Source organism: Balaenoptera ricei, chromosome 3 (assembly GCF_028023285.1).
Source record: "Balaenoptera ricei isolate mBalRic1 chromosome 3, mBalRic1.hap2, whole genome shotgun sequence".
NCBI classification, from domain to species: Eukaryota; Metazoa; Chordata; class Mammalia; order Artiodactyla; family Balaenopteridae; genus Balaenoptera; species Balaenoptera ricei.
This window is the reverse complement of record NC_082641.1, coordinates 53,033,014-53,177,192: the sequence shown is the minus strand read 5'-3', so window position 1 is coordinate 53,177,192 and position 144,179 is coordinate 53,033,014. Positions and strand designations below refer to the sequence as shown.

Below are 144,179 nucleotides of genomic sequence, written 5' to 3'. Positions count from 1 at the left end.
AATAGACATTTCTCCAAAGAAGATATACAGATTGCCAACAAACACATGACAGGATCCTCAACATCACTAATCATTAGAGAAATGCAAATCAAAACCACAATTAGGTATCACCTCACACCGTTCAGAATGGCCATCATCAAAAAATCTACGAACAATAAATTCTCGAGAGGGTGTGGAGAAAAGGGAATCCTCTTGCACTGTTGGTGGGAATGTAAATTGATACAGCCACTATGGAGAACAGTATGGAGGTTCCTTAAAAAACTAAAAATAGAACTACCATACGACCTAGCAATCCCACTACTGGGCATACACCCTGAGAAAACCATAATTCAAAACGAGTTAGGTACCACAATGTTCATTGCAGCTCTATTTACAATAGCCAGGACATAGAAGCAACCTAAGTGTCCATCGACAGATGAATGGATAAAGAAGATGTGGCACATATATACAATGGAATATTATTCAGCCATAAAAAGAAACGAAAGTGAGTTATTTGTAGTGAGGTGGATGGACCTAGAGTCTGTCATACAGAGTGAAGTAAGTCAGAAAGAGAAAAACAAATACCGTATGCTAACACATATATATGGAATCTAAAAAAAAAAAAAACGGTTCTGAAGCACCTAGGGGCAGGACAGGAATAAAGACACAGACATAGAGAATGGACTTGAGGACACGAGGAGGGGAAAGGGGTAAGCTGGGATGAAGTGAGAGAGTGGCATGGACGTATATACACTACCAAATGTAAAATAGCTAGTGGGAAACAGCTGCATAGCATAGGGAGGTCAGCTCAGTTCTTTGTGTCCACCTAGAGGTGTGGGATACAGAGGGTGGGAGGGAGACACAAGAGGGAGGAGATATGGGGATATATGTATATGTATAGCTGATTCACTTTGTTATACAGCAGAAACTAACACACCATTGTAAAGCAATTATACTCCAATAAAGATGTTAAAATAAAACAACCATGTACGATCCATCAGCCTGACACACCTATACAACCATGAAACCAGCAGCACAACCAAAACAAACATTTCCATATCCTCCAAAGGTTCCTTGTGTCGTTTTGCCATCCCTCCTTCCACCCCTTTGGCAGGCAGCCACTCACCTGCTCTGTCGCCATGGATGACTTCCCGTATCCTAGTGTTTATGTAAATGGAGTCTTGCAGTGTGTGCTCTTCTCAGTCTGCGATCTTTCACTCAGCGTGGTTTGCGACTCATCCATGTTGCTGTGTGTATAGTAGAGCATTTCATTCTATAGCTGACTGGTATTCTGTGATATGGCTGTACTACAGTATGTCTATCCATGCTCATATAGATGGACATGGTTATTTTCCTGTCTGTACCTCAGTTTCCTTACCTGTAAAATGAGGTAATACCCATCTCATAGGTTTTTAAATTTTTTAATAATTGACTTTATTCTTTAGAGCTTTCAGTTCAGAGCTATTCGTTCAGAGCTACTACAAATAAAGCTGACATGAACAGTTGTGTACAGGTCTTTGTGTAGACAGAAGTTTTCATTTCCTTGGGTAAATACTTAGGAGTGGAAGGGCTGTGTCATATGGTAGGTGTACATTCAACTTTTTAAGAAACTGCCAAACTATTCTCCAAAGTGAGTGTGGCATTTTACATTTCCGGCAGCAGTGAATGAGGATTCTAATTGCCTCACATCTTCACCAATACTTGGTGTGCTCAGTGCTTTGTTGTTGTAGTTTTATTTTGTTTTGCTTGTTTGTCTGGTATTCTAATGGGTGTAGTGTAGTGGTATCCCATTCGGCTTTATTTGCATTTACTCATTGACTGACTCATGATGTTGAACACATTTTCATGTGCTTATTAGCATTTCACATATGATCCATAACATGTCTGTTCAGATCGTCTGCCCATCATCTTATTGGGTTGTTTCTCTTCTTATTATGGATCTATAAAAGTTCTTTATATATTTTGGATCCAAGACTGCACATTTCTGAGACAGCCTAACCGAGGTGGAGGACCTCGGGTGGAGTCTCCAGCTGGTGCTGCTGGGAAGCTCTGTCCAGAATGGGGTCCAGCCTCTGCTTCTCTGTGAGCTCAGGAGGATGTAATTCAGCAGCACCATTGAAAAGACAGCTCCACGGGGGCTGTGGAAATGTGCCCATACTACACGTCACTCAGAGGCTGTGGCCGAGGTCTCTCCTACCGTGGACGGGATCTCCTTCCTCCTATCCCCTGTCCCCAACGCCACTGAGGGGGCACTGTCCTGTCTTAGCACCACAGGGCCAGGACGTGGAGGGAGAGCTCATGGACGGCTATTTGGCTTAGTGGAAGCCTCTCAAAGTGTGGGGCTAAGGGCTCTGGACGTCTAGAGCAGGTTTTCCAGCTGCCACGTGCCTGTGAACCCCCTGGGGGTCTTGTTAGAATACAGCTTCTGCTTCGGGAGGCCTGGGCTCAGGACCAACATTCTGCATGTTTAATAAGCTCCCAGGTGATGCTCCAGCTGCTGGTCTGGGGCTACAGTTAGGGCAGTGAGGGTCTAGATCAGAGAGTCTCCGAGTGTGGTCCACGCAACAGCAGCAACAGCACCCCTGGGAACAGGCTGGAAATGCAGATTCTTGGGCTCGACCCAGATGCACTGAAACAGAAACTCCAGAGGTGGGCCTAGCAGTCTGTTTTTTGACAAGCCCTCTAGGTTATCCTGATGCCTGCAAGCATTGGAGGACCACCTGGTACCGCTACCTATCATGTCTGAGAGGGCTCCACTGGGGGAGTGTTTGGTTCTTTTGAGTCCCTATATTTCCATGCTAGACTAAGTGTTTATAGATTGAGTAGTTTCAAAATAAAAAAGAAAGAGAGGAAGGAAGGGAGTGGAAGGGAGAGGAGGAGAGGGGAGGGGAGGGATGGAGGGAGGGAGGGAGGGAAGGAAGCAAGAAAGAATAATAGAGGAAAAGAATCTCCTCCACTCTCCTGCCTGTTTCGGCCTCTTTTTATGGCTCTCCACCGTACCCTTTCCTGGTTTATGGATTAGAGAACAGAAGGAACTTGAGCCCTGATAGAACGTGCCCCACTTGCTCCCTCACTTGCGGGCCTCTGTGGAATACTCCCCACCCTCCTCCAGGCCTCCTGCTCAGACCCTTGCCCAGCATCTTTAGATCCTTCAGGTCTTGGCCTGCGTGTCACTGACCCCCCTAGACTGTAACCATCTGCTTATTTATGTCTCTCCTACTCTCTGCTGGCCACGTTGGTCAGGGCCAACAGGGGGACAGGGCCTGTCTTGCCCTGCAGTGCTCTGCATAGCGCCCAGCACCAGTTAATGTTTGTTGAATGAATAAATGAGAAATAGCCAAGGGAGGAAGTAGCCCTGGGAAGGGAGGAAAAGGGGCATTGAGCTCAAGCTGGACAGTCCACCCCCTACACTCTGCAGCTGAGAATACTTACAGAGGCAGCCCTGGCACCCTCGTCCCTCCCCCGCCCATTCCCACTGCCTCCCAGGATAAAAGAATCCAGAAATCCTGACGACAGGCACCAGTCCTCTGGCAAATTATGCCAAAGCCAGGCCTCTTTGCTTTTGCTGACTTGTGCCCACGCTGAAGGTAGGCAATATCCTGGGCTCGCCAGGCATGGATGCACTCAGGGGACACCAAGTCACCGGGACCTGAAACAGATGGCTCTGTCCTCCAGGGAAGAGCAGCTGCCCTGGCCCCTCACCTACAGGGGCTGCTCACACACGTTTGTCTCCCATCCTGTAAACTCCTCCTCAACCTGCGAATGCAGACCTCTTCATACACTATCCACATTATAACTTGTTTTGCACGTTTCTAGAGCAGAGAACAGGTTATATAACTCCAAAATCCTCCACACAATAAACTAACAAGCATTGACCAGGTAGGCACACACAGAGTCCCCAGAAACGTGGTGACTATAAAGTATAAGAAATGATCCAGGGACGCATCTCAGTGCTTGTATTCACTCCGGCAAGAGGCCGTTTCTTGCCTTGACTTGTGCATGATTCATCTGTCACCTAATTCTGATGCCCACCCAAGGCATTAAATAGATTTTAGGCCTTTTAACTTAAAACCCTCTGCCACCTCATTCATTATACGCAGAAACCAGACGCAGAGTGGGGCTTACTATTTGTCACGACCGGTGCTGATTTCCGTCTGAATACCTGCGGGGTTGCGGGGATGACGAGGTCCCGCTGGGTCCGTAGGAGGTGGTGCCCTCGGCCTTCCTGCTGGGCTTCCCCACCCCACGTGACTCCTGGCCTTTCCCGGGGCGAGAACAGCTGAAGGCGGGGCTCACTCCGCAGCGTGGGCTTTTTAGCCATTACGGTCTGCTGCGCTTCACGCTGGACAATGACATGTTTGAACTGACTGCCTGGGCACGTGTGGGAGAGAAGAAAGGGAGGAAGGTGTAGCCTTCCCCCTCTCCCTGCTGCGCGGGACTCTGACGGCTGCCCTGGGCGGGGCGGCTGCCGACGTGGCGAGGCCTCCTGTGCTTCTCCCGAACCTAACTATCAAAATCTCAGCCGTTTCAGCTCATCTATTTATGAAATGGATCTCTTTCACTTAAAAGAAACAAACCAGGCCTGACTTAGAGGCATGAATCATTTTCTTTCCAAAGAGTTCAAAGGAGATGGGCGTTAACCTTTACTGAGTGATCACGATGAGCGTCTGGGGTTGTGACGGACACTTTTGTGCCTTTTTATCTCCTTTGACCTTCACAGTAACCCTACGAGGTGGACAAGCGTGAGGCAGAAAATGGCACTCAAGTTAGGTAACTAGCTCGTTCAAGGGCCCACAGGGAGGGAGGCCTGGGTACGCCCCTGGCGAGTCCCTCAAGGGGCCAGACTTTGGGACCTTGAAATAGGAACCTTCTAAAGATGTGTGTGTGTGTGTGTGTGTATATACATACAAATATGTACACACACATATAGGATGTGTACACATAAACAGATGTACATACACACATATCTATATATATAAACACACGTAGATACATATCTACATATACACAGACATATGGACACTCGTCCCCCCATATCCTGTAGGCTCCACATCCACAAATTCAACCAACCTCGATGGAAAATATTCAGGGGAGGGGGAGGAATTCCAGAAAATTCCAAAAACTGAACGTGAGGGCGACTATTTACACAGTCTTTTCATTGTATTTACAACTATTTACATGGCATTTACATTATATTAGATATTATAAGTAATCCAGAGATGACTTCAAGTATATAGGAGGGGGCTTCCCTGGTGGCGCAGTGGTTGGGAGTCCGCCTGCCAATGCAGGGGACACGGGTTCAAGCCCTGGTCCAGGAAGATCCCACATGCCGCGGAGCAACTAAGCCCATGTGCCACAGCTACCGAGCCTGCACTCTAGAGCTCGTGAGCCACAACTACTGAGCCCGCATGCCACAACTACTGAAGCCCACACGCCTAGAGCCCGTGCTCTGCAACAAGAGAAGCCACTGCAATGAGAAGCCCGTGCACCACAACGGAAGAGTAGCCCCTGCTCGCCACAACTAGAGAAAGCCCATGCACAGCAATGAAGACCCAACACAGCCAAAAATAAATAAATAATTTTATAAATAAATAAATAAATAATAAAGTGTACAGGAGGATGTGCATAGTTCATATGCAAATACTACATCATTTTATGTAAGGGACTTGAGCATCCTTGGCTTTTGGTATCCGTGGGGGTCCTTGAACCTATCCCCTGTGGACAGCAAGGAAGAACAATATACTTCTTTATCTATGGTCAAATTAAGGGATTTATTATGTGTTCTAAACATTGCAATTGATCCTACAATGGAATTGTCTATCATTTTGTAATATTTCCTTTGAAATTGTTTTGAGTTGGTCCTGTACAACCACAAAGGATGGGGTCACCCACATTCATTCTCCTCAATCGTTTTTCACATTATCCACACATAGAAAATGATAATATTTATATGGCATGCTGAGGTAATCTGGGGAAGATTTGGGCATATCTCTTTGGAACTTGAGTAAAAACATTACATTTTCTTTGTTTTATATTTAATCATGATAAAAATAAAAGATATTAGGGAAGATATTGAATATTGAACTAGAATAAAACTTCCCCCAAAATCTTTTCATGCTTTTTAATGAGAACCTTGAGCTTGCTTCCATGAAGATAACAAGAATAACTTTCTTATATCACATTTTAAGGCTGAAATGGCTACACACAATTCCTCATCAAGGGTTTTCAGTGGTGACCCTTGAAATTTGTGAGGGTTACATCAATGAGAAATTTTGTTCGCATACATATAATACAAATTTTAAAACCATTTTTATAACCATTGAAAATTTCACCACAGTGAAAATTGTACTTTAAAAAATCCAACCAGGGACTTCCCTGGTGGTGCAGTGGTTAAGAATCCGCCTGCCAATGCAGGGGACATAGGTTTGATCCCTGGTCCAGGAAGATCCCACATGCTGCAGAGCAACTTAGCCCATGCACCACGACTACTGAGCCTGCACCCTAGAGCCCGCGAGCCACAACTACTGAGCCCATGCGCCACAACCACTGAAGCTCACACGCCTAGAGCCCGTGCTCCGCAACAAGAGAAGCCACTGTGATGAGAAGCCCACACGCCACAACAAAGAGTAGGCCCTGCTTACCCCTACTAGAGAAAGCCCATGTGCAGCAACAAAGACCGAACACAGCCAAAAATAAATAAATAAATTTATAAAAAAAAAAATCCAACCACTCTTCTTTCTTTTCACTGGCAATATAATATTGAAATGTATTTAATGATGGGAACAGATTTTTGATCCAGTGAACTTTTTTACATCTAGCATTTCAAAATAACAATAACACTCTAACTTGGAAGGCACGAATATCATCCTTCAGGCCCAGTCACCTGCAAAACAGACAAGGGAGCCATCATCTGTATGGAAGGCTGAATAACAGTCCCCCAAAGATACCTATATTGTGATCCCTGGTTCCTCTGAATGTGTTACTTCACATGGCAAAGGGGACCTTGCCAGTGGTTAAATTAAGAGTCTCGAGATGGGAGGACGCTCCTGATTAGCCATGTGGACTCAGTGTAATTCGAAGCGTCCTTCTAAGAAAAAGTAGGAAGCAGAAGAGTCAGAGAAGATGGAACAGAAACTAAAGACAGAGTCAGGGAGAGATCAGAAGACGCCATGCTGTTGGCTTTGAAGACGAAGGGAGGGGTCACAAGCTGAGGAATGCAAATGGCTTCTAGAAGCTAGAAAAGGTTAGGGAACAGATTCTCTTCTAGAGCCTCCAGAAGGAATGCAACCCTGCCAACATCTTGATTTTTGTTCCAGTGAATCCCATCTCAGACTTCTGGCTTCTAGAACTGTAACATAATAAATCTGTGTTGTTTTAAGCCACTGAGTTTGTGGTCATGTGTTACAATATTAATGGAAAACTAACACACATACTTAGACTGAGGCAGAGCCAGGACCTGGAGCTAGGCGCACAAGGAGCCCTATCCAGCCTCTGCACCTCCCCCACTTCCAACCACCTACTTTTAGGGCACCAAACATACGGATTCTCCAACAGCTCCATGGGCGGGTACTTATCCACAGTAAGTAGCAGAGTGTACTTTGCAGCTGGCTGCTGAAGTAGGTCTCTGGGGAATAGAGCTCCCTGACGTCACTCAGCACAGCCACGTAGAGCCATGAGTGCGGGGTGTTGCCCAGCAGGGTTGCCACCCAAGGGGACCACAGAGCAGCCCTGAGACCCTGCTCCTGAGGCTGCTCAGGAGCTCCTCCCACTGCGGCCCCTGCCCTGCCACCTGAAGGCTGACAGTAACGATGTCTTGTAGCAACACGAGTACCCATTTGTGATATCTCAGCATACCGATGACAAACTATTGGGACTCTCTGAGTTCTGTGGCCATTGTTACCAAGTTTGGTACAGAGCAACACACCATCTGCGTTTACACAATGAATCTTGCCCTGTACGGAAGTACTCAATAGAAGTAGATCAGTGCCTTATACTTCCACTTAAGGGTACTGTTTATTTCAATGACAGGAATGGATTTACACTTTAGTTATGTAAGGATCCCTGAGTTAACTGGTGTAATATTTCCCTTTAATTCCAGTGATGTTTTGGTGCCAATTATAGATTTTTGTCTTGGCATGCCTTCATCTGGTTTTAATAAATCTCACTTCTTTCCTCCTAGTGTGTGTGTGTCTGTGTGTGTATGCACATGTGTGTTTTCTCTTGGGGTGGGATAGCCAATGAAGACTTTCTGAAGTTTCCAAGGTCGGCCCATGCCCCAGCGCTGGCACTCAGCCAGCACACACTGACACAGCTGTGCCAGTTGTGCACATATGTATTGATTCATTGGGGTTCCACTTTGACTGGTTGGTGCCTGTACTACCAGTGGTTAAATAGTATTAATATAACACTTGTTGTTCCACTTACCTGAGTATTGGCCATATGACAACACTGGGGAACCAATTTTTCAAGGGCTCTGACGTGAGCATTAAGAAAGGAGAGATGACCAAAGAAACTTTGTTGTAGATTTAAATATATCTGCAGGAATAGATCAAGTCATATTCATAATTATCCCCTAAAGAGGGGTTTAAAAACTGTTAGACCTGTTTCTCCTTCCAAGAATCAGTCATTTCTATACCCCAAAGCCAGTCCTTTGTGGTCCTTATCAAACTCTCAGTCGTCTGCAAGGTATAGAATGGCTGCTTTTTATGCAGTTTTCTTTCTCAAAAGATAAGGAAGGAAATAGGAAAGCCTGTAGAATAAGAGATTGTGGCCCCGCCTATCTCTTTTCTCAGGTGCGTCATCCTTCTCACAGCATTTTTGTCTGAAGATTTCCAAAGCCCTTTTGAACAATCTGTGCAGGGCTCAGAGGTCAAAACACCTCACAGTCACCACCCTCCCTTTTTTCCTTCAGTGCTGGAGTCAGTCTGGTACTATGAGTCTAAGTGTATCATAATGTCCATTCTACTTGTTGCTAAATATACGTGGTAATTTTTTAAAAAATACATAAACTGGGATGATGTTTCCTATCATTTTTTAAATGTGGGCCTGAAACACCAGCACACGCAAACAATTTTATTTTTTCTTGGTTCCTCTGACTTAGACTGAGCAACTAGGACTAGGCTGATGGTAATGACTGATCAATGGTCTGAAGAGAAAGGCAGCTTGCCCAGGCAATTTATCTAAGCAAGCCACAGACTGAGTCCTATAGAAATCCAACCCATTATTTTATAGGCACAACACATGTATTTTTCACTGAAATAAAATTTTATTACAAATGAAGCACTGACACTATTCCAATTTATAGGCTATGATACACAATTCTGAAGGACCATTTAAAATAAATACAATTTTATGAGAAGGAAATCTACAAAAAAGAGGATATATGTATATGTATAGCTGATTCACTTTACAGTATAAACTAGCACAATATTGTAAAGCAGCTATACTCCAAGTTTTTAAAAAATGAAAAATTAATTAATTAATCATTAATTAATTAAAATAAATACAAACTACTTTAAATAGATGCAAACACGGTTTGTATTCAAAATAAATGATGGAGGGACTTCCCTGATGGTACAGTGGTTAAGAATCCACCTGCCAATTCAGGGGACGCAGGTTCAAGCCCTGGTCCGGGAAGATCCCACATGCCACGGAGCAACTAAGCCCGTGCACCACAACTACTGAGCCTGTGCTCTACAGCTCACGAGCCACAACTACTGAGCCCATGCCCCACAACTACTGAAGCCCGCGCACCTAGAGCCCGTGCTCCGCAACAGGAGAAGCCACCGCAATGAAAAGCCCACATACCACAACAAAGAGCAGCCCCCGCTCGCCACAACCAGAGAAAGCCCACATGCAGCAAAGAAGACACAACACAGCCAAACATAAAAATAAATAAATAAATAAATAAATAAATAAATAAATAAATAAATAAATAAATAAATAAATGATGGAGTGGTCCGTCATGGCAAGAAGAAGCATTTTATCACTGATACTGTTTAGAATACTGGCATAAGTGCTAATAAAAAGCAAACTGGCTTTTAGCCAGTTTTATTATTGGTCTTAAACTCCCCTTTTGCTTGTCTCTGGGGCAGACAGCTTCCCACCCTTGGTATGTCACAGTCTTTGTAACTGCCTCAAGTCCTTTTTAGGTTAAAGCAAGTACAAATGAATGAATGCTAATATACCTAGGAACTAAATATACCTAGAAAATATATTTAGAAATTTCAGAATACCATTGCCTATAGGAAATCTTATTAAGACCATTCTAATAAATCTACAAATGTTATCAGTCATTGCTTAATCATCCTTCCATTTCCCTATTTTGCTTTAGGAAGATGTAGTTAACTCACCTCTCAATCAAGTTTCAACAGCCACCCTTTATTAGACTTTTGGCAGAGCCCACTGCAGACTTTCCAATGCAGTCTTCAACTAAACTTATTTTACACTTTGGAAGATTGTCCCAGCCCAACCCCCAGCAGATTCTGTGAGTATAAACTCCTGTATAATGGATTTTAACCCAAACAAAGATAGTAAGAACCTCTTATTAAATTTTTAGCCTTTATCAAAGCTTGCAAATTCAAATGTATAGGGTCAGGCAAGTAAGACAAATAAGTAAAACTATCAGGGACTTTTGGGACCATGTAAACTGGAGACCTGGAAAGGATGTGCATTCAAAAAAGTTCTGCACCATGCCAGATCACAAGGATATTTTGGTGGTGGTGATGGTGTGTTGGAGTTTCTTTTTGGAAAATTTATTTACTTTTCTTTAAGAGCTGTTTTAGGTAATTTTAATAATATTTCCATAGATGCTAGAAAAAAGATACATAGATATAGATACAGATTAGATTTAGATATAGATATCAAAGTAACCCTCATTATTGATGTTGTTCAGATTCTCTTTCTACTTCTAACATTATATGCTTTGTATACTTTGAAGCAATGTTATTTGGTTCATAAGGATTCATTATGGCTATATAGTTTTCAAAATAATTTATTTTGTCAAAATAAAAGATCCCATAATCTGATTTAATTTGTTCCTTAAATTCTACCTTATCATATTTACATTATCCCTTGTTTTGATTTGTTTTGTTTTTCATTATGTAACATACCTACACTTATCCTTTTACATATAAACATTGCTTCACTTTGTTTTAGGTCTACTCCTTTTCAACAGCATAAAATTGGATGCCGTTTTTTGACTCAATATGAGACTCTATTTCTTTTAATAAGGATATTTTATCCCTTTTTATATTTTTTAGTTCAACTGATCTGGTTGTTCTTATTTTTATCCCAGTATTCTATGCTTTCTTGATGCTAATTTAGATTTATGTCTTTTACTATGTGTATTCTTTTTGTTTGTTTCCTTTATGTTTGCTCAGGTGATTTTGATTTATTTTCTCCAGGGTTCTGGAATTCGTTTGCCTTTTATTGCACTAAACAATACCTCTGTATATAATACTTTAGCCTATATTTCCCCATCAGAACCAAGAGAATATTGTAGTTTTTAAGTTGCCCCTATTTAAGATAAGAAATTAAGCACATTCCTTCTTCTCTTCTGTCCACTCTCAGGTTTTTTTTCATATAATCTGGACTTTAAAATCCAGATTATTGTTAATTTCATATTACATACTCTCTTTAAAGAGGATCATGGGACATTTGCACTCAGCTTATTTTCACATCAATTCTGCTTCTGCTGCCTTCAGTGTAATTGTTCATTCCACATTTGCATTCTTTCTGTGAGCAATCCTCTCTCAATTGATCTAACTCCCTTTTTATCTTATTTAACTGCCTTTTCAGTTCAGCTTTTTTTTACTTCCAGCTTTCTCTCCTGATAGAGGTCAAGTCTTCTTGAATATCAAAAAGTCTTGTGAAATTTTCTTCTCGGTTCTGTGGGAGATGATATTTAAAGGTATGTTTTTCCTCTGAGTTACCCAGATCCTTTCCTTTCCTTTGCTCTGCACAATTTTTTCACGTGCCTCATGTTATTGTTTTCTCTTCCTTGAATGAAGCATCCATCTAGCCTCAGAGTTTGTCAACAGAGAATGTGATATGCAATCTCCCAGGGTAATTAATTCTCAGTTTTGTCTGGGTTTTCATAAAATGATCTTTGATTTGCTGCAAAAGTATCTACTTCATACCTCTTCTTTCTTGCTCTCTCACCCTTGAACCAATGGAGTACATGAGAGACTGGAATTCTCAGCATGCACTGCTCCTGAACTAGTGCTTTATTTATGAGACTATATCTCCCAAAATATATAGTGCTACTGTATGCATGTGTGTGCGCATGCACACACACTCACACACACACGCACATACACAACCCCCTCATGCCCAGCTGACTTCTAAGATTTTAAGTCTCTGCCTAGATGTAGAAAATTGGGGGAAACTTGCACAAGCCTCTTATATAGCCTCATCCATGAGAGGGCAGACAGCAGAAGCAAGAAGAACTACAATCCTTCAGCCTGTGGAACAAAAACCACAGTCACAGAAAGATAGACAAGATGAAAAGGCAGAGGGCTATGTACCAGATGAAGGAACAAGCTAAATCCCCAGAAAAACAACTAAATGAAGTGGAGATAAGCAACCTTCCAGAAAAATATTCAGAATAATGATAGTGAAGATGATCCAGGACCTGGGAAAAAGAATGGAGGCAAAGATCAAGAAGATGCAAGAAATGTTTAACAAAGACCGAGAAGAATTAAAGAACAAACACATAGAAGAATTAAAGAACAAACAAACAGAGATGAACAATACAATAACTGAAATGAAAAATAAACTAGAAGGAATCAATAGCAGAATAACTGAGGCATAAGAACGGATAAGTGACGTGGAAGACAGAATGGTGGAATTCACTACTGTGGAACAGATTAAAGAAAAAAGAATGAAAAGAAATGAAGACAGCCTAAGAGACCTCTGGGACAACATTAAATGCAACATCATTCACATTATAGGGGTCCCAGAAGGACAAGAGAGAGAGAAAGGACCCAAGAAAATATTTGAAGAGATTATAGTCAAAAACTTCCCTAACATGGGAAAGGAAATAGCCACCCAAGTCCAGGAAGCATAGAGAGTCCCAGGCAGGATAAACCCAAGGAGAAAAATGCTGAGACACATAGTAATCAAACTGGCAAAAATTAAAGACAAAGAAAAATTATTGAAAGCAACAAGGGAAAAATGACAAATAACATACAAGGGAACTCCCATAAGGTTAACAGCTGATTTCTCAGCAGAAACTCTACAAGCCAGAAGGGAGTGGCATGACATATTTAAAGTGATGAGAGGGAAGAACCTACAACCAAGATTACTCTACCGGGCAAGTATCTCATTCAGATTTGACAGAGAAATCAAAAGCTTTACAGACAAGCAAAAGCTAAGAGAATTCAGCAACACCAAACCAGCTCTACAATAAATGCCAAAGGAACTTCTCTAAGTGGAAACACAAGAGAAGAAAAGAACCTACAAAAACAAACCTATAACAATTAAGAAAATGGTAATAGGAACATACATATCGATAATTACCTTAAATGTAAATAGATTAAATGCTCCAACCAAAACACACAGGCTCGCTGAATGGATACAAAAACAAGACCCACATATATGCTGTCTACAAGAGACCCACTTCAGACCTAGGGACACATACAGACTGAAAGTGAGGGGATGGAAAAAGATATTCCATGCAAATGGAAATCAAAAGAAAGCTGGAGTAGCAATACTCATATCAGATAAAATAGACTTTAAAATAAAGAATGTTACAAGAGACAAGGAAGGACACTACATAATGATCAAGGGATCAATCCAAGAAGAAGATATAACAATTATAAATATATATGCACCCAACATAGAAGCACCTCAATACATAAAGCAACTGCTAACAGCTATAAAAGAGGAAATCGACAGTAACACAATAATAGTGGGGGACTTTAACACCTCATTTACACCAATGGACAGATCATCCAAACAGAAAATTAATAAGGAAACACAAGCTTTAAATGACACAATAGACCAGATAGATTTAATTGATATTCATAGGACATTTCATCCAAAAACAGCAGATTACACTTTCTTCTCAAGTGCACACAGAACATTCTCCAGGACAGATCACATCTTGGGTCACAAATCAAGCCCCAGTAAATTTAAGAAAATTGAAATCATATCAAGCATCTTTTCTGACCACAATGCTATGAGATAAGAAATCAATTACAGGGAAAAAACGTAAAAATCATAAACACGTGGAAAGTAAACAATACGCTATGAAATGTCCAGAAGATCACTGAAGAAATCAAAGAGGAAATCAAAAAATACCTAGAGACAAATGACAATGAAAACATGACAATCCAAAACCTATGGGATGCAGCAAAAGCAGTTCTAAGAGGGAAGTTTATAGTAATACAAGCCTACCTCAAGAAACAAGAAAAATCTCAAATAAACAATCTAACCTTACACCTAAAGGAACTAGAGAAAGAAGAACAAACAAAACCCAAAGTTAGTAGAAGGAAAGAAATCATAAAGATCAGAGCAGAAATAAATGAAATAGAAACAAAGAAAACAATAGCAAAGATCAATAAAACTAAAAGCTGGTTCTTTGAGAAGATAAACAAAATTGATAAACCATTAGCCAGACTCATCAAGAAAATGAGGGAGAGGACTCGAATCAATAAAATTAGAAATGAAAAAGGAGAAGTTACAACAGACACTGCAGAAATACAAAGCATCCTAGGAGACTACTACAAGCAACTCTGTCCCATAAAATGGACAACCTGAAGGAATGGACAAATTCTCAGAAAGGTATAATCTTCCAAGGCTGAACCAGGAAGAAATAGAAAATATGAACAGACCAATCACAAGTAATGAAATTGAAACTGTGGTTAAAAATCTTCCAACAAACAAAAGTCCAGGACCACATGGCTTCACAGGTGAATTCTATCAAATATTTAGAGAAGAGCTAACCCCCATCCTTCTCAAACTCTTCCAAAAAATTGCAGAGGAAGGAACACTCCCAAACTTGTTCTATGAGGCCACCATCACCCTGAAACCAAACCAGACAAAGATACTACAAAAAAAGAAAATTACAGACCAATATCACTGATGAATATAGATGCAAAAGTCCTCAACAAAATACTAGCAAACAGAATCCAACAACACATTAAAAGGATCATACACCATGATCAACTGGGGTTTATCCCAGGGATGCAAGGATTCTTCAATATACGCAAATCAATCAATGTGATACACCATATTAACAAATTGAAGAATAAAAACCATATGATCATCTCAATAGATGCAGAAAAAGCTTTTGACAAAATTCAACACCCATTTATGATAAAAACTCTCCAGAAAGTGGGCATAGAGGGAACCTAATAAACATAATAAAGGCCATATATGACAAACCTACAGCAAACATCATTCTCAATGGTGAAAAACTGAAAGCATTTCCTCTAAGATCAGGAACAAGACAAGGATGTCCACTCTCGCCACTATTATTCAACACAGTTTTGGAAGTCCTAGCCATGGCAATCAGAGAAGAAAAAGAAATAAAAGGAATACAAATTGGAAAAGAAGAAGTAAAACTGTTTCTGTTTGCAGATGACATGATCCTATACATAGAGAATCCTAAAGATGCCACCAGAAAACTACTAGGCCTAATCAATGAATTTGGTAAAGTTGCAGGATACAAAATGAATGCACAGAAATCTCTTGCATTCCTATACACTAATGATGAAAAATCTGAAAGAGAAATTAAGGAAACACTCCCATTTACTATTGCAACAAAAAGAATAAAATATCTAGGAATAAACCTCCCTAAGGAGACAAAAGACCTGTATGCAGAAAACTATAAGACACTGATGAAAGAAATTAAAGATGATACAAACAGTTGGAGAGATATACCATGTTCTTGGATTGCAAGAATCAATATTGTGAAAATGACTATACTACCCAAAGCAATCTACAGATTCAATGCAATCCCTAGCAAATTACCAATGGCATTTTTTACAGAACTAGAACAAAAAATCTCAAAATTTGTATGGAGACAAAAAAGACCCTGAATAGCCAAACAAAACTTGAGGGAAAGTAACAGAGTTGAAGGAATCAGACTCCCTGACTTCAGATTATACTACAAAGCTACAGTAATCAAGACAGTATGGTACTGGTACAAAAACAGAAATATAGATCAACGGAACAGGATAGAAAGCCCAGAGATAAACCCATGCACCTATGGTCAACTAATCTATGACAGAGGAGGCAAGGATATACAATGGAGAAAAGACAGTGTCTTCAATAAGTAGTGCTGGGAAAACTGGACAGCTACATGTAAAAGAATGAAATTAGAACACTCCCTAACACCATACACAAAAATAAACTCAAAATGGATTAGAGACCTAAATGTAAGACTGGACACTATAAAACTCTAAGAGGAAAACATAGGAAAAACATTCTTTGACATAAATCACAGCAAGATCTTTTTTGATCCACCTCCTAGAGTAATGGAGATAAAAACAAAAATAAACAAATGGATCCTAATGAAACTTAAAAGCTTTTGCACAGCAAAGGAAACTACAAACAAGAAGAAAAGACAACCCTCAGAATGGGAGAAAATATTTGCAAACAAATCGATGGACAAAGAATTAATCTCCAAAATATATAAACAGCTCATGAAGCTCAATATTAAAATAACAAACAATCCAATCCCAAAATGGACAGAAGACCTAAACAGACATTTCTCCAAAGAAGACATACAGATGGCCAAGAAGCACATGAAAAGCTGCTCTACATCACTAGTTATTAGAGAAATGCAAATCAAAATGACAATGAGGTATCACCTCACACCAGTTAGAATGGGCATCATCAGAAAATATACAAACAACATATGCTGGAGAGAGTGTGGAGAAAAGAGAACCCTCTTGCACTGTTGGTGGGAATGTAAATTGATACAGCCACTATGGAGAACAGTATGGCGGTTCCTTAAAAAACTAAAAATAGAATTACCATATGACCCAGCAATCCCGCTACTGGGCATATACCCAGAGAAAATCATAATTCAAAACGACACATGCATCCTAATGTTCATTGCAGCACTATTTACAATAGCCAGGTCATGGAAGCAACCTAAATGCCCATCGACAGACAAATGGATAAAGAAGGAGTGGTATATATATACAGTGGTATATTACTCAGCCATGAAAAGGAACCAAATTGGGCCATTTGTGGAGACATGGATGGATCTAGAGACTGTCATACAGAGTGAAGTAAGTCAGAAAGAGAAAAACAAATATCGTATATTAACGCATGTATGTGGAACCTAGAAAAATGGTACAGATGAACTGGTTTGCAGGGCAGAAATTGAGACACAGATGTAGAGAACAAATGTATGGACCCCAAGGGGGGGAAGTCGTGGGGGGGGGTGATGAATTGGGAGATTGGGATTGACATATATACACTAATATGTATAAAATTGATAACTAATAAGAACCTGCTGTATAAAAAAAATAAATAAAATAAAATTCAAAAAAGAAAAGAAAAAGAAAATTGGTAAGGGAGACACCTGTGAAAAAGAACTTACTCCTCTGGCCTCAAAGAGGGGGACCCAGAAAGTGTAACTGATCATTTTCAAATTATATAGGACTTAAGTTCTTGTATTGAGAGGACAAGTGGTGGTAAGATATGCAATATCACTTGACTTTTTTTTCAGGCAGTCTGCTTTGGAAACAAATCTAAAGCTTGAGTAGTTTTCCTAGTCCAGCTCCATCTGCCTCATAATTGTCAGTCCCTCCCAGATTCTGTCATTGGGTTGTCTAATTTGGGGTGGCAATATGAATGGTCATCTCGTGCTGAATCTTTGTGGATATTTTAGTAAGAAATAAACCAGAATTCTCTTTAACTATTCATACACCTCGCCCCAACCTCTGTGCCTGAAAGGTTGTAGGGCTGTCTTCCTTTCAATATCAAGATCCAAGGCTTTTCACACACACTCTCACACATGCACGCACATGCACTCACACATCATGGCTGCCAGGCTATTTAAGATTCCCTTCCATCTAATTTTGATGTCAATGATGCAAAAAACCTCTGGAAATCAATCAAAGATGCTCCTGCCAAAAAAAAAAAAAAAAAAAACTCTGGAAGTCACTCAAAGATGTATCTGCCATCCAGTGCTTAAATTTACTCCTATTTCACAGCCGTCATCCATATGTTGGGAAGTTCACAGGGTGATGCCTAACTTTTTTTTTTTTTTTAGAAATTCACGTTCTTTTATTTATTTATTCATTTATTTATTTATTTATTTATTTATTTATGACTGTATTGGGTCTTCGTTTCTGTGCGAGGGCTTTCTCTAGTTGTGGCAAGTGGGGACCACTCTTCATCGCAGTGCACGGGCTTCTCACCATGGTGGCCTCTCTTGTTGCGGAGCACAGGCTCCAGACACGCAGGCTCAGTAATTGTGGCTCACGGGCCCAGTTGCTCCATGGCATGTGGGATCTTCCCAGACCAGGGCTCGAACCCGTGTCCCCTGCATGGGCAGGCAGATTCTCAACCACTGCGCCACCAGGGAAGCCCAGATGCCTAACTTTTGAATTCAGTCTATAGGCCAAGGAAATAAAACTGCTGAAGCTTGTCTTCTATGTACCACTCTGCTCCTTCCCTCTGCCCAGGAAATGGATGTTGGCAGATGTCTTTCCCACAGGCCAAGTCATGTTCTTGGTGTATTAAAAACTCATCCCTTCTCCCCCCTTGAGGACAGTAGGCTGCCATCAGATGCTGTGTGCTCCAGAACACAACACCATATGATTGCCACCATAGCCAGAGGCTTAGTAAATGTTCCTAAAATGCAGACAGTTGAAAGAGATGCCTCTGCTTGCTGCTGAGAGATTCGTCTTGCCAAAAATCACTGCCTCCCCTGGGAAGCCCAGAGAAAGATGGCAAATCCAGCGGGGGAGTACAGCATCTGCCCTAACGATAGCTGAGGGAAAGGGTGATCTGAGGAGCCATCAGAGTCAAACCCCACCTAAGCCATCGGCTATAGAGATTCAAATTACCCTGAGGTCCATGAAGGCTCAGTGGGGGGAAGGGGAAAGCCACAGGAAAAATCCAGTTGAAAGCCCCAGATCCAACCTAACCTCAGCATCCTCCCAGTAACTTACCTAAGGCCTCCTGAGCCCTTCACTCAGGGGTGTGTGGTCAGTGGCCCAGGCTCAGGGACAGCATCCCCTCTGCAGTTCTTCTCTGGGCCCACATTCCCCTGCCTTCCCCTCAAGCAGCCGGCAGGAACTCAGCCTGGCCCAGTGTTTCAGACAGCCTCTGTCACAGACTCGACTAATTTTGTCATCCTTTCTCCCCTCCTTCCTTCCACTCTCCCCTTCCTTCTTTTCCTTTATTTTATTTAATTTGGGGGATGGGGAAGGGAAAGAGCTATCAAGCTGTTTGGCCAACTGAGCAATCTGAGTTGTGGCAGATCTTTAAATACTGCTAATAAAACAGAATCCAAAGAATTATAGCCTCTGTTATGACAGGTATGATTAAACTGCCTGGGCATGATTCATCTCTATTATATTAGAGCATGAGAAAAAAAGATTAAACCATGATCTTTATCACCATTGGGGGGAAAAAAGCTTTTCCCTGCATTCTGAAGACTGCACCTCTGCTCAGAGAGAAATTTTTTTTTTTTAATTGGGTTATAGTTGCTTTACAGTGTTGTGTTAGTTTCTGCTGTATGGCAAAAAGACAACCCTCAGATTGGGAGAAAAGATTTGCAAACGAAGCAACTGACAAGGGATTAATCTCCAAAATATGCAAACAGCTCATGCAGCCCAATATCAAAAAAAAAAACAATCCAATCAAAAAATGGGTGGAAGACCTAAATAGACATTTCTCCAAAGAAGACATACAGATGACCAAGAGGCATATGAAAAGATGCTTAACATCACTAACTATTAGAGAAATGCAAATCAAAACTACAATGAGGTATCACCTCACACCGGTCAGAATGGCCATCATCAAAAAATCTACAAACAATAAATACTGGAGAAGGTGTGGAGAAAAGAGAACCCTCTTGCACTGTTGGTGGGAATGTAAATTGATACAGCCACTATGGAGAACAGTATGGAGGTTTTTTCCTTAAAAAACTAAAGATAGAATTACCATGTGATCCAGAAATCCCATTCCTGGGCATATATCTGGAGAAAACCATAATTTGAAAAGATACATGCACCCCAGTGTTCATTGCAACACTATTTACAATAGCCAGGACGCGGAAGCAACCTAAATGTCCATTGACAGATGAATGGATAAAGAAGATGTGGTACATATATACAATGGAATACTACTCAGCCATAAAAAGGAATGAAATTGGGTCATTTGTAGAGACGTGGATGGACCTAGAGACTGTCATACAGAGTGAAGTAAGTCAGAAAGAGAAAAACAAATATCATATATTAATGCGTATATGTGGAATCTAAAAAAATGGTACAGATAAACCTATTTGCAGAGAGAAATTTAAAATCCATTCATGGTTATGAACAATCAATGAGCTGGCCATGTTCAGAGCATTTGGGAAGGAGTTGATATTTGTGTCTGAAAAGATGATCATTTACATTAATGTGGACAAGGAACTAGAAATCTCTACCACCTATCAAAACAGCTAAAATGAAACGTGGAGCCGGGATAAAAGATCCTTCTGAGGACAGGCAGCCCACAGCAAGGCTCATGGGTTTGGTGTCAGTGCTGAGTGTTGCAGGGGAGGGGATATGAGTAGTGCTGTGGAAACACTGTCTTCTTTCATCTTAGTTTACATAGGGCGTTAGTATTTGCAGGCTTTTTTTTTTTTTTTAACATCTTTATTGGAGTATAATTGCTTTACAATGGTGTGTTAGTTTCTGCTTTATAACAAAGTAAATCAGTTATACATATACATATGTTCCCATATCTCTTCTAGGGCATGGTGGTTCTTGCAGTGAAGTCCAGCACCCTATGGCTTCACACTCAGTTCTTGGGGGTGTTGCAGTTCTCCCTACCAATATGTTTTCTTGCATCAGGGAGAAGGCGGTAGCAGAGCTGATACTCCAGACATTTTAAATATCCTGGGTTCTCCCAAGGGAGGATGCCCCCATCATCCATTACAAGTTAGGAAGAAAACTGACTTGCTAATTTGGAAGTTCTCCCTATTCTTTCTCTCCCTTCCCCCACCCCACTCCCCGGAAACACGTGACCTACCCTCCCCCCACTTCCTCTCACTCTCCCTGCCTCCCTCCCTCTTTTACTTTGTCTTCAGGTATATATGATATCAAACATACTCAGAGTGTGTGACATTTTATATAAAAGGACTTAGAGCACTTGGAATGTAGAGAGTATTTTGGTTTGAGTTGGCTGATAAGTTGTTTTAATCAATCTGATTTTATTAGTAATTTATTTCTAACTCCTTAGCCATCCATGGAATACAGCTTTAAGAAAAAATAACAACTGTACATCAACAACTCCATAAAAATTGAAACTAAGCCCACTTTCTTAGTATAGCAGAAAAAGCCTTGTACTAGAAGTCAGAGACCTAGTTTCTACTCCTGGTTCTGCCACTACATAGTTACATGATCCTGGATGAGTTATTTTGACATCTTGGCCATTGTTTTTCTTATCAGTGATACCTATTTAATCTTTGGGGTCATGGACTCCTCTGAGAATTTGATGAAGATATAGACCCTCTTCCCAGGGAAGTGCACATGAACACAGAGCTTTGCACAGAATTTCAAGGTTTGGGGGCTCTCCACAATAGCCCACCTAGGACTTCACCTGTGCAAGTGAACCCCAGGTCAGGAACTCGTGGATGGGAGAATCGCTACAACCTCTTCCAGTTGTAATGGTCTCAACTTTGTGAATCTGCGAGCAGGAGACATTTCTCAGGAACTTATTTGAGAAAAAAAGAGAAAGAAGGAAGAAGAGGAGCAAAAGGAAAGGAAAATAGAAAAAGGAGGAAAAAGAGAAGCTCTATTTCTAGTAACTCAAAAAATATTTAAAAATCCAGTCCTTAGATGAACACTAACATGAATTAAATGCAATATAATTAAATTTCATGTTATAAAGTAAAATGTAATGTAACATGTTAACTCATTTTAAAGTTATAACCTCTTGGGAACAATAAAATAACCCATAGTGAATAAAATAAAGAAAGTAAAATGGAAGCAAAAAGCATTTACCGTAACTAAACGATTATCTCAAAATGTGATTAAATACTTCGAATTCTATGATAACTGAAATAATCTTTACATTTTTGTTAACTATCTAGTTTCTGTGACTTGACTCTTAATTCTTTGGGGAAAATAAACCTAAACTACAGGCTTTTAGTTCTATAAGAACACATCACTAACGCCATTTTTAAAAATGCAATTTTAGCAACTCAGCATAGGTATTCAATCTAAGAGATTTAATTAACTTTAGATGAATGTCTTGAGCCAATCCCCAAGCAGAATACAGTCTCTTACAAACATTACATCAACACTAAGCCAGAGAAGCCATGGGCTCAAGAGAGGGAGTGCTACACTCCAGTCCTGGAGACGGGGCTCTAGGCGAGTCCCTTGCTCTATCCGGTGCTCAGATGTTCCCTCTGCAAAGGGAACATGTTCCCTCTCCTGTGTTACTTTTACGAGTCTCTCTTCATCACAACCTCCAAGGCACTATCATTAATCAACCAAGGGACTAAAACCAGTTTCCTTCCAAATATAGGCAGTTGTACATTTGTGGCTATAAATATATAAAAGTCCAAACTGAGCAGGGAAAGTAAAGGTAAAGTAAAATCTAACCTTATGACAACTCCCCAACATGCTTTCTAACTGCTATAGGTTTTCCCAGAAAGTAGAGAAGCAAGGAGGGGGAAGAGGGTCTATGTTTGTATACTGGAATATTATCAACTAGCAATTATTAATTACTAATTTGCCCTGAACATCTTGCTAGAAGGAAAAAGTTAATTTGTTTCCTAAATCTAAGAACTTGTAACCTAATGTGGCCAACAAACTAAGCAAACATGAATGTACTTATTTTACCAAGATTTATAGCAGAGATTGCACACCTAGAGGGGCCAGGCTGGTGATGTAAAAGTGAGAAGCAAGTTGTTTCTGATGCAATAGGGAGCAGTGGGAACTGTGGAAAACTGAAATATTGTGTTAGCCAAAATCAATGTGTCTGCAGGTGAAACCGATGCACTGGACAGATCTAGCTTGAAATTCGGACTTAAGGCTGAGAGAAGTGCCTCTTGAGGTCATCCAGCTAGTTAAAGGCAGAACAAGAATCAAAATTAGGCCTTTTAATTTTCAGACCAGTGTTTTCTCCACTTACACCAAAGCTTCCTTTTGTCAAAGGTCAGAGCAAATTCCCTTCATAATAGATGTTGGCATCATTCTCTTCCATCACTTACACTCCTGTCCCTCGGACCATGCTCCACACTCACCATCATCAGACTCTTCCTCCAAAATACCACTTTTATAATGTCCCTTCTCTGCTCAAGAAGCAACCAGGCCCCACCTGTCTCTTCATGCCACCAAGGACCTCTCCAATCAGGCCCCGCTTAACCCAAATCAAGGTGACTTAGACCAGGGTAGGTAGACTCTTGGTGCTTACTTAGCCTCATCATTCATACCTTGACCCTTTATTCACCACATTTCCCCCTTATGGAAAGTTCTCCCCACTCATTAACCAAATTCTTTGCAAACAAGTAATGAATCAATAAGTCTCAGTTCTTCACTCTAAGATGATGGACACACAAAGGGGCTTCCTCAAATCCTTCCCACTTTTTCTTCTTGACCTGAGATGATGCTAACTTTGAGGAGAATCTTCCTTTCAGAAGCCAGTAGTTCTTACATTTCCCTAAAGGGCTCAGTGACAGAATAACCACGGAATCCACGAGAGGGGTAGGTGCTCAGCTGCAGAGACACGTTGTTCACAAACAGGGAGAGGTTGCCCCTATAGGGCATGAACCCATTTTTCTGACTCATATCAATGTTCTCTGGAGGATAGTGATATCAGCCACATATCATTTCCAGAGAAAGAAAAAGCAAGTAACTTGGTTGATGGATGGAGCACCCTCCCACCATCCAAATTTGGCAATTTTTTGTGTGTACAGAGAGAAGGGGCTGGAAGAGAATCCAAGGATGTTGAAAGAGAAGTGGCATTTGGGGGTCATTGTTTTCAAAACCACTGAAGCACACTGGACATCATGCTTCATGCTTTAACATCCAGAAGGTCACATAACTGTTAACTCTCAAGGTTTATTCTCCTTTTTACTACTTATCTTTTATGGTATTTCATTTCTCTAATTTTAAGGTTCACTCCAGTGCAATAATGAAATTCTAGGTCAGGGATAATTTTTACATGTGATTAACAAGTTAAAAGAACAGTGCCTTTACAAAAAATGAATTGTTCACCTAAGGTAATTAGCCAGTGGTTCCTAGTTTCTAAATATTCTTGTTATAACCTATCTCTTCCTGCCAAAATAGGACTTGCTGTGGAATTTGGACCTTCACGCGGGCACCATTCCCATTTGTGGGTTTTGGAATGAGCAGAGGTGCTGACGCCTTTCATCTGCCATGAATGACACTCAGTCATCGGACTGAGGCTTTCATCAGCCAGCCCTGCTGGAAACCTTTCTGTGTGAGCAGCAGCCTGCCAGACATTCATATCAAAAATCCAGAGGCTTTATTTAACTCTCCCTGGAAGGAGGTATAAAGGTTACAAATAATGAGGAAGAGCTCTGTTGAGCAGGAACCCAAGAGTCACAACCTCTTTGTTAAAACTGACAAAAGAGGTGGGAGATAAACTCTATGAGGAACAGAACCTGGGCTATTTAACCCGCCGTAGGGGAAGCTGGAAGGGAACAAAATCGCAGGATTCATACATATAAAGGGGTATTATAATAGGGGATACTGAGCTGCTGTTCCTGATTCCCCTGAGGACAGGTAAGAAATGGGCTTTAATAGCAGCAAAAGGCTTTGCAAGTATTTAAGCATATTAGAAAGAATATATATGAAGACAGAAAGTCTGAGTTCTAAACCATTTCTCCCTTAGGCAGTTAACTAGCTGCGGTACCTCTGCTTTCTAGGAAATTAGAATGGCGTAGCCACCTCCCCACCTAGTACTGGAGGATTATTGTGAGAATAAAAAGAAATGATGAGCATTTAAATGCACAAAATTGCACTTCAGAAGTGAAGAGTGTAAGCAAAATCTAAGGAATTGTTATCTCAGCTTCAGCAAAAAATAGGTGAGGGGTTTGATGTTATTTTCACCAGTCCTGCACTCACTTACCTGGTAACCTTATCAGGTAGAATATCGTCAGCCCTGTACGTACGTTTATTTCTCAAGAGCAAAACAGATGGAGTATGTATGTATGTGAGTGTGTACATATGTGTGTTTGTAGACACAAAGGGTCCTGATAATGTCACTTTTTAAATTCTCTTTTAGAGGCTGATTTAGGCCTAAAATCAAAGTAACATCATAAGAAATACTGAGGAATATGAGAAAATAACTTGGTTTATGGGTCTTATTACTGAATACTGATGTCCAGGACTTTGTTATCATGTGGCTTTTGCAGTTTTTGCTAAAACCACCAAAATACAATATCCCAGAAGCTGATATTATTTTATATCTAGAAAATCCACAAGAACCCATGGAAAAACTACTACAGATAATAATAAAATAGCAGATTATACAATTAATGTACAAAAATTAATAGGTTGTTATATGTACAAACAAAAACCAGTTTGAATGGAAGAGAATGTTCCGTTTGTGATATCAAAATATGAAATAAAATTTCTAGGTGCAAACTTAATAAGATATGCCAAAAATCTATATGAGAAAAACTACAAAGCACTTTTTTAAGTCCCAAAAGTAGACTTGAAAGAAAAAAGAGATACACCATGTTTTGGCATATCAGTTATCATGAAGGTAATATACAAATTTAATACAATCCCAATATAAAATTTCATCAGAATTTTTTTTCTGGCACAAAGCAAGTTTACTACAAAGTTCATTTGAAGAACAAATAAGCAATAATAGCCAGGAAAAAAAATCTTAAAAAAAGAAAAACAATATGGGGAGTATAGGGAACTAGCTTATATAAAATAAAATCTCTACAATTAAAAACACTGTGGCATTGGCACATGACTAGAGAACCAATGAAACAGAATAGAAAATTCAGACATAGACCTAATGGCACATGGAAATTTAGTATACAGTAAAGGAGGCTTCTCAAATCGGTAAGAAAAGATAATAAAGTGCTGAGAGTATAACTGGCTAGCTATATGAAAAAAATAAAATTAGATCAATTTCTCACACCATACACTATATTAAAATCCAAATGGATTAGAGATTTAAATGTAAAACATAAAGCTCTACAAATACCATATGAAAATATAGATAAATTGCTCTAGAATTAGAGAGAGGGAAAATTTTTGCCACTATGACTCAAAGCCCAGAAGAAAGAGAAAAGGTTAAAAATTTTGATAACAATCAAAAACATTTGAATAAGTCAAAGCACCATGAACAAAGTAAAATACCAAATGATGAACTGGGCAAAACTATTTGCAGCTAATCACAAAGTGTTAATATCTCTGATATGTAAAGAACTTCTAAGAATGCAAGAATAGGGACTTCCCTGGTGGCACAGTGGTTAAGAATCTGCATGCCAATGCAGGGGACACGGGTTCGAGCCCTGGTCCGGGAAGATCCCACACGCCGCGGAGCAACTAAGCCTGTGTGCCACAACTACTGAAGTCCACACACCTAGAGCCCATGCTCCGCAACAAAGAGAAGCCACCACAATGAGAAGCCCGTGCACTGCAATGAAAAGTAGCCCCCATTCGCCGCGACTAGAGAAAGCTCACGTGCAGCAGTGAAGACCCAATGCAGCCAAAAATAAATAAATAAACAAAACTTTAAAAAAATAATAATAATAATGCAAGAATAAAGGTCCAATACCCCTGTAAGAAAAATAGGCAAGGTGATGTCAGTAAAAAGGTCGGAGTAAGAAACTGCAGAAGTCCACCCCTCCATAAAAGCAACTAAAACTCTGGCAAAAACTCAGAATCAAACATTTTTAGAACACTGGAGACAAACCAAAAGCTTGTTGAAACTTTGGGGCCACTGAATCAGCAAAAAGGGCTGCATCTCAGTAAGAACAGTGAGCTTTGTGGCATTTTAGTCCCATCACCTGTTGCTCAGCTTAACAGTAGCCTTGAAAGAAACAGCCCACATTCCAAGTACTGGTACTGATACCAGAGGGAGCAGAACAGACCTCATCCGGAAAGTGTTGTCCTTAGTTGATCTGTCCAGTGACTTCATGGAAGACTAGCTCAAAAGGTATGTTTTATCTCACCTACCTGGAACTCAGCCAGCACTATGACCACTACTCAAGGGCCATTTGTCAAAGATATTTACAGGCAAATGTTTTAATTGATGCTGTATGCAGCAATGGGTAACAGTTGGAAAAAACAATAGATTAACTAAAAATCTTGGAGGAAAGGCTGGGAAATGATACACATTGGCAAATAAGGGCTTTGAAAGGCTCCAACATATTCCTGACAATGTAGAAGGCCTTACACATAAACAGGACTGTGTACATGTTCAGGAAATACCTTAGAAGGTCTTACCTTCTCAGTTCTGACTGACCTTGACTCTCTGCACAAACAGGAAATGAAGGCTAGGGCAGAGTTGTAAACTGCCTGGCTTATTACTGAAAGTGTGCCCCAACATAAGAGAGCCCATGTGCAAAACCGGGGAGCTATTTTGTTTCTAAACATTCAAGGAAATCTGTATCTAACCATTAACTGACCACTAGGCTAATAGAACAGAAACTTCAGTGGCCACAAATGACAAAAAAGGCACACTTTTTAAAACTGGTTCAGAAAAGTCACTAAAAAGCCAACAACTAAAACAAGTAGAAACAACAAACCCTAAGGGAGATAGGGAATCTTATTCCTAGAGTCACCACATTACAGTATTCAAAATGCTCAGTTTTCATTTAAAAATTATGAGGCATGGAAAGAAACAAGAAAATACGGTCCATACACAGGGGTAAAGAAACAATCAATAGAAACTGTCCCTGAGGTAACCCAGACATTGGAGTTACTAGAAAAAGATTTTGAATCATCTATTTTAAATATGTTCAAAGATCTAAAAGAAATCATGCCTAAAGGACTAAAAGAAATCATGAGAATAATGTCCTACCAAACAGAGAATATCAATAAAGAGAGAAATTATTAAAAGGAACCAGATAGAAAATCTGGAGTTGAAAAGTACAATAAGTGCAATTAAAATTTTACTACAGGAGCTCAACAGCAAATTATTGCAGACGAAAGAAGCAGCAACCCTAAAGATAGGTCAATGGAGAATATCCAATCAGAGAAACAGAAAGAAAAAAAAAGAATGAAGGAAAATGAAAGAGTCTAAGAAACCTGTTGGACTCCAATCATACCAACATACACGTAATGGGAGTCTCAAAAGGAAGAAAGAAATGGAAAGGAAAAAAAGAATATTCGAAGAAATAATGGCAAAAAATAATTGGCAAAGCCCTCCAAACTCTCTTAGTATCAAACGAAATATTTTCATTAAATGCCCTTTGTTACTTAAAAAGATTAACTGTAACTATTTCTTCTCAATCAGGAAAGGTATGGTTAGGAAGAAGTCAACAAAGAATTATTACTTTGCAAAACCACATTGGAACCTGAGTCTTTTCTTCTAGAGGTAAGTATAGAATCACTGCCAATAGTTCATTAAGCTGCTTCTTTTTGGAATCATCTTCTGTTCTTGCTGACAGAAAAACTCCTGTCATGCCCCAAACTGGTGTGGAAAAATATCACCAGGAGAATTCAGCTCTCAGAGTGAGTGGTCTTAGCTGATCACCAAAGCAGAATATCCACAGAAAGACAGAGACCAAACCATGGGCTGTTTCTACATGACAACAAAACAAATGGCTGAATACATCAGTCTAAGGACTTCTCTCAGTCTCATGAAAGCTAGGGGAATTTGCACAATATTGATTTCTTTTTCTTCTCTGAACTGATAGAGCTGATGACGGATTTGGTATCATGTGGCTATAGCCAGAGTGTGCATTTATTAAGCATCTCGAACAGTTGGTCATATAAATGCTTTCTTTCAGTTCTTAAAAATTCAGCTCAAGGAGACCTGGCATCGATTCACATTCAAAGAGCTGCCAGAGTTAGCACAATGGCGGAAGGTGAAATTCAGCAGATACCACAGTGTGAAGAACAGCTTTGCTGGTTCCAGTCTCTCCTTTCTGTGTCTGCAGAAGTCCTTCCAGATGTAAGGAAACTGGCTCCATATGTCTTGTCTTTTCTATTTTAAATAGGTTTCCTGAGAGCTCTTCTGCAATCACAAATCTTTCTGACCCTTTCTAATTCATCACTGTAGAGATCAGTTCTCCAAAAACAGGGTTGAGTTTTGCCAGAAGCACTGAAGACATAATGTAAATTAAAAATCGTGCTAACCCTAAAACTGAACTTTTTTTTCCATTTAGGATGAACACTTCTTTGTTTTTTTGTTACTGTGCTCCTCTTAGTTTCTCCTAAAAACCATTTTTTTAATTTTGTGATGCCTGGAAAATCCTGGAATTAGGTGCGTGTGCAAGTATGTAACCAGGTCAGGTTTGGATCACACCTGAGTCCTTAGTGTACTCCCTGCACATGGGGCTTCCCTGCATCACTGGGTTACTACATGAAACGCTAATTGTCTATTTACCTGTCCTGCTGAGTGAACATGAGCAACTAAACCTCTCCATGTCTTTATTTTCTCACCTGTAAAGTGGGAAGGAATAAAAATATTTACCTCATGATATTGAGGAATGGCACACACTAAGCATTCAGTAAGTATTTTCTGCTATTATTGTTACTACTATTATTATCATTATTATTAGACTGTGAGCACCTTGAACAGGAGCATTTGGTCTAATTGTCCATGCCATGGTGCCTGGCACATACTAGGTGCTCAATAAGTATTGGGTGGGTGATTGAATGAATGAATAAATGGACAACTATTTAAATGAGCAAGCAGCTGTGAGAACAAGAAGGCAATGCACAGTCCCACTGAATTTGGGTTTGGGACTTGCTAGATCTTTCTGACAAGATATCCATTGGTCCTTCTATGTCCGATGGAAAAGGAGTGTGTGACTAGAACTGGGGGTGATGCTGGGACTCCATGCTTTATTTGTTGATGTAGTTATTAAAAGAATGTGCTCATCTGTATATTTGATACTGAAAGAGTGATGATGGCTGCCCAGCCAGAGAGATCTAGCACCTGGAGACACAGGAGGTATCCCAAGAACCTGAAGAGGATTCTGGAAGCGACAGCTATTGAGAGCTGCAGGTTCTGTAACTGAAGCTACTACTGATCATGTTGCCATGAAGGAGTTTCCTCAGAAAGATGTAGAAAACCAGTGGGGACCAGGGAAGAAACTGTGCTGGGACATGCTTTCATTGGGAGAGCCATGCCAAGAGACACTGTGGGTTCCACATTGGGAACCACACAACCAGAGACAGGAGACCACTGTGCTTCTGGTTCCAGGCCTCTCTGCCTTGCAACCCTTGACTTTCTGGTAGTGGGTGAAGATTATGTGTGTTTCGGTGTCTTCCTCCTAGGAGAGAGAATGGTGTGGATCTGGGCCATCCTACCCACAGAGAGCTCAGATGCTTGGTGAAGGATATGGGTCCCTGCCCCCCTTTTGTACTCCATTGTAGGTGAGGGAAATTTCCTAATTACCAATCACTACTTAATCCCTTACTTGCTTGCTTTTTATTTCTCCTTAGGGATTCAAATGATGGTAATACTTTAAAGCGCAAATCATGAAAGTTCATCATATTTATTCATTTTTTGCTAGAAGCTTACTCAGTAAGCCTGGGCAAGTTATTGAACTTGGCCTTCTTCTAATGTGGTTTTCCCATCTATGAACTCAGACTCCCTTTCCATTAAATATGGATAGTGTTAATCTCTACCTGCTGACTCTCCCCTTTGGGCTGGTGTTTTATATTCATGGAAGCTCAGCAAGGAACAAAATATAGAATTCAGTGTAGAGCTTCTGTCCATTGGGTTTTCATTCAAAATTCAACAGGTAGACAGAACTCCCTGCATAAGAAAAGGATGAGGTGATTCAGGGAAGGCAAGTAATGATGCTTAAATGTGGGCTGCCAGAGCTCTGAAGGCTAAAGAATGATCTTTTCAAAGAAAGTGAGTCTGGAGATGTGAACAGTGTTTGTCAAGGTCACGTTGAGTGAGTTTTGCAACCCCCAAAGTCAGCAGAGTCTTAGCTATGCAAACACAATAAACTCCCATTTGCCTGGAATCAGACTTGTATTTTTGTGCTCATTTTTATGAGATGGGGACAGATGGGTATTATACAACCGTATATGGGTAATTTATCCAAAAAACAACTAACCCAACAGCATAATGTCTAGTACCTTATGTGTGAAGATGATGCTAATAACGTCAGAAACTGCAAACAAAGGTCACTAAGCAAGCTCCCCGCCCTCACAGAAATGACCATATTGTTGGCGAAACAGATCAGCTAAAAACAAAAGACAAAATTGAGCAGTAGTATAAGATAGATTTTAAGGACTAGTCTCAACTAGAAAGATTGAAGGATTTAAGGAAAGGAAGATGTGATTTGTACTTGGAAGGTTTTGTAGCAAGTTGGAGTTTTGGCTGGACCTGGAAGATTGGGTTGGATTTGGGTCAGTGGAGAGGAAAAGGATAAGCAGTGGCCTTCAGGAGACAGCTCCCACTGTCTCATGAGAAGTGGTTGTTACATTTTTCAGGAATGATGTTTGCCAGTTGCTAAAAGCAGCCATTATTAAAAATTAAATTACAAAAACTTATAGTTGAATAAATTATATTTTATTTATAAATTAATTTTTATGTATAATATATAATTTAGTATTATACAGTATTATCTAAATAAATACTCAGAACTCATTAGTTCTTAATTATTTTACTGAATTTTGCTGTTATCTATGCTCTTGTGGTTATTTACACTATTGTGTGTGTAAGGTAGCAATGCTGTATAATAATGTGCTCCTGAACACCCCTTCCCAACTCCTTGCTGGGAGCACTTACAAAGCAGAAGTCTGCAAATGCTACAAATCAGGGCTTGATCTATTGTTTTGTTGGTTGTTTAGACTTAAGAAAATAATAGAAAAATATTAATAATGCAGATTAAACTTTTTTTTATATATTTATTATTATTTTTTTTTTTGGCTGCCTTGGGTCTTCATTGCTGTGCACAGGCTTTCTCTAGTTGCGGCGAGCAGGGGCTACTCTTCATTGCAGTGCGCGGGCTTCTCATTGCAGTGGCTTCTCTCGTTGCAGAGAACAGGCTCTAGGCACGCGGGCTTCAGTAGTTGTGGCACGCAGACTCATTTGTTGTGGCTCACAGGCTCTAGAGTGCAGGCTCAGTAGTTGTGGTGCACGGGCTTACTTGCTCAGCAGCATGTGGGATCTTCCCGGACCAGGGCTCGAACCTGCGTCCCCTGCATTGGCAGGCAGATTCTTAACCACAGCGCCACCAGGGAAGTCCCTAAACTTTAAAATATATCATGCTGGTAGTTGTTATATTGTGAATGACACCATAAAAATTGAAGAAATCTTCCAGCACTGGAAAATTATTATCTGATTGAGAAAAGAAGTCCCTCACATCACTGATGAACAGTGACGTTCCAACATGCTCATTCATGTAAATAAAAATATCACCCACCATTCATGAAAGAACTACAATGAGAAAGTTGGTTTTTAAACATTTACCAGTGCACCACTGCAGGAAGACCACATATAAAGAAATAACAGCATGTGCAAAATGGCAGAAGCTGAAATGCTCATAGCGAAGGGGATAGTGTGGTGGGAATAATGTGGGCTGTAGTCATGGGTTCAGACCCCAGTTCTGCTATTTACTAGCTGTGCAGACTTTAGAGAGGCACATAATGTTACTGACCCCAAGTTTCCTCATATGTAACATAGACAACAAAGTCAATCATACAGTGTTCTTAGAAGAACTAGAAAGAATATAGTGTTCAGTGCCTCAAACAGTGCCTGATGATATCACACACCCAATACAGATACTAATTATTATAGTCAAATATTCTAAAATCCATATAAAATCATTTGACTGAGCAGTGGGTTTATTTAACGGATGGGTGGAAGCACTGGGTTTTGAATTTCAGGTAAGAAGAAATGTGGAATTTATTATGTAAGAATTGGTGGGTCCCTAAGGGTTTCTGAACAGGACACTAATGTGAGTGAAATGTATCCTAGGGAGATGGTGACAGCATGGGTCTGTGGTCCAACCCCTTCTTCTACATGTGGGCATCTAGTATAGTGCTGAACAATAAACTTAATGTCCTAAAGACACTGGCAGATCCTTAATTGCCTTCCAAATGAAAGAAAGATTAAGTCATGTTTAATATAATTTTGGTGTAAAGTATACCTCAGAACATTCTAAATCTTTAGAAATGTATAATGTATCCCTGGTAGCTATAATAATGTGCAATTAAGCAAGAACTCCAGACTCAACCTCAATATTTTTCCTACCCATCACTCTCACTGAATTGATCACCAAGACCTGTGGTTCTACCTCCTTAATATCTCTTGCCCTACCTGCCATTGACCATCCACAGTGCCTTGCCTTAGTTACTGGTTAACAACCTTGACTTCACATTGGAATCACTTGGGGATTTTAGTAAAAATGTGCCAGTGTCTGTGTCCTACCTCCAGAGATTGCAGCTGAATTGGTCTGAGGTGGGGCTTGAGCACAGGTATTTTTCAAACGCCAGGATGTTCTACTATTCATCCAAGCCTTAGATCATGCTCACATTGCTGCTCACCTGAATCATGGCATGAGTCATCTGCCTGGGCCAGTTTTGATTTCTTCAAATCCCTTCTTCATCCTGCTTCCAGATCGATCTTTTAGAAACACTAATCTTACCACACCACTCTTGCCTTACAACTCTTCAGCACCTCCTCAGTACCCATCTAATAACACCCAAGCTCATTAACACCAACTTTCTTTAACACACACACACACAACTCTATAAAAGGGTTATGACAAATCCAAGAGATAAAAATTGAACCAAAGAGTGACCTAGCCTTGGAAAGATGCTGCAAATTCAGACGTTTAAAGACAGCGTTAATTCATCTGTCGATGGACACTGAGGTTGCTTCCACACCCTGACTATTGTAAATAGTGCTGCAATGAACATTGGGGTGCATGTGTCTTTTTGAATTATGGTTTTCTCAGGGTATATGCCCAGTAGTGGGATTGCTGGGTCGTTCTATTTTTACTTTTTTAAGGAACCTCCATACTGTTCTCCACAGTGGCTGTATCAATTTACATTCCCACCAACAGTGCAAGAGGGTTCCCTTTTCTCCACACCCTCTCCAGCATTTATGGTTTGTAGACTTTTTTTTGTGGTACATATATATAATGGAATATTACTCAGCCATAAAAAGAAATGAAATTGGGTCATTTGTAGAGATGTGGTTGGACCTAGAGTCTGTCATACAGAGTGAAGTAAATCAGAAGGAGAAAAACAAATATTGTATATTAACGCATATATGTGGAATCTAGAAAAATGGTGCAGTTGAACCTAGTTGCAGGGCAGGAATAGAAACGCAGACATAGAGAATGGACATGTGGACACAGAGGGGAAGGGGAGGGTGGAACGAATTGGGAGATTAGGATATATACACTACCATGTGTAAAATAGATAGTTAGTGGGAACGTGCTGTGTAGCACAGGGAGCTCAGCACAGTGCTCTGTGATGACCTAGATGGGTGGGATGGGGCAGGGAGGGAGGTCTAAGAGGAGGGGTTATATGTATACATATAGCTGATTCACATCATTGTACAGCAGAAACTAACACAACATTGTTAAGCAATTATACTCCAATAAAAAAATAAAATAGGTAAATAAGGTCCTAATGTGTAGCACAGGGAACTATATTCAATATCCTGTAATAAACCATAATGGAAAAGAATATGAAAAATAATATATACATGTATGTATAACTGAATCACTTTTTTGTATACCAGAAACTAACACAACTTTGTAAATCAACTATACTTCAATAAAAAAAAATTTTTTTTAAGTAAAAAAAAAAAAAAAAGATAGTGTTGAAATATACACCCCCACGTAACTGCTGTGCAATGCTGAATGCGATTGAGAGCTTTGGGAGGGAAACAAGTCCAAGAGGAGGAAGCAGCTCTCAGCCCCTATGGCCCAGTGCAAAGTGTGAGGAGATAGGGAGAAATGATAGCCTAGCAGCACCCAGTAGAGACTGCTCAGTTCAGCTTCCGACTCCCAACACATTCTCTGATTTCCCTCCTGTTATGGGTTGAATTGTGCCCCCCAAAATGTGTATGTTGAAGCCTTAACCCCTAGGACCTCAGAATATAACCTTATTTTTGAGATAGGGTCTTTACCTATGAAATCATCAGGTTAAAATAAGGTCATTACGTTGAGTGCCAATCTAATATGACAACTGACTTTATGAAAAGGAGAAATTTGGAGATAGGCACACACACAGGAGAATGCCATGTAAAAATGGAGACAGAGATTTGGGTGATGATTCTACAAGTCAAGGAATGCCAAGAGATTGCAGGCAACTACTCTGTACTAGGAAAGAGTCACGTATCAGACGTTTTCTCATCCCTTGGAAGGTACCAATCCTGCCCATACCCCAATCTTGGATTTCTAGCTTCCAGAGCTCTGAAACAATAAAATTCTGTTGTTCAAGCCACCCAGTTTGTGGCTTTTATTGTGGCAGCCCTAGCAAACTAATACACCTCCCAAGTCAGCTTCTTGATCTGACCCTTGCCTACCTCTTTAGCCACATCCCTCCTCCCCTGCCCCAGGTTTTACAATCCAGCCATATCCATCTACTTCAAATTCCCCAAATGTGCTATGTTCCTTCATGCCTCTGGGCTTGTGCCCAGGCTGCTCTGTCTACCTGGAATACCTACTCCCCTGCCCACTTCCACCTGGAGGTACCAATGAGCCCTAGAAGATTCAGCTCAACCCTCCCTTCTTCTGTTTCCCTACGCCCTTCTCCCTCCCGACCAAACTTCCACAGAATCAACCATTTCTCCTTAGATATACCTTATCTGTTGTTTGTCTCAGTCCTGTCTCTTACTCAGCCACTGCCCCAGCAACTAGTCCCAAGCCCACTTCAACCAGCTTTGCACACATGTGACACGACAGCCCCTCTCCTCAGCCCACGATGCTTGCCTCTCACTTCCTGGTCCAAGCGTTCTCTGATGCCAAGATTGGAACATCCACAGAAACCCACTGGACACACACATGAGCCAACCCAAAGACATGCAGGGAAGGTAACCTCTCTGGGGCCACTCATGGATAAAGTTTCCCTTTTTGTCCCCTGTGCAGACAGTTCTGACTCACGTTTCATAAAGCTCCTCAGAAGTTCCAGCGGATGGACCACTGGTCGCTTGGGCAGTGGCCAACTCCAGAAGCATCCCATGTATTGTTCTTTCCTCCTTCCCTGTGTTACTCCCCTAGTCCCTCCCTGACTTCTGATCCCTGGAATCATTTCCAAATAAATAAATGCATGTGTTTGTCTCAAGCTCCATTTTCAGGGAAAGTCAAGTAAGACACTGTGTTTATTTTGTATTGGCTTGGATTAAACTATGTGAAATTGCCAACATTTGACCATTCTTGACCTACAAAAATGCCAATTTCATATGATCTGACGAATGATTATTTGTTTGCATTTAGCTCTTTCCAACAGAATGTAAGCTTCTTTTTTTCCCCCTTTCATTTATTTATTTTTTAAATTGAAGTATAGTTGATAGACTGTAAGCTTCTTGAGGTCAGGAGCAGTATCATTCATTTCTCATCCCTGGCATCAACTACTAAGGCTGGTACTTAGCAGTCCCTCAATAAATGGTGAATGAGTATAGGGTGATCTTCTCAGGGTAGGTATGGAAAAGGGTAAGGGAAGAATTCTTCCGTAAATATTAGGACAATAAGCTGAGATCCCTACCTCACACTCTACACAAAAATAAAGTCAATATGAATTAAAGATTTAAATATAACAAAGAAATAATGTTTTAAAGTACTAAGAAAATAGTTTATAGCCTGCTGTGGAGGGAGTTATACTAACCATATTTCCAATGCAGAGTGGAAAGGGCTCCACTAGCAGAAGTGTGGGTGTTAGAGAAGCATCCAAGGCAGGCCTGGGGGCTCCTGGGGACGTGACCTCTAAGCTAAGTTCTGAGAGACAAATAGAAATTAGGCAGGAGAAAGGTTAGTGAGAGCGTGTTCTGGGCAGAGGGAAGAGCCTTGTGCAAAGGCACGGAGATGAGAGAGTTAAATGGAGGAAATGAAAGCAATTGTCTTGAAGCTCTCCATGTAGATACTAACTAATCCATGGGGATTAACACACCCTGGCTTTGGGGAAGGCGTGTCAAGTCTCACACAGACGGCAGCTGTGTTTCTTGGGGCAGGAGCTCAGAGTTAGATTTGGAGCCCATGCTGTCTTCTTGGGGGTGAACTGGGATCTGTGTGTAGGGCCAAATTGTTGCTGAATCCCTGGGGTAATTGCAGCTTTAGTCTGCACGCTGGCACCAGCTTTGACAAGTATATATGAAAACCGACCTGGCCCACTTGTTCACATAAATGTATATTTGTTGGATCCTGCAACAAATATACATTTATAAACACTGTCCATTCTTTTTTTTTTTTTTTTTTTTTATTTATTTATTTATTTATTTATGGCTGTGTTGGGTCTTCGTTTCTGTGCGAGGGCTTTCTCTAGTTGTGGCGAGCGGGGGCCACTCTTCATCGCGGTGCGCGGGCCTCTCACTACCGCGGCCTCTCTTGTTGCTGAGCACAGGCTCCAGATGCGCAGGCTCAGTAGTTGTGGCTCACAGGCCTAGTTGCTCCGCGGCATGTGGGATCCTCCCAGACCAGGGCTCGAACCCGTGTCCCCTGCATTGGCAGGCAGATTCTCAACCACTGCGCCACCAGGGAAGCCCCATTCTCTTTTAAAGCTTGTGAGAAAGCGGCCTAGTAAGTCACCCCGCTATGGCCCTGGAGCTGTTTGAATCGCCATCACCCAGCGTGGCTGAGAACCAGGGTCCAACACAGGGCCAGAGAACAGGGCACAAAGTAGGCTGGCTCTTTATTGTTCAGTCTAGACTTAATTGGAGACTATGGGTGCTACATTTCATGGTCTGTAACAATCAAAATCTTTTCCCCTACACAAAGTTCAATGCTTATATCACGTTTCCCCTAGGGAATTGCTCTACATAATAAGAAGATGGTTCTTTGAAATTCAAATTGATAAGTTAAGATAACTTTTTAAATTGTCCTGTTCCAAGAATTGGGCAAATTGAACCAACATACTTCATTTTACAATAACCATACAATACTTCACAAAGTGTCTTTAAAAGCCACTTAAAGTAGTAAGGTATGTGTTTTGCCGTGAAATCCTTTAAAACAAGGGAGTGAAGTAACAAAACACCATGATATTCCAGTATATTCCATGCCCCTTCAAGAGCAGTGGTGACTGAACACGGGTTCTAATAAGACCTTTCATGGTAGGCTCATCGTCTGTCATTTATAATAATGAAGAAAAGTCACGTGGCTTCAAAAACTTGGTCTGTCAGTAGAGGGTAGGCATAAAAAATTCCAATATTTTTTAAATCATCTATTTTAAAACACCTGTCTTCAGCCACTTATCTACTTTTTTCAGACATCTGATAGGATAAATTGGAAGAAACTGATCAAATAATATCATGGGTAACATACCCAAAGAATTTCTATAGTCATATATTTCCCAAGTTACAACTGTGTGTTATTTATGACTCATGTCAAAAATGCCTTAGGGCTTTTTCTCCTCAATTCCATAACAGTTTATTTCCCCAAAACCGTGCCCATGTTTTACAGCAAGGCCCACAGCAATAAAGCAAGAAAGCAGAAAAATCAGCATTTGATATCCACAGTTCAGCATTTTCTGCTACCTGGGACAATCCAGAGGACATCACAGAATGGGTCTTGGTGACCTTGCAGCAGCTGCAAATCACTGTGATCTGAATTATAATAGGCTCCTCTTCAATAATACATTACAGACTCAGTATACTTAGGCATCCTCGGGATTTCTCAGTAGGAACCAAAATTATTACAGCACACACCACATTTTTCTTATCACACAGCTTCCATCAATACATTTATGATCTCTTTAAAGCACACAATAGGGGGCACACCTACGCATCGTGACTACGTTTATCCACAAGTGCTCAGATAGACATGTAAGTCAATAAATTCTAAATAAAAGAACTAACTAAAATTCTTATCCAAGGGGCGAAAGCATGGCCGTTCACGTTCAAGATTTGTCCTAATAGAAACTGTGTTAGAAACTAGTCCAAAGCAAGCCAGTGGAGGTCAGCTGGGAAGGTCAAGGAAATGAAGGGGCTGCCATACCAGGAGGCGTCAAAAGGAGACAGAGCAAGACCCTTGGCATTAGCTGAGAATGAGTCCCCAGACTGTCGGGTGTCCCCATATTCAAGCAAGTCTGTATAGGATAGGATTCCACAATAAAAAGCAATAAAATACAAAGAGAAATGCAATGTCCCTTCAGACCCAAGTAAAGAACAACAAAGCCACACTGAAATGTCAGTGCCCATCGCTGGGAGTCCTGGTGGGGACCCAGCCAGACCCCAGTGCTCCCATCCTATCCAGCAAACACATGTCTCCTCCTCAGCTTCCTCATGAGCTGAGTGATTCACACACAACAGGAACAATTCAAGTCTGTCCCTCTGTATGATGACAAATTACTGGATGCCATGATTATAGAAATAGCTAATATGTATGGAGAGTCAGTTGGATAACAGACACTATGCTAAATGCTGTCTATCTATGACCTCATCAAATATTCACCTCAACTGAATGAGGCAAATATTATTACGATCCCTCATTTAATACATGAGAATCTTCAGTTTAGTGAATTAGACATCTCAGCAAGGGTCTGTCTAGTTCACCATCTTTTTTCCCATCTCTTTGATCTCCCCCATCTTCATCCCACAATCCAGAGAGATGGTTCCCCAGGATACATGTCTGTACCACCTGATTCTGTAGGTTGAGCCATTCAAAATCCCAAATCTGAATGGAGAGCAAGAGAGACTGGAAGTTGGTTGATGAGTCTTAGCAGCAGAGGCTGAAAAGAGGAGCCGTGAATTCAGGCTGCTGATATCCAGGCAGCCCTTGGGACCCATGAGAGACCCTCCAGCAAGCGCCCTTTTTCCTAAGCTAGATTGAGTTCTTTCTGTTCCTTGCTGTGGCTGCCATGCCTCTGATGGCAGGAGAAAAGAGGGACCCCCCCCCCGCCCCACTGGAGGAACTGAGAGGGGGCTCCACACCCCAGGAAGACCTTATTCTCCCCAGTCTTGGCACTTCCATTAGCAGGAGTCAAGAGGGAGCCCCAGAACTCGCATGGCCTGGCAAGACCCCCTGCCCTCCCTCCCTCCGCTACTCACATCTTGGCCACCACTGTCTGCCTTGTGGCCACCGGCTCTTTTATTCCTACTACATCAGCCACTGCAAGAAGCCCAGGGCTCCAAAGCATCTGGACGTCTCCTTTTCTGACCCTTGTCCTCTGCCATCATCCAACCCCAGCTCCTGAACGTGCAGGATCTACTGTACCTGCAGGATCACACAACCAATCCTCAGCAAAATCTCTGCTACCCTCAGCCTCCCCTGGGACCGTGCCCTTCGCCTCTTGCTGTAACTAAATCTGAGGATACCGCTTCTCCGGCAGTGCTTTCAGATGGTGGCCGTTTTCCCCTTAAACAACCAGACTGGAGATGGGATAACTGTCCTCTGCTCCTCAGTGCCTTTTCTAGACCTTTCTTCTTCCCAAACCCCCACCCCAGAGCTCTGTATCTTATGTCATCATGCTGTCCCCCCATTACCCCTCCTCATCACAATCATCCCCACTGACGCCCCAGCCCTAACATCACTACCCTCATTCCTCTAAGATTTTTGCTCTTGGCTCACTGCTACTCCCTCTAACAGTACCCTTATCAAAATTCTTGGTGATTTTAATATCCACCTGGATGATCTTGCCAATATTCCATTGTTTCAGGTCCTAAAGATCTTGCCTTCCACCCTACCTCAGCCACCCACTCCCATGGTCACACCCTGGACTTTGTCATTTATCAATAATGGCCATTTCAAGGATTTCACTCCTACATCCAACTGCCTATTTAATATCCCCATTGTCTCGTGGCCATCTCAAACTTAGTACATCCAAAACCAAACTCCTGATCGTCCCCCCAAACCTGCTCCAACTGCTGTTTTCCCATCTCAGTTAAGATCCTTAACTGAGCCCCATCCTTCCAAGCCGGTGGACCAACAACTTTAATTTTTCTCACAGCCCATATCCAGTCTGTCAAGACCCCATTGAATCTACCTTCAAAATATTTCCAGAATCCAACCACGTCTCACCAACTCACTACAACCACCCTGATCTGAACCACCATCATCTCTTACTTGGATTATTGCAGTAGCCTCCTAAATGGTGCCACTACTTCTACCCTTGCTCACTCTCCCACCTCCAGGCTCTTCGCAACCCAGTACCCAAAGCAGACCATCTAAAACATAAATCAAGTCATGTCCTTCAGTGTTTGCAAGCGCTCCATTGGCTTTCCACCACATCAAAAGTAAAAGCCAAATTCTTTATGATAATTTATAAGACCTTAGATGTGCTAATCCCAGCGCCTCTTGGACCTCCTCTCCTGCTGCATCACTTTGTTTACTCTGCTCCAGTGCCTCTGGCCTCCTTGCCATTCCTTCAACATGCTAGATGTGCTTCTGCCTTAGGGCCTTGCTCTTTCTCTTACGTCAGCCTGGAACGTTCTTTCTTGCAGATTTTTACTACCTTACTCTCTTCTCTCCTTCTGGTCTTTACTCAGATATTACCTTCCCATTGAGGGCTTCCCTGACCACCCAACCTAAAACTGCAGCCTCTCTATACCCTTTCTTCCTGCTCGGAAACTTCCTGTCCCCTTTTCTTGCTTTATTTTTCTTCATGACACTTAATTGTCATCTTCACGCTGTAAACATTTACTTCTTTTTTTAGTGTCTGCCTCCACCTGGTGGAATGACAACTCCACCAGGGCAGGGATTTTTGTGTTTTGTTCACAGCTACATCCTCAACAAACAGAGCAGTGCCTGGCACATAGTAGGCACTCAATAAATATTTTTGAATGCATGAATGAATAAATTAGAACTCATAGATTTAAGTAGATTAAGAAATTTCTCAAAGGCCACAGAGCTAGTAAGTGGCACAAACAGGACTCCAGCACACATTTATCTGAGGCCATACTGTGCTTTCCACTCACAGACTTCCCTGCTTCACGTGACCGTGTATGCTTGGGCTAGCTCACAAATAGACACAATCAGAAATGTTAAATTCTCAAGTGATGAGTTTGTTATACCCTTATTTGAAAGATGAAGGATAAAAAGGAGTCTGCATGGAAGTGTTTAAATCGGGGCAAATTCTGTAAAAGGCCAGTTGGTCAATATTTTATGCTTTGCAGGCTGTTTGGTCTCTGTATCAACTACTCAACTCTGCTATTATAGCACAAAAGCAGCCATAGACAATATGGAAACAAATAGGCATGGCTGTGCTCCAATAAAACTGTATGTACAAAAAACAGACGACGGACTAGATTCGACCCACAGGCCATAATTTTCTAACCCCTGGTTTAAATCTGTAGCATTGCAATTAGGAGGTCTGTGTTCTTATGTTTCAAGTTTTAGGCAATTATAGGAAGCAGTAAGGTAAAATAAAAAGAGCATCGACTTTGACTGGAAACAGTTCTGGGTTCAAATTCCAGCCCTACCACGTGCTAGCTGTGACATTACTTAGGAAAATTACCCAGCCCTCTGAAATTCACTTTGCTCATTCGTCAAAAGGGATAAATAATCCTTGTTTGGCAGGGCTGTTCTGAGGCATAAATGAGATGGTGTGTATACAGCAGCTGCTGAATTGTACGTAACAGTTTCTCTGTTCTGATGGTGGTGACGATGATGATATTGATGTTAGTATTATTAGGTGACTCTGATGAGATCCCACTAGACTATGAATTCCTTGGGTCCAGGTCTCTCTCTTTTTTCATTTTGAGGTCCCCTTAGCAGGTTCTGGCCTGGAGATTTGGGTACCAAGCATTTTGTAAAAGACAAGTGAAAGGACACATCACTTTACATAATGCCTGCTAAACTACCGAACCCAAGATGTAACATAGACTTAAAAAAAAAAAAAACAATGAGTTCTAGAAGAGTTCAAGCCCATGAGGATTAAGGACATAGTAGCCGTGAATTATGATGATAGCAGCATCGGGGGGAATATTAAACCAACGCAGTTTCACCCTTGCGTTATCTAGTCCTCAGCTGTTCTGTGGTAGACGTTGTAGATTGCCTCAGGCATTTCCATTCCGCCCCTCCCCGTAGCCTTGCCGCACACACTAGAGTCAGGAAAACAAGACTGCACTTCTGTGATGCTCTTAGATCTCAGGCTCCTCTGTCACCTGGCTTCCACCAAGCAGACAACCCCCCCCCCCACCCCAGGAGATCTGGAAATCCTCAGTGAGGCGGCTTTTCCACTGGCAGAACACCCAGCACATATTGCTGCTGGCTTGGATGCTGGCTGAGGCTGAGTAGTCCTGCTGCAGAGACAGAGGTTTCCCTTGCTGACTTCCGGCAGAGGTAACAGCCTCCCCGGTGGGCTAATCCTGCAGCATCGTCCTGAGAGTCACTTCTGGGAGCTCAGCCCAGAGCCGCCTCCTCTAGCCTGTCCAACAAAACGTTTTCAATCTGTTTGTATTAAAACTAACGAGTGACTGCTGCCAGCTGGAGCTGAACCCAGACTGAAACTGCTCCTTTTTTAAGAGCCCAGCTGGCCAATTCAGATCGTCAAGTTTCTTTTGTAGCGTAGAATTCACTCAAGATATGACCTCAGACTGGTTCCTTAAACAGGAAGGAGAGACAGACCTGCCCCTTCTAACCAAGTGGGGTGTGGGGAGAAGGACAGAGAGAGGAGACGCGGGCAATGTGGCACATGCATCTAACCTCTCTTCTCTGGGGCAACATCCAGAGGGAGAAGGTGTATTAAGCAGAGTGCAGCCAGCCAAAGCAGAAGGGGCTTCACGCCCTGCTCCCCACTGGGAGCACGCCATGGGCAGAGCCCTGGCAGGGTACCCGCACATCAGCATGGGGTGATCACAGAGCTGGCTCTCCTATGGCCTTGAGGTTTCAGAAATTTCCACATACCTGTGGAAGAGGGTGAGCTGCAATGAACAAATTGGAAAGCAATGTGCAAGACACTATAATTTTTGTATTTAAAAATGGGCTCTCTATAGCGTATTTGGGTACAAACATTTTGCCCAAAAAATCTGATGTTCTATGTTAAGTTGTGAGCCGTGGATACTTCCCACAGAAAGTGGGAAAGAGTCAGGGGGAGGGGAGAATCTTCACTTTTTCCGTTATAATGGTCAATATTGTGTGAATTTTTTAAGTTAACATGGAAAATGGAAACAGCCAGGTGTGCGAAGCTATGTCAGGAGCTGTTAAACATCATCTGCTGGAGGAAATTTCTATTCAGACTTGGCTGTTAACACAGACATTCATATTCTAAAAGTTTCCCCTCTGTCATTTTTGAGAAAATGTAAATTGATGACATCAAGATGGTAGTGGGTCTGTACCCTAGACCCGTGGTTCTCTAACTTGAGTTTCTGTTTCAGTGCATCTGGGTCGAGCCCAAGAATCTGCATTTGCAGCCTGTTCCCAGGGGCGCTGTTGCTGCTGATGTGTGGACCACACTCGGAGACTCTCTGATCTAGACCCTCACTGCCTTAACTGTAGCCCCAGACCAGCAGCTGGAGCATCACCTGGGAGCTTATTAAACATGCAGAATGTTGGTCCTGAGCCCAGGCCTCCTGAAGCAGAAGCTGCATTCTAACAAGACCCCCAGGGGGTTCACAGGCACGTGGCAGCTGGAGAACCTGCTCTAGACACCCAGAACCCTTAGCCCCACACTTTGAGATGCTTCCACTAAGCAAAATAGCCGTCCATGAGCTCTCCCTCCACGTCCTGGCCCTGTGGTGCTGAGGCAGGACAGTGCCCCCTCAGTGGCCTTGGGGACAGGGGACAGGAGGAAGGAGATCCCATCCACGGTAGGAGAGACCTCGGCCACAGCCTCTGAGTGACGTGTAGTATGGGCACATTTCCACAGCCCCCGTGGAGCTGTCTTTTCAATAGTGCTGCTGGGTTACATCCTCCTGAGCTCACAGAGAAGCAGAGGCTGGACCCCATTCTGGACAGAGCTTCCCAGCAGCACCAGCTGGAGACTCCATCCAAGGTCCTCCACCTCAGTCAGGCCGTCTCAGAAATGTGCAGTCTGCAAAGCTACCACTCAAACAGAATACAACCCAGCCAAATGGAAGGCCCTCTGGACATTTCAGAGACAAAACAAGCATGATTTCCACCACTTAATTCATCCTGGAGCCCCCACGATGAGACGGATTATGCAGGCCACATGCCAAACCCAGTTTCACTGCCATATGGTGGTCAAGCTGGCTACGTCTAGATCTTTAGTACCATCTGATTAGGCCAACTAGCCTCCTGACATATACACTTTGTTCCTACAGCCCAGGGAGACTCAGAGGAGAGTACCTGCTGCCCTCTCCCTTCCTGCCCAGACTTGCCTCTGGCCCCTTCCTGCTTCAGGGATTACCCACGTATAGGATCCCATGCAACCCCACAGGAGACAATCACATCAAGGCAGAGCTCTCTCCCTAGAAGCCGAACCAGGAGGAAAATAGAAATTGTGAACAAACAAACAAAAAGGCTTTCAGATGATTACATAGGCTGTTTTTCTCTATTCATCCACAAAGATGTGTTTCTCCATAACTCACTGCAAAGTCCCAACGCCTCCCACAGAGAAACAGAGTTGTGATAACTGGTCTCCAAACCACAGGGTCAAGGATTGGATGGCGTGCTGAATATCTGAACAAAAAATCAACTTTAAAATTGGAGGAATTAAGTAAAACAATAATTTCCACATGAATAAGCAGGTATAAGTTGTTCCATAAATTGTTCTAATTGTGGTTTAAAAAAAAAATCCTAACCCTTCTCAACACTACCACTTGAGGTTTACTGAAGGCTGGCACCAATACTAGACCTTTCAGGATTACCTTACTTATTTTCACAACAATTCTCCGTGGTGGAAGGAGCTGTTTTTACTCACAGCACCTCAGACACCAAATGTGTGGGCTTTTTTTCACACCAACGCCCAGTTCTCCAAACCTCCAACACCATCTGGGTGACCTACAATTCAATTCAAGTCTGACACTAATGACCTGGAGTTAGCGTCAGATCCCACAGGTTAAAGGGCTCAGTCCCACAAGGCTGCCCTCACTGCAGAGGGCAGATGCAAGCACTGGGTTCCCAGGGGACCCACACTTCTGTCTGACTTGGCTACAAAGTCAGGGGTTCCCACAACCCCCCTTTCAGCTTTGATAATTTGCTAAGTGGTTCACAGAACTCAGGAAGACACTTCACTTAGTGTCACCAGTTTATTATAGAGGATACAAGTGAAGAGCTAGATGAAGAGGTACATCGGGAAAGGTCCAGAAGGATCCAAAGCACAGGACCTTCTGTCCCTGTAGCACTGGGTTTCACCACCATCCCAGCACGTAGATGTGGTCACCAACCCCAAAGCTCTCTGAACCCCATTGTTTAGAGGCTGAATGGACGTTTGATTACATAGGCATGATTAAATCACTGGCCATTGTTGACTGAACTCGACCTGCAGCCCCTCTCCCCTTCCTAGAGGCTGAGGCGTGGGGATGAAATTTCCAAGCCTCTAATCAAGTCTTGGTCTTTCTGGAGACTGGTCCTCATCCTGAAGCTATCAGGGAACCCATTAAGAATTACCTCCTTAAAATAAAAGACACTCCAGTACCCTCATCCCTCAGGAAGTTGCAAGGGTTTTTAAAGCTCTGGGCCAGGAAACTTGGTCAAAGATCAAATAGCTTCCTATGATAGCCAAGTGGGTACTGTTCTCTCTTTTTTACAGGTGGAAACACTGAAAGTTAAAGAGGCTAATTAACTTGCACAGGGTCATAGAGCTAGGAACCTGGATAGGTTGATTAGAGCCTCTATGCTTAATCGTTAGACTATATTGCCTTCCAATCTTACGGTCTAAAGGGGAACCTCCCTTAAGAAAAGAATAAACACAATAATAAAACGAACATCCAAACACTTCGGGAAATATTGGAGGGGCCAACCTGGCTTTGTGTCAAGGTAACCCCTGAGTAACATCATTACATATGTCTATGGTGTGGCATGTTTGGGGGTATGTTTAGGAGGCTCGGCTGGCTCATGCACTGTTTTGATAAATGGGGAGCAGTCACTCCCATCATTGGCAGGGAAAGCAAAATTATGCCTCACCTCCAGACCAGCTCATCACGGTGCCAGCTGCAGAAACACTTCATCTGGTCATGACCGAAGCATTAGTGCTGACTGCTTTGACGCATGCAGAGGCCCCAGGTCAGCAGCCCAGACTGACAGCACAAGGAGACTTCCTGCTCTTCAGTCCTATCTACGAGCCTCATTCCTCATTGCCAGGATGACAGATTGCCTTGTGTCACGCTGGGGGAAAACACACACACGAGCACACACACAAACTGGTGATGCCTGAAAGGAGTTCAGCATCACTAGATAAGCATGAGGTAACAGAAATCAAAGAACTCTGCCTACGTTCGTTGCAAATGGAAACAGGCAGTTGGTTTTTATTATTAAACCAAAGGATGATTTAACACGCGTTGGAGAGCTGGCTACTTCCTCATAGCCTCATAGGAATCATCTTTTTGTAAATGTTAGCCTCGTAAGTCAGACATAATTCAAGGTGGGGAGGGCAATGCCATTCATCTATAAAGTGCATCAAACACCTAAACTCATAAGCATAAAAGAGAAATAGAAGGCGAGGGAAAGGCAAATGGGAGTGTTATGGAAAGAAAAGCCAGGTCAGTGTTTGAAACTTGCTGCACAGCAAATAATATATAGCACAGTAAATCACAAATTGACTCAAATGTCTTGTTGAGACAAAATAGAGCTAAGGAAATTGGAATTATGAGCTGATTTATAGTGGTCATAATGATAAATACCAGGTATTGAGGATCTTCTATGTATCAAACAACATAGATATTATTCCCATTTTACAGATGGGGAAAGTAAGGCTTAAAGGGGTTAAATAACCTACAGTAGATGCCACAAATGATAAAAAGCAGAGCCTGGATCCAAATCAAGCTTGAGCTGAATCCAAAGCCCAAAATTTTTTTAGAATACATGGGAAATGGCTACAAATTTTTTTAAGACTACATATTGGAAAATGGCATCCAATTTGAGATGTGCCTAGAAGGGCCTAGGGTGACCACCATTGGTGACCTGTCCACCATCCTTTCCCCCTTTCTTCTTTCTTGTCCAAACCTCAGTTATGTTGTATAATCGTCCAATTTCCAACTTCCAAAGGAGAGTCCTGATTGAACTAAGAGAATCTGTGACTGGCATTCTCCTAGTCACTGTTATTGATCTAGTGGTGGGCACATGACCTTAGATGGCAGTTACACTAAAGAGAGGAACATGTATTCAAAACTTGGAAGATACTCTTGTCTTTCCTCTGGATAGAACAAGGAAGCATGTTGCCCTTTGGCTAATTGGCAGCCATATTGTGACCATGAGGAGAACCATGTGAAGACAAAGCCAACACCCCAACAATGGCATTGTGGCAAGATGGAAAAAAACACGTCTGTAAGAAAAAAACCCGTTGAGCTGCTGACTTAACCAATTTTTGAAACTGTCATACTTCCGAATTTCTTATTTTGTAAAATAAAATGTATATTTTTAACTAGTTTGAGGCAGAGTTTGTCACTGATATATAAAAGCAACCTAATTTATATGTGTCCCCTGCCCAAATTATTTCCTTTAATAGTTTACCAAGTCCCCATGTTCTACAATTAGATTTAGTCCTTTTAATACTTGTGTTCTCTAAAAGGTAATAGGTAAATAATTATATAACCTTAGAGAGGGGACAATTTTTCTTCGTATTGCACAAAAGGAAATGATTTATAAAGGAAAATATTAATACATTTAACTACATAAAAAGTCAAAACTTTTTAATGTAGAAATACCATTAATAAACTTTAAAGGGAAACAATAAACTGGAGAACAATTTTTCTGCATACAATACCAAGAGTTAATATCACTTCTGTATAAAAAGCTCTGAAAATAGATGAATACCTTAAGAGAAAAATATGCAAAGAATACAAACAAGCGATGGCCATTAAATATATTTTTTAATGTTTAATTTTACTACTAATCAAAGAAATACAAGTTAAAATATAAATACTATGTTCATCTACCAAATTTGAATTGGTTATTTTTTCCTTAAAGGAATAAAGACTACCTTATTAAAGAAAGGACTGCCTTATTAACTCAGCTACCAGTTGAGGTTCCTCAGCCCTCCTCATTCTTCATCAGACCAGCCCAGGCTTGCTTTCACAACAGAGGCAGGGGTTACGAGAGAGAGGGTGGAAGCACACAGGCCTCTTGAGGCCTGGGCTCAAAACTGGCAAACCATCACGTCCACTGCATTCTATTAGCCAAAACATGTCACAAGACCAGCATAGACGGAGGGGAAATGGACTCTGCCTCTCGATGGGGGGATTTGCAAAATCATATTGCAAAGTTTCTGAGTCAAGGAAGAGTTGGAGAATTGGGTCCACTTTCAATCAATCTGTCACAAGAATGTACTCCATTATTCCAATTATACTTTAAAAAATCATGTGTATCTATCTAAAATATATATGCATAAATATATGTGATATGTGGATAGATAGAACATCCATAGAAATCTACTCTCAACTGAGCAGGCTCTACACAGAAGAGAACACCCAAATAGCCAATGAGTCTATGCAAAGATGTTCAATAGCACTAGTCACTATGGAAATGCAAATTAAAGCTATAATGAGACACCATTACCTACTCACCAGAATGGCTAAATTTAAAACAAACACATTTTTTAAAACTGACAACACCACATATTGGTGAGATAGGGAGTTACTGGAACTCAGATACTGCTGGTGGGAATGCAAATTGGTAGAACCATTATGAAACTTGTCCGTATCTACTCAGTTGAACATATGTACACTCTATCACCCAGCAATTCCATTCCTAGGTATATACCCAAAAGAAATGCACATATGTGCATAAAAAGACACGATTAAGAATATTCATAGATGTATATTCATGATAGCCAAAATTAACCAAAACGTTCATCAACAATAGAATGGATAAAATGTGAGATTTTTCTCAAAGCGGAATACTACACAGCAATGAAAAAGAACAAATACTGCTACTAGCAACAACGTTGATAACTCTAACAGACCCAATGTTGAGCAAACAAAACCGGAGCCCAAACAAGTATATACATCCACTGCATGCTATTAACCATTGCACATGCGTAAAACTAACTTGTGATCGTAGAAATCAGAATAGCAGTTACCTTTGATGACAGAGTGGTCCAGGCACGGCACAGAAACCCATCACAGAGCTCCCCGGAAGAGGGACTGGCTGGGGCAGGCTGAGGGACAGGTAAGAGCCTGCAGGACTGCCCGGTGGGAGAGGCCTAGCCTCCATGGGGGCGTGGAGGGGGAGGGGACGCTGAAGGCGCTCAGCAAATGACAATAAGCCCCGCTACTTGACAGTGACTGCAGAGGACCCCAGCGCATATGTGCGCAAACAGCAGGCCCTGGTTTATAGCAAAACCAGCCTCGGTGCCGGTGCTCTGGCAGCTCTTTGTTACCCAGCTCCTTCCTGCCTTGCCCCCACCGCCCCACCCCACTCCCCCAGCCCCGCGCTCTGGTTGAGGGCAGTGCTCTGCTCCATTTTGTGTCTTCCTGACCCTTTCAATCATCAGCACACAGCACAGCAAAATCCAGAATGCCTGCTTTAGTGAGTGTGGGTGCAGAGAAGTCAGGAGAAGCAACAGTGAGTTTGAAGGGACCCAGATATTCCCAGCTGAAAGAGCTCTTTCTCATGGTTCACTTCCATTTCCCTCTCCTCTTCAACTTCGATTTTCTCCATCTAATCCCTCACTGTCAACACATTTAGAATTTTCTCACTGATAAGAATGAGATCCATGTTCCCGAGGCTTGGGGCTGCCTAACGGATGTTCGGGACAAGCTACTAGGAAGGATAAGTAAAAGGACAGAGCTCACTCAGGAGCACTCTGCAAATAGATGACTATCTCAAGAGGAAAGCATGCAAAGAACAGGAACAAGCAATGACCATTAAATATATTTTTAAGGCTCAATTTTACTAGTAATCAAAGAAATACAAGTTAGAAGATAATACTATGTTCATCTACCAAATTTGGTTATTTTTCCCTTTAAGGAGTAAAGACTACGTTATTAAGGAAAGGGCTGCCTTATTAAGCCGCTACCAGCTGAGGTTCCTCAGCCCTCGTCATCCTTCATCAGACCCGCCTGGGCTTGTTATCATGGTCGGGGTGCGGGGGGAGAGACAGGAAGGACACAGGCCTCTTGAGGCCTGGGCTCAGAGCTGGCGAACCATCACGCCCGCTGCATTCTGTTAGCCAAAGCAAGTCACAAGGCCAGCACACCTTAGGGGTAATGGACTCTGCCTCTTGATGGGAGGATTTGCAAAATCATATTGTAAAGGTTCTAAATACAGGGAGACGTGGAGATTTGGGGCCCATTTTCAATCAATCTGTCACAAGCATATACTACATTATCCCAATTATACTTTTAAAACTTGTGTGTATCTATCTAAAATATATAATACATAAATATAAAAATATATTTTATATACAAGTATTATATTTTATATAAATATATACTATACACACATATATGTGATATGTGAATAGATAGACCAGACAGATAGATGGATTAGGCAGATTATTAATACAAATCGTGGCATTTCCATAACAGCTAGGGACATTTATGATGCTGTTTATCCAGACGTTGTTCAAGAATTTAAAAATGTGCCACCGTTTGCCCCATAGGGGTTTTAAAATACATATGAATTTAACCAGTGTAATGTTTGAACGTGTCTGGCCTCTACCAAGACAGGTCAATAACAAATTTGACTTACTAAATACAGCAACGTAAGGCACTGTTGTCTGCAAAAATCACTTACAATAATCAAATGAACACAGAGAGAAAATGATGGGAAACAGTCATTTTCAAGGTGGAAAATCAAATACTGTACCTTTTCTGGACAGATACAACCCGCTGCAGAAGCACAACACTGATTTGCTTTTCAGCCACAGGGACCCATTCTCCTTATAGCCGTACATAACAAAGTCCTAGGATAATGTAAATAAAAACATAAACCTTTTGCAAGTAGAATCTTGGGAGACAATTTTGACCTCGTTGCATCCCACACCATGTAAGCCAACCAATGCCCCAGCTAAACCCTAACCCAAATAGACAGGGATTGCACAAATTTTTTACAGGCCAAACTCACAGTAACTTCCAAGTACCCTGCTAGTTGGCCTACCTGACTCCTGAACAATACCATGACTACCCACATAACAAAGGAAAGACCATTGTTAAGAGGTCCTGCTACCCTCAACTGTAATCCTCTTGAGAGATCTGACGTTCTAAACAGCATGATCAACCTCTTTAGCACCCAGCTGACCTCAAAGATACTAAACTCTAGCTTTTATATACCAGTTAAATGAAAACATATATTCTTCTTCTGTCCAACTATAGCTATGTTTACCAAGGGCTGTAACTGGGCCTGAGTCTAAACTGAGCAGGTTTATTTAATGGAGATATTCTATGCAACAACTGGACGTGAAAAGAAAACAGGAAAGAAACAGAAAAGCCAGAATGCAGATGTCTGAGGAATCCAATCCTATTTAATTTTCATAAGATTATTAAGTCCCAATAGTACATAGCAGTTACAAACTCTTCATTCATTTACCAAATCAATGTGCCCTGATCATCAGCTGTGAGCTAGAAACTGTGCTGGGTGCTTGGGGTTTGGGGGGCAGGGGGAGGAGCAGTGATTATTAATAAGATATAATCCCTCGCTTTGAGAAGCTCAGTTTAGAGGGAAGGCCTGTGTGAGGTCATTATGAGCCAGCGTGCAAGTACTCCGAGTGAGACTTATTACTATGCTAGAACACACATTTCCCAGGGCCTCTAACAAGCACAGTAGGCTGGTTAATGGCCACCCAAAGATATCAGGTCGTAATCCCTGGAACCTGTTACCTTATAAAGAAAAAGGATCTTTGCAGATACAATTAAGGATCTTGACATCAGGAAATTATTCTGGATTACACTAGTGGGCCTGGCTAATCCGATCACAAGCACCCTTATAAGAGAAAGACAGAGAGAGGCGTGACACAGACACACAGAAGAGGAGGTGATGTGAAGACAGAGGCAGAGACTGGAGTGATGCAGCCACAAGCCGAGGAATACCAGAAGCCACCAGAAGCTGGGGAAAGTCAAGGAACAGATTCTCCCGCAGAACCTCTGGAGGAAATGCAGCCCTGACGACCCCTTGATTCGGACCCTTGATTCCAGAATTGTGAGCGAATAAGCCTTTGTGGTTTTGAGCTACCAGGTTTATGGCAACTTGTTCAGCATGTGCAGGAAAATAGTATACTACGAATTGGAAAAGACTTTCAAGAAACAAAAAAATGCATGAGCTGAGTGTAGAAAGGGTGTGGGGATGGAAGGCGAGAAGTCAACGCTGATTATGGCTCGTGTGTAAAATGCAAAAGGGTGAGAGACGAAACTAGCCATGGAGAGCCCAGTATGTTTTTGTTTAAGTTGTATTTCGCTTGACGTTTCTTCATAGTGAATGAGGGAGAGCTATTGCAGGGTTTAAGTCATTTACATCTTAGAAAGTTCTCTCTATCCGCACTGTGGAACCTTTCTCTCACCACCCATCCCCAAATCCAGTCTGTCAGAAATTCCTATTGGTTCTATATTCCAAATGCATCTTAATTCTTACTTCCAGCAGTTCCCTGGCAGTCCAGGGGTTAGGACTCCAGGCTTTCACTGCCATGGGCCCTGGTTCAATGCCTGGTGGGGGGAGTTAAGATCCCACGAGCTATGTGGGATTAGCACACAGTAGGTTTTGACACATAGTAGGTGCTGGATAAATATCTGATGAATGACTAAGTGAACAAATGAATGGGGAAAGGACTGGAGCAGAGGTCAACCTGAGGCTGAGAAGCCAGATGAACTCAGAACACTGCAGAATAGTCTTGACTCTGAAATGATGTGTCATAAAATTATGGGATCAATGACAAGCCTTTGAAAGATGACTTAGAAGGATTGGCAAAAGAAATCTATTGGTCTGAAAGTAAACTAACCCAAGTAGTATTTGCTAATGCAGAACCAAATTGTGTCAAAGTTCAAATAAATTTTGGTAAATATTCTGAGAATTGGGCTTAGAAGTCATTCAACAAATATTTATCAAGTTATTATTGTGTTCAAGGACATTCAAACATTAAATCTCAAATCTTTATAATTTGATAAGGGAAATAAGATGTCTAACAGGTTGTAACATAGCCTAGAGGGTTTTTTTACAGTAGGCTGTTACAAGAATATTCATAAGAATACAGTAACTACAAACAAACAATGCAAAGAAAACCATTCTCATATACTGATTGCTTGAGTAGAAATTAAACCAAGATTTCTGTAAAGCTTTTTGGTAATACATACCAATTGCCTTAAAAAATATTCATTCCCTGATCTAAACTAAAGAGAAAAAATGCGTAGGAAAAAGAAAAAAGAAAAAACACACCAAAATGTTAACAATGATTATTTCTGAAGAACAAATCACCAAATTTCAGTGTCTTAACCTAACAGTGTATCCTATCCATGTAAGAGTATAACCCAGTGTTCCTAGTCCACAGGTGGCTCTCCTCCATGCAGTGTTTAAGGGATCCAGACTCTTTCCATCCTGTGGTTCTTCACATCCCCTAGGGCCTCATGATCAGTTGCATCCTTTCAGCAAAAGGGGAAAAGATTATGAATAAAGCACACCTATTTCTTCAGTCTTGGCCCAAAAGTGAGATATATATATATATATATATATATATATATTTGCAAAAGGAAGAAAGTTAATAATCTTTGACCCAGTCACCCCATCTACAAATCTATAGTAAAGAAATAGAGTTGTGGGAAAAATTATGCTAGATAGATGATTAATAGATAGTTACATAGATAGATGCATAGATACCTACAGAGATATATGGCAGTAGATAGAAAAAGATAGGGGCATAGATTGTGGCAGAATTATGAAAAAAAAAACAACAAAAGAGTTCCGCCAATAAAGGAGTGCTCCATCCACATTGTGAAGTATTATTCAATCATAAAATATTTTCAGCAGTATACATAAAATAGTAATTAAATGGAATTTTTACTGGCCTATGTTAATCTATCCAATTAGAATTTATATTTTAAATGATGATACCTAATTTGGCCTAAGTGCAGGGATACGTTAGCAGTCTAAATAGGTAATCTTTTTCAAAAGCAATTGGGAATAAGTATAAAATGTCTTTGTCCCAGCAATTGTATGCTAGGATTTATCATAAGAATAAAAGTACAGATGTACAAAAAGAGTCACTTCTATGAATGCTAAAAATGTTGATTAAATTTTCCCTGCAAAAAGAAAAATTATGAGCAACTTAAATTTACAATTTCTGATTCTTTAAATATATTCTGATATATTCTGGTACATTCATGTGATGGATTACAATGTAGCCTTTTTAAATGTGCTGTAGAAGATTATTAAACAGTATAGAAAATATTCACAATGTGTCAAGTTAAAAAAACAAGTTTCAAAGTAGCATGCACAGTAATTTATATGAATAAAATATTTAGAAGACTGGAAATGTATACATCAAAATGTTGAGTTATTTCTGAGTGGTGGGACTACACATCCTTTTTATTTTATTGCTTATGATTTCTCTCCCTTTTTCAACATTTCAACAATAAATATATAACACTTTAAAATCAGGTTTTAAATATTGTACTTGTATTTTAATAATATTGGGGGAAATTCTCATAATGATACTGAACAAAGTAAACTGCTAAACTGTACACAGGGTGTGATTCCAGTTGTATGTGTTCACAAAAAAGTATATACTGGAAGAAAAGACATCAAAATGTTAACAATGTTTATTTCTGAGTAGTAGGGTTGCAGTTCAGGGGGAAATGGAGTAAGCAAGTCCCTCCCTATCTCTCCCCTACTAAATGCAGTTGTAAAATCTGAACAGAATACAAGGAGCAGTGATTTAAGGATTCCAAAAATAAAGTAGCAGGAGGATTGAGGAAGATCAGCATTTGGAGTGCCCCTGAACCAACTTACCATTTTTCAGACTCCAGTGTACTCTTGTCTGGGCTCAGGGGTTACAGGGGAGAGTAGGCAGGGAGGAGCCACAATCAGCCTTCCACGCAGACAGACAGCTGTGGGAGAAACCCTCCAGCTCTGGCTCCAGGAGCGGTAAACGGGTCTGCTGGTAGTAACGGTACTAGCAAAAGGGGCCCACAGATGTGTGAAACACTGAGGGAGGGAAACTTTCTCCTCTGATCAGAGGAGCTGTATTCCCAAAAGAATGGCACAAATCCCGTTGCTTTTTTCTCTCTCTGTCCTCCCAGCACTTGGTCCTGAAGGCAAACACAAATGTGGGAGAGCACAGCAGAGCAGGGTAAATAAAACCACGGCTTTCTGGGGTAAGTACCAAAAAGAAGACTCCCAGGGACTTGAATGCGTAAAGAAATCACAGAGAGAAAGGAGCTTGGAAAATCAGTCCCATAAAGTTGTTGATAAACCCCTGGGCTCACTGCCAAGCTGCACATGCACAGACATAATCCTAACCAGCATAACAACTTTGAGAGCTGTACTAAGAGATAAACGACCACCCAAGTGTCAGCCTGGTGGCACACACGGGACAGGTCTGAATAGCACTGCAAAGGCTTTGAAAAAGAGCTGACATTGAAACCACAGCCCACAAAAAGCTGGTTAAGAACTTGCAGCCTGAACCCAAATGGACCAGTTGCCTTCTAAAAGAAAGTACCAACATACTCCACAGAATTTAAACAACACCCAAAGTCACATAACATAAAAGTCAAAATGTCTAATATGCAATCCAAAATCACTTGGAAGATGAACAACCAGGAAAATCTCAACTTCCATGGGAAAAGATAAGGAACAGATGTTAACACACAGATGACACAGATGTTGGAATTATCTGATTAAGACTTTAAGAAAGCTATTGCACCCCAATGTTCATAGCAGCATTATTTACAATTGCCAAGATATGGAAGCAACCTAAGTGTCCATCGACAGATGAATGGACAAAGATGTGGCACATATATAATGGAATACTACTCAGCCATTAAAAAAATGAAATCTTGCCATTGCAGCAACATGGATAGATTTTAGAGGGTATTATGCTGAGTGAAATAAGTCAGACAGAGAAAAACAAATACTGTATGATATCGCTTACATGTGGAATCTAAAAAATAAAACAAACTAGTGGGGCTTCCCTGGTGGTGCAGTGGTTAAGAATCCGCCTGCCAATGCAGGGGACACAGGTTCGAGCCCTGGTCCGGGAGGATCCCACATGCCGCGGAGCAACTAGGCCCATGCGCCACAACTACTGAGGCTGCGCTCTAGAGCCCGTGAGCCACAACTCCTGAAGCCCGTGCGCCTAGAGCCCATGCTCCACAACAAGAGAAGCTCCCGCTCGCCACAACTGGAGAAAGCCCGCACGTAGCAACAAAGACCCAATGCAGCCAAAAATAAATAAATAAAATTATTTAAAAAAAAAAAAAAACTAGTGAATATAACAAAAAAGAAATAGACTTACAGATACAGAGAACAAACTAGTGGTTACCAGTGGGGAGAGGGAAGGGGGAAGTGGAAAGATTGGGGTAGAGGATTAAGAGGTACAAACTACTATGTATAAAATAAATAAGCTACAAGGATTTATTGCACAGCACAGGGAATTATAGCCAATATTTTATAAAACTATAAATGGAATAAAACCTTTAAAAATTGTGAACCACTGTGTTGTACATCTGAAACATATAATATTGTACATCAACTATACCTCAATTTTTTTAAAAAAAACTTTAAAGCAGCTATTATAAACTTCCTCCACCAAGTAAGTGTGAACATTCTTGAAATGAACAGAAAGACAGAAATTGTCAGCAAAGGAACAGAAGATAGAAAGAAGAGCCAAATGCGAAATGTCAAACCAAAAAAAAAAAAAAAAACTCACTGAAGCAGCTTAATAGTAGAATGGAGATGACAGAAGAGTCAGTGAACGTAAAGATATATCAATAAATATTATACAATTTGAGCAACAAAGAGAAAAAAAGATCAAAAAGAATGAATCTACGTACTACTTCAGATACCTGTGGGACAATACCAAAATGTCTAACATTCACGTCATCAGAGTCCCAGGAGGAGAGGAAAAAGGAAGGGTGTGGTGTAGAAAAAGTATTTGAAGAAATAATGGCTGAAAACTTGCTGACTTTCGTGAAAGATACAAACCTAATTATTCAAGAAGCTCAGCAACTCCAATGGGATAAACTCAAAGAAATCCACGCCCAGACACACAGCATAATCAAACTCTGAAAAACTAAAGACAAAGAAAAAATCTTGAAAACTGTAAGGAAAGAAATGATGCACTACTTGTAGGGAGAAGAAATTTGCCTCTAGGGCTTCCCCTCAGAAGCCCTAGAGGCAAAAAAAGAGAGAGAGAGAGTGCAATATTTTTAAGGCTGAGAGGAAAGAACTATGAGAATTCTACACCCAGGATAATATCCCTCGAGATAAAAGACATCCTCAGATGAAGAAAAACTAAAAGAATTCATCTAGACCTGCTCTAAAGAAGTGCTAAAGGAAGTTCCTCAGGCAGCGGGGAAATAACATGAGAGGGAAACTTGGATCTTCAGGAACAAAGGAAGAGAAACAGAATGGTAAATATCTGGTAAATATAATAGACTACTATTCTCCTCTTGAGTTCTTTAAAATATGCATGGCAGTTGAAAATAAAAATTACAACATTGTCTGACAGGGCTCTCGTGGTATGTAGATGTTGTGAGATCACTATAGCATAAACAGAAGAGGGTGAAGGGACCTATGTGCTGGTGACGTTAGAATAAGAACTTAGTTAATGGGAATACATTCATGTTCTGGGATGAACGGGGAGCAGGGAGAATGTTCTCCAGACCAGAGCATGTCCTTAGCAACTACTAAGTTGTATCTAACCTGGGGCATTCTGGGTTCACAGAATCCAATCCTCCAACTGTACAGCTGGTAAAACTGGGCTGGGTTCAGAGTCCAGAGTGCAAGACGTAGAGAATGTACTTGAGGACACGGGGAGCAGGAAGGGTAAGCTGGGACAAAGTGAGAGAGTGGCATGGACATATATACACTACCAAATGTAAAATAGATAGCTATTGAGAAGCAGCCACATGGCACAAGGAGATCAACTTGGTGCTTTGCAACCACCTAGAGGGGTGGGATAGGGAGGGTGGGAGGGAGACACAAGAGGGAGGAGATATGGGGATATATGTATATGTATAGCTGATTCACTTTGTTATACAGCAGAAACTAACACACCATTGTAAAGCAATTATACTCCAATAAAGATGTTAAAAAAAACTGGGCTGGTTTGGTTTGTTTCGAAATTGAGTTCAACACATAATCCCCAAAGAAGGACAAGCCAATGAAAGGTCAGACCTGGTAGGTCTTGACTACGGCTCTTGAGCTTCCTCCCAAATAACATGCAAGAAAAGGCTGAGATAGTTGGAGGGAGTTTTGTGCAAACTGCCGAGCCATTCTTGATCCTCACTGAGATCCGAATGAAACAATTTATGTTTCTGAGCATCAATACCTTCGACTGACCTTGGTGCTGAATGCTTATTGTGATTTTTTTGCTGCAGCACATTCCAAGTTCAAAGTAAGATGGATATATCTTAGTAATACATGCTGGAGAAAAATCAATTTCTGTGATAAATGATGTGATGCTTGTCTTGACTCGGGGCTGTGTGGGCAGCCTCCTGAAAGGCCACAGCTCCCCCCTGAGCTCCACAAAGTGCTTGTTACCTTGGAATGTTTGGGGCTGAGCTGCAGTATGCAGGGAGAGAAATAGTATCTAACCATTTGATTATAACATCTGCTGTGGTCTGCATGTGTCCCTCCAAAATTCATATGTTGAAATCCTATCCCCTCCAAACATGATGGTATTAGGAGGTCAGGCCTTTGGAGGGTGCTTAAGTCATGAGGGTGGAGTGCTCCTGAATGGGATTAGCGCCCTTATAAAAGAGGCCCCAGAGAGCTCCCTCACCCCTTCCACCATGTGAGGACACAGTGAAGGGCACCAGCTATGAATCAGGACAAAGGCCTTCACCCAAATATGCTAGTACCTTGACCTTGGACTTCCCAGCCTCCAGAACTGTGAGCAATAAATTTCTGTTGTTCTGGAAGCTTCCCAGTCTGGTATTTTGTTATAGCAGCCCACATGGACTAAGACAACATCAGAGGAAACTTTTCACGGAGGAGGCCCATTACATTGGGTGTTGAAGGAAGAGTGGAATTTGGACTTGTAGAAATGGGATTGGAAGGGATGGGGTACCTATGGTATTCCAAGCACAGAAGGAAAGGGCAGGAAAGGGGACCAACTAGTAAGGAACAGAATTTGACTGGAGCACAGAATATATTCAAAGGAGGAAAAAGGAACATAGGTTGGAAAGATGGATGGGGCCTACATTAGGCAGGATTCTTCCAATGGAAGTAATTGAAATCCAGTTCAAATTACCTGAGTCAAAAAAAAGGGGGAATTCAGTGGCTCTCATTACTGGCACATCCAGAGATGGTGACAGCCTCAGGCATGGCTGGATCCAAGCACTGAAAAATATCCTCCATTTCTCTCTCTCTCCCCTTCCCTCAGCTGCTGACCAATGGGTACTAGCCTCACTTACTCCCTCTGCAAGCCCAATTCCTCCAGGTAGTCATGGGAATAACCATCAGCAGATCAATCTCTGGCCTTGTCTAAGACACTGGCCTCTTACTGGGCCAATCACTGGGCCCTGGTAAATGGGGTGCAATGGTTGGCCAGGCCTGGTTTATATTCCCACCCTCTTGCCATAGAATAGGATATGAAATCAGAAGAAAGGGGATGGGAAAGGGGGAGATAAAAGGCACAGTTAACACAATCCACCACAGGGCCACAGAGTCAGAGTACCAGGTTGGGACTGTATTGTTTAGACAGTGGCAGGGACAGTGGATGCTTTTAAGGTGAGAGGCATAATCAGAGACGTGCGTTAGAAAGAGGAGTCTAGTGGCAGTGTGCAGGGTGGACTGCAGTAGTCAGATCTGGGTGGGCCAGGTTCCTCCAGCCCTAAGGGCTCAGGTCTGATTCCAGAGGACAGAGGACAGGCCCTTGCCATGGAAGAACTGGGGAGAGCAGAGCACTGGGAAGGAGCAGTTCTTACCTCTTTACCCTGAGAACCAACAACAGAGGACAGGGGCCCTAGAAAAACAATCAGGCTTCAGTGTTTTCTCTGCAAGCCTGTGACACCATCAGACTCACAAAGCTTAACATCGGGGAAGAGGTGGGACGTGGAATGAGCTTTTCCCAATCCAGCAGATGGGGGCTCCGGAGGATAATTACATGAACTTTGCATGCATATGGAATAAGATCTAGAAGGATGCCTCCACACTATCAACAGTGGTTTACAAGAGGAGAGAGAGACTTTCACTTTATACGTTGAACACTTTGATGTTGTATAGGATAGTTATACCTTTGTAATGAAAATATACATATGCATTTTATATACATTGCACATGCATTACAAGTATATGCATTGTAAAGGAAAGGAACTGTAACTTTTCGTACCTTGATCTGGTGACTTGGGACACAGCAAGTTCGCTATGGTAGGGGGATGAGCTGGGTACAGTGGGGACACAAAAGGGAAGTGGCCAGCTCTCTCTGGGGCCTTAGGAACGTTTCATTGAGAAGATGTTCCTCAAGCTGAGACTTAAAAGAAGAGTGAGTGTTGATCAGACCAACGAGACAGAGAAGGAAGATACATTCAAGGCTGCGGGCACAGGGCAGACAGGCGTATGAGGCCAACAGCAGCCCGGGGGGTCTGGATGGTCGAAGCGCCGGGAGCAGGGCCAGCTCAGTCCCCCACTGACATGCCACACCCCGGGCTTTGCTCAGAGGGTGATAGGAAGCCACTGAAAGATTTGATGCTGGGAAGTGGCATGAGCAGCTTTGAGTTCAGAAAGTTCACTATAGGTAAAAGTTAGTGGGAGAAGAGAGACAGGAGGCTCCTGGAATAACCTGAACAAGAACCGCTGCGGGGCCTGAACCAAGGCAGTGGCTGTGAGGATCGGAGGTTTCTCACCTCCGCGAGGAACAGTCGCAAACAGAGCAGGGCGTGGCAGTACTGGGTCAGGGCTACTGGCTAAGGGCTCTGGTCTGAGCCGCCACCGGATGGTGGGCTGTAGCAGGAGGAGAGCTTTCTTAAGGTCAAGGCTAAAGTTCTATCATTATAAAGCAGCACTGGCTTCTCTCCCCTTCTCTTCGGTTAGTTACCTCCACTCTGTGGCTGCCCTCCGGCCTCTGCCCTCTATCATCCCCGTTGATACTAAAGAGGCCAATGGTGGCAGCGTCCGGAACATGCCCGCCTCCTGCGGGCCAGGGCACTCCGGTCGCCTGGGTGAAGGGAGGAGCCCGGTTCTCTCGCGAGCACAACCCGGCGGTAGGTTCTCGGGCCTCACCAAGCAAATCCATACTGACATGCCCGGTCCCTGAGCTCCACGCCCGGCCTCAGCACTCTGCCAGGTGGCTTTGTGCCGCCACCCTCATCCTGTCTCAGAGCGCAAGCCAGCCGCCCGTCAGGACCGGCCCGGACATCTTGGCCAGGACGGCTCCAGCATCAACACATTCCCCGCTTCCCATCCTTGCATCCTCCCAGCCCCGGGCCCAAGCCCTCCGCATCCATCCCCACGCTGCCACCACACCCTGCGGTCACCTGTGCCTTCTTGCGACTCTCTCAGCATGAGCTGGGACTGGAGGCAAGATCTTAAGGAAGATGGATCCTCCGCGAGGCCAGGCCTGCCTCAGAGACTGGCGGGTCCCCGCGGGGGCCAGGGCCACGGTCTAGAGCAAGGGAGGCGGCCGTCACCAGCAGGGCTGCGCTCCGCAATTTCAAGCCCAAGGACCGGCTGGAGATGGCTCAGGAGCACTTTAGGAGGCAGCCAGGACGTGTGAGCGGCTCCCCTCGCCTCTCCCCTCCCGCCGCTGGCCCTCCTCTCCCACCTGAGGCTCCCGGCCTGCTCGGGGCCGCTTAGGCTGGAGCACGAAGCCGGGGAGGCTGGCCTCCGCAGAGCCTGAGAGCACACTCAGTCATTTTAGAAGCTGGTTATTTCTGAGGCCCCAAGCTCAAGAAATGAATTCAGAGAGAAAATGAAGAAAATAACAAGACGGATAGCGGGAGTGCGGCCTCCACTCACATGGGCCGTCAGCTGAAACCAATTTGGACGGCTCAGCTCATGAACTGCGCTCTGCCTCAGAAAAGCCCTTCAGCACAGGGACAAACGCACACACACACACACACACACACACACACACACACACAGGCACCCTGCACACGCGACAGGACGCAGGCTGGGTTTCAGAGCTATTCAGCATGGAAAAAGCAAAGGATCCCGGCTTCCTTTTATTTAAATGATAATCTCTGTGGTTTTGACCTCACTGGCTTAACGTCTTCTGAAGAGGTCTTCGATGGGACCAGCTGCTCAGTTATCCCGGGCCTGCAAGCTGGATTTCTAGGAGATACTTTGGGTTAGAGAACCTCAGGAGAAATGCAGAAAATTCCAGAAGCAGCTCCTGCTGCCCTAGTTTACACTAGCCACTTACCCCTGCAATACCTCGTCTCTCCACCCACCTTTATTTTTCAAACCCAGAAATGAAGGGTTTGAAGTCCTAAAATATGTAAAGTGCCCCAACCCAGAGCTCACCAGAGAATGCCTGAATCTGAATCCCTGAAAAGTGGCTGGTCTGCTCCTTGGGAAGATCAAAGTTCTTCCCTTCCAGCCGGTCTCAATCATCTGGCCTCCATCACCTGAGAGCTGGGAGGAAGACAATGAAATGCTTATCTCTCCTCAGTTCCTTTAAGACCCCAGCCAAGTCCCACCTTCTCCTTGGAACTTTCTGAAAACCATGCCAGTCCTCTTGAATTTTAGAATCTCTGCACCTGTGAGACCCCATCCTGACCTGCGGCACAGCTCCACTCACCCAGCCACTCTTGGTGTCCACGCAGCAGCTTGGATGCTTTCTCTAGATGAGAAACATTCCTTCACCTGCAGTCCATGACAGAAATGGGGTAGAGAAATGTTTCACTCTAATATTCAGTGAAAAAAGCAAAGTTCAGAGCTCTGTGTATGGTAAGCTACTAATTGTATTAAAAGGGGAGAAAATGAATGTAAATTAATTTACTTGCATATAAATAAAATATCTCTGGAAGGATACATAAGAAGCTAATTACACTGTTTGCCTCTGAGGAGGGAACCTGTATGCTTTCGTCACCTTTGAATTTTGAAACATATGAATGTATTACCTATTCAAAAGGAAGTAATGAAACCACAATTTAAAATGCACATATTTATTTTTTAAATATTTTTATTCACCAGAGCGTCAAGGTTGACTAAGGAAGGTAGGCCTAACAGAAGTGTACTCGTGAGGTAGAGTAGTGGTCTGCATACTGCAGCAGAGGAAGGAAGGGTCAAATGTCAGGATCGTTGACTTCTGGGTTACAGTGGAGCCAGAGGGGAGGGGAAACCAGTGTGGTACTAAACTGGTACCAGTTTAGTACCAGTGTGGAATCAGTGGTACCAGTGTGTGGAACTATAACTCCTTCGACCTTTTATTTGGGGCCGTGCCATGCAGTCTGTGGGATCTTAGTTCCCCAACCAGGGATTGAACCCGTGCCCCAGCAATGAAAGTACCGAGTTCTAACCACTGGACCGCCAGGGAAGCCCCATTCCTTAGACCTTCAGTAGCATTTCTGAACTCACAAAACCATGAGTGTAATTGGACTTTCTTGAACAAAATGGGGACAAGGACGAGGCTAGTGAATTGGCTAGTACAGGGCCAGACTGAGGCTGCACACTTAGGCGGGGAAGCTGATTCCAGGCAACCCTGAGGAGGAAGGTCAGAGGTTCACCGAAGCCACCAGAAAGCAGGGGGTGCACACAGACTGGGGATTTGAGCCAAGTCCCCGCAGAGAGCCGGCCAAACCCCAATACAGAAGCTTCTCTGAGTTCCTGCTTCACCGAGACCAAGGCTGTCGTTGCAGGGAAGCGGCTCTGAGGCTCTGGTGGCAGAGGCCCATGGGGCAGCACCGCCGGCCCACACAGACCCTTCACGAGACCCAGAAAATGGCACCCTTCCTCAAGACGCCTCCCTGACCTCTGCCAGAAGATTGCTGGCCGGCCTGTGAGTGGCACCCCCTCGGGTGGCTCAGTCCCCAACATGTTCAGCCACTGCGGCTGCAGAGGACAGCCCTGAAGAGGTGGCAGGGAGCCGGTGGGACACACTGGTGGCTCAGGCGGAGGCGGGATTGCCTGTCTTCTAGAAAACCTTAGCAAAATAAACACACACACACACACACACACACACACACGTCTGCCTTCACAAAACAAAACCCTTAATGGGTAATTCACACATTTCCAAAAACTACTTTATGAACAGACTTCTCTTAAATAAGCTCTGTTTTTGGGTCGAAAATGTAATTTGTTATTACTATATCTTATTTCTATATTTTACTATACCCTGAGATTTATTTGTGCCAGTTTCTCACGGTTCAAAACATTTTAGAGGGGCTTCCCTGGTGGCGCAGTGGTTGAGAATCTGCCTGCCAATGCAGGGGACACGGGTTCGAGCCCTAGTCTGGGAGGATCCCACATGCCGCGGAGCAACTGGGCCCGTGAGCCACAATTACTGAGCCTGCGTGTCTGGAGCCTGTGCTCCGTAACAAGAGAGGCCGCGGTAGTGAGAGGCCCGTGCACCGCGATGAAGAGTGGCCCCCGCTTGCCACAACTAGAGAAAGCCCTCGCACAGAAACGAAGACCCAACACAGCCATAAATAAATACATTAATTAACTAAAATTTAAAAAAAAACAAAACAAAACATTTTAGAAACTCATGGTTGAAAGACTCAGAGTTGAAAGAGCAGAGGCAGCCCTTTTCTTCAGTAAGATCTACTTCACCTAGAATATGCTCCGCGCGTCAGCGGTAACAGGCGATTGAGTAAATTCTGGTTTTGGTGATCTAGTATGAATAACAACTCTCTTTCTAGCATACAGAAATTGTTCTCAAATTCTAATGTGTGTAAGAATCACCAGGGAAGTGTGTTAAAATCACATTCCCACCTCCTTCCCCCTGCACCTCATTCCACCTCCTTCCCACCTACAGCCCCTCTTCTGACCCAGTGGATCGGAGTTTTGTTAAATACCCCAGCAAGGACTCAGTTACTATATGCACTTCCCTCTCTAATGCTAACTCAGTGGAGACCTGCCAAACAGGAACAATGACTGTGATCTACTTTATTCCTGTTGCCTTTTAAATAAATATGCAAAAATCATATGGCTCCATCAGGTACTTGAAGCAAATAAGGCTAGAATCCAGGATACTCAGAACTGCCTTTGATGGCTGTTCCCAAAGGAAGATATTGGCTTGCATTTAGCAGCTTTCTTTTTTTTTTTTTTTAATTTTTTTTAACATCTTTATTGGAGTATAATTGCTTTACATTGTTGTGTTAGTTTCTGCTGTATAAAAAGTGAATCAGCTGTGTGTATACAGGTATCCCCATATCCTCTCCCTCTTGCGTCTCCCTCCCACCCTCCCTATCCCACCCCTCTAGGTGGACACAAAGCACAGAGCTGATCTCCCTGTGCTATACGGCTGCTTCCCACTAGCTATCTATTTTACATTTGGTAGCGTATATATGTCCATGCCACTCTCTCACTTCGTCTCAGGTTTCCCTGCCCCCTCTTGTCTCTGAGCTTTAGAGACGTATCCACTAGGAGACACATCCACTTGCATGACTTATAGGTGTCTGAAATTGAACGTGTCAAACACTAAACTGTCTCTTTTCAGCCCCTCCCACTCCATCAAAATCCTTTTCCTTCCCCAGGCTTCACCATTGCACTTACTGGCACTGCCTTTAACCCAACTGCTCGAGCCAAAATGCTGAGCATCATTCCTTCACCCTCCCACACATGATACCTTAGCATCCTGAGATGGTACCTCCAAACTGTAACTGAAACCTAACTACTGCCCACTGTCTTCTGTTTTCTCCATCCAGGTGTGTATATATGCATCTCTGGACCCGTATTTCTTAGCTGTAGGGTTGCAGTCAAACAAGTTTGGAAGCCACTTATAACCCATCAGGTCATGGCTCCTGCCACCTCTTTGATTTCATCTTCTATCACCTTCCCCTCTTTTTCCCTTCAGTCCCTGGTAAGTGTTGAGCTCTTTCCCACCTCGGAGTATTTGCTATTCCCTCCACCTGGAACATTCTTCTCCTTATCTTTCCCATGCCTGGCTCATTGTCATCCTTCACGTCTCAGTATAAATATCACAACCTCAGAAAGGCCTCCTCTGACCACACTATGTAAAGCGTGTTCTACACAGAGTCATTTTTTCTAATGAATACCTACCAGTTGACTTGCTTGTCATCAGTTTTGCCATGAGACTATAAGCTCTGAGAGGACAAGAATGGTTTGTGTAAATGATGATTCCCTGCACCCCACTTTCACCTAACTCAAAAAGCTCCCCAAAATGGTGGGGTAATTAATGACTGCCTGAAGTGTTTTGGTGTTCATAGAAGTAGTAGGGCTGCATGCTGTGGTGGGTAGAATTGTGTCCCCAAAAAGATATATTCAAGTCCTAACCCCTGGTACCTGTGAACATGACCCCAGTTAGAAATAGGGTTGTTGCAGATGTAATTAGCTATGATGAGGTCATACTGGAATAGGAAGGGCCCTTAATCCAGTATAACTGATGTCCTTGTAAGAATAGGAGTGAAGTAAGTCAGAGAAAGAGAAATATCATATGATATTGCTTATATGTGGAATCTAAAAAAAAATGATACAAATGAACTTATTTACAAAACAGAAACAGACTCACAGACTTAGAAAGTGAACTTATGGGGCTTCCCTGGTGGCGCAGTGGTTAAGAATCCGCCTGCCAATGCAGGGAACAGGGGTTCGAGCCCTGGTCCGGGAAGATCCCACATGCCGTGGAGCAACTAAGCCCGTGTGCCACAACTACTGAGTCTGCGCTCTACAGCCCGAGAGCCACAACTACAGAAGCCCGCTCACCTAGAGCCTGTGCTCCGGAACAAGAGAAGCCACCGCAATAAGAAGCCCGCGCACCACAGCAAAGAGTAGCCCCCGCTCACCGCAACCAGAGAAAGCCTGCGTGCATCAAGGAAGACCCAACGCAGCCAAAAATTAAATAAATAAAATAAAAATAAATTAATTTATTTAAAAAAAAAAGAAAAGAAAACGAACTTATGGTTACCAGGGGGGAAGGGTGGGGGGAAGGGATAGTTAGGGAGTTTGGGATTGACATGTACACACTGCTGTATTTAAAATAGATAACCAACAAGGACCTACTGCATAACACAGGGAACTCTGCTCAGTATTATGTAACAAGCTAAGTGGGAAAAGAATTTGAAAAAGAATAGTTACATGTATAACTGAATCACTTTGCTGTACACCTGAAACTATCACAACGCTGTTAATCAACTATGTTCCAACATAAAATAAAAAGTTAAAAAAAAAAATAGGAGAGGCACAGGGATACATACAGGGAGAATGTCATGGGACAATGGAGGCAGAGACTGACTGATATCTATGAGCCAAGGAACACCAAAGATTGCCAGCAGCACCAGAAGGTAAAAGATAGGCATGGAACAGATTCTCTGCAGAGATTTCAGAGAGCACAGCCCTGCCAAACCCTTGATTTCAGACGTCTAGCCTCCAGAACTGTGAGAGAATGAATTTCTATTGTTTTAAGCCACCCCGTTTGTGGTACTTTGTTATAGCAGCCCCGTTATCCACCACTTGAGTAAAATGAGACTATGATAATAAATAATTTCTAAAATGAAATCTATCTCTAAAGTTTGTGGATATTATGATAAGAGAGTGAAGTTAGGTACAATACAGGATTTGGAGGACCTGGAGATGAGTTCTAAGGTAGGTTTTATTCCTTGAAGGTAAAATACCCTAACCAAAACTCTAATAGTTCGTCTGAATCAATGTTACCCCAACCCTTGGAGACGAAAATGAGACATATTTGATTCATCAAGCAATTAAATTGCTCATTAAACTTTTGCCGCCTGACCTGGAAGAAAAGAAAAACATATTAATGTTAGAAGATGTGCTCATTGTTTTCCTAGATAAAATACTTTTTAAAGTCATGTACTGATAATGAAGTTACATCGGCCTTTTAGGACATCTTTGAACACAAATTACATTAACGCGGATGTCTTGGCTGGTTCATCAAGAGTAATGAAATTATTACTGCCAGAAGCCATGATTCCATGGAAATGAAAATTGTATTTTTTCAAGTACTATAAATGATGATGCTTGGAAGTCCTGTAATTATTGAATAATAGAAGTCATCTTTTTATCGGTATTTTCAAGATGCATTGTAAGCGGCACTGGAAGGAAAAAAAATCTATCCAAACTTTAATTTATAAAAATGGTAGTTAAATATTGAAAGGAAATTGCTCATGGTCGGGCAGTGGGTCATGGAAGGAACACAGCCTGGAATCACAGCATTCAAGCCTGTTCAGACTCTGTTACTTAGTAGTGGTGGGACCTGGGGCTACTCACTTCCCCTTTGAACCCTGGGATTCTTCAACTGTTAAAGAGCAGGAAGGCAAGAACTAAATCGTTTCCAAAATCCTTCCAAGCTCTGAAATAGCCTTGTCCAGAGACATCTTATTCTTCTTCCTCTGCAGCATGTGTATATTGGCTCAGGATTTCATGGTTAGGCTTTCATCCTTTTTTAAGCCAATAAATGTCTCACTCATCTATCTCTCAGTCTCTCCCCATGCCAAACAGGCCGGCCAGAGGCTGGGGCTGGAGGGGGCAGATTATTGAAGCCGCCTCCTGCTACCGGTGCCCCGCAGACAACTGCGTAGTGTGTTCATTGCACAAAGATGCCCAGTCCAGGAGACAAGGGAGCCTGAACTTCCAACTGAGCTCCATCTGCCAAGCCAAGCAGCCATGCAGTTGCATCACCCAGAGGAAGCATCTTTTCTTAACCCCCACAAAGGCACCAGAGGCTCACAGCTGCCCTGCTCCCACCTCCCTGGCTTTCATACTTTCTTTGAAAAGCTGCTAGATTCCTTTCTTATTTCAGAGAAAACAAAGAGAATACTTTTATCATTGTTATTAATTTATTACTGTTTATCATCACTGCTCTTAAGAACTGATGAACAGCCTACATGCCCATGGACCCAGGGAGCAAGAGACTAGCTAAATAATTTCCAGATTCTAGTTGTCCTTATATTACCCTACTCTACACCTGATAGCAATCTAAGTTGCTAGCTGCGGTTTAGTTAAGATGTTTAGTTTAAATTGTTAGTTTTGTGATTTGTCCTATAATCACATTCTCCTGACTAGGGTGTATCTTAGTTTAACCTCTGTTCAAATTTCTGATATTAGCTTGCTCTCACACCATGTAATTAGTAGGAGCTTGAAGTTAGGACAACAAAGATAAGGGTATGCAACAGAGATTCAGTTTGTGTGATACTGTACAGTGAGACTTCTCCCACGCAGGTGGGCAACCTCTTGGATGGATGGCTCCTGAGAGATGTGTACTCCAGGCTGCCTGATCTAGAGGTGGATCCATTGGATCCAAGCTACCAGCTGAGTGGCTTCCCTGAATCTTTAAGCAAATGAGTTTTTATAATCTATCAAGAAATCAGTCCTTGTAAACACTACCTCCTTCATTGGTTGTCACTGGCCATATTGCACTTGGGAAGAGTCTGATCAGGCTGGACCGAAGCCTCCATCCTGCCAAATCTTGTCCTTCCTCTTTTCTTAAGTAAGACCCAGAGATGGATCTACCATGAAGATAATAAACTTTAAGCTTCAGGAGCCATCACTTGCACCAGTCCTAAGACTCTGGTCATTTCTCTCTCTCTCTCTCTCTGTGTGTGTGTGTGTGTGTGTGTGTGTGTGTGTGTGTGTGTAGAGTAATATAATATAGATTATCAGCAAAAAGTATGTAGCCAAAAAATGTAGGTTGAAAACTAGTACAGCAGACGTCCACTTTTGGCCAAGATGGAATCACAGAAATGTGTTTACCATCTCACTTGAAACACTGGAAAAAAACAAATATACATACCAATGGTTTTCAGATATTGGACATCAGACAGCAATCAGATCAGGCCGGTGATCTCTGATCAACAAATGAGGTGAGCCCTATGATTGCCCCCAGCTTACTGCCTGGGGGAACTCTACAGGCTGAAGCAAAAGAAGGGGAAACCAAGGCAGAACCCAGTGGTCTGAGTTGAGGAGATGCTGGGAGCCCACTGAGGACAAGATAGCCGCACATCACAAGAGCAGAGTATGGATTAAAGGGCTGCACAGAGGAAAAGCTCTGAAGATCTGCACACTGGGACGTTTGTGTCTTCAGTTGAGTAATGGTCAGCATATGCATGGGAAGAAACTACCCGAGGCTCAGGAATAAACACCAGAAAGGATCAAAGGGGAAAATCCCCAAAGCTTAAACAGACTGGAAACTGTTGGCGTTCCCATGGGCCAGGATGGGGGTTGGAGTAGAGCATAATTCATAGAGCATCAAGTACACAGAAGAGTATCACTTCAGTAGTAGGGTAACATTAGCCCTAGATAAATGGCTAATCTGATCCTTCCAAACAGTTCCCAAGTAACTTAAAAGCATCTTAGAACAAAGCTAAAGAATATCAATAGGATATTCAGAACCAAAAATATTCAGAACCAAAAAAAGGTAAAATTCACAAGTTATATTTTATATGCTTGAATTACATTTACATTTTAACATGTAAAATAGAGACATCGAGGATACAAAAATGACTTAAATTGAACTCCTAGAGTTGCAAAACATCTTAGACCTTTTTAAAAAAGATACACTGGATAAGATTAAAAGATTAGATTCTACAGAAGAAAATATTAATAAACTCAGATATAGCAATAGAACTATCCAACGTGAAACACAGAAAAAAGCTGAAAAAATGAACACAGCATCAGTCAGTGAGCGGTGGGACTCCAAGTGGCCATATAAATGTAATTGAAGACTATAAAGTGTCGAAGAGAAAGAAAACATATTTGAAGAAATAATGGTTGGAAATTTTCCAAATTTAAAAGAAACTCAAAATACACAGGCCCAAGAAGCTCAAGGAAACACAAGCACATAAAACAAAAATAAAACAACACCAAGGCACATCATAATCAAATGGATTAAAACCAGTGAACGAAGAGAAAGTCTTGAAAGTGGCCGTAAGAGAAAGTCTGCATTCTGTATAGAGTAACAATGATCAGAATGATAGCAGGCATCTTGATGGAAACAAAGTAAACCAAAGGACAGTGGAGCCACATTTTTAAAGCACTTGGGGGAAAAAAAAAATGTCAATGTAGAAGTCTATATCCAGCAAAAATGTCTTTAAAATTTTAAGTTGAAATAAAATTCAGCATGCAAAAGGTGAAAGAATCCACCACTGACAGGCCTGAATTATTAGAAATGTTAAAGGATGTCTTCAGTCAGAATGAAAATAGTACCAAGTAGAAATATGAGGACTTCCCTGGTGGTACAGTGGTTAAGAATCCACCTGCCAATGCAGGGGACATGGGTTCGATCCCTGATCCAGGAAGATCCCACATGCCGCAGAGCAACTAAGCCCACAGGCCACAACTACTGAGCCTGTGTGCTGCAACTACTGAAGCCCACACACGTAGAGCCTGTGCTCCACAACAAGAGAAGCCACCACGATGAGAAGCCTGGGCACCGCAACAAAGAGTAGCCCCTGCTCACCACAACTAGACAAAGCCCACACGCAGCAACAAAGACCCAATGCAGACAAAAGATTAAAAAAAGAAATGTGAATATACACAAAGGAATGAAAAGCACCATAAATTGTAAATCTGTGGGGAAACAGAAGAGACTTTTATCTTCTTCTTTAAAATCTCTTTAAAATTGACTGTTTAAAGAAAAAAAAAATTACACCATATTGTGGACATTTTGACACGTTTTAAGTAAAATGCATGACAAAAACAGCACAAACCTGAGAGTGGGAAAATGAAAGAATATTATTGCAAAGTTCTTATACTATACATGAAATGGTATATTAACTTACATGTACACTGTGATAAATGAAAATACACACATAGAGTAAACCCTAAAGCCACTCAAAAATTAAAGAATTATAGCTAATAAGCCAACAGAGATGATGAAATGGAATAATCAGTACTGAGTCCAAAAGAAGGCAGATCAAGAGGAAAATACAAACAAAAACAGAGGAGATAAATAGAGGATAAACAGCAAGATGACAGATTTAAACCCAATAAAATCCATAACCACATTCAATGTAACTGGTCTAAACACTCCAACTAAAGCGGAGGTCATCAGACTGGATTTTAAAAAAGCAAGACCAAACTACATGAGGCCCACAAGAAGTACCCTTTAAATATAAAAACAGTGAAAGGATGGAGAAAGATAACACCATGCTAATGTTTCTTTTTTTTTTAATTTTTAAACTAGACTGCTAGCATTAATATAAGAAAAATATTTCAAAGCAAAGAATATTACCAGGAATAAAAAGAGTAATATTAATAATGATAAAAAGGTCAATGAGAACATAACAACCCCATTTATGAGCCTAATAACAGCTTCAAAATACATAAAGAGCCAGATAGAACTGAAATGAGAAATAAACAAATCCACAATCAAGTTGGGGATTCCAAGACCTCTTACTAATTAATTGACAGATAATGAGTGATGACAGGCAATGGCAGACAGAAAATCAGTAAGAATATAGAACCATCAATAAACATGACCTAATTGGCATTATAGATTTTCACCAAACAACTGCCAGAAGATACATTCTTCTCAAGTGCACATGGAACATTTATGAAGCTGTATCATTTATGGGCCTAAAAGCAAGTTTTAGACAATTTAAAAGGAATCAAATCATACGAACTATTTCCTAACCACAATGGAATTAAGTTAGAAATCAGTAACAAAGATCTTGGAAATTCCCAAATATTTGGATACCAAGTGACACACATTTAAAATAACCTGTGGCTCAAAGACAATGCCAAATGGAAAATCATGAAGTGTCTTGTACTGAATGAAAATGAAGACACAATGTATCAAAATTTGTTGGAATGCAGCAAAAGCAATGCTTAGAGGGAAATTTATAGCACTAAAATACCTCTGTTAGGAAAGAGGGTCTCTCAATATCTTGTAATAACCTAAATGGAAAAGAATCTAAAAAAGTATATGTTTATATATATAAAATGAATCACTCTGCTGTACATCTGAAACTAGTGCATTGTAAATTAACTGTACTTCAATTTTTAAATGGTTAAAAAAAAAAAAGGTCTCAAGTCAGTGATGCCAGCTCACACTTTAAGAAAAAAAAAAAGAGCAAACCAAGTGGAAATAAGCAGAAGAAAGAAATAATGAGTAGAAATCAGTGAACTAAAAAGCAGAAAAAAAGAGAAAATCTGATGAAAACAAAATCTGATTACTGGAGAAAATAAAGTTGATAAATCTCTAGCCAAACTCATCAGGATAAAAAGGGAAAGACGTTAACAATATTAGGAATGAGAGAGGCTATCACTATAGATCTCACATATATTGAAATAATAAGAGAATGTCATAAACAACTTTATGCTGACAAATTCAACAACTTAGATAAAACGGACAAATTCCTTAGAAGACAAAGAACACCAAAACTCACTCAAGAATAATAGCCCTAAATCTATTTTTAATGTTGAATTTGTATCGTGAAAAGGAAATTCCAGGCTCAGGTTGGTTTTCTTGGGGAATTCTACCTAATATTTATGAAATAAACAGTGAACATGACACAAATTTCTTCAGAAAATTCAAGAGGCAACAATGTCCAACTCATTCTCTCAGGCCAGCATGACCTGTATACTAAAACCAGAATGACATTCCAAAATTACAGACCAATTGAAAGGGATTTAATCAAGTAACAAATTTTTTTAATTTCCATTTGATCTCGTTTAGCATGTTTGTTTTTTTTTAATTAATTAATTAATTTATTTATTTATGGCTGTGCTGGGTCTTCGTTTCTGTGCGAGGGCTTTCTCTAGTTGCGGCAAGCGGGGGCCACTCTTCATCACGGTGCGCGGGCCTCTCACCATCGCGGCCTCTCCCGCTGCAGAGCACAGGCTCCAGACGCGCAGGCTCAGTAGGTGTGGCTCATGGGCCCAGCCGCTCCGCGGCATGCGGGATCCTCCCAGACCCGGGTTCGAACCCGTGTCCCCTGCATTGGCAGGCAGACCCCCAACCACTGCGCCACCAGGGAAGCCCTCAAGTAACAAATTTATGTTGAATAGAATTTGGAAAAAGGCCTGAAGTGAAAAGATGTCAGTTCTGGTGAAAAACTCTAAGGAGCAGAGGCATAGACCTGGTATTGGGAATTGAATGTTTTGTTTGGAACAGGATAAATTTATGGTGCTGGTAAGATATCCAGTAATGTAATAGCTAATAGTCAGTGAGTTCTTTGTGTCAGGTGCTACACTAATCAGAAGGACTGGAGCTCAGTAGAAGGAAAAACAGTACTAGAAGTCATGCCTGCATAACTGATTCCATTTACCACCTCTGATTTTCATGCTGTGGCTATTACTACATTAAACAGAGTGGCATACTTTTTAAGAGACTTTATTTTTCAGTGAATCTTAGAGTATTTTTCCCAAGGTAAGAAAATCATTATTATAAAAACTAAATGTACTCTAATATACTCCTTAATTACTATTTAGAAATCATTCATAACAAAAATAATACAACATGAGACATTTTATCTGGAAGCCTACTGTCAAATATGGCTGCTACTCCAATCTGGCATTCCTTTAGGAAGTCCTGTGGAGGTCACACCTGGAGAAATTCAAACTCATTACTGGCAAGGATCTCTCCGCTCTCACCCCCAACTCATCCTCACCCCATGTAGTTTAACACATCTGGAAACCAAAATGGCTCATGGTTTAACCACAGAAGGCAGCTAAAACAGAGGGCTTACACAGACAAATCAGCGTGTACAGCCTCACCATCTCTGCACCAGCTACACCACCAGGTCACACAGGGTTCTAAATTTACATATCTGATAGCCAATGTTTTTTTTCTAAAAGAGACACTTCAAATAGGCTGTCTCACTTAAATGACCACCCCAAGTACACAGTTCATTCACCAAATGGAGAGTTATACTTTTGATATACGGGAGAAGGCATTCCACTTGCTGTTAAAAGACAAGTAGTGGCAATTTTCATTGTGCAAATACCATAGTAAGAAGTTGATTCTGAAAACAAAAGGGAGATGCAAAGAGCTGCTATCACTTACTGGAACACTACAAAATGCTGGAGATGCAAAGCTCTGGCTAGAGTTATTGCCACACAACATGAAGTACGCCCAATGATCAAAAACCTCTATTTTGGTGGTAATTTTGAACCCTAAAGAGGCTGTTACCAAACCTTTCAGTTATAAAAATAAGCTGTAAATATGCAAGTACATGTCTTAGAATTCGGTGAAATTACTACTCAACAGTGGAAAGATTTTAAGATTTTCATTTTATTAAAAATATAGCAACACAATAGCAGCAGCGTCTGATAAATGTTTACTAGTACCATATGGAAGTAGTCCTACTCACATAATATACACCACCTATGCAGCACCTTTTTGTTTACATTTTGAACCCTTCCCTTGATAATCCATAGCATTATGTAAAGAATAGCACTACTGTATTAACCTAATTAAGGTGGAGAGTAATATTTAACTATTAAATTGAACTACCTATACAACTACACAGTACACCCAAATGTAACCTTCTGTGAAAATCAGAGAATTCTGTAGCGTGTTTCCTAACAGTTTTTTGCCTACCAGTAACCTTAAACTGGTGGAACTCAATCTCTTCAACTCTAATTCAGCATGAATTTCATGAGTTTGAACTTACATATACAGTTAAGAAATTATCTATCTAGCAAATAAAAGTTAATCAAGAATGGAGAGAACTATTATTCTACTCCAATCCTTGGAAAATAAATCTTAATGGTAAAATTTGTGAAGTTTTACAAAAATTGGCAATTCTCAAAATTAAAATGTTAGCTAGATACAAAGTAAATTTAAAAATCAGGCAACAGGCTAAAAATCTGCTTTTAAGAACAGTATGTTAAGAAATGTATTATATATAAACTAACAATTATAATAAATTAATTGCTAGAAACTATAAAAGTACCTTAAATGGAACAGAAAGAAATCTAGTTATTAGTTACTAAATCCAACCTAGCTTCAGCTTTAGCTTTTATTTTTAAAATAATGTACCACTCTTTGGCAGAATCACCAATAAAAGTGTATTTAAGAAAAACAAATTCACCCACAAACCCAAGTTTAAGTAGGGAAGTGAATTTTATTTTAAAAGATTATTTTATTACATTTATACTTGACTCCTGCTTCCAGAAATATCATTTAGCCCTTTGAGAGCACTAACTTCTGAAATCTGAAAATAAACAATTTAATTTTAAATGACTATTACATTAGTAAATAAACATGAGAACATCTAAGTATATAGGTAGTGAAATTTTTTTTAAAAATATTTAAAACACATAAGGAACATAATTACTTTGTGGAAACAGCTCTACTTCGTAACTCACCCAGTTAAAACCAGATACTATCTTTCAATGAAAATATAAGAAATGTCCCACTGAAATGTTACTTAATGCATCCGTCAAAAAGAATTCATTTTAACTGCTAATTCAACTAATAAGGATTTACATCAAATCATACTATTCCAAATAGGTTTTTAAAAAACTTTCAAAAGCCATTAGTATATATTATAATCCTTAAATTTGAATATCTTCAGTTGAGACCAGATATGGCTCAAGGTTTTTTTTTAATTTCAAAGGTAGCAACCTATATATAGGAATGAGTAAGCGTCCTGAAGATGACTAATACCACAAAAGAAATTATTTTCTTGACAAAAAAAAAAAAAAATTGATTCTAAATGCCGGTTTTTACTTTTAATTGAGGCATGTCAAAATTTAAGTCTCTATGATACTTCTGAAGATCAACATAGCATATACTGAACCCCTTGGAAAAAAAGATTCTAAACAGAAAAATCACAAGCTGACTAGTGTGTTCGTAACTATAAGTTAATTAGATTCAATGGAAAATAATAAGGAGATAGATAGCTGTGGAAGTTAAAGGTTTTATACTTGTTTCCTCACATGAAACTGGCTAGCTTATGAAGAACCACCTTTTACTACCAGTTAAGTGCACACTGCTGAAAAGCAAGAACAAGAGGACCAAGAGAATTTGTCTAGAATGATGAATAGCAACTACAATTTAAGAAACAGAATGTACTCGCTATATAATCAAGATGAAAAAGATAATTTACAGAAGGTATTAAGTGTGAAATGGCTGTCTTCTTGGCCTTACCTCAAGTTTTCCTGACAATATCTACCTGGGATGAAAAAGACAGTTTTAAAGAAATAAAAAAATACCTTACAAGAAAAAAATAAATGAAAACATATCAGCTCTTAAAAGTGAACAAAGAGAAAAATCTCTCTCTCTCTCTCACACACACAACACACACACACTCCCTCCTTCCCTCCAGTACCTCTAGACCCTAGAAAGCTTTGCTACCATAAGCCTGTTTAAGAAAATGATTTCACTTTCTCCAGACCTCTTGTATCCCTATTCATGGCCAATTTTTATAAATCAGTGTCTGTCAAGATTAGTATGGTTATTTAAAGATGAATAAACATCATCAAGAAAAATAACTGGCAGCAGGAACCAAATAACTATGTTAATTACCAACATAAAAAACATTTAATAGAGTCCAGAGTACAAGAAAATACTCAAACTTTAAATGACGGCTTTAGACACCACACAAACATGCACTCTCCATATCAAAACAATTTCTATGCCAGCTAAAACAAGAACAGGATAAACCTAAGATGCTGTTTTGAAATGCATGAACAAATACTTCCCTCTAAAATACTTAGCTTTATTAGAGAAATAGTACTAAAAATAACAAAGATTCAAACAACATTTGTTCTATTCTACTTACATATCATAAATAAGAAGCTTTGATGCAAGACACACACACTCCTTCACAATCTTTCCATATACACCCAAGCATTCTTATATCAAAATAAGCTGTTTACCAGCCAACCGTATGTGGTTGAATGATTAAAATGACCATCTATACTTTACATAGTAAAGCATTTTCAAAAATTTTAATGTACACAGTGAAAAAAAGGAAAAAAAACAAAAAAACACAGTAATTCTGAACACATGAGGAGTAATTAAGCAGCTTCATAATCAAACCAGGCTTCATTACTTGCAATAAGGGCAATTCCTTCCATTCTCCACCAAATACTTAAATTTCAATAGTATTAACATTAAAAGAAAACTCAAGTTGAAACCAAGTAACCGATGTGCTACTCAGCTTTTTAAATCTATAAGTAACTCTTCCCATGAGGTAAGGCAACTGAGTAATTTGATTGTATCAGACTGCATTAAACTAATTATACTTGATTTTTTTTAATAACATGCTAATTAAAAGGTATAACTTTTGGAAATACAACAATGAAAAGAGTTCTGAAACTATGAGTTGTGGTCTGGGGAAAATTTTAGCAATGTTGTCATTTTACTACTTGCATACTTTCTGCAAAAAGTGTGCCTAACAATGTCAGATGACCTATATTTTAAGCTTAAGTAAACATATCCTTACACATAAGACAAACTCATATGTTCTCATATGAGAACTGTACTTAACTCATATGTTAAGTACAATTTCTGCACATAATTTATGAGAAGATGACTGAGAGGTAATAATTAAGGCCATCCAATGTAGACAACTAAAGGGTTTTGCTTTAAGTAAAATAAGAACATGCTGCTTCATTTTCAATTATCACAGTATGAAACTGATGGTCCCAAAACTGCATTGCTGTTTTAAGCTCTAAAGTCATTCTTGAAAACAGACTTCCCTCTCATATTAGGTGAGCCAAGTAAGAAGCTCTTCTGACATACCGCTTTCACACTTTTCTATGGGAGGGAATGGAATATCCATCTAAATTCCATATGAATTGAGAATGACTAGTCCATATAAAATTCTAGAAAACAGTATACCACATTGTAGAAGGCACTAAAGCTTCAGCTTGTGCTCCCATAGCCCATTTTGAAAACCCAGTTTTCTTTTTATAAATGGCACCTTTGCCACCTACAACTGACAACACACACTGCGATACTGTTCATAATAAGCTTAGAAATGTCAAGAGAGTTCAAAAACAGATGCTTACTTTGTGGGGAGACCCAATGATTCTGAACACTGAATACTAATATATTATTAGTATTTAACACAGATGTTCTTCCTTTTGAAAAAGAACAGTAGCATGCATTGTCAGTTGGTTTTTAATCCACTTATTTAAGCAACTTTAATCTGTAAAACTATTTTAAAGAAAAACTGCTGTCCTAAACAGTGAGCAAAAGAAAACACAATAGTGAGAATTTAACACAATCACTGTAAATCCTGTGAAGTCAATGTTAAAACTTCTTACATACTCCGCACTTACAAGGGTGTGTATATATTTGCACCAATTTCAAGCACATCATCAATCTGTAATATATTGAAATTTTTAAAAAAAAGTAAAACAATACAAAATCAGTTACTAGCATTTTTTAAAAGAGCCTCCAATGCTTATCTCCAGTCTTTAATGGATAGTACAAATTTAGATCTTTAATGTCCCATTTATTTTAATGGTTCTTGGCAAACACTGAACAAACCACATGACAAGTGTGTCAGCCACCATGGAAATGCACAGCTTTTAGAAGATGAGGAGTTTGGGTAACACCTGCTATTTTCACGACGTCCATGCTTTATTTTCTTACTCAGTAACAAGATGGCCACAAAGTCACCTAACAACTAAAAAAGCTGTTAGCTCATATCTTTATGCTCTACTGGATTTCTTCACTGTTTAACATCTTGTTGAGAGAATTAAAAGCTTTGGATTCTACTCCAGCGTGTGTTTAGAGGTGCATCTGTAGGTCCTATACTGCTTCTGTTTTGGTAGAGAGGTTTTCTTCATTTGGTTGACAATTCCCATTTTGCTGTACTTTGTTTTCCTCAGTCCTTGGTGCGTCCTTGTCATCTACTTCTTTTCCCACACTTGAATCTGGCTCTTTATTGTGCTCCTTCTCCTACAATGAATATTTAGGTATACATTTAATATTTTTCTCAAGAGTTGCCTGCTATTACATCTAGTTCTGGCTAAAACTTTACCTTTTGTGAATTAGTCAAACTGGGTATTATCTCCCATTACATTTTCATATAAATAGTACATGCAAACATGTATCAATATGTCCTTTGTACTTCTAATAAAAGATAGGACAATCTATGGAGATTAAGTTAGAACAAAATAGGTAAATAGAAACTTTAGGGAAGAATTCAACAAACATTGCTGACTGACTTGAAAGGTGGAACTGATCGGCTGAAAGTAAAATAGTTCCCATAGATGCCAGGATAGATTTGTAATCTGGATACCAAAGAAGCAAAAACATGGGAATGTAGAAAAGGAAATCACTATTCCTCCTACCAAAGACTGTTTAAGAACAGTCCAAATTCAGCTCTCAACTTAACGGAGAATTAAATGAGAACATGTGGAACAGTGCCTGGAATGTATTAAGTGCTCAGGAGATATTTATTATCAATGTTACTGACAATGATGATAAACCTCTATCAGTATGGGAATAAATAAAACTGTAAGATAAAAGCTTCAGAACTCATAATTGATTTCCAAACACAAATATACTTACCAGTATAATAAGGGAATTAACCTAATTCACAAGTACTTAAAATATTTTATCAAAAAAAAAATGAAGGAAAACAAAACAAAAACCCTTACCTGGTGGAATTTGGTTTTCCATTAATTATTCTAATTCAACAAACCTAACTTTGGTATATATTACAAAACCAATGATAACATCACCTGTCAAATTTGCTAAAACAAATATAGTGAGGAAAATGGCAACAAGTAAAAATATTCCAGTACATAGTTAAAATTTTTATTGTATGCCATTCTGTGATTCTCTAAAATAAGGAATGCAATTGTTTACACTAGTAAACATTACATTAATTAGTTACTGTCTTCAAAAACTAGGTTAAAAAACTAGCAATTTAACAAATAGTAACAAATAGTACCTAAAACATACAAGGCGCTGGTAGTATAAAATTACCTCTGTGCAATAAAGAAGAACAATCTCAAACATTAATTATTCAAACCCTAAACACTGAACGACTTGCTTACTTTAAGTGAAGTATTGTTCTTCTCCACCTTTTCCTTCCCATCTCTGTCATTACAACTCTTTCTTGTAGAGGCTGAACGTTCTCTCTCTCTTCTTTCACTGATGTGGTCCCTTTCTTTTTCTCTCTTTTTATCCTTCTTATTTCTGCTATAAAAATATTAATAATATGTCATTAACTTCTAAAAAAGTAAACACCCACTATATTGTTGACAAAATATTCTTACCTAACATTAATGCACTGTAAACAAGCATATCAGTAACCTGGTGGGCCAAATAACATAAATGAGTCCTGTAGCCCACCTAACTCCACCCCACACCCAGTTAATTTTTTAAAGACACACAAGTCATTACCGCAGAGGCCACCAAGTGTTCACATAAAACACAATTCTGCATTATCAATTTCTTAGTTTTGAAACATTCAAGGTTTATTTATCTACTGTAATCAGGATAAAACAAAACCAAATATATAATATTTTTTTACCCATCTTTTCAAAGCAAAAAATGAATAAGCAGAAAATAATAAAAACGATAAAGAATCAGATATGGCTCTCAGGTAAGGCTGAATGACTTCTAGAAAACGTGGAACTTCAAATAACCAATTATGCCATGTGCCCTCCCCTCTCATTCACAATTACAAAAAAGTCCCACCCACCAATTCAAGAGCAAACATTAAGCAGAAGATGGAATGAACAAGTTCCATTTGTAAAAATTACATATCCTTAAAATTAGAGGGAAAAAAATGATGCATTTCATATCAGAAGCATAAGACACCTTCTATTCAAAATAATTAGCCTTAATATGGAATTCTAAACTTTTTTGTCTTAATTATGAATATTTTAAAAATAAACACAAAGACCAGGAGAACAAAGAAAAACACTTAGGAAACAGACCCAAGTACCTATGAAAATTCAATAAAACAAAGGGGTGGCATCTCAAATCACTGGGGCAAAGTTCATCTTTTATAAATAAAAGACTTGGAGACAACTGGATTATTATTTGGAAAGAGACAAAACTGGGTCCATATCTCATTCACATAAATAAATAAATCCAAATGGATTAGAGACCTAAATTTTTTACATGAAACAATACAAGTACTAGAAGAAAACATGAATAAATTTCTTTCTAACTGGAGTGAAGGGAAAGATTTTTTTAGCCATAAATAAAATTCCAGGTACGATAAAATAAAAGATTCATTAGTATGCCTACATAAACTTTTGCAAAGCAAACAAAACAAAAACCACTACTAGCATATTCAAAAGAAAAATGACAAAGAAAAATACATTTGCAACATTATTTATGTATGTATATCTTTATATACAACTCTTAAAGCCAAGGAAACAACTACATCAAAAAGCATGAGATTCTTGGGACCTTCCTGGTGTCGCAGTGGTTAAGAATCTGCCTGCCAATGCAGGGGACACAGGTTCGAGCCTTGGTCTGAAAAGATCCCACATGCCGCGGAGCAACTAAGCCCATGCACCACAACTACTGAGCCTGAGCTCTAGAACCCATGCTCCACAACAGGAGAAGCAACCACAATGAAAAGCTCACACACCGCAACAAAGAATAACCCCCGCTCGCCACAACTAGAGAAAGCCCGCATGCAGCAACGAAGACCCAAAGCAGCCAAAAATAAATAAGTATATTTATTTAAAATTAAAAAAAAAAAGAATGAGATTCTTAGGAATAAATTCAACCAAAAAGGCAAAAAATTTGCTAAAAAGAAATAAAGACATAAATAAATGGAAAAACATCCCATGTTCTTGGATCAGAAGACTTAGAGTTAAGATAACAATAGTATCCAAAGTGATCTACAAATTCACTGCAACCCCTATCTAAATCCCACTGGCACTGTTGGCAGAAAAAGCAAAACCCATTCTAAAAATAATAGGATCTCCAGGGAAATCAAATAGCCAAAACAATCTTTAAAATAACAACAAAATTGGAAAACACACAACCCCTGGTTTTAAAACTTACTACAAAACTACAGTAATCAAAACAGTGTAGTACTGGCATAAGGAGAGACTTACAGACCAATGGAAAAGACAGAGATATATGGTCATATGTATGGTCAAATGATTTTTGATAAGGGTGCCAAAACCCATTCAATAGGTAAAGGACAAGCTTTTCAACAAATGGTGCTAGGAAAACTGGATATCCACATGCAAAAGAATGAAGTTTTAGACTCTTACCTTACACCATATGTAAAAATTACCTCATAATGGATCAAAGACCTAAGTATATAAACTAAAACTGTAAAACTCTTAGAAGAAAACACAGGGGAAAATCTTCATGTCACTGGTTTTGGCAATGATTTCTTGGATATGACAGCAAAAAGCAAGGAAAGGAAAAAAACAGATCAATCTGAATTCATTAAAATTAAAAAACTTTTGTGCATCAAAGGATACTTACTCAAAGAAAGTGAAAACACAACCCACAGTATAGGAAAAAAATACATGGAAATCATATTATCTGGTAAGGGATTAACAACCAGAATATAAAGAACTACAACTTAACAAAAAACCAAATTATCTAATTCAAAATGGGCAAAAGACTAGAATAGACATTTCTCCAAAGTAGATACACAAATGGTCAATAAGCACACGAAAAGATGCCCAACATCACTAATCATTAGAGAAATGCAAATCAAAACCTTAACAAGATACCATTACACACTCACTAGAATGGCTATCATCAGAGACAGACAATAACAAGTGTCAGTGAGCATGTGGAGAAATTGGAACACTTGTACATTGCCGATGGGAATACAGAATAGTGCAACCACTTCAGAAAACAGTTTGGCAGTTTCTCAAGAAGATAAAGAGAGGATTACTATATGACTCAGCAATTACAACTACTAGGTATAGAAACAAGAACATGTCCACATCAAAACTTGTACACAAATGTTCACAGCAGCATTATTTACAACAGCAAAAAAATGGAAACAATACTACATGTCCATCAACTAATGAATGGTTAAACAACAAAACCTGGTTTTATCCATAGTGGAATATTATTCACCCCTAAAAAGGAATGAAGTACTGATTCATGCTACAATATGCATGAACCTTGAAAATGTTACATTTAGTCAAAGAAGTCAAATACAAAAGACCGCACAGGGACTCCCTGGTGGCGCAGTGGATAAGACTCCATGCTCCCAATGCAGGGGGCCTGGGTTTGATCCCTGGTCAGGGAACTAGATCCCACATGTATGCCGCAACTAAGAGTTCACATGCCACAACTAAGGAGCTGGTGAGCTGCAACTAAGGAACCCTGGAGCCGCAATTAAGGAGCCCACCTCCCGCAACTAAGACCTAGTGCAACAAAATAAATAAATAAATAAATAAATATTTAAAAAAAAAAAAAAAAAAAAGGCCACACATATTATATGACTCTATATGAAATGTCCGTTAACAGGCAAATCCACAGAGACAGTAAGTAGATTAGTAGCTGTAAGGATCCATGGGGAGTAACTGCTAATGGGTACAGGCTTTCTTTCAAAGTGACAAAAAATGTTCTGGAACTAAGTAGCAGCAATGGTTGCACAAAATTGTGAACTCTTAAGAAAAATGCAATGAAAATTACTAACAATCACTGAAATGCACTAAGGGTGCATTTTATTTTACATAAACTACTTCTCAATTTAAAAAATAACTCAGAGGGCCCCTGCCAGCCACTGGTGGGGGACTCTGACACCCAAGGAGACGGGAGGAACCCCAAAGTGAACCGGTAGGATGTAGGGGGACTGAGGCGGGAGGAGAATAGGAGGCCAGACAGGATCGGCACCCCTGAGGTCGGGGAGATAAGGAGAGGCAGGGGGGAGGGACCCTCCAGAAAGAGCAGAAGAGGAACGGAGGGCGATCGCCTAGCCCACTCAGGCCACGGAGCCTGCGGAGCTCCCAGGCTGGTGCCTCCCCTCCAAAGCCCCCTCTAAGCTGCGTGGGTCCTGGGGGCATAGGAGGGAGGCCGGGAGATCAGGAGAGGCAGGGAGGAGGAGCCCTCCGGGAGCAGCGGTAGAGGAGCAGAGGGCGACTGCCACGCCCACTCAGGCCCAGGGAGCCTACTGAGCTCCCAGGCCGACCCCAGCCTCCAAACCCCCCTCCAGGACGCACGGGTCCTTGGGGGCATAGGAGGGAGGCTGGGGACATCAGGAGAGGCAGGCAGGAGGGGCCCTCCCAGACTGGAGGAGCGGGAAAGGAGAAGAGGGTGTTTGCCCCGCCCACTCGAGCCCAGGAAGCCTGCTGGGCTCCCAGGTGAGGTTCGCTGCCCTCTGAGACCAGGGGTGGGGGGCACTCCTGGGCCCCTTCTGTTCCTTGAGCCTAAACCCCAGCTCCCCACAGCCCCCAGGGCCTCTTCCAGCCCTGGGGGTCCTGAGCATTGGTCCCGCCCACAACCCAAACCTCGCCTTTGCTTAGGTCCCGCCCTCCACAGCCAAGACCTCTCCCCCCGCCTTTTTTTCTTTTTCTTTTCCCTCCTCCTCTTTTTTACTATTGTGGTACTGATGTACCTTCCAGTTGTTGATTCATCTGTATTTTTATTTTTATATTCTTCCGAACATATCTGTTAGTTTCCTAATGTAATTTTATTTTTTACTTTGTTATTTTTATTTTTATTTTTTGGGCACCGCAGGCAGCTTGCGGGATCTTGGTCCACGAGCCTGGAATCAGGCCAAAACTCCTGCGGTGGGAGCTCCGAGTCCGAACCACTGTACTAACAGAATCTCAGACCCCAGGGAACATTCATCAGAGTAAGGTCTCATGGGGTTCCTCATCTCAGCACCAAGACCCAGCTCTACCCAATAGCCTACAAACTCGAGTGTTGGAAGCCTCAGGCCAAAGAACCAGTAAGACAGGAATACAATCCCACTCATTTAAAAAAAAAAAAAAAAAAAGAGAGACGGCAAAAAAAATATGTCACAGATGAAGGAGCAAGGTAAAAACCTACAAGACAAAATAAATGAAGAGGAAATAGGCAATATACGTGAAAAAGAATTCAGAGTAATTAGAGTAAAGATGATCCAGAATCTTGGAAATAGAATGGAGGCACGGACTGAGAGAATACAAGAAATGCTTAACAAAAACCTAGAAGAACTAAAGAACAAACAAACAGAGGTGAACAACACAGTAACTGAAATGAAAAATACACTAGAAGGAATCAATAACAGAATAACTGAGGCAGAAGAATGAATAAGTGAGCAGGACGACAAAATGGTGGAAATAACTGCTGAGGAGGAAAACAAAGAAAAAAGAATGAAAAGAATTGAAGACAATCTCAGAGACCTCTGGGACACTAAACACATCAACATTTGAATTATAGGCGTCCAAGAGAAGAAGAAAAAAAGAAAGGGTCTGAGAAAATATTTGAAGAGATTATAGCGGAAAACTTCCCTAACATGGGAATGGAAATAGTCACCCAAGTCCAGGAAGCACAGAGAGTCCCATACAGGATAAACCCTAGGAAAAACACACCAAGACACATATTACTCAAACTAACAAAAATTAAATTCAAAGAAAAAATATTAAAAGCAGCAAGGGAAAAACAAAAAATAACATACAAAGGAATCCCCATAAGGTTATCAGCTGATTTTGCAGTGGAAACTGTGCAGGCCAAAGGGAGTGGCAGGATATACTTAAAGTGATGAAAGAGAAAAACCTACAATGAAGACTACTCTACCCAGCAAGGATCTCATTCAGATTCGATGGAGAAATTAAAACCTTTATAGACAAGCAAAAGCTAAGAGAATTCAGCACCACCAAACCAGCTTTACAACAAATGCTAAAGAAACTTCTCTAAGCGGGAAACACAAGAGAACAAAAAGACCCACAAAAACAAACCCAAAACAATTAAGAAAATGGTAAAAGGAACATACGTATCGTTTACAACCTTGAATGTAAATGGATTAAATGACCTAACCAAAAGACACAGACTGGCTGAATGGATACAAAAACAAGACCCGTATATGTGTTGTCTATAAAAGACCCACTTCAGACCTAGGGACACATACAGAATGAAAGTGAAGGGATGAAAACAGGTATTCCATGCAAATAGAAATCAAAAGAAAGCTGGAGTAGCAATACTCGCATCAGATAAAATAGACTTTAAAATAAAGATTACAGAGATAAGGAGGGACACTACATAATGATCAAAGGATCAATCCAAGAAGAAGATATAACAATTATAAATGTTTATGCACCCAACAGAGGAGCACCTCTATACATGAGGCAAATGCTAACAACCATGAAAGGAGAAATCGACAGGAACACAATAACAGTAGGGGAGTTCAACACCCCACTTACACTAATGGACAGATCATGCAAACAGAAAATAAATAAGGAAACACAAGCTTTAAATGACACAATAAACCACATAGATCTAATTGATATTTATAGAACATTCCACCCCAAAGTGGCAGAATACACTTTCTTCTCAATTGCATATGGAACATTCTCCAGGAGAGATCACATCTTGGGTCACAAATCAAGCCTCAGAAAATTTAAGAAAATTGAAATCGTACCAAGCATCTCTTCTGACCACAACGCTATGAGATTGGAAATCAATTACAGGAAAAAAAACTGTAAAAAACACAAATACATGGAGGCTAAACAGTGTGCTACTAAATAACCAAGAGATCACTGAAGAAATCAAAGAAGAAATAAAAAAATCCATAGAAACAAATGACAACGAAAACACGATGACCCAAAACCTATGGGACGCAGCAAAAGCAATTTTAAGAGGGAAGTATATAGCAATACAATCTCACCTCAAGAAACAAGGAAAATCTCAAACAATCTAACCCTACACTTAAAACAACTAGAGAAAGTAGAAGAAAGAAAACCCAAAGTCAGTAGAAGGAAAGAAATCATAAGAAAAGTGCAGAAATAAATGAAATAGAAACGAAGAAAACAATAGCAAAGATCAATAAAACTAAAAGCTGGTTCTTTGAGAAGATAAACAAAATTGATAAACCCTTAGTGAGACTCATCAAGAAAAAAAGGAGAGGACGCAAATCAATGAAATTAGAAATGAAAAAGGAGAAATCACAATGATGCTAAAGAAATACAAAAGATTATAAAAGACTACTACAAACAACTGTATGCCAATAAAATGGACAACCACGAAGAAATGGACAAATACTTGGAAAGGAACAATTTTCCAAGACTGAAACAGGAAAAATTAGAAAATATAAAGAGACCTACCACAAGTAATGAAATTGAAACTGTAATTAAAAATCTTCCAACAAAAGTCCCCATCCAGATGGCTTCATAGGCGAATTCTATCAAACACTTAGAGAAGCGCTAACACTGATGCTTCTCAAACTCTTCCAAAAGATTGCAGAGGGAGAAACACTCCCAAATTCATTCTACAAAGCCATCATCACCCTGATACCAAAACCAGAAAAAGATATCACAAAAAAATAAAATTATAGACCAATATCACTGATGAACATAGATGCAAAAATCCTGAACAAAATACTAGCAAACAGAATCCAACAGCACATTAAAAGGATCATACACCATGATCAAGTGGGATTTATCCCAGGGATGCAAGGATTCTTCAATATACGCAAATCAATCAATATGATACACATTAACAAATTAAGGAATAAAAACTGTATGATCATCTCAATAGATGCAGAAAAAGCTTTTGACAAAATTCAACACCCATTTATGATAAAAACTCTCCAGAAAATGGACATAGAGGGAACCTACCTCAACATAATAAAGGCCACATACAACAAACCCACAGCAAGCATCATACTCAATGGTGAAAAACTGAAAGCATTTCCACTAAGATCAGGAACAAGACAAGGATGTACACTCTCGCCACTCTTATTCGACATAGTTTTGGAAGTCCTAGCCATGGCAATCAGAGAAGAAAACGAAATAAAAGGAATACAAATTGGAAAAGAAGAAGTAAAACTGTCACTGTTTGCTGATGACATGACACTATACACAGAAAACCCTAAAGATGCCCCCAGAAAACTACTAGAACTAATCAATGAATTTGGTAAGGTTGCAGGATACAAAATTAATGCACAGAAATCTCTGGCATTCCTATACACCAACAATGAAAAATCAGAAAGAGAAATTAAAGAAACACTCCCATTTACCACTGCAACAAAAAAAATAAAATACCTAGGAATAAACCTGCCTAAGGAGACAAAAGACTTGTACTCATAAAACTGTAAAACACTGATGAAAGAAATCAAAGATGACAAACACATGGAGAAATATACCATGTTCTTGGATTAGAAGAATCAATACAGTGAAAAAAGACTATACTACCCAAAGCAATCCGCAGATTCAATGCAATCCCTATCAAACTACCAATGGCATTTTTCACAGAACTAGAACAAAAAATTTCACAATTCGTATGGAAACACAAAAGACCCCAAACAGCCAAAGCAATCTTGAGAAAGAAAAACGGAGTTGTGGAAATCAGGCTCCATGACTTCAAACTATACCACAAAGCCACAGTAATCAAGACAGTATGGTACTGGCACAAAAACAGAAATATAGATCAATGGTACAGGATAGAATGCCCATAGATAAACCCACGCGCATATGGGCACGTAATTTACGACAAAGGAGGCAAGAACATATAGAGTGGAGAAAAGACAGCCTCTTCAGTAAGTGGTGCTGGGAAAACTGGACAGCTACATGTAAGAGAATGAAATTACAACACTCCCTAACACCATACACAAAAATAAACTCCAAATGGATCAAAGACTTAAATGTAAGACCAGACACTATAAAACTCTTAGAGGAAAACATAGGAAAAACACTCTTTGACATAAACCACAGCAAGATCTTTTTTGACCCACCTCCTAGAGTAACGGAAATAAAAACAAAAATAAACAAATGGGATTTAATTAAACTTAAAAGCTTTTTGCACAGCAGAGGAAACCATAAACAAGACAACCCTCAGAATGGGAGAAAATATTTGTAAACGAAACAACAGACAAAGGATTAATCTCCAAAATATACAAACAGCTCATGGAGCTCAAGAGCAAAAAAACAACAAACCCAATTAAAAAATGGGCGGAAGACCTAAATAGACATTTCACCAAGGAAGACATACAGATGGCCAAGAGGCACATGAAAAGCTGCTCAACATCACTAATTATTAGAGAAATGCAAATCAAAACTACAATGAGGTATCACCTCACGCCAGTCAGAATGGCCGTTATCAAAAAATCTAGAAACAATAAATGCTGGAAAGGGTGTGGTGAAAAGGGAACCCTCCTGCACTGTTGGTGGGAATGTAAATTGATACAACCACTATGGAAAACAGTATGGAGGTTCCTTAAAACACTAAAAACAGAACTACCATATGACCCAGCAATCCCACTACTGGGCAGATACCCTGAGAAAACCATAATTCAAAAAGACACATGTACCACAATGTTCACTGCAGCGCTATTTACAATAGCCAGGACACGGAACCAACCTACATGTCCATCGATAGGTGAATGGCTAAAGAAGATGTGGCATGTATATATAATGCAATATTACTCAGCCATAAAAAGAAACGAAATTGAGTTATTTGTAGTGAGGTGGATAGACTTAGAGTCTGTCATACAGAGTGCAGTAAGTCAGAAAGAGAAAAACAAATACCGTATGCTAACACATATATACGGAATCTAAAAAAAAAAAAAAAATGGTACTGATGGGCAGGAATAAAGAGGTAGACATAGAGAATGGACTTGAGGACATGGGGTGGGAAGGCAAAGCTGGGGCGAAGTGAGAGTAGCATCAACATATATACACTACCGAATGTAAAATAGTTGGCTGGTGGGAAGCAGCAGCATAGCACAGGGAGATCGGCTTGGTGCTTTGCAATAACCTAGAGGAGTGGGATAAGGAGGATGGGAGGGAGGCTCAAGAGGGAGGGGATATTGGGACATGTGTATGCATATGGCTGATTCGCTTTGTTGTGCAACAGAAACTAACACAGTATTGTGAAGCAATTATACTCCAATAAAGATCTATTAAAAAAAATTAAATTAAATAATAAAATAAAATAAAAAATAACTCAGGATGGAAGTGGGGCTGGGTATAGTCACTGACCATACACACACACACACACACACACACACACACACACACACACAGTGTATAAAGTGATAGTGAATGCTGTCTTTTGTGAAGAAAAGGAGAAATTCAAATACATGTATCTGCTTAATTTTGCAAAAAGAAACACAAGGAAAGATAAACAATTGATCACTTACAGAGGGTGGATGTAGAGTAAAGTAAAAGGAATGGGGAAGGAAGTGACATTTTGCAAATATAAGTACACCTTTTTGTCTATTTTAAGTTCACAACTGAGAAAAGTTTTGACTTTCAGGAGCGAAGTATTAAAAAAAAAAAATTTGGCCTACCTCCTAAATATCCTATGCCTTCCTTTATTCTCACCTAAAAATAATAACCCACAAACAAACAAAAGAGCCCTGCTGGGAAACATGCTCCTTCTACCCTGGGAAAGCTTTTTAAAAGTTTCTCTTCTATACCTAGAAAACCACAGAAAACCAACTGAAAACCTAGGACCCATCAGTAAGATAGTGGGATGAAAATATATACATACACAAATCAATACCTTCCTATGTACAAACCCAATCTCCAATTACATGACATAATGAAAGAAAAGACCTCATTTACAAGAACAAAGAAGTAAAACATACCTAAAAATAAACTGAAAATGCATAAAATCTGTATGAAATAAACACTGAAACATTCATGAAAAAACACTAAGGATGGCCTGAATAAGTAGGCCATCCATGTTCCTGGATAGAAAGACTCACCTTTGTAAAGCTTTATTTTTTAATAATCTATTCATCAATTTCCCTAATTAATAAATGTAATACAACTATAATACATATTATCAGTAGGTTTTATTTCTAGAGCCTAGACAACTAACTCAAGTTCAAATAGAAAAATAAACACACAAGAATGGTCAAGAAAGCTCATAAAAAGAGCAATGAGGAGTATGGGGAAGAACGGGCCTTACTAAATATTTAAAAATGCTATACAATCTGAATCATTAAAAGCATGGGGCACTACTGGTACACAAATCATCAGTCAAACCAATCCAACAGCAGAGAAGCCCCAGAAATAGACTCCAACACAGACAGAAAAATTTAGTATGACAAAGGAAATATATCAAATTAGCGTTAGGAAAACTGAGTTTTTAATAATGATATTGGAAAAACAAAGAAGCATTTAGAAAAATAAAATAAAATTGGATCAATGTGCCATATGGCAAACAAGGATAAACTCCTAATGGATCAAAGACGTAAATGCAAAAATTAAAAGCATAAAAGTACAAGAAGAAGCAATGGGGGAATTTTATTATAACCTTGGAATAGGAAAGATTTTTCTACCTTTAAGACTCATAATGTAGAAGTCACAAAAGAAAAAACTTGAGGTATTAAACTATATAAAAATCAAAAATTTCTATAAAATCAAGTCTCATAAACAATTTCTAAGAAGAAATGACAAAGTAGGAATGATACTTGAAACCAAATCACTAAAGAATAATCTCCCTAATACAAAAAGAACTCCTGGAAATAGGAAAAAATAAACCAAAAAAACACCCCACAAAAACAGACTCCATGAAAAATGGGCAATGTATACAACTCACAGAAAAGGAAATACAAATGGCCTTCAAATATATGAAGAGATGGCCACCTTCACTCTTAAGAAAAATGCAACGGAAATTACTATACACTGGTACCACTTCTCATCTATCAGATGGACAAAAATATACAACTTTGGTAACAATCTGCAGCTGCTATAGGGAAACAGGCATTCTCATACAGAGCTGGTTAAAGTACAAGCTGCTGCCAATCTTTATGAAGGCCAACAGGGAAGGAAATCTCTCGAAACTACAAACACACTCACCCTCTGACCCAACAATAAATACCATTTATGAAAACTTTCTCTGCATACTTGCACATTACAAAATTATGTACGTACAAAGCTGTTCATTACAGACTTAATATAATTTATAAAAGGAAAATTAAGAAAACCCATTCTACTGCAGGCTGGTTACATAAACCAGGTACTGCCAGATAATGGAAGTCCATGAAGTTGTAAAACGGAATGAAGCAGCACTTTCTGATGAATGCAGAAAGTTCTCCTGGTAGTTAAGTGACAAAAGCAAATTGTACAACAGTGTATATTTTGTTTTACCTTTTGTAGAAGATGAAAATAAAAATTATATATTTTCATCTGTACCTATATACAAAACTGGAAGGATATACCAAAAAAAACTAATAAAGTCACTACCTGTGGGAACAGGGTAGATGGACACCTGGGTGGAAGTTAAGACCTATCATTATATAACTTTTTATACTCTCTGGATTTCTAAACCACGTAAATACATTACATATTACTCATTCAAAATATAAAGTTAAAAAAAATAGACTGAAAAGAGAAAATTTTCCCCCTGCTTCCTCCTCAGTTTTAGCACATGCTTTCAACCTACCTCCTAGGGGATGGAGACCTAGAAGATTTCCTTTTTATGGTTTTTGATGTTCTTGGCGATCTGGAAGAACTCCTGCTTCTCCTCCTACGCCTTTCCCTGAAAGTCAAAAATATGTCATTTTAAAAAACAGTAATTTAAATAAAAGATAATTCAAATACACAAAATCAAAAGGGTCCTTAATGCTCTCAAGTGAATAGTATTCTTTACAGGGCAGTTTAAACTAATGTCTTTCATGAAAATGTTCTATTATCTAATTCTAGTACAGGTCAAATTATGAACTGTATATTTTACAGACCAATGAAAACATCTTCTAAGATTTCATATCAGAAAGGGTAGATGACCTCCTTTTCACCTGATTTATTTGGACAGTAATTTCTTGAGTAGAAAAATAGTAATGGATGTTTCATATTCTCTCTCAAGTCAAACATGTTCTTCCTCAGCACCTAAAGCATGTGTTGCTTATCAGATCCTTTGTCATGCATCTAGCTCCTTGCTGCCCCACTGTGGATTATTTTTTAACAAGGTAACAGGCCCTTTTCAAGAAGTGAAAGGTAAATGGGCTTGCAAAATGTGAACTTTTTAAACCCAAGTATGTAGAATGTCTCTAAACATTAATTCATTTTAGAGAAATTGCTTTTACCCCCTTAACCTACCGTTTCATTATTGTTGTTCTATTCATTTAAAATTGAGCACACAAGTTGCTTAGATATAAGGAAATTACTTAAAACCTGGGATTTAAATATGATGAAGTCAAAAATAATTATTAAATAGATTAACAGTTTTATTATTATTAAAAACTATTTTGCTTATTAACACATTACCAAATGATGCATACTCTAATAAACTACTTCATTTGTAAGGGTGGTCAACTTAGAAACAATGAATTTCAAGATGTCTATTATTCAGGTGATGAGGTATAAGGGTACATTTATTATATGATTAATGTAGCCAATGACCTATCTCACAAGAAGCTCTGATAATTAGTGGCCACATAGCTGAAACAACCAAATCCTCTAGAATTCAAGTTCTCCTTGTCACCTCAGTAAGCTGATTCTAGGCTAATGAAACATTTTGTGTGCATTTTTCATCTGTAAAATAAAAAACTAGACAATGCTCATATGTGGTATACACAGTAGATGTTACGACCAAAAGAGCTCAAGAACTTTGAGAACACAAATAAATCAATTCCAACTCTACCTAAGGTTCTCTCCTCCGTTACCCAATTTTATTTCCAAGTCACCCCCAAATTATACTTCCTAATATGGAAATTAGATGACGTTATTCCATTTAATCAATGCCATTCTGTAACAGCACATCCCTACCCCGCACAAGAACCAGAAGTACTTTTTTCATAGCATGAGAATATCAGTGTATTCCAGACTTTAAGTTTACACAAAATGGCTCCATCTTCATCAGTGTAACTCTTTACCTGTATGTTCAGGAAGCACTATGTACAGGTGGACATCTAATAATTACCAGTTAGTGATAATGAGAGCTAAGGCTGGACAGACAGGAAGCTAGAATGTCAGTTTGTCGAGAAAGAAGCTGTCAGCTCTAGTATGCAGAACTGGGAGTTGATTAGGCTTACATTTAAATTTTAGTTCCACATCTTACCAACAGCACGACTGGGGTCATATTACTTTATCTGAGACTCAGTTTTTCCAATTGAAAAATGGAGGATAATAACTCAGGCCTTGTAGTTTTGTTATGAGGATCAGGATAATACCTGTGAAGTACCAAGCCTAGTGTCTGGTGCACAGCAGGTGCTCAGTAAATATGTTCTCCTTCCCTTTGATGGTCTCATCCTTATTAACTGTAATTCCAAGCATTAAAAGTTTTTAAATATCAAAATTTTTCCTTAAAAATGTAGCTCAGAAGACAATGTTGGAAATAAAAATATTAAGTAGACTATTATTCTGGGCAGTTAAGAGGTTTCCCATTCACTAAACAAATCAGAGCACCTGAAAGGAAGAAAAATGCTACAAGGTAAGAAATGGTAACTCTTCAGCAAGCTCTTCTGAAAGCATGAAACATTCCAAACTGCTGAACCTTTAGGAACTAACATTAGTCAGCATTTATTCTCCAGGCCCCAGAGGTATCTAAGAACTAAGAACTGAATGTGAACATCTACACTTTCTTAAATATCAAGCGACTTAAAATGACCCATGAAAAAATTATAAACATTTCAAAGTCATCAGAAAAAGTAAATTCAACTGAATTTAAAAGGAATTGAGGGGACTTCCCTGCTGGCGCAGCGGTTAAGAATCCGCCTGCCAATGCAGGGGACACGGGTTCGATCCCTGGTCTGGAAAGATGCCGCAGAGCAACTACGCCTATGTGCCACAACTACTGAGCCTGCACTCTAGAGACCACATGCCACAACTACTGAAGCCCGTGGTGCCAAAACTACTGAAGGCCGCACACCTAGAGCCCATACTCTGCAACAAGAGAAGCCACCGCAATGAGAAGCCCACACACCGCAACAAAGAGTAGCCCCCACTATCCACAACTAGAGAAAGCCCACGTGCAGCAATGGAGAACCAAGGCAGCCAAAACTTAAAATTAATTAATTAATTAATTTTTTAAAAAAGGAATCGAAATATTATTTGGTGTTGTGAAGGGCAATGTCTAAACGATCACAGAAACACAAAGGAATGTGTGAAACACAACCAATAAAATAACTGCAATAAAGATGCAGTCTGCAAGGCTCAACTGATACCCACAGCAAATGAGTTAATTTCTTCAGGTTTTGGTTCAATGTGCTGAAATATGGCAATGACCTACTGATTTGAAGTCACTTTTTAACATATACTGTTGCTTTCAACTATATAATTCTGAGGCATTTTTAAAAAGCCAGTACCAAGTACTGGCTAGAGTCCTCAGTTAAACAATCTCTAAAAAGAGGAGAAAGAGCTACTATACTACTATACTTCTAACTAAAGTGCAGAGCAGATGGAAAATTTCCTCTGATCTTTGGTTTCCTCATGTTTTAAAACCATGATAACAGTCTTCTCACAGGCTTACCGTGAGAATTAAATAAGATCAGTCATGAAAAACTCTGCTGAGACATAAAATCTGGCATATGGTAAAGCACTCAATAAATGCTTGCAATTATCTTCTATTAACTAGCCAAAGACTAGTATTAAGAATAAGCTGTTAAAACACAAGTTAAAAAATTACAAAATATATATAGTCCATTGTCTCAGAAATTATGTTCTATGAAAAACCATTTTAAAATATCTTTAAAACTTGAAAAATATGTTTTTAAAGTATTTTTAAGATATAGTTTAACACAACTTGGGAACTTCCATTTATCTATAGTCACAATATCATCTGGAGCAATGGATGTAGGTTGAGATAATCTTGAATTAAGGAAGGTCCTCATTTTGCTGATGTTACTATGGCAACCTCCTGCCACCTGGTGGCAGTGTACCTATTAATAAACAGTCCTAAGAAAAAAGCAAATCCTTAACAACAAATTAATAAATGAAAACCAAAATTTAAACGTCATATATTCAACAAAGTAGAGCAGTAAAAATGAACTTAGATGACGAAAAGGACTAATACTGTAACTTTAGAAATAATTTTATATATTAAAATTTACCACATCATTCCAAAGAAATATAGATACCTAAGAAGTCAATTTCTCTACATAAAAAAAACAAAAACCTTGCCCCTGCCATCCCACCCTCCAAGAAAATAATAAGCAGCAGCAACAGCAGCCACTGACACCACTGCCAGGTTAAAATAGTGGATTACAAAGGACAGTTAACTTTTCAAGTAATTCTGGCCAATATTCTCTCTTCCTCCTCATAGATTCAATACTGTAGCAATCCCTCTGCTAGAGAAACGTTTACTCTGCTATCAGAGAGAAATGTTCTGATATTATTGTACTGATTCCACTTGTGCACAATTATCTTTTCCCCCAGTCAAAATTTATGTTTTCATTTGTCATCAGTAAGCCCTTTGGTAAAAACTTTAAGCATTATCAAACCTGCTGGAACTACGAGATCTTCTTGATGCATTGTAACTTCTGGGTGGTGTTCTGGACTTCTTATCCTTCTTCCTTTTCTCATCTATCTCTTTGGATCTGTCCTTTTCTCGTTCCTTTTCTTTGTCCTGTTCCTTCTCCTTCTCTTTGTCGCGTTCCTTTTCATGCTCTTTTTCCCGCTCTCTCTCTCTGTCCTTCTCCTTGTCTTTATCTCGGTCCTTTTCCCGTTCTTTATCCCGGTCTTTATCTTTGTTTTTACCCCGTTCCTTTTCTTTTTCACGTTCCTTTTCCCTGTCTCTCTCTTTTTCCCTTTCCTTTTCTCTATCTTTTTCTTTCACTCTTTCCTTTTCCTTGATTTTTTCTCGGTTGTCTTTTCTTTTGTCCCTTTAAAAACAAAAGTAAATAAATAAATTCACAACTAAAATAATTCTACTCCCCAACAAGGACCTCATTCTCTTTCCTCAACAATTATCAACACAAAATAATGTATAATAGATGTAAGACATTACATATAAATTTCTAAATAATTTATGTATACATGAAGCTGCTAAATGAAACAATTATCAGGCTGAATTTAGTCTGGAAATCTCATGAGTCATACTAACCATCAGATTCAAATCAATGACAATCAATATTAAATCATTACTGAAACAATCAGAAAAAAGTTTAATTTCTTTCATTAAAAATTTAAACCACAACAGATTTTTAACAAATGAGGTCATGAGAAAACTACCCTTAATTTCCAAAAAACTCACCGTGAACGCGAACGACTCCTTGACTTCCGCCTCTCCCTTGATTTAGAGCGTTTTTTATGAGGGCTCTTAGATCTACGTCTATCTTTTTGTCTTGAACGTGATCTATTATGGGATCTACTCCTAAAGAAAAACAAATTGTTAGAATATCAAAACTTATTCTCAGAATTTCAATTTATAAATATTTAGGATCTTTCAAATAAGAGAGTTTTAAAACCAATCCTGACAGTATTTATCAATATTTTTAAATTCTCTATTACATAATGCTTCAAAATTAGATTATCTGACATAAATTTATTTATTGGAATCTTCACCAGACAGTTCACTGTCCAGAACACAAAGACAGAAAAACAGAAAAAGAATTTAAGGTATTTCCTATGTCAGACTTAAGGTGACAGTTTCAGGCGTGGCTTTCTTTTGCTAAATATTACATGCCTCAATTAGAACAGACAACTTGTCCCATGGTCCAAGTTTTCATACCAAAAATTGTCTTTAACTCTTGACTTGCATGTAATATTACTGCTTGTGGCTATAACTTATCTTTGACAGGGAGTAGTGGTTATATGGTTCAATGGTTTCTATAAGTGACTGTGTGCTATTTGTCATAACACATATTAAGAAGAATGCATAGGGAAGCACAGTACTAATGATGGTGCTAGTGACAGGAAACCAAACATCTTACTCATGAGTTAAAGCTAAATATAATCAAATGTTGAATTTGCAAAGCCTTGATTTTATTACATAAACAAAGCTATTAAAAGAAACCTTTATTACTGGAATTGTTGGAGGAAAAATAACTGTTATTCCAATTCTGAAATTCTCTAGGCTCCTTTCCCAACTGAAATAATAGCTTACATAATGTGACATTTTTCATAATGAGGTATCCTAGGAACTATTTATTTAAATGTAACCAAATTGAAGGCATACAACTTAAACAACAAAGTGATGAGACTCACCGGCTTCGGAGTTAAACACTCTGGCTCTGACACTCAGTTCTGCCACATAATAGCTGTGAGAACTCTGGCTAATCACTTAACCTCTCTAAGCCTGAGTTTCTTCGTCTAAAAACTGGAGTAAGAATCATACCTATACCTCCTAGAACTGTCATGAGAATTAAAACAGATGATATATGGAAAACTGCCTAACAGTTTCGAGTGCAGAGTAAATGATTAAAAATCCTATCTCAATATCTGCATCATCATCATTAACAATTAACATAAATGAAAACTTTAAATTATATCTCTATTTATTCCAAGGGGTCAAATGAACGTCTACAAGTATGCCTTATATAATTAAAGCTCATCTTGATAGTAATATCTTCATGAATTAAGTTAAAACAAATATCTATAAAAGAAATACATATAGTTAAATGCTTGTGCTATGCCATGAAACCAGAAAAGTCTCCAGACAATCCTCAATTAAGTAATGATCTTGTTCTTAAAACACATTTTTCAGTTAGTTAAAATTTGTTTTCCAACAGCTAATTTTCAACTGAACCACTCATCTATTATACACTTATCTTCATACCTCATTTTTAATATACGAACATTTTTAGTCCATTTACAGACATCCACATGAGGGTCATAATGTTTTAAAGGGCCTTTGCTTCTATGTACTTAATAAGTCTTAAGATTTCTATTCTAGTTAACCTTGCTAAAAAAAATAAATAGTAATTCTGTTTTCTTCAAATAGCACTTTCCAATCTTAATTAAATAAACTCCTTTAAGAAAATTAACCATAGCCATAACAAATAAAAGTTAATAATAAAAAAGCACTGACCACTTGACTTCCCACCTTATCCTGTGGGTCCTCAGAGTTTGAAAGTCACTGCTCAAGAGTAATTATTATATTTCAATTTTGACATTAAATATTTCATGTCTGTCTCACCCACTAGTTGCCTACAAGTTTTCTATTAGGAAAGCTAAAAGCTTCAAGTCAAGAGCAAATCTAATCCAACCAAAGATAAAGATTTGAGCTATCATTAGCAGCTGTCATTTTAACATGATGTACAAAACTGCATTTATAAGTTAAATTGTAAATAAAGGGCAACTTACCATTATGTTGCATCAAAGTTCCTTTGTAAATCAGTTGTTTCCCATTAAAATACTATAAAATGTCTTATAGTTCCTATGCTGGTCTGTAAAGGTTACTTAACTTTAAAATATAATAGAGTACTACCCACCTTTTCTAACACTGTCCCTATGAAAAAAACACATAAAAATTTGGACAGAGTGGAAACACATCTTCCCAGTTCCAGCCAAGGTCATAGTAACAAATAACTATTTCCTCCCTCCTACAGAAAGAAGAAGGAACAGGGAAAGTCAGGGGAAAGTTCTAGAAGTATCAGAACACTAAGAAGGTAGAAGAAGGTGGGGCTTCAAGAACAAGGGCTCCTGCAACCCATACTCCTGCTAGGTCTAGTGGGTCAGAGCCAGAGCTGAGGGTATCCAATCCCACTAGAAGGGGAGGGGGAACCGAGAAATGCTTGCCATCCCCTACGTAGGGTGGAGAGGGGGAGGGAGTTCCACAAGTCAAATGTTTTGGGGTGAGGAATTTCTTTTCTTTTCAACAAAACTCATCCTCTTTTTTATTTCTTTATGACCTTAGTAAAGGCTTCTTGTGTTTATATACACCATGTATAAAAACAGTTTATGCTGACAAAAAAGATATACAGGCATACCTCAGAGTTATTGTGGGTTTGGTTCCAGACCACCACAACAAAGGGAATATCACAATAAAGCGAGTCAGGAATTTTTTGGCTTCCCAGTGCATATACAATTTATATTTACTCTATACTGTAGTGTATTAAGTGTGCAACAGCATTATGTCTTAAAAAAAAAAACAATGTATATACCTTAATTAAAAATACTTTATTGCTAAAAAATGCTAATCGTCATCTGACAATGCAGTGCTACCACAAACTTTCAATTTGTTAAAAAACCACAATATCAAAAAAAAAAAAAAAACCACAATAAAGCAGAGTAAAATAAAACAAGGTGTGCCTGTGTGTATGTGCGTGTTTGGGTGTGCGCACCAGCCAAGAACAATTAACTTCTAATGCTACATAATTAGACAGACCTCCATGAAATCACTCCCATGAATAAGAATAATTAACAAATTTCATTTTAGACAGAATAACCCATCCTCCACTAACCCTTGGAAAGGGAAAATATCCCAATATACTGAAAACGATAAGAGTAAAAACCTTAGTTAAATTATTTGTCCCAACAGAGAAAGCTTCACAGAAATTATCAAGGAAAAAATGATATTAATAATCAAATTTTGCTTTTTTTCCAGCCTTAGAAAACCACTAAGGTATTAGACTTGGAGCATGGCTCTTATAACACAAAGTAAGATTTAAGTCATTGCTCTTTTTCTTCCTCAGGAAAGTTATTACTCTTCAGCTCAATTCTGTATTTTCTTGATCTCCTTTACCTTCACCACCCTGCTGACCTATAGAAATATCCATAATCTAGTACCACTGATTCTATACCACTTTCCTTCTCCAATTCTGGCTTTGCTACACTGTCTTATTCCTTGTACACGAAAACAACTTCCTTCTCTTGGACATGAATTTGCCTTACTGTAAGGCCTTGGATAGAGACAGAGATTAAAACCATATTCCAAAAGGAATTCTGCAAGCTAATAGTAGAGAAGTATACACCAGTAGAGAGCTGAAAGTATAGTTTGCTAGAGTCTAATTAAGAATATCTGCAACTAGGGATTATCATACTAAGTGAAGTCAGTCAGAAAGAGAAGACAAATACCATATGATATCACATGTGGAATCTAAAATATGATACAAATGAACCTATCTATGAAACAAAAATAATATCAGGGACATAGAGAATAGACTGCTGGTTGCCAAGGGGGAGGGGGATGGGAGAGGGGAGACGTGAGAGTTTGGGATTAGCAGATGCAAACTGGTATACACAGAATGGATAAACAACAAGGTCCTACTGTATAGCACAGAGAACTACATTCAGTATCCTGTGATAAACCATAATGGAAAAGAATATGAAAAAGAACATATATGTATGTATAACTGAGTCACTCTGCTATACAACATTGTAATTCAAGTATACTTCAATAAAAAATAAATTTAAAAAAAGAATATCATATTTTCCTATCTCATTGCCTCAATCTCCTTGATTAGCACAGAAAAGCAAGACTAAACTGAGCTTGCTGGTGAGGTTCAACATAGAGCATACTGGTTCCTTTTTTCCCTCCCCTCAAATCCTCCTCCTTCTCTAATACTCCCAACAAACATGCACACTCGCATGCACACACACTTTTCTCTGCCTCTTCTCTTTAGAGAGTATGCGTATGTATGCACATGTAACATGCAATTAGGATCCACTGCATACGTGTTCACATTTCAGTAACAGCCCCCTCCACATCTTAAAGAAGACAATAAAACTTATTTTAAACATGACTCTTAGGTTACTTCCCATCAAGATGGTGTTGCAAGTTTATATCTTGAGATCCCCTTTGCACCAAACACAAAAGATTTTAAAAGAACTTCAAAATGACAAAGCCATGCTCAAAAATAAGATAAACAGAACAGAAGTAGAGCTTAAGCACAATACAACAGCTGCAATTAAAGCTGCAAGTTACTCCTATGTTTCAGGTCCCAAAGTGGGTGGAAGAGGCTCTTATCACCAAGAGTACAAAGACTTAAAGTACCCCATTTGACACACAGTATTGGAGAAAGGTAACTACTTGAAATCAAGATCTCGGGTGGTGCTCCCCAGACCTTGAGGGAAGTGGGGGAAGAAAAAAACAAAAAAGCTGCAACAACTTCAGCAATATTTTCAGCATCAGATGTTCCCTTTTCCCAGTATGAAGAATGAAAAATTTCTGCCAGTTCTGTATAAAGACTAGTTTACTCTTAGAAAAATCAGGAATAGAACATCTTAAGATAGAAAACCAACTTCTAAAACTAAAAATTAGTTGAAATTATATATTAATTAGATAAAACTTCTTTCTTTAGCATTACAATTAAAGCAATATCTAATGGTAACCATACTCCCTGGTGAACACCAGTGAAATTTCTACACTCTGATACTTGGACAAAAACTCAGAAAATCTTCACCACTGTAAATACAAAACCGAAAAAATTTAAATATGACAGTAGAAATTCTCACCTGTGTTTTGACTGTGATCTTTTCCTTCTAGAACGGGATTTTGAGCTAGACCTGGATTTTGAACGAGTGTGGGAACGAGATCGACCGCCTTTTCTTTCATTGTTCTTTCCAGACTCTGGGAGGAAAAAACCACTTTGCAGTGTAAGCTCAGAACAATTAAAGATCCCAGTTAATAATCAGGCACAAGTGGAATGTACCACATATAGTGCAAGGGGCCTACTCTCTGTACATCCTCCTCCTGTGCAATTATCCTTCAGAAACATCCAAGAAAGTCATTGCATAAACTCGTTGAGTGCAGCCACCCTGCAGCAGTACATATAAACCAGATGATTATAAACAGCTGTTCGTAGTATTTTGTTGCTGCCATAATGTACGATTATAACATGTCTGTAATTCCTATGACAGTGATTTTAAATCCTTTTTCCATTTATTTTCCTAGAATTGAAGCTTAAATTCTGAGTGCTAATTTAGAAAATTTGCTCAAATGTAAAAAACCATCTAGACATTTTTAGGTTGGATTTCTAATTTTAGTTAGCAACACAAAAGTTTGAAAGGGTGTTCCTTTACCATGCTAAAATAGACTCTGTATTTTTCCTAACTCATGGGCTCTCTTTTCTATTTTTAAAATTAAAACTTTGAAGGAAAAGTGAATCTGCTTAATCATAACATGTAAAATACATTTATTCTTGTCTTTAGCCTCACAATAATATTTACACTTTGCTTTAAGCAAATCAGTTCTGCGTACTGATTTTGCTATTAAAATATAAAGAACTGATTAACTCAAGCTAATGTACCTCAATTCAGTATCACGGAAAAAGATATTTGTGCTAAATAGTTCTTCAACCTTTAACACTAGTTAAGTCACTTACTCTTTCTTGAGTTTCAGTCTTCTTGTTTGTAAAATGAAGGGACTGAACAGATAATTTCTAAAATTCCTTCCAGTTCTAAGATTCTATGATCTTCAACTATGACCTGTGTAACAATGCTATGGCCTTACCTGGTTCGATAGCTGCTGAGATAAAGGACTGAGCCTCTCGCACTCGCTTCATTACTTCTTCTAACTCCTTAGCTGCAGCCTGAGGTGTCATCTCAGGGGGTTTTACTATTGCATTGTTGGAGTGATTTATTCTAAATTAAAAATATTAGCATATCACAAATACACACCATATTTTACAAAACATGAAACAACTAATTGTTCATAAGATACACATATTCACAAATCTGAGGACATCTCAAAAGCACATTTAGAATAATATATAGCTAAATACAGAATAACCAAAACCAACCTCAAAACCATGATTTATCTCATTCCCATCTGCCACATCTCTTGCTAACAAAGGCAAAAAGCAAGGGAAAAAAAAGAAAAACTGAACCCTAGCTAACTTCTTTAACAACCTAAATAGACTAGGACAACAGCTTTTCCTCACAGCTTAGAGTTATAATAAATTAAAATGGTAACACCAATATTAAAATGAATCACCTCTATTCTTAGATTATAAAATTTTGTTGATCACCTCTGCACCCTGGGAGGATGAAAGGGAACCTATATATCATGTGCACTATTTTAATCGACCCTGGACCATGGCCTAGTCATACAGCTTCAAATATGGGAGGAATCTGATAAAACTCTTCCTTTATGGGTAACAGTGGTTTCTCTAATGTACATAAATGAATTTGGTGTGTCTCACTTTACCATGGTGAAAAGATAGCATTCACGAAGAACAGTTTCTTATCCCTTAATAGCAGACTCCTGATCAAACTGTATAATTAAGGCAATTATCTACAGAATTCAGATAAAATTGGTGCCTCAATAATGTGCATGAAATAGAACTTCTGGTCTTGAGTACCTGAAAGGCTACATCAATTTTTCATTTTGCAAACAAGGATGTGAGCAAACCTTAAAATGTATACTTTAAAACATTTCTGGGTACCTTCTTCCTGAAATTTTGGATTTACCAAAATTCTTATTACTATATTACTGTAAGTTCTACCCATATGTTAAACTGCCCATTAGTCTAGTGTAATAATGCAAAACCAACGTAACTTGTTAAAGCTTATGGAAAAAGACCTACAATCAATATGTATGGTATAAAAATAATGTTAACTTTAAATTAGACCTTATGAAATAGAAAATAAGATGTCTTCAAATGCAACTTTAATTTAAAGGCTAAAATGGTAAATATCTCATGTGTTTCATTTATACTTAACACAAAGTCTTCCTTTCCACAAATTGCCAATTACTATTAAAAAGAAAAAAAAAAAACCTTCATTACATCAAAACCACAAAATTTTTTCAAAATCATTAAAATTTCTTTGTTTAGTGTTTCTTACTTCAGTGGCCTGTCTCCAAACATAACTCCATTAAAAGCAAGGGCCCTTGGTACAGAATTTTGGTCTGCAAATTCCACAAAAGCAAACCGAGTTGGCTGAGTCTCATCACCTGCCATCCGCACAAACTTCACTTCTCCAACTTGTTTAAAAAATTCAAGTAGCTGATCAGCTGTTGTTGTCTGAAGAAACAAAGTAACACTTTAATAAAGTATATTCTTCTTTAAAAAAAATCAGGTAAATACTACTTTATCAGTTGATACGATTTTTAAGAAAGGGAAAGGAACAAGAGGTCCCACCACTCAATTTCTTCTTATATTAGTTACCTGGGAATTCAAATTGCCAACATAGACTGTTCTCCTAATTTCATCAATTTTGGAAGGATCCACATTTCCCATAAGTGGTGGCTGTGGTATCTCTCCAAGTGCTGCAATATTGGGGTCTAGTGCTGCTGCTGGTATAGCTCCCAAACTGCTAAGGGAAACACCCAGCTATAAAAAAATTAAAAAAAAAAACAGAGCAGATATTTTCTATTAGTGTCAAAAATTACCATTCTCTAATCTTGAAGAATATTGATCAACTCAGTAAGAATGGGAAGAGACTAGGGACTCCTAATTTAAGCCAGGTATATATCTGAATTATTCAGAGTAAGGTCACAGTAGTTTTCAATGTAATTCGAAATACAACATATTTCTTAACTATCTGGGTATTTTAATTATTTCTAAACTTGACACAAAAAAACAAACAGTCCATTCTCATTATTTGTAGTACTTATGCCCAATAAAGTCTGCCATGAAGACTGAATTATTAAATACTGAAATCACTGCTCCTAGGGAAAAAACACAGGGCTAGGTTCCTATGAGCCTCTGGTCATAACACTTTCATCAAGTGATAAATATATGACCTTGTTTTATGTGTGTTTCTGTTTAAAAATACCTTAGTATATACTATTGATTCATTAACATTAAACTCATGACCAGCAGCATGATCAACTCATGCCTGAATGAACCTTATCTTACATAAGAATTTTCTCTGTAAGGTACATCACAGGCTTCCAACACTTAGGAACACTAGACAGTACTTTAGCACTATGCTGGGGGCCAATTTAAAGAGCAAAACCACCAACATAAAGCACAAAAATGCAAAAAACATGACACTCGACATGCCCCACACAAAGAAGTTATTTACACCATGAGAGCTGAAATACGGCAGAGTGTTGCTCTGTTTGAACTCATCTGGGAATGAACATATCAAGCAACTCAATTTTTTCATCATTCTATTTGTGTTGATGAATAACCACAAAAGCACCGCAAGTACTGATTTTGAGGTTTCAAATAAATTTTAGCTAGTATGTGAATTCACAAATACAGAATTCACAAATAATGAGAATCAACTGTACCTCGGGCATTCAACAACACTGTGAATTCCTAATACTTAACAATAATCAAAGCACCTAATTTTTGCTAGGTTATTAACTCAATTCTCAGAGCAGCTCTAAGAGATAGATATTACTATTACACCAATTTCACAGATCAAGACAAAGTCTTACAGAAAATAATTTTCCCAAAGATACTCAGCTAACAAGTGGTAAAACCAGGGTACCACCATGCACAGACTAAAATTAAAACAGGGACAAAGTTTACCTAAGAAAAGAAACCTAAAATATTAAACCCTTACTTATACTATGGTAGGAAAAAGATAAAAACCTTTGATCTTTCATTAACATTACTAAAATCAGTTTTTAGTTCAAGCATTAAGAAACACATTTTTAATGTGAATTTAAACTTGAAAAGATAGATCTCAGAATTTGAAAATGAAAAATTTTGCAGAATTCACAAGACTTTTCAAGGAAAAAAAAAGAAACTACAACTTTCATTTCCACTTTTGCAATTTAAGTCAAATAAGTTAACTGACTATATACTCTTATACTGTTGCAAAACTACTAAAACTTAACAAATGTTAAGTAATAACACTTCCTAAAGGTGAAAATACTAGTTTATGAAATGAGTATCACTTATGCTTATCAGAGCAACCCACGTGTGATCTTTTCAAAACATGTCAAATCAAGTTTTACCCCCACTTAAAACCCTTTAGAATAAAATTCAAACTTCCTTCTGTGGCCTAAATAGCCCTACATCATCAGTGCCCTATCTATCCCTCCAATCTCAAAACACCTACTACCCTGCCGCCCCCCCCACCCCGCCACCCTGCCTTCACAACCATTCTGCACCTGGAACACACACGTTTTTCTCACTTTAGGGTTTCTCACTTGGCATTCCTTCTGCCCTAGAAAGCTCTTCCCCTAGCGTCTGCTGGCTGAATCCTTCAACCGCCAGGTCAATCACCCTCTCCAGGAGGCTTCCCCTCACCTTATGTAGAGCCTCATTTACTCTCTACTACACCACTCTTTTTTTCCTTCATAGTATTTATTACAATCTGTGGTATCTTGCTACTAACAGATCTTACATTTTTTGCTGTCACCATTTCAAGTTATCATAATGTTGTAGAAAATACCTTAGGTCAAAACAGGTGAATGATCTAGCCTCTCTCCACGTGTTGCGTCTAATCACACTCCTTTTTCCCCTACCATGTCTTTGATAGTCTAACATTCACAGATGATTGAGGGTCATACCTTAAATTTTTTTTCTACTGTGCAAGAGAATTACTATATACAATTAAGCTAAATCACAAATATGAGTCTTATTATTTGTCAGTTTTGCATGGATTTAAAACAGGCCTTTCCAGGTATTCCCAGCTGTCAATCCCTTTGACCTACAAATTTCTCCACTGGGACATACAATTATGGATCTCTAATGGGCCTTTCCAAATCATCTAATCCAACTCCTTTGATTCTCAAACTTAAAGATCATTCAGTCCTGTTTTTAGAAACTTTTCCTGTCTCTCTCTCTCTCTTCTTTGCACTATACCATTCTTCGACACTTGCGTCATTTAACATGGTAATCACCAATCACATATGGCTATTTGAATTTTAATTAAACTACAGTGCCTCAGTCACACTAGTCACATTCCAAGTGCTCAAGAGCCACAGCTGCTAGAGGCTTCTATACTAGACAGCAGAGATACAGACATCTCCGTCGTAGCACAAAGTTCTACCGGATGTGGCTGCACTGCAACAATACAACTACCCTGCTTTAGATGAGCCTATTTTCTAGCCCGGGTCTAAAGGACCTAAATACTTAACTTGCCCTTTCAGTCTTTGAGGAGATAAAGATGACCTGACTCCCGATATAAAACTTGTGCCTTCTGACGTAGAAACCTTGGCCTCCCTGGAGATGTGATTTTTAAAAAGAAAGAAACCTTATGAAAGGTTTCACTCTTATGAAACTGTAAACCCCTTTAATGTCTGGAAAAGAAATGTTCTAGGCAGAAGATAAATAAGTACAACAGCCCTAAGACAGAAATATGTTTGGCATATCCAAAAATCAACAAAGCCAATAAGACTGAAATAGAGGGGAGCCAGGAAAACAAGTAGGAAAAAAAAGGTTAGAGAGGTAGCTAGGAGCCAAATCACGGGCCACCTTTCCCCTGTTTTCTACCTAAAATTATTCTTCATGAATTAAGTTTTATAAAAATACATATCCACAGCTGAATTAAAAGGAATCATTTCCCCTCACAGCAACAAATTAAATAATAAAAACTTTACATTCTTGATAAATTAAACCTAAAAATTTTCAAGATAGCAAGACAATATTTTCTGAGGAGGGGGAAAAAAAGATGATGATCCAGGAATCTTAAAATATACCAAAACATACCCAAAATAAAATTTTTAGAAAGCCCAATTCAAATGATCAGACGTTACATTAAATAAAAAGCATTTATGGATCAGGACCTTCCAGATGGCGGAGGAGTAAGCCCTGGAGATCACCTTCCTACCCACAAATACATCAAAAAACAACTCCTACAGAACACCTACTGAACGCTGGCAGAAGACCTCACACTTCCCAAAAGACAAGAGACTCCGCACATACCAGGCCGTGTGTCTGACAGGGTCTTGGTGCTCTGGCCAGGTATCAGGCCTTAGCCTCTGAGATGGGAGAGCCGAACTCAGGACACTGGACCGCCAGACACCTCCCGGCCCCATGTAACATCAATCGGCGAGAGCTCTCCCAGAGATCTCTGTCTCAACGCTAAGACTCAGTTCCACTCAACTACCAGCAAACTCCAGTTCTGGACATCCTATGCAAAACAACTAGCAAGAGAGGAACACAACCCCACCCATTAGCAGAGAGGCTGCCTAAAATCATAAGTTCACAGACACCCCAAAACACACCACCGGACACAGTCCTGCCCACCAGAAAGACAAGATCCAGCCTCGTCCACCAGAACCCAGACACCACTCCCCTCCACCAGGAAGCCTACACAACCCACTGAACCAACCTTACCCACTGGGGGCAGACACCAAAAACAACAGGAACTACAAACCTGCAGCCTGCAAAAAGGAGACCCCCAAACACAGTAAGTTAAGCAAAATGAGAAGACAGAGAAATACACAGCAGATGAAGGAGCAAGATAAAAACCCACCAGACCAAAAATGAAGAAGAAATAGGCAGTCTACCTGAAAAAGAATTCAGAGTAATGATAGTAAAGATGATCCAAAATCTTGGAAATAGAATGGAGAAAATACAAGAAACGTTTAAAAAGAACCTACAACAAACAAACAATGATGAACAACACAATACATGAAATTAAAAATTCTCTAGAACGAATCAACAGAAGAATAACTGAGGCAGAAGAACAGATAAGTGACCTGGAGGATAAAATAGTGGAAATAACTACCGCACAGCAGAATAAAGAAAAAAGAATGAAAAGAATTGAGGACAGTCTCAGAGACCTCTGGGACACCATTAAACACACCAATATTCGAATTATAGGGGTCCCAGAAGAAGAAGAGAAAAAGAAAGGGACTGAGAAAATATTTGAAGGGATTATAGTCAAAAACTTCCCTAATATGGGAAAGGAAAGAGTCAACCAAGTCCAGGAAGCGCAGAGAGTCCCATACAGGAAAATCCAAGGAGAAACAGGTCAAGACACATATTAATCAAACTATCAAAAATTAAATACAAAGAAAAAATATTAAAAGTAGCAAGGGAAAATCAACAATTAACATACAAAGGAATCCCCATAAGGTTAACAGCTGATCTTTTAGCAGAGACTCTGCTAGCCAGAAGGGAGTGGCAGGACATATTTAAAGTGATGAAAGGGAAAAACCTACAACCAAGATTACTCTACCAACAAGGATCTCATTCAGATTTGATGGAGAAATTAAAACCTTTACAGACAAGCAAAAGCTACGAGAATTCAGCACCACCAAACCAGCTTTACAACAAATGCTAAAGGAATTTCTCTAGGCAGGAAACACAAGAGAAGGAAAAGACCTACAATAAAAAACCCAAAACAATTAAGAAAATGGTAACAGGAACATACATATTGATAATTACCTTGAATGTAAAACGGATTAAATGCTCCAACCAAACAACACAGACTGGCTGAATGGGTACAAAAACAAGACCCGTATACATGCTGTCTACAAGAGACCCACTTCAGACCTAGGGACACATACAGACTGAAATTGAGGGGATGGAAAAAGATATTCCATGCAAATGGAAATCAAAAGAAAGCTGGAGTAGCAATTCTCATATCACACAAAAGAGACTTTAAAATAAAGACTATTACAAGCAACAAAGAAGGACACTACATAATGATCAAGGGATCAATCCAAGAAGAAGATATAACAATTGTTAATATTTATGCACCCAACATAGGAGCACCTCAAAACATAAGGAAAATGCTAACAGCCATAAAAGGGGAAATCGACAGTAACACAATCATAGTAGGGGACTTCAACACCCCACTTTCACCAATGGATAGATCATCCAAAATGAAAATAAATAAGGAAACACAAGCTTTAAATGACACATTAAACAAGATGGACTTAATTGATATTTATAGGACATTCCATCCAAAAACAACAGAATACACTTTCTTCTCAAGTGCTCATGGAACATTCTCCAGGATAGATCATATCTTGGGTCACAAATCAAGCCTTGGCAAATTTAAGGAAATTGAAATCATATCAAGTATCTTTACCGACCACAATGCTATGAGACTAGAGATTAATTACAGGAAAAAAAAACTGTAAAAACTGCAAACACATGGAGCTTAAACAATACACTACTAAATAACCAAGAGATCACTGAAGAAATCAAAGAGGAAATTTTAAAAACCTAGAAACAAATGACAATGAAAACACGACAGCCCAAAACCTATGGGATGTAGCAAAAGCAGTTCTAAGAGGGAAGTTAATAGCAATACAATCCTACCTCAAAAAACAAGAAAAATCTCAAATAAACAACTTAACCTTACACCTAAAGCAATCAGAGAAAGAAGAACAGAAAAAAACCCAAAGTTAGCAGAAGGAAAGAAATCATAAAGATCAGATCAGAAATAAATGAAAAAGAAAAGAAGGAAACAATAGCAAATATCAATAAAACTAAAAGATGGTTCTTTGAGAAGATAAACAAAATTGATAAACCATTAGCAAGACTCATCAAGAAAAAAAGGGAGAAGACTCAAATCAACAGAATTAGAAATGAAAAACGAGAAATAACAACTGACACTGCAGAAACACAAAGGATCATGAGAGATTACTACAAGCAGCTATATGCCAATAAAATGGACAACCTGGAAGAAATGGACAGATTCTTAGAAAAACACAACCTTCCAAGACTGAACCAGGAAGAAATAGAAAATATAAACAGACCAATCACAAGCACTGAAATTGAGACTGTGATTAAAAATCTTCCAACAAACAAAAGCCCAGGATCAGATGGCTTCACAGGCGAATTCTATCAAATATTTAGAGAAGCGCCAACACCTATCCTTCTCAAACTCTTCCAAAACATAGCAGAGGGAAGAACACTCCCAAACTCATTCTACGAGGCCACCATCACCCTGATACCAAAACCAGACTAAGATGTCACAAAAAAAGAAAAATACAGGCCCACATCACTGATGAACATAGATGCAAAAATCCTGAACAAAATACTAGCAAACAGAATCCAACAGCACATTAAAAGGATCATATACCGTGATCAGGTGGGGTTTATACCAGGAATGCAAGGATTCTTCAACATACGCAAATCAATCAACGTGATACACCATATTAACAAACTGAAGGATAAAAACTATATGATCATCTCAATAGGTGCAGAAAAAGCTTTCAACATAATTCAACACCCATTTATGATAAAAACCCTCCAGAAAGTAGGCATAGAGGGAACTTACCTCAATATAATAAAGGCCATGTATGACAAACCCACAGCCAACATCGTTCTCAATGGTGAAAAACTGAAACCATTTCCACTAAGATCAGGAAAGAGACAAGGTTGCCCACTCTAACCACTGTTATTCAACATAATTTTGGAAGTTTTAGCCACAGCAATCAGAGAAGAAAAAGAAACAAAAGGAATCCAAATCGGAAAAGAAGAAGTAAAACTGTCACAGTTTGCAGATGGCATGATACTATACATAGAGAATCCTAAAGATGCTACGAGAAAACTACTAGAGCTAATCAATGAATTTGGTAAAGTAGCAGGATACAAAATTAATGCACAGAAATCTCTTGCATTCCTATACACTAATGATGAAAAATCTGAAACAGAAATTAAGGAAACACTCCCATTTACCACTGCAACAAAAAGAATAAAATACCTAGGAATAAACCTACCTAAGGAGACAAAAGACCTGAATGCAGAAAACTGTAAGACACTGATGAAAGAAATTAAAGATAATACAAATAGATGGAGAGATATACCATGTTCTTGGATTTGAAGAATCAACATTGTGGAAATGACTATACTACCCAAAGCAACCTACAGATTCAATGCAATCCCTATCAAACTACCCATGGCATTTTTCACAGAACTAGAACAAAAAATTTCACAATTTGTATGGAAACACAAAAGACCCCGAATAGCCAAAGCAACCCTGAGAAAGAAAAACGGAGCTGGAGGAATCAGGCTCCCGGACTTCAGGCTACACTACAAAGCTACAGTAATCAAGACAGTATAGTACTGGCACAAAAACAGAAATATAGATCAATGGAACAGGACAGAAAGCCCAGAGGTAAACCCACACACATATGGTCACCTTATCTTTCATAAAGGAGGCAAGGATATACAATGAAGAAAAGACAGGCTCTTCAATAAGTGGTGCTGGGAAAACTGGACAGCTACATGTAAAAGAATGAAATTAGAACACTCCCTAACACCATACACAAAAATTAACTCAAAATGGATTGAAAACCTAAATGTAAGGCCAGTCACTATAGAACTCTTAGAGGAAAACACAGGCAGAACACTCTATGACATAAATCACAGCAAGATCCTTTTTGACCCACCTCCTAGAGAAATGGAAATAAAAACAAAAATAAACAAATGGGACCTAATGAAACTTAAAAGCTTTGGCACAGCAAAGGAAACCATAAACAAGACCAAAAGACAACCCTCAGAATGGGAGAAAATATTTGCAAATGAAGCAACTGACAAAGGATTAATCTCCAAAATATACAAGCAGCTCATGCAGCTCAATATCAAAAAAACAAACAACCCAAACCAAAAATGGGCAGAAGACCTCAATAGACATTTCTCCAAAGAAGATATACAGATTGCCAACAAACACATGAAAGGATGCTCTACATCACTAATCATTAGAGAAATGCAAATCAAAACTAAAATGAGGTATCACCCCACAGCAGTTAGAATGACCATCGTCAAAAAATCTACAGACAATAAATGCTGGAGAGGGTGTGGAGAAAAGGGAACCCTCTTGCACTGTTGGTGGGAATGTAAATTGATACAGCCACTATGGAGAACAGTATGGAGGTTCCTTAAAAAACTAAAAACAGAACTACCATACGACCCAGCAATCCTACTACTGGGTATATACTCTGAGAAAACCATAATTCAAAAAGTCATGTACCACAATGTTCACTGCAGCACTATTTACAATAGCCAGGACATGGAAGTAACCTAAGTGTCCATCGACAGATGAATGGATAAAGAACATGCAGCACATATATACAATGGAATATTACTCAGCCATAAAAAGAAACGAAATTGAGTTATTTGTAGTGAGGTGGATGGACCTAGAGTCTGTCATACAGAGTGAAGTAAATCAGAAACCTAAAAACAAATACCATATACTAACACATATATATGGAATCTAAAAAGAAAAAATGGTTCTGTAGAACCTAGGGGCAGGACAGGAATAAAGACGCAGACGTAGATAATGGACTTGAGGACACGGGGAGGGGGAAGGGTAAGCTAGGACGAAGTGAGAGAGTGGCATTGACATATATACACTACCAAATGTAAAACAGATAGCTAGTGGGAAGCAGATGCATAGCACAGGGAGATCAGCTCTGTGCTTTGTGACCACCTAGAAGGGTGGGATAGGGAGGGTGGGAGGGAGACGCAAGAGGGAGGGGATATGGGGATATATGTATGCATATAGCTGATTCAGCAGAAACTAACACAACTTTGTTATACGGCAGAAACTAACACAACATTGTAAAGCAATTATACTCCAATAAAGATGTTAAAATAAAATAAAAAATAAATAAAAAATGAAATGCATTTTCCTCCCATGGATCACAATACAGGTCTCCAGCAGAACAGTGCCGTGTGAAAATCCTAAAATTTTGCACTTCCAAGTTTCAAAAACCACTTTTATAACTTGGATAAACTATAATCATAAAGTTTACTGGTTCACTCCCTAATAACCCAGTACCACAAAGTAAAACACAGCTTTCAATTAAGGTGAGTTCTGTATTTGTCCTGGGTTTATTTTTGAAGAAAAATGACTCTTATTTAAAATAAATGACCAGAATCTTTTATATATACCAAGAACCCAGTAACAGCAAATCTTTTTTTGACACCACTTGGAAATCACAAATGAGACAGTAAATTACTATTTAATTCTGCTAATGAAAAATATTTTTGCCATGTTTTTACCATGTTACATTTTCTCAGTATCAGACAAATGCTTCTCTGAGATATTTTTCCCATTACCAACGGTGTAAATTATTTCATATTTTTCAATTGGATTTAGTCCTCCTGAACTGGGAAATATAGTTACCTAGATTCTCCAATTTCCTATGCTATCTAAAATGCTGAATTTCAATAACTGATTTTCTAAGGAATAGTATATTTCAGTTCTCAAATTTAAATGAATCCCCAATTACTTCATAAGCAATTCCAAAAGGCAGTTCAAGTCAGTAACATGGGGAAAAAATTAAGCAGACATTTCAAATCCTCTCCATTTAAAAACACAAATACTTAAAATAGAAATAGCTTTCTAAGCTCTTAAAAAAAAACCAAAAACTTTCTAAGCTCTTTATTCAACCAATTACACAGTTAAATGATCACTCCCTTTAGAAGAGGGTGTATCATACTTACTGTAGTTAAGGGATTTGGAGTCGGTATGGGAAGCAAGCCTGCACCAGGCATCAGACTTGTCATGGTTGGAGCAGGAGCCAATAGAGAGAGAGCTTTGGCTTCCTCTGGGATTTTACCTGCAGAGGCAAGTTCCAAACATTACAGAAAGCAGAAACACCACACAAACTTTACACTATGATTTTACAATTACCCTTGCACTTAAAAAATAATAATAATAAATGAATCTATCTATCAGATCTGTATAAAGAAATAAATAAGAACTTAAGTCTTTCCTTTTACCCTGCTCTACTAGGAAAAATAAAAGTGAGCAAAACTTCAAAGACTAACAATCTCATTAATGGAATATTATTTTAAAAATTGAATAATGTAGACAATTATTTAACACTTTGAGCTATGGGTCACCTGTACTGGAAACTTAATGTTCATGAACCAAACGATATCAAGCATGGACGCTTTCCCAGGACGGTGTTTTCGCGGTGATCGAAAGTTGTGTTACACATGACAACCGTTCGTGTTGGCTGCATCACTAATAGCACACAGAACATCAGATACAGAAAAGAAGAACATTTTTTAAAGTTTAATCCCCAGAAATGGCAAATAACCAAATTAGTCAAAAAAAAGAAAAAGAAAAAAACAAATATGTGCGAATTGAAATCTGTTCCTGAGTGTCCCTATCCTGTTAATTGAAACTACCTACTTGTGATGCAAACAATTTTGATAACCTTCCAAAAGATCCCATTTAATTTCAGGCAGACAGAAAAAAACAAAAGCCTACCACATGTAATCAGCTTCAATTGGAAAGGAAGCCTACACCCATTCAGTTAATAAGGCATCTCACCAACAATGTCAGAGATGACTAAAAGAATCCAGTTCCAAAGAATATGCCTTGGGAAACTGCTAACATTTTTGAAAATGACTAACAAAAAAAAGTTCCCTATTCTCAGGAAACTTCTTAAATTACTGACTTTTAGAACCGATTTATATATACTTATCTGAAGAGGGGTGGTTAATGCCTAAATGTCTTGCTTATAAGCGTCTTAAGTGCCTAATAATAACAACAACAATAACATTAAAATAATCCTAGACACTAAGAAAAAGAAATCCCTATGACTAAAAAACTGAAAATTTACTCTGAATTAAGTCTATCAATTTGCCAAATTTAATTACTGAGTTCTAATCAATTAAGTTTGATAAGGACTGCGACTTTCACACATTTTTTCTGGTCCTTTCTCTCAACCTTCCCAAAAAGAAAATTTCTAAAAAGTTGACTATGTATAGCAATTTCAGAACTACTCATAATTATGTGGTATCTGGCTACACGTTTCCATTATGAATTCTTCAAAAGTAATTTAAAGTACAAAGTCACGCCAAATTGAAAATAGCATATGGAGTAAATTTTCAAAAAAGCACCATGCGGGGTTTCAGTGGTAAAAATTCTACTTAACACAACCACATGTGTAGGGATAAATCTCTAAAAAAATTATCTGAATATATTTCTAAACATGGATGGAATTCAAGACGAATTTTAAAACTTGCTTTAAGTAGTGGTTACACCTTATTTATAGAAATACAAAAATTACATTTTATTAGCTTTAGCAAATGCCTACTTATTTCCAAGCTTGCAACATCTAAGTCTATATTACCTTAATTTACTAATTTCAAAAACAAAGTCATTTTATTATTTCAGTAAATTCTGCATAAGCACAGATTTTAACATGCATAAAGATTAAAAGGCGGGAAGGCCTTACTGAAGACATCAAATAACAATAATTTATTTTGTATTTATTAGTTATTAGCATTAAGACATTTATCTGTATACTCACATATACTATTTACATCACTATCAGACCTGCTTTATCTGTTAAAAATAAGTATTTTTTTTTAATATTTGTAAAACCTGTACACATCTTGATAAGTCAACTGAGGTCCTAAGGTACAAACCCTATGCTTCACTACCCTAATTTATGCACCTAAAAAACAAATAAAGAGTTCCAATCTAGTAATGTCCCCAATTTAATATTACCTGTCCATTAAATAAGCAAAACTATCCACATGAAAGACCACACAAACAAAATGGGTATTCAATACAGGCCAAAAGTTGATTACTTAACATAATAAAGTCATTCAATGTTGGCTTAAAAATAGTATCAGGAGGTTGTCTGCCTCTCACTGTCTCTCACAGTATAATAAAATATTATAAGTATTAAGTCTAACTAAAAGCACAATATTTTTTACTTATTACCATTAAAGATACTTTAAGAAAAAAGTTCCATTGCTTAATTTCCAAGATAGAATTCTACCAAATATACCCTCCAAATACTATCAGAGTATATAAAAGTATAAAACAAATAAGCATTTAGCATTTTTCCCAAACTGTACTCATCAAAGACAACTGAGAGAAAAAACAATGTCTCTCACTCATCCTAATCTCAGAATCCATTTAGAAACTAGTAATCTCTGAACATTTTCCAACAAAAAAATGCAAGCAAAAAAATACACACACAAGTGTTAAGTATTCAACAGTTTCTCAAATATCCATTCCCCACGTAGGCAATTAAAAGTGTTTCCAAATCAAAGAAATGCTATTTTCTATAATAAATATCATAAAAGTGAAAAATCTCTTCTTGTCCTCTACCCCCAGAATGTTATAAGAAATTTACTTATTTTCCTTGATGATTTTGTATGCCTAAAATTCTAAGGGAGGAGGACGAAAATTAGAAGCTATCAGTTGGTCTTCATGAGAGATGCAGACTTGGGAGAAAACTGCAAAAATGTTACACTGAGATCAAAACGTGTTCCTAAGAATCTCATCAGTGTTTTAGTGTTTTGGGAACAAAATGTACCTGATCAGTTTATAAACACCAATTAAGACTAGCATTGAGCTTCACAAAACCATATCCTAATTTATTGTGAAAATTTATTTTATGTTAAGGATGAGCTCTACTAATCATCTCCCAATATAATTTGCAATGCAATGTTATGAACCCTTAATGGAATACCATTTACAAAGAACTGGAAAACCAGCTCACAAGTTAAAGTGAAAGAGATTTAACAAAACAAAAACAAAAACAAAAACAAAAAAAAAGGGACAAAATAAAGAAAAAGAAATGAAATTAAAGTAAAACAATAAAAAACAGAGACAGGGCGTCCATCTTCTGCGGTTCAGACTCCGATCTCATTTCCCCAATGAAGGTTTCACTTGACGGCAGGTTTAGTGGCATGGCAAACAATGCCTAACTCAGGCAAGTGTAACAGGTCTGCCTTGGCCAGTCTAGTCATCTAATAATGCACAAATATCACATAGAGAAAACATACAAAACCAAATTAATAGTCAAAATCCATCTACCAGAAAATGTGGACATAAACTTATGACTGATGATTAGGCTGACACCCTTATTATGTTTGACCTTATCTTTTTCTAAGGGTTAACATTTATAAAAAGAAATCTGAGATGCACGCAACAACAAAAAGAGGTCATATTTGGACGAGTATAATGAAAGTATATTTTATTTTGAAGTGACATGTTTCATTAATAGCTAATGCTTAATATGTAAGAAACTATTACACATCAAACATTACTTAAACGGCTTAGGATCTCACAGTACTACTGTCTGCATTAAAAAAAAAAAAACAGCACATTGAAAGAAACTGAAAAAAACTTCTTACAATATTTTTCTATGGTTTTCTCACTTCTTTCATAATGCTGTTTCTATAACATCCAGGAAAGAATACAATCAGTGAAGTAAACAGAAGACTGCTTACAGCACAGCACCACAGCACATCTCCTCTTACAGAACTTACTCCACTGGAATTCTTTCCTTTGATTTATTTCAAATTCACTTTGCTATCTTTTTTAACACAATAATATATTATTACTTTGCTTGCAGTGCATAATCAGATCTTTTAACAGCTCACTGTGACATTCTTCAGGTTCTATAAATTCATTTCTGTTGTATTTAGTTTAATGAAAAATGTGTATCTGAATGTTTTTCCAATACAAATTATTTTATAGGTTAGTGTTCTAAAATACTTACAACTAAACTGGAATAAAAATATGCTTGAATTTTCATGTTCAAAAATAGTGAAATTTTGTCTCAGTTTGTTAATACTAAAAATATTCAAAAGCCATTATAATAAATGTGCATTTATTTATTTCTATCAAGTAAAACAAACAAACAAAAAGGAACCTCTACATGCCCATAATCTTGAACATTTATGACAAACCATGGTCACTTCTCAATATATGAAAAATTTTATGGGAATATAGCAAGGTTCCAACAGAGCCACACTAATAAAATTTTTCCTTCCAGTTCAAAAATAAGCTAAAATCACACAAGATACTGTGCTGCTGGTGGCATAATTTTTTGATACAATTAACACTCCCATTTAGTAAACCTTCTACCTGATTTATTTTTTCCCATGCAGTTTACTTGGTATGAAATTGGTATGAACTTGGTATACAGAACTAAATCATTACCAGCTCTTTTCTCACCTTGTTCTCCAATCCTGGGGTCACTGTCCCCTTACAGATTAGTAGATAAAGATAGATTTAGCAAATAATTAACTTTAATTCATTTTTTATTTATTCTACTATATTCATTATTATTTATTTTATTCTCCCTACCGCACTCTAACCCCCAGACATGGGAAAAATACTTTCAAATTTATCTGAAAAAACCCAGAATGTCCTATTCTGGGACATCAAAAATAACAGAGTAATACTCACTGTATCTGACTAATGTTTTTGACATCCCAGAACAGACATCCTGAAATATGCATAAAATCTTGAAAGTGTAGCAAACTGTTTATTATACAGTATTTTAATGTGAGCCTGGTTTCTAAAAAAAGTTTTAAAACATGACATATGAAAGCTCCTTAAATTGTTTCAGGTAAAATTTTTATGTTGTAAAACAGTTACCACCAGCCACCAGTGAAAATATATTTTAAAGACATTTAAATTATAATAACCCAATTCTAAAATTCATGTACACATGTCATAGTCAGTGCTCTGAATAAAAGTTAATTACACACCAGAACTGTCAAATTCAGCACAGCCTAGTATAATGAATGTGAATGGCTCTGCAAATAGAAGTTACTAAAAAAATAGGCATTAATAATAATTAGCTCTTAAAGCAGGTTATGTCATAAAATTTAACACATTACTATAAGGCCTTTGGCCTTGTTTCCACCTTCAACAACTATTTCCTCGATGGAGGCTTTGGAAAATTGCTTTCCATGATTTTTCTTCAATTAATCACCACCACCACCACCCCACCCCTCCCTCCCCCAAAAAAAAACCCCAGTAAAATTAAAAAGTAAATTCTAGTTGCACAGCAAATTACACTGAATGTAAAATAATGGTCTCAGTAACAATTAAGGTAAATTACCTTAAGAAGATGCTTTAAACCTTAAATTATGAATATTCTTCTAAAACATAATTACTACCTAACCCCCGTTTTGCGAAATACGTACACTGTTTTTATTTATGTAATATCATTAATAGGTATACACAGGGGCAAATGCTTACTTATTTACACATTTTAAATAATGTCCTCTACCAATTTAATATTTTCCTTTCAAAAAGCTTTCTTTACAATTTGCAAACTGAACACAGAAAGTCAAAGCAAACCAAAGAAGCCAAGTAATTTATAAATTTTTAAATGTTTAGCTATAAAATCTCAAACATACATAAGTAATAAATTAACCATTTTAATATATTTTATTATTACGTAAAATCCTTTCCACCTCCAAATTTCATTCTTACACATACACACCATATCTACTTGCCAATTTCTAGGAAAGCCAGTGGTAGTAACAGACAGGACAGAGATTAAAATAACTGAAAAAAAACATGTGAGATACTAACCTTCTGCACAAGGAACAACTATCAGAGCTCTGTCAATAAAAACCGTGTTAGTTAGATGCTGGGCCACGCCAACACTTGATGGATCACGAAACTTAACATAACATACTTTGGAAGAAAAAGCAAGAGGTGCGTTGCTGCAAGATAAAAACAAAAACAATTGGACTAATTAACATTTGGTTGGTTTTGTCGTTTTCATTTAAAATTTCTTACTTAGATCTTTACATAATCTTACAATTAAGACAGGAATTTTTGTTGCTAAGGATCCTTAAGACATGAAATAGCAGAACTTAGTCTTTTAATGGTGATTTGCTGCAACGACTGAAGGCAAATCTAGGCAGGCCTATAGCCTTATTTGTTAAAAACCTGAAATTTAAATTAATGCCTTCTTAATCTGAGTGAAATGTGAAAATAGCTGACTTAACCCAAGGATGTTCAATCAGTGCATCATCATCAACAGGCAAAATCCCGTTTCATAAAAAAGCCCCAATCCTCAACACTTCAAATTTTCTAACTACTTCCAACCCTCCCTAATGTGATTCCTGGCATTTAAATCACTAAAAACTTCACAACAGTCTTAGAAACAATCAGATAACCTGGAATTAAAATTAAGGTCTTTTGCATATACTGGACTACTTCAGGCTAGGCAGCATTGTGATTTTCCAGACAAAAAATTTTACAAACAAAATTTTACATATTTTATATGCAAAAGAGCAAAGACTCTTATAAATCCTACTAGATTTAATCTAGGCAGGACTATAGGAAAAAGAAGCCAGACACAGCACAAATGAAAGCAATTTTTCCACCATATGAATCCATCGTGTTAGATTCCAAAATACACTATCCTCATAAAGGATCATTTTGTCAACCTGCCCATAATTATGTTCAATTAAAGTCTGTAATTGTCTTTAGCAAGTAAAAAAAGACACTAAATATACAGCTAATGTTTAACATAAATGTACAATCCTTTAAAATATTAAATTTTTCACACTAAAAAAAGATCATTTGAAAAATACTAAATATGCATTGTGCAGCAACAATAATTTACTTTAGTTTACAAAACAGGTCAAGGAAGTTCACCATAATCCTAGACCTAGTAAATGGCAAAGATGAGATTTAAAGTCTAATCATCTAATTCCAAATCTCATGTAACCTTAATTATTCAATTAATCAAGAATTTTAAAGCCACTTTAATGTACTATTTAATTTGTAATTCCATAAATATTCATTTTTTTAAATTAAAAAATTACATACAGCAACAAATCCAGCTTGCTAACGGCTAAATATACTTATGATATTAACCAGACACTAAGATAATAAAACATATTTGCATTTAGAACTTGAAACTATATATATTATTATTAACATAACTAGTCAGGCTAATTAAAGTAGCAAAAATAAAAGTAAAACTCTACCTCCTTCTCACCCAACCCAACTCAATTCTTTCCTGCCTAAGGCCATCCGATTCAGGCTTCAAGCCAGCCCTCTCCAACAACGTCCCCCTACTCAACATGTAAGTCAAGCACTTGTACTTGCCATGAGGTAAACACATCTGCATCCAGACTTAACTCACCTATACATTACCAAGTCACCAATTTAGGCCTCTCCAGAGCTCTAGATTCCCAGATCCAGGTGCCTGCTGGCATACTGCACGTTGATCGTCACAGGACCCACCCCTTAACTTATTCTTAAATTCATTACCCTCCTTCTGCACCAATCCTGCCCTTTGTCCTAATTTCATACCTCAGTTAAAGATACTACCACATTATCTAAGTCAGAAATCTGGAAGTCGTTAATGTGACCATCATTAGTACCGTTCACCAAGTATTTCCAAATCTCCTTCTGGCTACATAATAAAATTCTATTTCTTTTTTCCTTGAAGTTAGGTGTGGCCGTGCAATTTGCTTTGGCCAATTAAATATGGGCATAATTGACATGTGTTCCTATTCAGTAGCCTTAAGGGCCACTGCTTGGTTCTTTTTCTCTGCCACAGTGACCAGCAACACCAAAGAGATGGGTGGCTGATATATCAGCTTCATCCCAGAATGAGTGACTACAACGAGTAGAGTCCCCACCCCCACCACTTTAGTATAAGAAATAATCTTGTTTTTATCAAACTACTGAGATTTGTGGGTTGTTTCCATCCGTGACCCTTCCTTCTTTTTCATCCTATTGGTCTTTAAATCCTATGAAGACTACCTCCCAAATATTTGTCACATTAATTCTTTCCACACTCTCAGTATCAATGCCTTCATCCAGGTCCATATCATTTCTCACCTGGATTACTACAATGGCTCCTAGCTAATCACACTGCCTCCAATCTCTACTCCTCCTTATTAACAATCTTCCACAAAAGCTGTTAGAGTAATCTTTCTAAACCCTGAATCTCTTCATGTCATGCAACTGCTTAAATTTCCTCAGAGACACCCTTCTCTTTTTGCTTCATCATTTAAAAAATCCAGGCATAAAAATACTTGTGGTTCCCAGAACACATCCTGAACCATCTGGGCCATCTTTGTATCTTTGTACATGTTGTTTCATTTGGCTATGATGTGCTCTCTTACTCCCTTTTTGAACAGTAATTCCACTTTTCTTCAAGGCTCAAGTTTCCAAGTCTTCTGGAAAGCCATTTTAAAATATCAAAGTGACTAGGTACCCCCTCCTGTATGTGCTACCAATACATCCTATATACTTTCAGCAGTTTCCTTACGTGAAAACCCTCAACAGATCTTGCAAGCTTTCAGACACAACTGATCAGCTACATGACACAAGGGCTTATTTCACTGGCTAACCTGAAACCTGTAATTTGGGTGGCCTGACCAAATGAACTTGAAAGTCACTTAGAGTAAGGGCTTGGGCCAGATGCCACATGAGTACAGAACAGGCCTGAAAAGAAATTGAGCAGATACACAGAAACAAACTGAGCTGACAATAAAGCCTGACAGGAAGAGGCAGACAGTCGCCTTGGATGCTGATACCCTTCTGGTTCCCAGTCCCAGTTCCCATGAGGCCTAGTCTTTATTCTTCTACTCAGGGAAATCTCTTCTTTTTAATAATGTCTCTTCTTGAGCTAGATTAGGTAACACTGTTTCTGTCCTTTGCAACCAAAAAAAAAAAAAAAAAATCTATGATTACACCTAAAGCCCTAGCAATTTCAACAAGAATACTCTCTTTTAGCACTTGAAGAACCTGACAAGCCACCACTGAAACTGTATTTCCTAAATTGACAGATCCTTTTGTGAAAGGATGGAAACCTAAATCATCACTGTTGAAAACTACAAACATTTCCAAATATCCCTACTTGAAAACCACATCATTTCAAATTTAAAACATCCACAGGAATAAGAAATGTGAGCCTGGTTAGTAAACCACGCACTACTGAGATGTGAGAAGCCCAAAAACTGGTTAAAAGATTTTGATCTGTTCTGAACAGCATTATAGTAAGAGCATGGATCCTAGTGCTATAAGCAATTTTTTTCATCTTCATCTCCAATTACCTTCCTTAAAATAGAGAGTAAGAGCAACACAGTATTTACTTTATAAAAAATGTAAACATATGAGCTTTTCAGGAGAGGCAGTAACACTTTTATTTTGAATATTATAGGCTAAAATAATACAGTGGCAAGCCTAAATACAGATATCTCAGCAAACAAATGTGTATTTACAGATTTATAAATCAGTATATTACCAAATCTTATATTTAGATCTTCCTCTCTAGTATAGCTAGGCTATTAAATAACATTTACTTTTTAAAAAATTAAATAGGATTATCATTTTCAAATTTAACTCTGACCTACACTTTTAATTTTTAAAAGGGGTTACATATTCCATTTGGTCTAAATGTATGCCTCTAAAGAAAGTAACAGTACTCAAATATAGCAGATTTTACTTTGACCTCATTTGTTGAATCAAGTTTTGTTTTGTTTCTTTAAATATAAAACCTTCTACAATCACTTTTCAAACAAATCAGAATTTCTCACTGGGAGTTTAATGGAGAAATCACAGAACCAACTTTTTGAGCACCAGTTAAATTTCTTAGATAACCCTAACTGGTTATCTTATTTTTCATTAAACATGGTGATGGCACTGTACAATCTTTTAAAAAATCAATGTGGTAATACTGTCCAATACTTTATTATATTAATATACATCCCTTGAGGATCTATCAAAAAAGATACAATGCAAAACATGGACAAAGTATATAGCTTTATGTATGAAAATATTAACTGACACAGTGTATAACAGGGTTTCTCAGTAGGGCTCCAGTGATTGTCTGGATGCCACAATTCTCCTTTCTGTAAGACTTCCTTATGAATTATTGACACTTACCCACTAAATGCCAGAGGCCCTCCAATCACTGTGGACAATCAAAAATACACATTTTTCAAATACTTCTAGCTAAAATTCAATGACAGAATTTCAAACACACATACACACTTGAGACATCAGCCTTTAAACATTACAATAAATAAAACACAACAATATGAAAAATGCTTACCACAGGCTGAGTGAAAAAAGTTTACAGTAACAGTGTATAAATCCTTTGATTACACTATGTTAAAATAAATGCATGTAAAAAGGACTGGAGAGAGGTTTTGATAGGGTGGTAGGATCACTGGCGGTGTACCTTTTTCTCTATTTCTCCTGATGTGACTATATTGGTTATATTAATTTTAGCTAGTTGACAGCTTTTACCTTATTAGTACTTTTAAAGACCAGAGAAGTGAAGAAAACCAGCAAGCAAAAAAACAAAAAACAAAAAAAACCACAGGTGTTGATGTTAGAAATGATGTTAGAAATCAGGCCAGGATTACCCTAGGGGTATTATGCACTTGAGGGGGGAGAGGAGAACTCCTAGGGCACAGAGAATCCTATCCGGGTGCTGGATGTGTTCACTTTGTGAAAATTCAACAAGCTGTATACACTTATCCCTGCACTCTTCTGCACCTTATACCTCCATGAAAAGCTTACTGAAAAAACAACAAAGATTTCTTACCATTGTAAAAAGGTTTTCATGATGTATGAGATTCCCTTATTGAGTAAAAAGTTAAAACAGAAATTCTGCATATTTATCATCTGGCAGCACTAATAAGAATTTTTAATATTTACAGGGAATGTTTACACCAATTCTTAATGTTTAAAAAGAAACTGAATCATGGCCTCATGCCAAAAAAAATTAAGTTTAAAAACCTGAATTTTCATATTAGCAACCAAATTCTTAAAATGTTAATGAGAAACTATTCTCACATTCTATTAAAGAAGTATCGTTCCAAATTTAAAACAAATGAATTTCTACTCAGCTTCCAAAGATTAATCATAAAATACTGTTTCCACAACATTGCAAAATAGAATTATCTGTCTTCAATACAACTACTACTATTGCATTTTTATGCATTTCGGCCCAAATCTGCAAACACATCTTTAATATAAGGACCAGGTTATGACAACTTCATTACAGAGCAAGCAGAAAACATGCCATTAGAAAAGCATGTCAATACTTGTGAAAAACAGGAATAGGGACTGACTGCCTTTAAGAAAAACTGGTCAAGGATTTTGCCTGGCCTGTATGTGTTATATTTATGTTACAATTTTGCAAAATATATTACAGTTTGTGACACAATAATTCTATATTAATGCACTGTTTAAGTAATGAGCTTTTTTATTCTCTGACTTTTAAACTCCAAGCAACTAACACTTGATTTCAAAAAACAGCCCATTACTAAATGTCAGATGATAACTGGCACCATATTACCACCCAAGTGCATTTTTCAACTATGTACGTGGTGTTATGCTGGCAATGAAGAATATTTATTCTGTGATATATTTCTTCTGCCCATGAGACACCTTATTATCACAACCTTGAAAGCAAGGTTAGTTTACAGTCATGTACAAAATATTTTACTATTTGATTCCAATTCTTTCAGAATACAACACTCCTCCAAACAGTTCTCAATTATTAAGAAATGTTCTGAGTGCTTAAATGAAGAGATAGCTGAAAGCACTTTCAAAAGTTATAAGATATTCAAAGCTATACATGAGATGGCTAGTCAGTAAAGATACATGTGCATGCCCTTATGAAGCATCTTTGACAAAACTGTATTACCAAATCTATTCATGTAGAACCAATTTATATAAACCCAGATGAGTCATTCTACAACACAAACTACAAGACAAAATATTAATGTCATGAAAAACTTTTAAAAAGGTGACTGGGAAAAAAAATAAAAGGAGGGAGGGTGGAGGGGTGGCTGTCCTAGATTAGAGATAACCAAATGCACTGAGTGATCTGATTACATTCTAGATCAGAAAAAGACAATGGAAAAAAGGCATTATCAGAATAACTGAAGAAATTCAGATGTTATATTTTAATCAATGTTAAACTTCTTGGATATGTTAATAGTATTGTGGTAATGTAGGAGAATGTACTTCTTAAGAAATTCACATTTAAGTGTTGAGGAATGAACAGCCATGGTGTCTGCAACTACTTTTAAAAGCATGGGAGAGGGGAGGGTTGTAGGGGTGTCTGTGTGTGTAGGTGGGGAGAGGGAGACACAAAGACAGAAATCAACTGTGGCAAACTATAAATGCAGATGAAGGGAACATGGGAGTTATTCTTTAGCTTTTCTGTATACGTGAAATATTTCAAAACAAAAATGAGAAGAAAAACTCAAGTAAAATTTAAAACTCCAAACATCAACTTTTATCAATATCCGTGCAGTAGCAATGCAATATACTTACAGAGAGAAAACCGACGAAAAATAGGTCTACATGCATCACTATGAAACAAACCAAAAAGTCAAATACAAATTTTTTAAAAAAGGAGAGAAATCTTGGGGAACTACTATCCCTTCCTTCAAATGATTTTGACAAAATGAACAAAATACTGAGAATTTTCATATTCTAAGCTCTAGCTTTAAAAAAGTTTATGCCTGTAAGAAAGTAAACAACCCTCAACCCCTTACAAATTTTGTGAGTAGATAGTACTGTACAAGGGAAATGTTACTTCAAAATACACTACTTGGGAAGTGTCTGAGAACTGTGAATGCCAGTCCAGATCTGGACTTTTAAAAGTATACAGCAGGAGTAATCCTGTACGCACTATTACTTTTTCTGAAAGGTTTAGGACGGTGTGACCTTCTAGGAGGAAATTTTAATCCGTTGCCAAAAGGGTGAACAGACATGATCTTTAACAACATGGATGGGCTCGGTTAGATGAACCAAGAAGATGCTAAATTTGTGAACACAGGCCTAGGGACAAATATAGGCCTAATTCCATCTGTCATCAGCTGCACACTTCCCTGTCAGCAACAACGGTCCGACACTGAGGCACTAAGAACTGGACAGTTTATCAAGCGCAGTCTCCGCGATTTGCCATTGCAAAAACGCTATCAGGAGCTTGCCATGAGGACTACCGCGGGCCCACCTGCGGCCATCTTAAGTTCGGGAAAAAAAAGAAGGGGAGGAAGGGCACTGAATTCGAGGACCCGGCGGCGACCATAGTCCGGCAAGCACGAAAAAGGCAACCTCTCTAACTCCTCTGTAACGGTTCTGTGCAGAGGTTAACCCACCAAATACGACTAACAAGGAAAGCAGGAGCGTGGGGCCCGGGCCGCGGTGCCCTAATCAAACATGGGCACCAAGGTAAACCCGGCGGTCACGTGACTGACACCGCGCGCCCGCGTCCGCGCTCTCCCCCATGCCTCGGTTCCCGAGGTCTCTCTGGCGCCCGCACCCCTCCCCCAGCCGAGCTTGACCACTTACTCCGGGGGGTAGAGCCGCAGCTCCTCGATTTCTCCTAGGAAGGAAAAAAGCGTCCGCATCTGCTCGCTGGTCACCGCCGACGACAGATTCGTCACCTGAATCACCGCCGTAGGGGTGAGGCCGAAGCCTAAGCCCAACCCGAAGCCGCCGCTGCTGTTCATCCCGACCCCGCTGCAGCTGCCTGCCTCCCCAACGTCTACGACGCGTCAGCGACGGAGCCGGGAAAGCGGAGAACGCGCGGCCGCGAGCGCGCTCCCGCTAGCGAATTCACGGCAGCGGGAAGGTCTAGCCGCCCATTTCACAACTCCCCTGCTCCCAGGGCTGCGCGCGCCAGCCGGAAGCGTCGCCCCGGCAACCCGGCGGATCTCGCGGGGCTTCGGCCTGGGGCTCCCGGGTACCTGAGGCTGTTTCTCTCGCTGCACTTCTCCCCGGCAAGGGTTTGATCGAGTGTTTTCCCGGCCTCCACTCGATCAGTTTCTTGTGCTCCTGTGAACATGGGAGACCCACCTCTTTCCAGTCTTTACACTAGATAGGCCTGGGGAACCAAGAGGCCTGGCCTGCTGGTGCGGAGCTGTGAAGAAGGAATGACTCTCGAGCATCGCAGATCAATACTTGACCGAACTATAACGTGTCATTATTATATACAGGCAGCTCCCTCGCCCCGACTATTTTAAAAAATTGGCCGGCGTCCTAATTGTGAAAAAATTTGGGAAATTTTACAAAACGTGTAAATTTTGACGGAATTAAGGAAGCAGTTAAGATGAAGGCTTTGCGGTTGTCGTTTATAACATTTATTCGCTCACTACGCAGGTATTAATATTTGAGTGTTATGTACCAGACACTGTTAGACAAGAGCACGTAAAAGACAGTTACAGAAGGTCCACATAGACGTTGCAACCTAATGAGACAAGTAACAGTAGTATGGGAAACTAGGGCAGCTGTTCCCAAAATGCCATTCACAGAACCTGGAGGGTCCTCGAAGCCTTTTGAGTGATTCTGCAAGGTCAAAACCGTTTCCATAATACGAAGACTCTGTTGATCTTTTTCACTTTGTTGACAATTGCACTGATGGTGTAAAAGCAATAGTGAGTGACTGCTGGCACCTTAGCAGGAATCAAGGAAGTGGTGTCAAACTGCACTGCTACTGGTATTTTGTATTCTTCACCTCCTGGCACTCATAGCATACAAAAATTATGATTTTTAAAATAAGCTAGTTTAACTTAAGAATGTCCTTGACAAAGGAGTAAAAATTATTAATTTTATTAAATCTTCACCCTAGCATACACCTCTTTTTAATATGTGTGAAGAAATGGTAAGTACTTCTGCTGCATGCCCAAGTAGGATGAACATCTCCAGAAAAAGCACTTGTGTGATTGTTCGAGTTTTCACACAAAAATCCAAAATTTTTAAAATTTGTATCCACCACCTTGAGCTTGACAGCTTTCCAGTATTTAGACTTTTCTGCTAAAAACACCAGTGATATTAACAAACATATTTTTTCACATTATATATTGAAATAAGTGACCATTTGAAAATCTCTACAACTCAGTGAACCACTGTTTTCAAAGTAACCAATGCATGCTATTACAGAATCAAAAAGAGTCATCAAAGTGGATGGACCCATGGATTTTAATCTAGCAGAATACAAAAAGTTAATTGATATGGTTTCAGATTCAGTCCACATTGAAATTGCCCTCTAAGAAACTATCACATATCCAGTTTGGTGTAGTATCAAACAAGAATATCTAGAATTATCTAGAAAGACTATGAAAATAGTTTCCCCTTTCTCAGCTCCTTATCTATGTGAGACCAGATTTTCTTCATATGTTTCAACAAAAACATATCACAACAGATTGAATGCACAGATAGGGAAATCCAGCTGTCCTCTATTAAGCCGGACATCAAAGAGCTTTGAAAAATGCAATGCAATATCACTCTTCTCAAAATTCTTTTTTGGGAAATATCACTTTATCATAAAAATGCATCATTTACCCCGCATAGCCATTGGGAACAGGCTGAAAAAATGCATCATTTATATAAGTACATAACAGGTTTATAATTATTTTTAAATGGGTTTTTTAAATCTTAAATTTCACAGATTTAATTTCTTTTTTTTTTTTTGATATATTTATTTATTGTGTTGAGTCTTTGTCGCTGCACATGGGCTTTCTCTAGTTGCAGCGAGCGGGGGCTACTCTTCCTTGCAGTGCAAGGGCTTCTCATTGCGGTGGCTTTCCTTGTTGCAGAGCACAGGCTCTAGGCACGCGGGCTTCGGTAGTTGTTGCACACAGGCTTAGCTGCTCCGCAGCATGTGGGATCTTCCTGGACCAGGGCTCAAACCTGTGTCCCCTGCATCAGCAGGGGGATTCTTAACCACTGCGCCACCAGGGAAGTCCCAGATTTAATTTCTAATATGATAAATATAGATAGATATCCCATAAATCTCTTAGGGTCCTTGATAATTTTTAAAAGTAAAGAGTAAAGGGGTCCTAAGACCAAAAGGTTTGAGAACTACTACCAGAGGGATAAGCGCAGGGAAAATTGGGAGCATATAGGAAGGCCACTTAAACTTAGTGCCAGTGGAAGTCTTCCCAGGAGAGATGTTGCTTGCACTGAATCTTGAACAAATAGGAATTAGCCAGACAAGGAGGGAGGGAGGAGCAGTGAAGGGCATTCCAGACTGAGCTTGAAGAATATACAAAAGCAGAAAGGTATGAGAGCCCAAGTGAGGTCCAGAATATTCAAAGTTTAGTATTGCTAGACCAAAGGCTGAGAATGACTAGAGATATACACGAAAGAATAAGCCTTGATGAAAGATGCTGTTTGTCATGCTAAGAGGTTACTTTATCACAAATTGTCGGGAGCTGTTGAAGATGTTTGAGCAGGAGAGCGACTATGTCAAGATTCCTAGAATGACTGTTGTCACTGCAACATGGAGATATATTGAAAAGGGTGGAAACTAGAGGCAAAGGGACTGGTTCGAAGGGTGAGTGGTGGTAGCAATGGAAAGCAAGAAACAGTCCCAAATTTAGGGTCATTGAACCCATTTAAGAATAAAAGGAATAAAAACTATCCATTCAGAAAAATATATATGGACATACACTTGGTTTTAGATAGAATTATAAGTGTTTTTCGGTCTTCCTCAAGCCCAACCATAGATCCCAGGATTAACTACCACTTGTTTAGAACACTGGTCCTCAGACTCTCATGTGCATCAAAATCACCTGGAGGGCACATTAAAACAGATTGCTGGCTCCATCCCCAGATATTCTGATTCAGTAGATCTGGAGGAGGAGCCTGAAAATTTCAATTTCTAACAAGTTCCCAGGTGATGGTGCTGCTGGTGATCCAAGAGCTCCATTTTTTTTTTAATAAATTTATTTATTTATTTATTTTTGGCTGCGTTGGGTCTTCGTTGCTGCGCGCGGGCTTTCTTTAGTAGCGGCGAGCAGGGGCTACTCTTCGTTGTGGCATGCAAGCTTCTCATTGCAGTGGCTTCTGTTGTTGCGGAACACAGGCTCTAGGCACACGGGCTTCAGTAGTTGTGGCGCACGGACTTCAGTAGTTGTGGCGCACGGGCTTAGTTGCTCTGCGGCATGTGGGATCTTCCCCGACCAGGGCTCAAACCCGTGTCCCCTGCATTGGCAGGCGAATTCTTAACCACTGTACCACCAGGGAAGCCCCCAAGAACCCCAGTTTGAGCACCACTGGTTAAGAAGGTTGTAAAGCGGTACTTAGTAGATTTAGTAATCTACTGTTGACGGTAAAGCAGAGGGAGGAATTTGTTTCTGGCCTGAGGGACTGTGTAATAGTGCCATAGTTTAGGACCAAAAATAAGAACGAAGAGCAAATTTGTAAAGAAGGAGCAAAAAATATTGAAATCCATTATGGACAAGTTCCTGAAATGAAATTTAAGGAAAATGTCCAGAACTAAGATAAAGTATGTGATTTAAGCTTCAAAATAGATACAGTTATGCCAGGTACATGTGTAGCGTGAGAAATGCATTGGGTGACATTAAAGGGACAAATACAACAAACAGCCAAAAATAAAAAAATAAATAAAACCAAGCCAGGAGGAAAATTAGGAGGGAGGATAGTCACAAAAGTTGAGGGAGGAAAAGTTTTAATGGGAAAAAATGAAGAGTAGGGAGGAAAGAATGATAAAAAGTGTCAAAGTCTGCAAAGATGACAAAATCAGGAATAAAATGTACCCATTGGTAGATATAATGTGACTACTGAGACAAAAGTGACATGAACCAGTTTAGAGAAGAAAAGGTCACAGCGTCATTGTCACTTCCACTGATTCCTCTATGAATCTCTCAGCCAAATTTCCCACCCCTTGGCATGTCCTAGCTCTGCCACTCTGACCAACTTCAGACTGCTCCACCCTGGCCCTCTGAGATTCATTTTAGAATTCCAGCCTCCGTGCTAGTATGTTCTGTCTCCAATCTCTCTAATCATTTTCATGGCCCCAATTTGCAGATATTTCTTCATCACGAGGCCCCTTGATTTTGTCTGCCTACTGACCCAACATCTTCTAAATAAGACAAGCAGTAACAAAGTTGCAGTGCAGGAAAAAAGGTCTCCTCATAAGTAAAACAGGCCCATAAGAGCAAACCAGAAACCAAAAATAAGAATGATAAACTCTAGCAAGTAAATTAACAACAAAAAGAGAAAGATATACATTAAAATTTTATGCATGTACAGTATTGGATTTAGAACCAAGAGGTGACTTTGGAGAGTACAGTGACAGGAAGAGAATGCTTGAGCTGGGAAGGGGCGCAGATGAGTGTGGACCGTACTTATAAGAATAGGTCTTGGTGCCTTTGTTCAGTCTTGTTTTGCTTTTCAAACAAGCGAGATCTGCAGCAAACCTACTCTATGGAATTTTAAAGGAAATTTGACAGTAGAGAATAATTTAGAAGTAATTTTAGGTAAGGAAGGATCTGTAAGTAGCCCTATCTTTGAAGGAGGAGTACAGATTGTAGTCCTAAGACAGCAAGAACACACTGGAAGGAAGGTTAATCAGTTGTTCTAGAAAGAATCAGAAAAGGAGTGAGAACTGTGCATGCATGAGTGCCCCTGTGTGTGTACAGGAAGTCCCCTATATGTGAACGAGTTCCATTCGGAGAGCACATTCATAAGCCCAATTTGATCATAAGTCCAACAAAGTTAGCCTAGGTACTCAACTAACACAATCGGCTGTATAGTACTATACTGTAATAGGTTTATAATACTTTTCACACAAACAATACGTACATAAAAAACAAACACGGGGCTTCCCTGGTGGCGCAGTGGTTGAGAATCTGCCTGCCAATGCAGGGGACACGGGTTCGAGCCCTAGTCTGGGAGGATCCCACATGCCGCGGAGCAACTAGGCCCGTGAGCCACAATTACTGAGCCTGCGCATCTGGAGCCTGTGCTCCGCAACAAGAGAGGCCGCGATAGTGAGAGGCCCGCGCACCGCGATGAAGAGTGGCCCCCACTTGCCGCAACTAGAGAAAGCCCTCGCACAGAAACGAAGACCCAACACAGCCATAAATAAATAAATAAATAAATAAATAAAATATATCATAAAAAAAATTAAAAAACAAAACACAAAAAATAAAGAAAACATTTTTAATCTTACAGTACAGTACCTTGAAAAGTAGAGTAGTACAGTACAACAGCTGACATACAGGGGCTGGCACGCATGTTCGCATCTTTGAAAGTTTGCAACTTGAAGTTTCGTACGTAGGGGACTTACTGTATTGTGTGGGGTGTTTTGAAATAGGACTTTTCCAGAAATGAAGCAGAAACTTTTTTTTTTTTGGCCACTCGGCTTGCAGGATCCAAGTTCCCCAACCAGGGATAGAACCAGGGCCCCCGGCAGTGGAAGCGCAGAGTTCTAACCACTGGACTGCCAGGTAATTCCCTTTTTTTGGCTGTGTTGCGCAGCTTGAGGGATCTCTAGGCCACCAGGGAACTCCCCAAAGCAGAAACTCTCTTAGTCTTTTTAGTCTTTTCCTGTGCTAAACCACATGAACCTCTTCTTTCAATATCCAGAACTCTCAATTAGTTCACGATGTCTCTAGTGGGCTAGCTCTGGAACCCTATCATTGGCATAATTTTTTTAAATTACTAACAAATTGTTCTTGCTAGCTTCAACAGAGAGGAAAGTGTAGACAGTAATAGAGTAGAAGAAATAATCGCACAACCAAACTTGAGAAGGGGTGTAAATAGGGGATATTTAGAACAGGCTTTGGCTACTCTAAATAAAGTAGAAAATATGTAAGAAGATGACTAAGGTATTTAATGGACTTGCAGGAAGAACAGAACAAAGAAATCTTAGGAAGGGAAGTGACCAGGGCAGCTCTGAGAACTTTGGCAGCAGATATTCATAGACCATCTCAAGAGTGTTGCCAATAAGGTAAATCAACTCCAATAATTCCCAGCTCCTGGCAACCACTGATATGCTTTCTCTTTCTTTACATTTGCCTTTTTTGGAAATTATATATAAATTTAGTTATACAATACATAGTCTTTAGTGTCTGGCTTCTATCATTGAGCATAATGTTTCTGAGGTTCATTCATGTTGGAGAGCGTTTCAGTAGTTTATTCCTTTTTAGTGCTGAATAGTAGACCATTGTATGAATTTTCAACATTGTGTCTACTTGTTCAACATTTGATGGACATTTGGATTGTTTCTAGTTTGGGGCTATTATGACTAATGCTACTATGAGCATTCATGTAAAAGTGTAATTTCTCTTTAGTAGATACCTAAGAGTGGGATTGCTGGGTCATGTGGTAAGTTTGTTTAACTTCTTAAGAAATTGCCCAACTGTTTTCTAAAGAGGCTGTACCATTTTACATTTCCACCAGCAATGATGAGAGTTATGTAAGTAATGATATATCATTATAGTTTTAATTCCCATTTCCCTAATAGCTAATAATGTTGAGCAACTTTTCATGTGCTCATGAGCCATTCATATATATTCTCTGATGATATGTCTATTCAAACATTCAAATCTTTTGTCATTTTTTAATTGGGCTGTTTCTCTTTTCATACAATTGTAAGAGTTCTTTAATTCTAGATATGAATCTGTTATCAGATGTATGACTTGCAAATATTTCTTCCCAGTCCATCACTTGTCTTTTCATTTTCTTTTCGACATGCATCAATGTTTTGTCTTTTCATTTTTTAATAGTGTCTTTTAAAGAGTAAAGGTTTTTTATTTTGATAAAGTCCAAATTATCAATGTTTCGTGTTATGGACTGTGGGTTGTTTTTTTCTTTTTTCTTTTTGGCTCTGACCAGGGATGGAACCCGTGCCACCTGCAGTGGAAACATGGAGTCCTAACCACTGGACCATGCCAGGGAATTGCCAGGATTGGACTGTGTTTTTATTGTCACATCTAAGAAATCTCTGCCTAACGCAAGGTTATAAAGATTTTTCTTCTGTGTTTTTCTAGACATTTTTAGTTTCAGCTCTTACATTTAGGTCTCTGATCCATTCTTAGTTAAATTTTATGTGTGGTGTGAGGTAAGGGTCATTGTTGTTGTTGTTATTGTCCTTCTCCTTCTTCCTCCTCTTTTTCTTCTTCTTCCTCTTCCTCTCCTCTTCCTCCTCCTCCTTCTTCTTCATATGATATCAAATTGTTCTAGCACCATGTGTTGAAAAGACTATACATTCTGCATTGAATTGTCTGAACACCTTTGTCAAAACTCAATTGACCATAAGTTGAAGAATTTTATTTCTGGACTCTCAATTCTGTTCTACTAATCTATATATCTATTCTTACACCAATACCACACTATCTTAATTACCACATATTCATAATAATTTTTGAGATGACCGTGTGATATTTCTAGGATAACTTCCACTTAGTCATGATGTGTAATCCTTTTTGTGTGTTGTTAGATTTGGCTAATATTTTTTAAAGAATTTTAATATTTCTTTTCATGAGGGTTATTGGGACCTAATTACAAACAAAAATAAACAAATGGGACCTAATTAAACTTAAAAGCTTTTGCATAGCAAAGGAAACCACGAACAAAATGAAAAGACGACCCTCAGAATGGGAGAAAATATTTGCAAATGAAGCAACCAGGCAAGGGATTAATCTCCAAAATATAGAAACAGCTCATGTGGGACTTCCCTGGCGGTCCAGTGGTTAAGACTCTGCGCTTCCACTGCAGGGGGCGTGGGTTCGATCCCTGGTCGGGGAACTAAGATCCTGCATGCCACGTGGTGTGGCCAAAAAATTAAAAAAAAAAAAGATCATGCAGCTCAATATCAAAAAAACAAACCACCCAATCAAAAAAGGGGCAGAAGAGGGACTTCCCTCGTGGTCCAGTGGTTAAGACTCTGTGCTCCCAATGCAGGGGGCCCAGATTTGATACCTGGTCAGGGAACTACAGATCCCACATACCACAAAAAAGATCCCATGTGCTGCAACTAAGACTCAGCACAGTTAAATAAATAAATAAATATATATATTTTTTAAATGGGCAGAAGATCTAAATAGACATTTCTCCAAAGAAGACATACAGATGGCTAAAAAACATATGAAAAGATGCTCAACATCACTAATTATTAGAGAAATGCAAGTCAAAACTACAGTGAGGTATCACCTCACACCAGTCAGAATGGCCATCATCAAAAAACCTACAAACAATAAATGCTGGAGAGGGTGTGGAGAAAAGGGAACCCTCTTGCACTGTTGGTGGGAATGTAAATTGGTACAACCACTATGGAGAACAGTATGGAGGTTCCTTAAAAAACTAAATACAGAACTACCATATGATCCAGCAATCCCTCTCCTGGGCATGTATCTGGAGAAAACCATAATTTGATAAGATACATGCACCCCAATGTTCATTGCAGCACTATTTGCAATAGTGAGGACATGGAAGCAACTTAAATGTCCCTCAACAGAGGAATGGATAAAGACAATGTGGTAATATATATAATGGAATATTACTCAGCCATAAAAAAGAACAAAATAATGCCATTTGCAGCAACAACATGGATGGACCTAGAGATTGTCATACTGAGTGAAGTAAGTCAGAAAGAGAAAAACAAATATCATATGATATCGCTTATATCTGGAATCTAAAAGAAAGGGTACAAATGAACCTACCTTCAAAATGGAAATAGAGTTACAGATGTAGAAAACAAACTTATGATTACTAGTGGGTAAAGGGGGCAGAGATAAATGGGGAGATTGGGACTGACATATACAAATCAGTATATATAAAATAGATAACTAATAAGGACCTACGGTAAAGCACAGGGAACTCTACCCAATACTCTGTAATGGCCTATATGGGGAAAGAATCTAAAAAAGAGTGTATATATGTATATGTATAACTGAGTCACTTTGCTGTACACCTGAAACTAACACAACATTGTAAATCAACTATACTCCAATAAAAAATTTTTTTAAATCATAAAAAAGAATTTTAATATTTCTTTTCAGGCTTCCCTGGTGGCTCAGCAGTTAAGAATCTGCCTGCCAATGCAGGGGACACATTGTGAGCCCTGGTCCAGGAAGATCCCACATGCCGCAGAGCAACTAAGTCTGTGTGCCACAACTACTGAGCCCACATGCCACAACTACTGAAGCGCACGTGCCTAGAGCCCATGCTCCGCAACAAGAGAAGCCACTGCAATGAGAAGCCTGTGCACTGCAAGGAAGAGTAGCCCCCGCTCGTTGCAACTAGAGAAAGCCTGCATGCAGCAATGAAGACCGAACACAGTCAAAAATAAATTAATTAATTAATTATTTATTTTTAAAAAAGGTAACTATCCTAAAAAATTTTTTTTTTCATGAGGGATATTGGTTTACAGTTTTCTTTTTTCACAATGACATTATCTGGCTTTGGTGTCAGGATAATACCAGCCTCATTGAATGAGTTGGGAAGTGTAACTTCTTCCTCTATTTTGTGAAGGAGTTATATCAGATTGGTATTATTTCTTCTTCAATTATTTCATAGAATTTGCCTATGAAGCCATCTAGCCCTGGGATTTTCTTTATGGGAAGATTTTTCATTACTAAGCTTAATTTTTACTTCTTATATGTCTATTCAGATTTTATACTTAAGTAGTTTTGGTAGTTTTTGTATTTCTGAGAATTTATCCTTTGCATCTAAGTTGTATAATTTGCTGACCAAAAAAAGATGTTCAAATAATACCTTAATACAGCAGTCCCCAAACTTTTTGGCACCAGACACCGGTTTCCTGGAAGACAATTTATCCACGGAAGGGGGTGGGGGGTGGGGATGGTAATGCGAGTGATGGAGAGCGGCAGATGAAACTTCACTCGCTGGCCCGCCACTCACTTCCTGCTGTGTGGCCCGGTCCCTAACAGGCCACGGATCAGTACCAGTCCGAGGCCCAGGGGTTGGGGACCCCTGCCTTAATATATCCTTTCAATTTCTGTAGGGTCAGTAGTAATATTCTCTCTTTCAATCCTGATATTGGTAATTTGTGCCTTCTTTTTTTTTTCTTGGTTGGTCTAACTAAACATTTATCACTTTTGTTGGACTTTTCAAAGAATCATCTTTCAGTTTCATTGATTTTTCTCTACTATTTTTATTTCATTGATATCCACTCTGATTTTATTATTTCCTTACTTCTGCTTAGTTTGTGTTTAAATTGCTCTTTTCTAATTTCTTAAGGTGGAAGCTTACATTATTGATTCAAGACTTTTTGTTTTCTAATATTACCATTTAATGTTATATATTTTTCTCTAAGCACTGTGGGGAATACTTCCTTTAGAGTGCTGGGGAAAGCTAGTCAGAGGTAGAGGTCTCACCAGAAACACAATGCTACAAATCCAAGTTTCTTTTTGATACTTATTTATTTATTTTAAATATTTATTTATTTGTTTGTTTGTTTGTTTTGGCTGAGCTAGGTCTTAGTTACGGCATGCATGCGGGATCTAGTTCTCCGACCAGGAATCGAACCTGGACCCCCTGCATTGGGAGCGCAGAGTCTTACCCACTGGACCACCAGGGAAGTCCCTTGATACCAGCTGGGAGAAAGAAGGCCCTGGCTCAGTCTCTTTCAAAATCTCTGCTAACGTTTGAAACATGTCAAAAATCCCAATGTTCACTCGTCTCCCCCATAAGTCCAGTTTGGCTTTGAATGCAGCCACTTTATCTGCCGACTTGAACACAGCTGTCGTTCTCCCCTGAAGTGACAGATTGAGTTTGTTGAGCAGGTTGACTATGTCACACAAGTAAGCAAGTTTTGTGACCCATTCTGTGTCACTGAAATGTGCTGCCAGTGGTGACTGTTCTTCTAAAAGAAATCTCTGGAGCGGCTCTCGTAACTCAAAAACTCTGGCCAGTGATCTACCTTTAGAAAGCCATCTCACTTCTGTGTATAAGAGAAGACGTGTGCTCTGCGTCCATCTCCTCACAGAGCTGCACGAACAGACGTGAGTTAAGGGCATGTACTTTAATGTGGTTGATAATTTTAATCACATCCTGCAAAACGTTGTTAAGTTCAGGTGACATTTTTCGGCTAGCCAGCACTTCTCTATGGATGACACAGTGCGTAGACTCACATTCAGAAGCGACCTCTTTGACCCGAGTAGTGAAACCAGAAAGCCATCCAGTCACGGCAGCCGCTCCGTCCGTGCATATACCGACACAAAATGACCAATACAGTTTTCCTGATATGTAATCATTCAAAGACTTGAATAGTTCTCCAGCTGTGGTGCTGGCTGGCAACAAAAGTGCCCATAACATATCCTCATGCACATCCTCCTGAAAAATATATCGCACAAAAAAACAAGCATTGTTGCCTCATTGTCAACATCGGTAGACTCGTCAACCTGGATTGCGTACCACGGTGACTCATTAATCCTCTCGAACAACTGTGCCTCAATATCCTCTGCTATTTCATCAGTTCCTCTAGTTATGGTGCTAGTCAGAAGAGGAACACGTGCCACCTTTTTTTTTTTTTTTTTTTCACGTGCCACCTTTTGAACTTCAGCCTCTCCTAAAAGTTCACAACAAATGTCCTTAGCAGCAGGCAGGATCAACTCTTCCCCAATAGTAAAGGACTTCTTAGCTTTAGCAATGCGGTTAGCCACTAAGAATGATGCTCTCAGTGCAGACACATTTGATGAAGTGGTAGCCTTCAATAATTGCTTCTGTTCTTCATGTTCACATTTTTTTTCTCTTGAAAAACTCCAAAGGCTTGTCTTTTAATGCAAGGTGCTTGGTCTCCATGTGGCAAAGCAGTTTTGAAGGTTTTATGGCTTCGTTGGATAGCCGGTCGCCACATATTATCCAAAGCAGGCTTGGAGAATGTGAATCACCTGTTGCAATGAACCTGTAATTTAAGTAGGACTCTTGGTATTTTCTTTTAAATACAGCTTTCTTTTTGTGGGCAGTCTTAGAGTCTTCTGCTGTCTCATCATTGGGTCTTTCCCCCTTTTCAAAGCAGCTCTCCAGTGACGTTTGTTTTTTACTCATTTTGGCTAGGGTTAGCTTGTGGGCTTACCAAAACTGTGACTGAGACAAGTGCGCAGTGCTTTCAAAATCGTAGGAAAGAGGCACGGACGGAAGTGGTAAATAAAATAATGGGTGGGCCACGTGGACTAAAATAAGTGTCGGATTCTGACTTAACGCCTGCCACCAGATGCAGCTGTACAATTGAAGTACATCAACCTAC

The 144,179-nt window shown here is 39.2% G+C and overlaps 1 protein-coding gene across 3 annotated transcripts; it reads right to left on the bottom strand.

Annotated features, from left to right (window-relative positions):
* Positions 1 to 77,785: 77,785 nt before the first annotated feature.
* SREK1 (splicing regulatory glutamic acid and lysine rich protein 1) lies at positions 77,786 to 131,820 on the bottom strand. Of its 3 annotated transcripts, XM_059916500.1 has the most exons (12): positions 131,510 to 131,820; positions 123,752 to 123,885; positions 117,886 to 118,001; positions 107,734 to 107,898; positions 107,411 to 107,589; positions 106,077 to 106,207; positions 105,080 to 105,194; positions 99,936 to 100,055; positions 99,184 to 99,564; positions 95,190 to 95,285; positions 82,706 to 82,850; positions 77,786 to 81,599 (listed from the first exon to the last, which is right to left on the bottom strand). In XM_059916500.1, exons 1-12 carry the CDS (start codon positions 131,668 to 131,670, stop codon positions 81,450 to 81,452), a joined length of 1,893 nt encoding a protein of 630 aa, XP_059772483.1. In that variant the 5' UTR covers positions 131,671 to 131,820; the 3' UTR covers positions 77,786 to 81,449. The 3 variants fall into 3 exon arrangements, with proteins under 3 accessions (XP_059772483.1, XP_059772484.1, XP_059772485.1); XM_059916501.1 differs by lacking the exon at positions 107,734 to 107,898; XM_059916502.1 differs by lacking the exons at positions 123,752 to 123,885; positions 131,510 to 131,820 and adding an exon at positions 118,288 to 119,442.
* Between the last annotated feature and the right edge of the window lie 12,359 nt (positions 131,821 to 144,179).

Excerpts from the sequence above, each read along its gene's own strand:
- SREK1 (XM_059916500.1), bottom strand. The coding sequence starts at position 131,670 with ATGAACAGCAGCGGCGGCTTCGGGTTGGGCTTAGGCTTCGGCCTCACC. Across the intron at positions 107,590-107,733 it reads TTGGCAATTTGAATTCCCAG|ACAACAACAGCTGATCAGCT; the intron begins GTAACTAATATA and ends TTGTTTCTTCAG. Across the intron at positions 95,286-99,183 it reads AGATCTCGTAGTTCCAGCAG|GGAAAGGCGTAGGAGGAGAA; the intron begins GTTTGATAATGC and ends TTTGACTTTCAG.